Below are 144,179 nucleotides of genomic sequence, written 5' to 3' on the forward strand. Positions count from 1 at the left end.
ATCAATCTAGTAGCCTTCACTGCTCTCTCAACTTTCTTCCAAATTCCCCTCACAACCGGGCATTGCCATGACAAATGCATCATAGATTCCTAGGCATTCCCACACAAGGCGCACATAGGAGAAACTTGAAACTTGTTGGCTAACTTGTACTTGACAAGTGACCATTTATTTAGTATCTTCTAGAGGTTAAAGCTATACCTGCCCACACAACAGGTTTGCCACGTCTCCTTAAATCTATTGCGTACCCAACCGTGTGAATGACAAAGCCCCCACTTCTTATTCAACTGCTAGACTAGCAAGTGGTTTTCCAATAGGCATCTATAGAGTGGATTTGCATAAATCTTCCATAATGGGGTTTTCCCCAAGTACCACTCCCTTAGCTGCATTCCAGGTGAGTCTATACAATTAGCAAGAATTTCAACAGCAGCAGTGCACCAAAGCACTCCTGGACTGTCAGTAAAGATACCAATCCCTCCCTTAAGATAATGTGACCAATATTCATATTTAAATGCACTAGAGAGGATCCATTATAAGTAACAGCCCCTTCCACAACCTTTGGCCTAAACCCAATCCATGGATTTGTATCCTTAAACACATGGGGATTTGAGGTCCGCTCAAGCATGTCTAATGATGAGCACTCTAGTGTTACAACCTAATGGTAGCCCATGCTAACTTATCCTTAATCCAGTCTTTAAACCATGAGAGGGAGACTTGCATTATGCTTCCTTTACTAGGATTTTTTTTGCTTTGTGTTCAGTACCGCTTCTCAATCTTTTGAAAAGGGCAATGGTGGAGGGTCAGTATTTTGCTATTAGACCATGCATGTACAATGGATTAATTATGGACAGATTATAAGGTATTTGGTTTAATACAAGGTTAGTATTAGATTAATATCTCATTAATATTAGGTGCATTAACATAGTTAGTCTTAGTACTAATATAGGTTGAAAATAGAGAAATATGGTTTGAATTAGTAATACCTTGATCGAGGTATTACTAATACCAACTATGAGCAATTTAGTGCATGTGCATTTTATGAGCAATTTAGTGCTTGTACAAAAGTATTATCATCTTACCTCATAGCATCTTAGTTATGTATGCCAAAATTTGTGGGCAATGGATTCCAAGTCATCCTCATTTTTGTTTAAAATTCAGGAGTCTTTTTACCAGCTTTGCTTGGTAAAAGTCTTCACAAGTTATTACATCAACACCTCCGGAGTAGTCGTTATGATTTCTCTTGATGGAGCACATCCTCAGGTCAGCAAAGTTTAGTGTTATTTTCCCAACTAATGAAATCTCATTGAAGATAAGGAGCTGAATTTGGTCTAGCTTATCTTTAGAAAGGGATGTCAAGTTCTTGGTATGTGTAGGTAAGTGCAATGCTGGCATTGATATTGTGTGAAGCTTTTCCTATGTAAGCAAGCATTAGACCTTTGGCATGTCGTGGTTTATGTTGTGCATGGTTTGATTGTAATGTCTCATGAGGTCTTGGATGAGGAGAAGGAGAAGATATGTTTTGCTTGTCCCCACTCCTCCTATGAGAAATAAATGAATTTTGTTGTTTGGATACAATCTCTTTCATAGCATCAAATTGTCTAAGAGTTGCCATTGCTCTATGATCAAGGACCACAATTTCCAAAAGTACTCATCGTTATCTAAGAGTATTTGTTTTTTAACACACACACACACAATGAAATGGTCTTTTGGTGGTTGTTTTTGTAATGAATGCATGCCTAATCCAATGTCATAGAAAATTTCATCATTTGTTTGGTTATCATGAGTTGGTTGTTGTCATTATGCTCTATCAAGTCTTCAAATTGTACATCTCATTAGATTGGTAACTGTTGAATCTTTTGTGGTCTTCTTCTATAGTTGATTGATTGGCATAGCATGCTTTTTGCCATGTTCCATGAGCTATCAATTCTTGATCTTTGTCAAATTTGAAGGGGCAATATAGCGATAATTGTTCATGGTAAAAGTTGACGGGGTCTTTAAACTTGTTGAACTTAACAAATTAATGATTTTTTATTTTCTTATTTTTTTGGAAGTATTGTTGGTGTGATTGTATTTTGATGCAAATGTTGCCAAGCATATGTTATCCATATCTCTTCTTATAATGTATTTGTCAATTATTGATTCGCAGGATATTTGTGTGGAATCATTGGGAAGGTTTTGAAGCTTCTCTTTTCTTTTTAGCATGAATGCCCTATTTTGTTTCTCCTTTGTGTTAATAAATTCAAACTCTCTTGTTGTTCTGTGAAATGATAAAGAAAGAGCGATGAATGACATTTGTTGAGCGGGAAGGAATGCATTGCCCATTTTGTGCATTCATTCTTGTGTGGATGAGCTCTCTTGCAAGTGTGTTTTAATTGTTTGCTAATGCTTCTATAATAGTGTTGTCCATTTTTATTATATAAGAAGTATAGTATCTGGTTGCCGCATATGGATCCATAATGAATTGCATATCCTTGTTTGATTGTCATAACTAAATTATTTTTTTATTGAATGCATTAGTGAAAATATATTTAGAATGTCTTTTTAGAAATAATGTTGGTTTTTTAATGATTTCTCTTGTTTGTGCGAATGCAATCCTTAGATCCATTAGTCATTCTTCTTTGTCATTGAGCAATTCCATTGAACCAATTGGTTTATTCAGTTTTATTTGCATGGGCTCAAGAATTTTAGGCATGCATTTTTGTCGTATTGCTACTTTGTAATCATTACAAATTATATTCTCTTTTTCTTTGAATGTATGAATTCCATATAATCTTTTGTAATCATTACAAGTTATGTTCTCTTTTTCTTTGAATGTATGAATGTCATATTCTCTCGCACTTGCTATCCATTTGAACATATCTCTCTTTATGTAAGTGCTTTGTTTTTTTAAAACCATTCTTTCACAAGAGAAACAAGGAACAAAAGGTGTGTCTTTTATTGCTTTCATATATGTTTTGAGAATTTTACTACATTCACCAAACATAGCAAATATTTCTCTTCATTCACATTTCCATCAATGGATATCGTTCACCTTCGCTTCCTTGAATTCGGAATGTGTGATAGCACTTCTTCTTTTTCAAAAAATTCCTTATCACATGGAATAATTGGTGTTGAATTTTCTTGACAAATTGGTTTTTTCTTCATTTCATACGTTTTCTTTTTGATTAACAACATAGATATGTTCATTGATGGGGTACATAGATTTCATGACTTCCATCATTTGTCTCACTGTTCTCTTTTTTTCTTCAAAGCATAGAGTTCTCAAGCAGAGGTCCTCCACAAATCCCCCAAGAGCCGCATGTAGTATCGCATAAACCCCTTGAGCATCGCGCAGAACCGCAAATCATCTTGCTAGCATGTAGCACTGGCAGACGACTCTGAGGAGTGAGAGACCCTCCACATGGCCTGGAAGGTGAAAGTGTGGTGGGCTACTAGATCGTGCGACAAAGACAACGATCACGAAGAAGGGTTCAGCAAATAAGGCGCACACAATGTTGCATAGAGCTGCCAAACCATTGTGTGGCACTAATGATATGAACTACAACATGGAATATGAACCTATTAACAAGAGGACACAATTTGTGTGCCTAATAGCACTGCCCCATTATCAATGATCTATAATGAACGTGGAAGCTTGGAAATTATCTATGACCTATGATGAATGGTGGAAGCTTGGAAATTATATATGATCTAATAGGGGGGGCTATGAGGACGAGATAAAGTGGAGGAAGGTTGCATGCCACAACTTCCAGAAAACTTGAGACTCACTAGGTACATGGCCAACACGTGTCACCACATAACCCAATTTCAAAGGGAAATTGAAACAATGCTATAGCCTGCCCTTTCAGAGTGGATGAAGCACAACATAGGCTGAGGAGCAATGCATAGAAGATTTTCATGGCGAGCAGAGAAGGTCATTCAAAATCATTGAATTTAGGTCAGCAAAAGCACGTCTATCGCATGCACAAGTCGACAACCGCATGCATGCCAAGTACATTGAGATCACTCGAGTGACAACTAGTCCATGGAAGCCATGTGTCAACAAAACCGAATTCAAAGGGCCATTAAAACCGATGCTGTAGTGTGCCGCTTTCAGGGGCAGGGGCAGGGGCAGGGCTAACAAACGCTAAACCAAGGACCCTTCACCATATGAACTACAACATGGACTATGAAACTATTAACAAACTCTCAACCATCCACGATCAAGGTGAACACCCAAGTTCCACACTACGAAAACCAATGCCAACCTCTCGCCTTCTTTGCATGGCGCCCCTGGGAAGCGTCAAATCCCTCGCCAGAAGACTCATTTCCAAGAAGAAACGCCGCTACCAGGAACATGGCTTCGATCTCGATCTCAGCTGTAAGGCTACGCTTTCCTACGTCGCTGCGCTTTCGCGGAAGAAGCGGCTAACCTCACATTTTATTGTCGCTGCTTCCGCGTTTGTTGGGCGATTAAAGCCTCAGAAAATTGACCCACAGATCCGCAGCTTATGGCTGCAGAAACCCATTTGTACCCAGCACCACGGTGGATCATCGTCCCAGTCAAATATGCCTGAAAACTGGGTAGCGGGTTTCGTTTCAAACGACCCCTCTCTTTGGGGACCCATAGTTTAAAACAGCCAGCGTCAAGATAGAAGACTTTAGGATAAAATTGCCCCTTCATCTCGCCTGGAAAACAAAGAGCGACTTGACAGCACGTTTGTATTTTTGAATCAGGCCTTAAAAGAGGACAAATCCCAGTTTAAAACAGCTAGCGTCAAAATAGAAGGCGTTAGGATAAAATTGACCCTGCATCTCGCCTGGAAAACATGGAATCCCAAGAAGGGCGACTTGACAAGCACGTTTGTATTTTTGAATCAGAGGCCGATGAAAATAATTTAGCAAAACAGCGATAGAAGGCTCTGCCATTGTGCTTGCTTTCGTCACGCCCGCTCTATATTTCGTCACTATGGTTAATAATGAATTTGTCATGGATTTACTACCTCAGATGGTAGAAATTAGTAATTAGATGGCTATTGGAAGACCAAAGAATTTCAACATTCACTAAAAATCATGGATTCTAAAAACCATATTGTCAATTTGTGCAACAGATGTTACACCTCGGATTATAGCAATGGGATTTCCATGTGAGGGTGCAGAAAGCGTTTTCCGAAATTCGATGTCAGAAGTTTTTTCCCTTCTTAAAATCTTTCACGAGAATCATTTTAAGATTTTTAACCTGTAAGATCTACAAATACCCTTCGTTATTTTGCAGAGAATTGGTCTTTTTGTAATGAAGGGTTTAAGGCTTTTATGACGTTCATGATTGTTTCTAATCACATAATAAAGCTCTCAAGGCATGCATGTTTATACTTGATCACAAAGTACTTTGCGGATAAATAGTTTGTTTTAGCATTCCTGTAGGAGATGTAGAATTTTAGAAAGTATCGATGGTGACTAAGAATTGCAGATTCTGAATTTTATTTTAATAGGATCTGGACCAAAGCAAATGAGGATTATTTGTTATTTAGAGATTAGCATCCATAGCCTGCAAATAATAGCTTCAGCCGTCAGGGTCCACCATGAATGGGTCTCTATTGTGCTTAGGTGCTCTCCTCGACTTCTCCTCAGTACTTTGCATTGATAAGGTCAAAGATTTTTTGCTCGGAGACAAGGACTATATTTTCGTTGAAATAAAAAGTATAGTCATAAATTTTTTATTTACTAATGCCCCGTAATGTGGTTCTCAGCTCTCCAGACCTCCAACCTTGCATTTCTAAGCAATGCTGATTCCTCAAGCCAATGCATCTAGTACAAACATGTCATTGACTAACATAAGCATCTCTCTCCACCCTCCCTCTATCTTGAAGAGGAAAGTTATTGCCTTACTGGGACGTGAAAATACAGGTAGAAAAAATGCAGGCTTGTAGATTTTGAAAATGGAGAGGTGAAGATTACATTACAAGGCATGCAAATGGGTGGGTTGGAAGGGAGAGAGAGAGAGAGAGAGAGAGAGAGAGAGAGAGAGAGGGAAACAAATGTGGAACTTAAGGGGCGGGCTGCAGATGAAAGAAGCGTGTAGATAGGAGGAAGAGGATGGTGAGGTTTGAGACAAGGGGCAGCAATTAAGAGGAGGTAGATCATATGAGGAAAGAAATGCATTTGATTTTTAAAGACACTGAGCTTTACACTCGTCTTGAAAAAAACAATGTTGACATGTTGGGGATCTACCGATCATCTTTCACGAGGTGCTGAATGCAATGCTGAGAAAGAAATAGATTTAACTTTCTATGACACTGCAAATCATCATTGGTGAATATGCTGAATGATCAAGTAAGTATGGTACTTTAATGTCATTTGCATGGGTGTTGTACGGGAAGAACTTAGCAATCTTCCCTTAGGAAATTCGTAGATGGCAAAAGCCATTATTCTGGATCCCATCACAGGGAATACCTTGGAGGAACTCAAGGCTACGAACTGATCCAATTGATGTACACAACAAGTCAAGCCATGGAGTCTGTGATTCTCAATACAACAGTTTCACCTCTAGACGGAGCTTTATGTTCAAGATAATTACTTTCTTTAAGTGAAAACCTACAGAAACCATTGAAGCATCATCCTAATGAGCAGGTCTGAAAGGTTGCTTTATTCAGCACTCATAAAGATATTGGAGAAGCGAGTACGAAGTGATATGTTTGGTTCGAAGTTTCTCACTTTCAATCTCCTCTTGTGGCACCAAAGCATGGCCACAATAGAATGTTGGTGATATTTTGTCCCTTAGGTTACACTTAATTGAGACGGATGCAATGAACACGTCTTTGTCCTTATATCATACAATCTTCACTTTTCCTTTCCATTTTTTCCCAAGAAAGATAGTTGATCACCTTTTTTAGTTGAAAATACAAGAAGCCTAACAAGTTGTATTACAATTCTCAAAATTCAAAATGTCCCCATAAGGCAGGTCATTAGTGATCGTATCTAAAAACAGAGTCAATACACATCATGACATACTTTTATGTAGAAGACGTGATAAAATAGTGAGTAGAGGCAAGGAGACGTGTGAGTTAGGTTATTGGGGAGCGGCTTGTAGACAACTAATAAGTTGGTTGACGAATGGCTCAGCAATGTGCCGTATGGTTATGGAGGGGGCTACCAAACATAGCTCAACACCATGTTAGATCTCCTTTGAACGAGCCTTGCTTTTGGACAAAGGCCAAACCAATATGCAGAGTAGAAAATGTATTTAGATCTCACATTGATCTGGATCGACTCAATATATGCACACAAGCGTGGATAAACCACAGAGATTTAGATGATAGACATTACAGCCAAAGTGTCTATAGGATCAAAACTGAGTACAAGAGAGGCTTTACGACCTACACACTGTGGAAAGCAAGGTGCTGCTCTACTAGTACTAGATCTGTATTCTCCCATTGCTGACAAATCTTCTGCTCTCTCCTTCTACTGGGTGCCCCTCATTGAGGTCTTCAGTGACTTAGGGAGGATCTCTAAAAGGACTCTTCAATACCCTTGTTGTACCATGTGTTATGCTCATTAAAGAGCTCTCCAGACGTACTTACGGTTGTGTCTTAGGAGGGGACTGGTACTCTTTTTGAAAGTAATACCAAAGGCCTAAGGCTAGTGGTGCAAGGTTCCTACTTTTGTGATACCATCTCTGTAGTACAAGAGGCATCCCCATCATTTAAGCCCTCAGGTCATTGCGAGAGGTCATCTTGTCACTTAAGGTCATCCTTGTACCATAGGTCATATGTCATCCCTTATATACGATCTCTTCAGTTTCCTAAATAAGAGGTCTTTAGGGGTCATCTCCTGTACCAAGTCTCTTTCAACCAACCTGTACAAGAGTTCTTTAGGTCATCCCTTGTACCAGGTCTCTTCTAGTCAACCTAGACAAGAGGTCTTCACATCATCCCTTGTACTGGGTCTCTTCTGCTCAACTTGTGAAAGAGGTCTTTAGGTCATCGTTGTACCAGGTCTCTTTTGGTCACCCTATACAAGAGGTCTTCGTGTCATCGTTGTACCTACTATCACGTCTCTTCTAGTCACCCTTGCAAGAGGTCTTCAGGCCATCGTTGTATTAGGTCCCTTTTGGTCATCCCCATGTTGAGCCTTACAAGGTTGAAGATATGAAAAAGTCCAAGGCTCTAGGTTTTCGAGGTAGGCCATCTGAGGGTACTTAGCATAGCCCTTGAGTTTATTATGGAGGTCATAACCTAGGGAAGGATAATAATGTTGCCCATACAAGAGGTCTTCATGTGAGTTTCTGTGGAGTGGCATGCAAAAGAATAGCATTATCATCAGCCAGCTCACTATCCAAGAGCTCCTTATTTTGTCTCAGGGGATGTCTCAGCCCCATAGTATTTGCATGAATGCTCATTGCTTCAGCCACAATAAATACAAGAAGGGGGCAAGAGAGCATCCCTGGCGAACTGATCTAGAAATATGAAGCCTCTCTTCCCTTTCTTCTGTGATAAGCACCTGGCTGTGGGCTGATCTGTACAAATAGGAACCTTTTGATCCAAGCATAGGAGGGTACCCTTAAAAAAACCCAATCTACTTTTTTGTAAGCTTTCTTGAAATTCAGGAGTAGAAGAGCAAGGCACTAACTGGTCTGCATAGCCTAGCGTGAGGCCTTCCATAAAATAAGATATTAAAAAAAATGCTTCTTCCATGCACAAAGCCAGTCTATGTATCATAAATAAGATCTGGAAGAATGGGCTACAAATAGTTTTGGCCAATATCTTATAAAATGTTCCCAATAGAGTGATGGACCTCAATTGGGAAATCAAATTTCTGCAACCTCCATTTGGGATAAGATGAATGAGACCCTCTGTAATTGAATCAGACATAGTACTAGAGTACCAAACGCCATATAGGGCTGAGGTAACATGGTCCCCAATCATGTCTTAAGAAGCACATGTCAACCCAAGTGAGCCCAGACATGTACGCTTAAGAAGGGCGAGAAGTGCAGTTCGAATTCCAAATTAGTGAAAGATGCATCAAGTGAGGCTCTTATGCCTGGTTTCACCAATACTGGAATATGATGCCAAACTCTATGTTTGGCGTCATCTCTAGTAGGTGTGTCAGGATCTGTTCAGAGAAGGGAGGCATAAAAACCTATAGTTGTACGCAAGATGGCATCTCGATCTGTTTGCAAAACTCCAGAGCCAATTAGTTGAGAAACACTTGGTGGAGGAGTTGCAACTCTAGACACAAGCCGACGAGGGGCAATAGGTGCTAGACGCCTATTGGTGCTGGACAAGTGGGACGCACCGTTGGTGCTGGACATGCAAGAGGTGCCGAAGGAGCACTACTATAAGAGGACGCACGAGAAGACCTCGTGGGTCTTTCTTCTTCTTTGGGCAATCTCTAATGAAATGCTCAAAGGTCTTGCAAATCCTAAACCGGTCCCCCCTGTCCACACCTGTCCACAATCTTGACTCTCTGCCAAAAAAGTAGCCATCTAGACATTGAAGCATAATATGGTCATGTGTGATGTTAGGGTAAAAAATGATGCCCCTATCTCCATCAGACTTGATTGCCTCTGTTGCAAAAGAAAGCAAGGTACATACATACATACATACATACATACATACATACATACATGCATACGTATATATATATACACATTATTAACCTTAAAACCCGGAACTCTGTTTCCACTGTTTCTTTTGGTGGCCGAAACTTTGAAACAACATTTCTCACCATGCTCCATATTACTGTTTTTGAAACTCTTGGGAACTATGCCACACAAGCATCCATGATGCGCGATCAGAGAAGACACTTTCAGAATTCAAATGATAAAAATGGCCATGGAAGTCTCCTTAGGTCGACCGACCTTGTTGGAGCTCACAAAAATATGGCAACCCCTACTGTTCTAGTATCAACTGTATATGTAAACCTCTAAACTGACTCTCATAACACACACACACCCGGACCTGTGCACATCGGTGAAAAAGACCTCAAGAGTCGCGTTCTTGCGGATAAATAGGAGCCAGAAGAACCGATTGCCACCTCGACCATTGCTAAGGGCCATGCAAACCGCCGCTAGGTCTGTCCACGTCTTGCACGCAAGCTGTTGCCCGCCACGTGCCCCTCTATGCATTGACTACACATGAGCTTGGTGATGATCCAATCAAAGCTCTTGATTGATCTCCACGACCAATCAATGCTCAAGTACTACTACCTCCTCTAGACCTTAGTCACTAGGTCCCTCTTGAGGATGGACTCCCAACAAACCCTCCCATAACCGAAATGAGGGATAGACAAACTAATGCTCACGAAGAGCAACACACCACGTTCACAAAGAACCAACAAATCCAAGTAACTATGATGTGTTCACAAAGAACCAACAATTGCTCACAAAGAGCCCGACAGTCAATACTGCCCTCCCAAAATCAAAATGCCCACTCTTGATCACTCAGATTATCTGCTTCCACTAGCATGGGTGTGTCTTGTTTGTCCTCCTTGTTGGAAAGGTTACCTCCCCATCTGTAAGCCCCCAAATGAGGAGAGCGTGGGGGAGGGAGACCTAGGGTAGGATGTGCCCAAGAGAGAAAAAGGAAAGTACTTGGACGCATCAAAGTGGCTGCAACACATGGCGTCGAGACCATGGCAGATGGCGATGCATACATGGCATAGATCTGGCCTGGAAGAGACATATCTGGAGCAGCACGAGATGGTGGGGTATACCGGTGTATAGGCGCCTACATGGCAAGCTATCTGGCAAGGTGTGTGGGTAGGCACATGGCCTGCAGCATACCCTAAAGATGGCGCAGGAATATGGCGGGACAGATCAGCAAACAGGTCGGCCAACAGTGAGCCAGCCAACCAGGCTTTGGTTAGGCTGGTCAAGAGGGCTGGGTCCCTGCATGGAACAAAGGCTGAAAAGGGCCTAGTGAAGTCCCTTATATAGGGCCCTGGTTGGGCTGGTAGGGACAGCCAACCAGGTCGGCGGTTTTCAGCCAGACTGAGACGGCCAAAATAGGGCTGACCAGTCGGTATTTTTTGTCAGGCCTCAGGGCCTATAAAAGGAGAGGCTCTTGCCTCATTTCAGCATCCAGCAGTACAGCTTCCAGCAGAGCAGAAAGGAGCAGCAGAGCACAACCAGAAGGAGTACCAGTGTTGCTGCAGACTTAGCTCAGTGTGAGGCTGAGACCTTGGCTGTCTTCTAGGGCAGCAAGGAGCTGAGGTCAAAGGACGGAAAGTCTACAGAAACTCCAGGTGGAGCACGCGGGCTCGAGTCTAGAGATAGCCAGCTGATAGGAGAAGGACCTTGTGGTAAGGTCAGAGGACCACACCATTGGTGGGACTCTGGATCTATCTCTCTTGTATTGTGTCCATAGTTTTGGACGGAAATATATATTTTGGTGGTTTCTCTATCTGGCCGGTTCATTGTCCATTGATGAGTTTGCACATCTATTGAATGCACATAAGTAAAGAAGTTTGTGATTCCACACCCCACACCGTACACTGTGTGAGCTCCTGGGCATTACTATAAGTCTTCCGTTGTGCATACCCTTTGTTGGGTCATTTCTAACATGGTATCAGAGCCCAAGTAGGAGGCTCACACGTGTGGGAGCCTGAAGGCAGGGACCTTGCTGAAGGACGACCCTGATTCAGAAGCTCTAGGGAATCGACTTCCACGACTGGAGGATTGTACCCTTGCCAGAAGGAGGGTAACTCAGGTTCAGTCAGGTGCGTTTAAAGTTCGCAGTCCAGGTGATCTGGAGATGTACTTTTGTTGCAGACCTTGCCAAAGGAAGGACGGGTTGAAATAGACCCTCAGAGCATGGTGCCTGGAAGACTCTAGGTTGTTCACTCATTATGAGGGGGACGACTGGAAGATCGTGAGGCGGGAACGTGACTGAAGGAGGTGGTACCAGGAGGTGCTACCAAAGATGGACCTGTGTACCAGGATGGTGTGCGGAAGCGGAACCGGACCTGGTGGAGCAGGAGCCACTGGATGAAAAGCCAGGAAAAGATTTTGACACCGAAAGGTTCTAGAGGACTACGAACAGGGAGTTACTGGAGCATCGTCATCGACGTGTTGGCATTGGGCCGAGATGTGTCGGTGAGAGGGGGTGTTGGAAAGGTCACCTCCCCATCTGTAAGCCCCCAAATGAGGAGAGCGTGGGGGAGGGAGACCTAGGGCAGGATGTGCCCAAGAGAGAAAAAGGAAAGTACCTGGACGCATCAAAGTGGCTGCAACTCATTGCGTCGAGACCATGGCAGATGGCGATGCATACATGGCATAGATTTGGCTTGGAAGAGACATATCTGGAGCAGCACGAGATGGCGGGGTATCCCGGTGTACAAGCGCCTACATGGCAAGCTATCTGGCAAGGTGTGTGCGTAGGCACATGTCCTGCAGCATACCCTAAAGATGGCGCAGGAATATGGCGGGACAGATCAGCAAACAGGTCGGCCAACAGTAGAGCTGGTTGGGGCTGGTTGAGCCAGCCAACCAGGCTTTGGTTAGGCTGGTCAAGAGGGCTGGGTCCCTGCATGGAACAAAGGCTGAAAAGGGCCTAGTGAAGTCCCTTATATAGGGCCCTGGTTGGGCTGGTAGGGACAGCCAACCAGGTCGGTTTTCAGCCAGACTGAGTCGGCCAAAACAGGGCTGACCAGTCGGTATTTTTTGCCAGGCCTCAGGGCCTATAAAAGGAGAGGCTCTTGCCTCATTTCAGCATCCAGCAGTACAGCTTCCAGCAGAGCAGAAAGGAGCAGCAGAGCACAACCCTTGGGGCCTACATCCAGAAGCTGAAGGAGTACCAGTGTTGCTGCAGACTTAGCTCAGTGTGAGGCTGAGACCTTGGCTGTCTTCTAGGGCAGCAAGGAGCTGAGGTCAAAGGACAGAAAGTCTACAGAAGCTCCAGGTGGAGCACGTGGGCTGGAGTCTAGAGATAGCCAGCTGATAGGAGAAGGACCTTGTGGTAAGATCAGAGGACCACACCATTGGTTGGACTCTGGATCTATCTCTCTTGTATTGTGCCCATAGTTTTGGACGGAAATATATATTTTGGTGGTTTCTCTATCTGACCGGTTCATTGTCCATTGATGAGTCTTCACATCTATTGAATGCACATAAGTAAAGAAGTTTGTGATTCCACACCCCACACTGCACACTGTGTGAGCTCCTGGGCATTACTATAAGTCTTCCACTGTGCGTACCCTTTGTTGGGTCATTTCTAACACTCCTTGCCCTCAACCGTAAGTGCTTTGTCTTTCTCTAGCTTCAATATTCATCTCGCTATTTTGTATAGCGGAATCTCTCTCTATGTCCTTCCTTTACACAGTAGTTACACTTAACGTAGATCTCGACTTTGTTTCTTCGTTCTATCAATTATTGTGAATACTCTTGGGTCGTAAATGCTTGAATTCGTTCGTTTCTCCTTGCTGAGCAGCATCCCAGCACAATGTAGGAAGTCCATATCTCCATCAAGCCTTGGAATTCTTACTGTTTCCTCATGCTGATCAAGTGGTAGGCTTTTCAACATAATTGACTTTTTGTTTTCATCCTCCACCTTAGCTCGAAGATCATTAAGTTGTCTGAGCAAACTCTGCATCCCATTCAGGAACATACCCAGATTCTCTCCCTCGAGCATCTTCAAATCAAAAAGATCTTGTTTCAAATTTGCCTTTGAGTGCTTCATGTGAACCCTGAAAAGAGTTTTCAACATCTGCCAATTTTCCGCTGCTGATGCCTTCACATCAAGGTGATGGAAAATTTCAAGCCCGAGAGCACGTCCCATGTAGCCAACTGCCTTCTCATTTTTTGTCTCCCTTGAACTTTTCTCTGCTTCTGAATCGTTTCCTTTTGGCTTCTTCTCTTTTCCAGCAACAACTCCTCAGAGTTCCTTTTGCATGAACAATAAACGGGTGGCTAACTGCCATGACGGGAAATTCTTACCGTTGAAGGTGGGCTACCCCACGACCAGACTTCTCTCTGTGTGTCGTATCCATCTTAGTGATGCAAAGGATTCAATCGAACACGAAAGAAAACTTCAGCTAATATCTCTAACGATGGCTTTGAGATTCTCTTCGACCTTGGCTTCCTTATCTTTTTCGGAGAACCCTATCTCTAGGATTAGCTTCCGCTGTGCATGCCCTCTATTGCATTCTCTAACATCCCAAGCCCTCCTCCCCCCCCCCCGGCACATGTAAACCTACACCTTGCCTCACCCCTCAGCCCTCCCCGTCTGCTAACACCCCACCCCTCCCCTCCTATCTGCCCCCCTTGCCTGCTAATAGCCCTTCCACCGTGTCTTTCAGCCCCCCAAACTTCCTCTCCTATAAATCGCCCTCCTAGACCTTGCCCTCAACCTCTCCCCTCTCTTCCTAAGCTCTCTTAGTCCCTCCCTTAGCTTGTTCCCTCTCAGCCCAGCCCATATTTACCTCTCCTTATGCCCCTCGCCTCTCAGCCTCCTTCTTTCAGCCTTGTTCTTGATGGACGGAGCTTTATTTGTGTTTGAGTCGGCCTTTCACTCTTGATTGAGGAATGGATACCCATCCAACCAATCCTCAACCGCTTCCACCGGCCGTGAGAAACCCTTATTTATACAACAGACGAAGTAGTGCGGCAGCTTAAAAAGGATGTAGAGCTTGAAAGCTCCACCCCTCTTTTTGCATGAAATTCATGGATCCCACCCTTCCAGATCATAGGCCACGGATTTTGGATTGTTGGGAGTCCATCCTCATGAGGGACCTAGTGACTAAGGTCTAGAGGAGGTAGTAGTACTTGAGCATTGATTGGTTGTGGAGATCAATCAAGAGCTTTGATTGCATCATCACCAAGCTCACGTGTAGTCAGTGCATAGAGGGGCAGGCACGTGGCGGGCAATAGCTTGCATGCAAGACGTGGACATACCTAGCGGCGGTTTCCATGGCCCTTAGCAATGGTCAAGGTGGCAATCGGTTCTTTTGGCTCCTATTCATCTGCAAGAATGCGACTCCTGAGGTCTTTTTCACTGATGTGCACAGGTCCGGGTGTGTGTGTGTGTTATGAGAGTCGGTTTAGAGGTTTACATATAGAGTTGATACTAGAACAGTAGGGGTTGCCATGCTTTTGTGAGCTCCAACAAGGTCAGTCGACCTGAGGAGACTTCATGACCATTTTGATCATTTGAATTCTGAAAGTGTCTTCTCTGATCGCGCATCATTGGCTGTAATAGAAGGAATATACGAGTTGATTGTTGAGCAAAGTTCTATGTCGTTTCATAAGAAGTGTTCATCGTTTTATGCCGTCTATATGTCGTTCATTTTATGAGAGGTAAATTGTTTGTATATCCTTCAGTGGTATCAGAGCAGAGAACTAGTCTTGGGAGCTCCTATATATGTCTAAGTATTTAAGTTTGAAGGTAATATGTTATGGAGCCCAAGAGCTCACACAGTGGTATATTCAAATCCAAACTTCTTATCCTTAGTGTCTACTTCAATAGAGATGCAGACAACAAATAGACAAATCTTAAAAGAGAGATGTAGAACCAACAAAATATATTTTCATCAAATGTGGACACAATACAAAAACTATGTTCAGTGTACACCCTCTACCAGCGGAGTGTTGACTAGATGTGGACCCTTGTACATACATGGCTGTTCTCCTACCTCCTTGGCACTCCAAAACACTAGGCCTATGGTGCTCTCCTAGAGCTTGAGTGGGCCTCATATGTGTGTCCCACATATGGACAACCAATTCCAAGGCAGTGCTTGCTATAGTTTCTTGACCTCCTTGCTGCTCTAAATGCAGACCAAGCTGCAGGAATTGCCTCGAGAGTTGTCTCCTTTTGCTGCTCCTACGTGCCACGTCTAGCTCTTTCACACTCTGTAGATCTGCTCCTTTGTGTGGTCCAGAAACCTTCAGCAATCTTGAGATCTCTTCCTGCTGCAAATCACCTCTCCCTAGAACATCCACCTGTGGTCTGGACTGCTGCCTGAAGTGGCCCCAAATGCTCAAGACCTGAGCTCAATGATTGTCTAAATGCTGAAGTTTCCAGCCCTCAGCTAGCCGATTTGGTCAGACAACCAACCGACCTGGTTGGCCAGCCAATGAGCCCTACCAGCTGACCTGGTTGGGCCCTATAAACCTGACCATGGGCTTCTCCTTGTAGCTCCTTTTCCTGTCCTTCCTAGCCACGTCTGCCTTACACCAGCGCTGTCTGACTTGCTCTAGGCCCTATGCTTTGATCCAGAGCTGCCGCTTGTTGTCCGTACCATTGCGCCACCTCTACTATTGCGTCCAAAGATGATCCAGAGCTGTTGCTTGTTGTCCGTACCATTGCGCCACCTCTACTATTGCGTCCAAAGATGATCCAGAGCTGCTGTCGCATGCTGTTTGTACCATTGCACCACTTGTACCAGTGTTTACAACAGTCTCTAGTGACTGATACAACTTGCAAGACGCTTGATTGCTGCATGGCATCCCAAACCTTCACGCCCCTATTTCATCCTATTCTGCCCATCAGCTCCACTCCTATCAGCTCTGCAGTGCTGTTCCACTGTTCTGTATTTGTTCCTATGCACACCAAACAGCCAAGTACACCTTTGGGTGCTTTCCACATGGCAGCCTGTGTGCTGCCCATTTGTTGACTTAGACTTTGTCTCTTGTGTATATTGATCAGACTCCTCCTTCTGATCCACCACCTTCTTTTTGCAATCCTTTGCAAAATGTCCTGGCTGATCAAGTAGAAGCCCTTCTTTTGGTGTTTTCTCTTTTTCTTATTCTCACCGTCAGAATCATCCCCATCATACTCAGATTTGACATCCTTCTCTTTCTTCTTGTTGGACTTGCCCATGCCTTTACCTTGTCCTTGGCATAAAAGGCCTTTTCATTGGATTTGTTGTACTTACTGAAGTCAAGTTGAGTGTGTTTTAGTATGTTCTACATGAGTTCTAGTAGAGTCTTATGTGTGAGTGCCACTTGCATATTGGGAGATATCCCATATACAATTTGGTGTTCTAGTATGTGTGCCTATCCTATATATGATTGTTCTTGTGTGTCACATCAACACACATCTAGGAGTGCACATCAAGCTTATCAATGTGAGTCCTTTCATTTTGGTATTATGTTTCCATTTGAGTATTATCTTCTCTCTCCCTCTCCCTCTCCACCATGTTCCTCCACTTACTTTCCCCAGCTTTCCTCTTGCAAAGCCAAGGCATTAGCTGCTTGAAAGTTACTGGTGCCGACCACTGCCTTGCTATCATTGTCATGACAAGGCTCATGTAGCTCCTCGGAAGCATGCCAAGCAAATGCTTGGCCATCCTTGTTGAATCCGTTCTCTGACCAATTGATCTGAGTTGATCCCGCACCAAGATAAACTTGATGATGTGATCCTGTACTACATCCCCTCTTCCATGTTCATGCCACAACTCCGTTTCTAGGTCGAGAATCCTTGCATCATTATACCTTGTACATATGCTTTAATATAGTCCAGACGGCAAAGGAAGTGTCTCCAATTGAATGTGTGGGAGCATCGAATTTGCAGTGATGCCAATAATAATGGCCAATGCATTTGCAGTCGCGTCACCCAGTGTCTCAATGCTACAGGATCCGGTATTGTAACCTTAGTTGCATTTGTGGTGGCCAAGTCACAATGGGCTGAGGCGTTAGCTCCATTCCCATCGCAATCTCCCAAATCGATCTCACCACCAAGTGGCTGCGAACATTCATCTTCCACAAAGGGTAATTTGTCCCATCCAACTTACCAGTTCCCCCAAAGTTCAGCATCGGATATCGTGCAGCATGATAAAAAAATGAAAGAGATAGAGGTTTCATACACTTGCTTGAATCTGAGAAACCCTCTTTGCAAGGGCACGGGTCCTTCAGACATAGAAGCTGGTTTCCACAAGCATGAATCAAGGTCCTCCTTTTCCACGGTCCTTGCCTTCGATCTCCCACCACTTGTGAAGTGTCGTCGAGGCTCTAATACCACGTGAGAGAATACAACAGAGGGTATGCATAGTGGAAGCTAACTCCAAAGATAAGAGTTATGGAGCCTAGAAACTCACACAATGGTAGATTCAGATCCAAACTTGTTACCCTTACTGTGTACTCCAATAGATGTGCTGTCGATAAATAGACAATGCTCAAAAGAGAGATGTAGAACACGAACAAAATATATTTCTGTCCAAGAACACAATACAAAAGCTATGCTCAGTGAGATTGACACGGCAAGAGGGGGCTGTGATGAGATGACAAGAGAAGAAGGAAGGGACAGCAAGGAAATCAAAAGAAAAGGGAGGGAGGAGGGGGAGATATTCTGGTCCATTTAGGGGCAGCAAGGGAAGGAATCACTGTTTTTGTTTAGGAATGCATGTTTTTGTTTGAAAAGTTCCTAAACTTTTTCAGTGGGTCATATGCTTGTATGGCAGATGTGCAGAAAGAACTTATGACCCAGCAAAACTTGGTGGCAATGGTATGCTTAAGTCTTAACATTTGTATAAACAAGCATCGGAGAGTGCTGAAATGAGCTGATTTGCTTAATTTGAACAAAATTGATGGCAAAGCATCTTGAGGTCCATATCACAAGTAAAAAATCTCTTAGACCTTTGAAATTGTGGTATGTTGCAGTATGTTACCATCTTTGAAATGCACAAATGCCTTGCAAAGTCTTGTTCTCTACAAGTGTCCCTTCTGTTGTTTGTATAGAAACATTTGTTCTAGAAGTTGTAAATAGTATTTGGACCTAGATCCAGATATAAAGGGGTCCTACAAGGAGACTACATCCCAAATTTTTTTTTTGCTTGTGCAGTGGAGTGGATACCATTTTCTGATCACAATCCTGCTCCTACAGAAACCATATTTTATTTTTGTGAACAGGCGGTATGGTTCTATCTGCTGTTGCTATATTTTATAAAAATCACAATTCTGGGTTTTCATGCGACTAGACAATAATGTTGGTTAAGGAGAGAAATCTGGGTTTTCATGCAACTAGACAATTATGTTGGTTGAATATTTTCTCTCCATGTGCACTTTCGTCTTCTGAACGGAACTGTTAGCTGATGTGATTGCATCTGAAAAATGCAATCTTTATGGCTGCTTCAAAATTCTTGCATTGTACAAGAGAAACAATCAGTTTTTCTATTCCATGAGAGTATAGATATAATAAGGGTAAGGCATGTTGAGTGAACATGGATGCAAGTAGTTTAAGAAATTTATGTTTGGCACAATCATTGACCATTATTCTTACTTTTTGCCCTTTCGATATTTCCATGCATCCTCATGATTTCAAGTGGCTCCAAAGTGGGTTGTCACATTGCCAAGCAACATACGGGGGTGCTATCCTCATGATAAACCTCTTCTTATATATATTTTCAATACCTTTAAGCGGCAACACTTGCATTGCGTGTACTTTTTTTTTAAACGTTTATTTGGGTCTTTAGCTTCTATTTTTTGATTTTTTGGTAGTTCCAAGCAAAATGGTCTTTGCATTGAAGAAAAGATTTTCTTGCTTAGCTTTTTCATAATCTTCTATTTTTAAAAGTGGATCCCTTTGAGACACATAGAACCAGAAATTCCAATAGCCATTGTACCGCTATCATTTATGATAAAAAAACTCATGCTAGCCTTCTATGCTGGTCCCTGTACTAATGTTGAAAGCCTCCCATGCTACTTTCTGCAGCCGTAGCTGAAATTGCCACTCTGTGCACACAATGAGCATGAGCAAGTACTCTACAAGGAAGTTAAGGGACGATTTTTAGGACACGTGAACCATAATTTCCAACACCCCCTCTCATTCTTACACTACGGGCCCTCAATGACCCCAAGGTATCTATAATCCCTTTGCTCTCTTTCGGAGGATGTTAGGATTATGTTTGAGAAGTGTGTTGAGATCAAGTCACCATACCAACATATTGTTTACCTCCATGTTGAGCTCCTTGTAACTCAAGACCAAGCAGTGCACAGGTACGCCTACAATACAAGCCTCCAATGGGACTGTCGAATGTCATCATGAACATGCTTGCTGATAGACCATAGAACTCACGTATGATCTATGAGTATCCCCCTCTAAATTTTTGGAACCAACCAGGACCTGAAAAGTACCAAGTCCCCTGGGTCTATAGTCAACCCGTGATGTGACTTGCATGATCCCCCAACATACATCTAGAAACCCTGAAATTACTCGAGGTTGTCTCTATCGAAGTGATCTTCTCTCAGGTTCAAGCCCTGAGTCCACCAAGGTACAATAGTACTCCTATCTACAAATGCCTCTGGTCCTCCTTGAGAAGTCTCATAATCAATATCACCTGTAAGTACCAACTCCATAGAGCTACCCATACCAACTAGGTTTGCCAACCAAAGAAAGGTCCTCCTATACCTATCTAAAAGGGTTTCACCCTCTAATTTATCAAGCATTGAGTGCCAAGCGTACAATATGCCATGTTGTAATACTCGCCAGTATCTCCCAAGAAGAGTCCACAAACACATATACAGCTTTGAAAGGTGAGGCCAAAACATCATCCAAAGAGGCATGGCCCAACTAAATGGCGACGAATTGGTAAAGCCCAAGGTGAGTCATGTCTCTCATAGAAGACCTAGGGCCTTGAAAGAGAGAGCCAAGCAATTGAACCCCAAGTCATGAAGAAGGGGCGACGGATAAAGATACTGAGAATCTTAGCTGTCCCCTTCCAAATTATCCTGGCCTGTCTGCAATCCCAAAGGCAATATCCATAGTAGAGAGGTAGCGAGAACAAGTAGGGTCAGCTCCAAACCTAAACCTCCAAAGGTTAACAAGAATCTCGCCATGAATAGAAAGCCAAAAGAATAGAGTAATTTTTATATTCCTGCGAGATTTCCAAAGTCTCCTCTAGAAATTCTTCTGTATGCTAGCGGAAATCTCATAACACTCCCAATGGGGTGCTCTATAGGGCCTCCAACCTCTACAGCTCAACTTCAATTTCTTGGCATTACTAAAAGTGTAACAAAATAAGGGAAGGCTCTTCTCTTGGTGCCCTTCATCAATCCATTCCCATTCCCGGGATCCCATTGCAAGTACTTTATGGGAACACCTCGATAAAGCCACAATCTCCATAGTCCCTAGGTAACAAGATGTGGGTGAGGGTCTAAGTACCACTCTGTGTCTGAACCATGCTTCACCAATCCAACAATCCTAACCGGCTGAAATGGAATGTGTAATAAAACATCATCAGTCAATCTGGACAGCCTGCCGACATCAAAGACCAGGGCATCCTCATCTGCTCCACAGACCACAATAACCTGTGGAGGAATTCCTACTCCAGTGAATGCACCCATCCAAGTGGAATACGAAATTAGCATATCATATGTTTCCATCCAATCCACTGGAATGGCTTCATCATTCTACTGAATTCTGCCTGCGCTCCCTCTGAGATGGCTTACTAATTGGTCCTTACGCTCCTCTGGAAGCTTTTTGAAAGCTTTCTAGGACCCCACTGTGGAGGTGGGACCCCTCTCAAACTTGGACTACTACATATAGTGTGAGTCACCAAGTGGTCTGCCATGATCATCAAGTATGTTGTCGTTCCACATGACAGGATGACTATTTATCTCTTCACAAGAGGAAGGGGAGACTCTCTGAAGAGTACTCCTGAAGCTAGCCCAAGTCTTCAGGATAGGAGCCATAAGAGGGGACGAGGGAGACCTAAGGCAAGCTGACGTGAAAATCCATCTAGTACTTTAACTCTAGTCTCCTCCCGAAGTTGGTGTACAAGACATCATGCTGCACCTAAAGAAATTCTTCCATGGCTCTTGTCTTGGCATAAGTCCTCTCACCACCATCTTGCAGAGCAATCACCACCATCTTGCAGAGCAAGACCTTGCATTGTAAATCCAGATCTATGATGTTAAGCCCGCCTTTATGTGTGGGCAGGATCAATGTCTCCCAAGCCACCCTAGCTATGAAATTTGTTGTGCCATCAAGCCCACTCCATAGAAAATTCCTTACAGGTCTCTCGAACTGAGTGATACACTCACTAGAACAGCACCAGCAAGAACAAATAAACCAAGTATGGCCAACAAACTCTGATTGACTACCACAACCCTGGATGCAAGATTAAGCTTGGCTGAACTCCAAAGAGGAGTTTTCCCCTTATATCTCCAACACTGGCTCAAACTGTTGTGATGGAGAGATACCCATGCCGACCTTGCATCCCAAATACCTGACAGGAACACCCCGCTGAATCCAAGTGAAACCAATGTTATTCCCCCAATCAGGGGTGTCCTCGTGACTAATCCAAAAGCCATCGGATTTATCCCAATTGATGTGTTCCCTTGCAGTAGTGCAAAATATATTCAAGTCTGTCTTGAAAGAAGTGAGTGTATGTGTTGTGGCATCCAAAAAAACAAAGTATCATATGCGAGCTCACTATCCAGAAGTTCTTCATACCGTTTGAGGGGAAGTCCTAGCCCAGAGATATCCTTGGTGGACTGATCTGGAAATCTGAAACCTCTTCCCTCTTACCCCACCAATAAACACGTGGCTGCGGGCTGATCTATAGAAGGAGGATATCCCTCTAATCCATGCATGTGAAAATCCAATGCGAAGAAGGGTACCTTCCAAAAAACCCCAATCTACCTTGTCATAAGCTTTGTCAAAATCCACAAGTAGAATGGTCATGGTCTGCATCACTCAGAAGCTTGCTAAAATGAGAAAATACTATCAAATATGCTCCTTCCATGAATGAAGCCCGTCTGAGTATCATTTATAAGATCTGGAAGCATGGTCTACAAGCGTGGGTTGTCGCTTTCACCAGGACTTTGTAGCAAGTGCCCACTTAGACACTAGGTTCCTGCTGCCCCTTTTTGGAATAAGATGAATGAGACTATCTATAAGTGATTCCGGCATCTCACTAGAGTCCCAAACACCCTGCAAGGCTGAGGTAATGTGATCCCCAATCATATCCCAAAAAGCCATGAAAAAAGAGGGGTTAAGCCCATCCGAACGGATACTTGTCCGTATGAAGGGCAAGAAGTACAGTCCTGCACTCTATTTTGGTGAAAGGTGCATCTAGTGAGGCCCGCATATTTGGTTACACCAACATAGGAATACACTGCTATTCAACATATCTGGCATCATCTTTGGCCTATGTGACAGGATTTGCTGTCAAAAGGAGGTATAAAAATATGTAGCTATGTGCATGACGGCACTAGGATTAGTCTGTAAAACCCCGTCTGAGTTAGTAAGCTGTGAAACACAAACATAGTAGGGAAGAGGAGTCTTTATTAGATTGACTACGATCAAAAAAAGTTGACTTTGTTAACTAGAATAAGTTTTATTGTTTTTACTTTTGATTTGCATTGGTAAAAGAGAACCGTGGGCACAAGGGACTAGGATTAGTCCAAGAATTGGGAATGCATGCATTTCGCTAATCTTTAATGGGTTAGAGTGTTGGTGATTTTGTAGGACTTGGAAGAGTGCAAAAAGGCTCATAGAGCAAGTGCCAAAAAGTAGGTCCCACCAAGAAGGTGGGGCCTTTAAGGAGGGCCCCATGGGATTCTAACAACATAGAAAAAACTGCCCCAAGGTGGGCTAAAAGCAAAAAAGCTCAGCTTTTTGTAAAAGTAGCCTTAGAAAAGAAGGCCTAGTTTTTAGCTGCCTATCAATCTCTTCTTGAGAGGTAGGGGGATAGCAGCCTTGAGACGGCTTGAGCTAAATAACCACTTGGTACTATCCAACCAATCTCCACTTGTGGAAGAAGAACAAAGACTGTATGCATCAAATGAAAAATTCATTCCAAGATTCTTGTCCTGGCATAAGACCTCAGACCACCATCTTGCATAGTAAGGCTCTACTCTTCAAGTCTGGGTCTATGATATTAAGGCCTTCTTCTCGTGTGGGAAGGATGAGGATTACCCTAGCTTTGGTGTTTGCAAAATTATCTAGACCAGTCCAAAGAAAATTCCTTATCGGCCATTTGATTTGAGTGATGCAATCCTTGGAGTGGAACCAACAAGAGCATACAAACCAAGCCGTGGCCAGCAGTACCTTGTTGACCACCACTCTACCACCCTAGAGGCGGAGTTCAAGCTTAGCTGAACTTCAAAAGAGGAGTTTCCTCCTGATACTCTCTAACACAAGGCAAACTGTTGTGAGGGAGAGACACCCACACTGAGTTGGTAGCCCAAATATCTAGTAGTGCACCCCTTTGAATCCAAGTGAATCCAAAATCGGTCCCCCAATTTGGAGTGTCCTGGTCACTAATCCAAAGCCATTGCTTTTATTCCAATTAATATGTGCACTTGCTGCCCAATAGAATAAATCCAAGGCTGCCCTGAATGAGGTAAGATTAAGTGGAGTGGCATGCAGAAAATAGCAATATCATCAAACAACTGACTATCCAAAATCTCCTCATGACACCAACAACATATGCCTAAGCTCTCAAAAACAAGCTCATCGCTTTAGCACAACAAATAAGTCAAAAAAAAGGTTCAAGAGGGCTTGAAATCTGAAACCTCTCCCTCTTTACTCCTGTAATGAGCACTTGGCTATGGGCTGATTTTTGTACAATGAGGAGACACCTCTAATCGATGAATTTGAGAATCCAAACCGTAGAAGGGTACCCTCTAAAAAAACCCAATCTACTCTGCCTTTCTCAAAATCAAGGAGCAGAATGGCAAGTCTTTGGCTACTGTGTATGGCCCAATGAGAAAAGGAAAAAATGTTATCAAATATACATTTTCCATGCACGAAGCCCATTTGCATATCATGGATAAGGTCTAGAAGAAGTGGCTGCAAACGCAAACTAGTGGCTTTGGCCAAAACCTTATAACAAGCTCCCAAGGGATTGATGGGCCTCCATTGGGAGATAAAATTCCTGCAACCTCTTTTAGGGATGAGATGAATGAGACCCTCTGTGAGTGAGTCAGGCATAGTACCACAGTCCCATATACCTTGCAGGGCTAAGATCAAACGATCCCCAATCATATATCGAAAAGCAATAACCCATCTGAGAACCTGAGCACTTACCCTTATGCAAGGCATGAAGTGCAGTCTTAAATTCCTGGTTGGCAAAAGGTGCATCAAGCATAATTGTCATGTGTGGTTTCACTAATGTAAAAACATGCTGCCACACCCTATATCTGGCATCATCTCTAGCTGGTGTGTCGGGATTTGTTGACAGAAGGGAGGCATAAAAATCTGTAGCTATGTGCAAAACGGCAGGATGATTTGTTTACAAAACACCATTCAAGTCAATAAGTTGAGAATGCTTTGTGCAATTGGCATACTGATTTTTAGGCCAAGGGACTTCAAAACTAGAAGGCTCAGAGAATGAGCTGTTGCTCCTTCCCAGCTCTCCCCCTGCTACCCCTCCCTAGCTCTCCGCTCAGCCTCTAGCTCTCTCATTTAGTCACTCCCTCCCCCCTCCCCCTCTCTCCTCTGTGAAGATTGTGGGAGAGAGGGAAGGAGTCTCACTTGCGGCTTTCTCACATGCACAATGGGGGAGTACACACAAAGGTGGAGGCTGAAAACAGTTTTTCTCTTCTTAGTTGTGTAAGCCAAAAGAACTCTAGTACAAAGAAATAGAAGAACCCTATATGTGGGTCTCAAACCAAACTCAACTAACTAAGGTGGCATACTAACTGAGCCACGAACTAGTGTAGATAAGGATAGCTGTCATCTAGCTATTATTCGTGGGCGGTGTACCAACCGCATCTCCAGCTAACAAGTCGGTGACATAAATACACAACGGTCACCTTGGCATATCGCGAGTGGAGCTCGATATCTCAACACTCCCCCTCGAGCTCAATCCCAATTCCTGCACACCAAGCAGGTCTCTGAACTTGCGCAGCTTCTCTACGCCCAATGCTTTCGTGAATATGTCAGCTACCTGATCCTCTGTGCTGACATAAACTAGATCAATAAGACCTAGTAAAACCTTCTCCCGCACATAGTGATAATGCACCTCAATGTGCTTTGTTCTGGCATGAAAGACTGGGTTCTTTGCCAAGTGTATGCTGCTCATGTTGTCACAATAAATGACAACTGGCCCATCTGTAGACTGATGCATATCATAGAGTAGCTTATGCAACCAAGCTACCTCACATGCAGCCATTGCTGCACCCCTGTACTCAGCCTCTGTGCTCGACAAGGCAACTGTAGGCTGTTTCTTGCTGCTCCAAGTGACTGCAGTACTCCCAAAAGAGAACACATATCCACTGGTAGATCGTCTATCAGAAATACTACCAGCCCAATCAGCAACTGTATCTGGACCCCAGCCTCATAAAATAGTCCATACTGCAATGTGGACTTCACATACCTGAGTATGCGTCTAGCCGCATCCAAATGCGGTTTCCTTGGAGCCTGCATAAACTGACTTACCAACCCAACAGCATAGCTCAAATCTGGCCTGGTAATAGTCATGTAAATCAAACTTCCTACTATGCGTCTGTACATAGTAGGGTCCTCCAAAAGCTCACCTGCATCTGCGCTCAGCTTCACATTCTGCTCCAAAGGAACTGAAATAGGCTTACAGCCTGTCATCCCATATTTGGACAGCATGTCCAATCCATACTGCCTCTGCAAGAGCTGTATCCCACTTGGTGATCTAATCACCTCAATGCCCAAGAAATAACACAACTCTCCCAAATCCTTCATCTTAAACTTCTGCCTAGTAGCATTTTCACATGAAGGATATCTTCATCACTATCACCTGTGATGATCAAATCATCAACATAAATGACCAGCAGCATAATCCCTTTCTCTGTTTTTCTCACATAGAGTGAGTAATCTGCCTTGGAAATCTGAAAGCCAATAGTGACAAGATACTGCCCTATCTTGTCAGACCATGCTCTAGGTGCTTGCTTCAAGCCATACAAGGCTTTCTTCAACCTGCAAACAAACTCAGGATGAATAGCATGAACATAACCTGCTGGCTGCTCCATAAAGACCTCTTCTTGCAAATCACCATGCAAGAAGGCATTCTTTACATCCATCTGATGTAAAGACCATCCCTTTGATGTAGCCATAGCAATGGCTGCTCTTATGGTTGCCATCCTTGCAACCGGGCTGAAAGTTTCTTCATAATCAATGCCATATGTCTGTGCATACCCCTTGACAACTAATCTTTCCTTGTATCTATTCACAGAACCATCTGCATTGTGCTTGATCTTATAAACCCACTTACAGCCAATTGCATTCTTGCCTTTAGGCAAAGGCACCAATTCCCATGTAGCATTAGCATCCAAGGCATCCATTTCTTCATCCATGGCTTTCTCCCATTTTTCATTTTCCATGGCTTGCTCAAAAGAAGTGGGTTCTGGTTCCTGTATCACTTTGACCATATAGGCATAGTGAATGGCTGTAAATCCATCATATTTCAGCCTATCCACAGGATACCTAACCCTGGTAGACCTGCGCAAAATAGGCTCACTTCCAGGTGCTCTCAAAACATCCCTGGTCTTCCTTACTCCAGGTGTAACAACAGAAGGAATACCCAACTCATCATCAATGCTCTGTTCTGAGCCACTGGATTCACCATCCACACAAGAGTGACGTGCATTCACATCAAACATGGGCTGATCTACCTTCTCTTTTCCTTTTTGTGATACCCGTGTACCACTATCTGCATTGCTTTGAGGAGATTCTCCTGATCTCAATCTACCTGTCCATGGCGAAGTATGTGAACCACTGCTAGAGGACACTGCAGGTCCACTGATATTTTGTGATTGTTGCTGTGAATTTTGTGCAGCATTACCATTTTGTGCATCTACATCAATGATCACATTTACTGGTTTATACCAGCTGCTCATCTCATCAAAAACAACATCTCTGCTCACTGTGAACTTTCGTGTAGAAGGGTTATAGCATCTATACCCTTTTTGCTGCAGAGAGTAACCAATAAAGACGCACTTCTCAGCTTTTGGATCCAACTTGGACCTCAACTCATTTGGCACATGGACATAGGCAATGCAACCAAAAATCTTCAAATGAGAAATATCTGGTTTCCTACCAGTATACATCTCCTCTGGCGTCATGCCATGTATTGCTGCAGTGGGAGTCCTGTTCATTATATAGACTGCTGTAGCAACTGCTTCAGCCCAATAATAATCTGGTAGATCTTTTTCATTTAGCATAGCCCGAGATACCTCTCCAATATGTCTGTTTTTTCTTTCTGCAATTCCATTTTGCTGTGGGGTATGACTGCATGAATATTGCTGCTTTATACCATGCTCCTGCAAGAACCTTGCAAACTCATTTGAGAGGTACTCTCCCCCTCCATCTGACCTTAGGCATTTTATTTGCAGGCCTGTTTCTTTTTCAACCATAGCTTTGAAAGCTTTTAAGTGCCCAAACACTTCACTTTTCTTTTTCATAAAATACACCCACAGTTTTCTGCTGAAGTCATCAATAAATGTGACAAAATAGTAACAGCCTCCAATAGATGCAGCTTTTGTAGTCCACACATTAGAGTGGATTAATTCCAATGGTTTTTTACTCTCTTGAACATGCCTAGGAAAAGGTTTCCTTGCTTGTTTCCCAAATTGACAGGCTTCACAAACCTTGTGCATTTCTGCAACCTTGAATTTAGGCAATCCTGCAACAATATTTTGGGCTTGCATTGATTTAAGTCGCTGTATATTAACATGACCAATGCGTTTGTGCCAGATATCAATATCTGCAACTACACCGGTCCCATGTGCAAACATTGCTGCACTCAATTCAGGCATGTCTGCATCCAACGTAAAGATCCTGCCCTTCTTCTTTCCTTTTGCTATCAAGCGACCGTTATTTTTCATATCCTCAACAAAGCATCCATGAGGATTAAATCTAACCTGCAAGCCCTGCTCAACCATTTGACCAACAGAAACCAGGTTCTTGGTGATGTTCGGGACATGAAATACATCAGACAAGTATTTCTTTTTCCCATCCTGCATAGACAAAGGAATTTTGCCAATCTGCACAATAGGATGTGTAGTATCATCACCAGTCTCCACAAATCCTGGTTTTTCCATTTTTCTTGCATCCTGCATCCATTCAGCGTGACCTGTCATGTGGTTTGACGCACCCGAGTCAACATACCACACATCATTGCTTTCTTCTGCACTTGTTACAGAATTTGTCATATGCTGCACCATAAACAAATGCTCATTTCTGTCATCACCCTGTCTACTAGAGGATGCATAATTGCCTTGCTGCAATTTTCCATTCATAATGTCATTCTGCTTTTTATAGCAGTCCTTAGCCATATGACCCATTTTGCCACAATAGTAGCATTCAATATTGCTGTTTGCATTTTGGCCTCTCTGCCATCCACCACGACCTCTTTGGCTCCCCTTGCCTCTAGAGTTACCACGTCCTCCTGCATAGGACTGGTTTTCTTGCGTTTGCTGCATATTCTGATTTCTACCACGGCCTGCAGATCGGCCTCCTCTACCTCTGCCTCTGCCTCTGCCTCTACCTCTGCCAGCATTTGAGTAGAAGACAGTTTCTTTTGAAGTTCCTGCTGAAGAAGATGCACCACCATTTCTCTGCTCTTCAGAAATTAGAAGAGCAATCAACTCCTCAAAATCTGGAAATTTTTCATGGACGGCAATGGATGTCCGGAATTGTGCATAATCCTTTCCTAGACGATTCAAGGTCACAGAAACCAAATCGTCATCATCCACTGGCGACCCAATGGAAGCAAGTGCATCTGCAATTTTCTTCACTTTCATGTGGTAGTCATTTATGCTCAAATTTTCTCTCTGCACATTGTGCAACTCCTGTTTGAGTTGCATTTTCCTGGCTTGCGTATTTGTGCTATACATTTTTGCCAAAGTATCCCATGCCTCCTTTGGCGTATTTGCATCCTGAATATGCACAATCATGGAGTCCGAAATACTGATAGACAGCCAGTACATAACTTTCCTGGCTCTCTCATGCCATCCTTTGAATGCCTGCATTTCCTGTTGACTGGGAACATTAGGAAGAACAGGTTCTTCTTCATTTCCTGTAATGAATTCCCAATAGCCTTTTCCCATCAAGAAATTCGTCATTCTAAACTTGCATGCCTGGAACTTGTTCTTGTCAAGCTTTTCAGTGACAATCTGTGAAAGAGAATCAGATGCCATTACAGAACACTGCAAAATATTCTGTCACTGCAAAAAACACAGCTTTTGCCTCACACGGGCAGATCTGTAAAACTGACGAAAGTGGTATTTCACCACACAGTCACTTCCTAGTGACGATTTTGCATCAACAGGCAACAGGCATGAATCTGCAACTCCCAATATCTCTGCACACAGGCATACGATGCAATTTTTGCGGCACTTTTCCACTGACTAGCCGCGCAGTGGTCGCACAGCCAAAAACAGGGCCTTTTTCTGAGTGCCTGCGAAGAACTTCCGCCTTCAAAACGGGCCCCGAAACGGCCTCAAATCAGAAAAATCTACTCTGCCTTTCTCAAAATCAAGGAGCAGAATGGCAAGTCTTTGGCTACTGTGTATGGCCCAATGAGAAAAGGAAAAAATGTTATCAAATATACATTTTCCATGCACGAAGCCCATTTGCATATCATGGATAAGGTCTAGAAGAAGTGGCTGCAAACGCAAACTGGTGGCTTTGGCCAAAACCTTATAACAAGCTCCCAAGGGATTGATGGGCCTCCATTGGGAGATAAAATTCCTGCAACCTCTTTTAGGGATGAGATGAATGAGACCCTCTGTGAGTGAGTCAGGCATAGTACCACAGTCCCATATACCTTGCAGGGCTAAGATCAAACGATTCCCAATCATATATCGAAAAGCAATAACCCATCTGAGAACGTGAGCACTTACCCTTATGCAAGGCATGAAGTGCAGTCTTGAATTCCTGGTTGGCAAAAGGTGCATCAAGCATAATTGTCATGTGTGGTTTCACTAATGTAAAAACATGCTGCCACACCCTATATCTGGCATCATCTCTAGCTGGTGTGTCGGGATTTGTTGACAGAAGGGAGGCACAAAAATCTGTAGCTATGTGCAAAACGGCAGCATGATTTGTTTACAAAACACCATTCAAGTCAATAAGTTGAGAATGCTTTGTGCAATTGGCATACTGATTTTTAGGCCAAGGGACTTCAAAACTAGAAGGCTCAGAGAATGAGCTGTTGCTCCTCCCCAGCTCTCCCCCTGCTACCCCTCCCTAGCTCTCGGCTCAGCCTCTAGCTCTCTCATTTAGTCACTCCCTCCCCCCTCCCCCTCTCTCCTCTGTGAAGATTGTGGGAGAGAGGGAAGGAGTCTCACTTGCGGCTTTCTCACATGCACAATGGGGGAGTACACACAAAGGTGGAGGCTGAAAACAGTTTTTCTCTTCTTAGTTGTGTAAGCCAAAAGAACTCTAGTACAAAGAAATAGAAGAACCCTATATGTGGGTCTCAAACCAAACTCAACTAACTAAGGTGGCGTACTAATTGAGCCACGAACTAGTGTAGATAAGGATAGCTGTCATCCAGCTATTATTCGTGGGCGGTGTACCAACCGCATCTCCAGCTAACAAGTCGGTGACATAAATACACAACGGTCACCCTGGCATATCGCGAGTGGAGCTCGATATCTCAACATCCTCTGCCCCTCCCCTCCCCTCTCAGCCATCTTCCCTTTCTCTCCCCACCTTCCTCCTCCTCGTGGGCTGTTCTTCCCTCCCCTAAGAGCTCCTCCCTTTTTTCCCCTCCCGTCCCCCCTAGCGGGCTGCTCCTCCCTCCCCCACAGGTTTCTCCCCCCCTCCCTTTCCCTGTTGGGCCTCCTTTGTCCCCCCTACGGGATGTCTCCTCCAACTAAAACTGACTCATCTTGACTCCATTTTCTAACACCCCCCCATGGAGGAAAGGTGAGTGACTACTGGAATGGAACCAAGAATAGAACAAGACAATGACGATCAAACTGTGCAATGACGGTCTAGAACCAGACATGGCTCCCATGCTAACTCAAAGGCAAGTGAGCATGGCTTAGAGGCTAGTGAGCATGGTATAGACTCAGAGGCTCACCTAGCATGACTCAGAGGCTCATCATGCATGGATGCATGACCAACTCAAAGGTCTAGGAGACCAATGCACCAACATCCTAGAACTCACATGCCAGGCGTGATAAATAGACCTATCAAAGCCAATACATGGCTCCCACAGTACATCCCCCTCCTGGCTCTAGGGACTAATGAGGGACATGGAGCCACACATGACAAATATAAAATCAATACATCATTTTAGGAGGACTATCCAAGGCTGAGAACCTTTATTGACACCTCAAAAATTCATTTTAGAGGGACTGCTCAAGGTAGAGAACCTTTATTGATCCCAATCATAGAAAATAAAAATATATTTCATTCATTTTATGCATAGCAAGGACAGAGAACCCGTAAATGACCCCAAGTAGCTACTACACATAAGAGTGCACATCTCGATGTGGTGAAGAATATGGCGAGAATGCCCCGAATGATATGTCGATGTCAGCCATGGGAGCAGCTACAAGGAGCAATTGAATGATGACTCTCAAAATGTCGTGATGTGAGGGAAGGAGTGGAAGGGAGCTCAATCATGGAGGAGAGGATGGCTTCTATTTGCGGGCTTCCCTCATCTTCTAAATTGATCATGGAGAATGGAAAGTTGGGAAAGGAGGCTCTGGAGAGGGAGAGAGAGAGAGAGAGGGTAGGCTAGGGAGAGAGATAATGATACTCAAAGAGAGACATAATGAAATGGAAATGAAATAGCAAGAGCAATGAACAAAATGAAAGTACTCACATGTAGACCAAAGAGCTTGTAGGCTTGATACTTGATTGATGTGACAAGCGACAAGTACAGCTCTTATATAGAGCGCACACACACATATGAGTACCAATGCATATGGGATAACTCCCAATGTGGCACGTGGCATCCATAGGACACACTAGACTAAAACTTAGACTAGGACTCACTAGAACAAACCAAAACTGACTCAACTTGAATCCATTTCCTAACACTTTGGTCTTGGAGTTGGCAACGTACATGAACAATAGGATCGCTAATGTTTCGAGGTTCATCTGGAACGTGCAAAAGTATTGCAGACTTACAGTTCTACTTCTCTCATCTTTCCAAAACAGAGAACTTCTAATAGAAAACTCAGAAACATTCTGCAACATTACACCGTATTCTGAATATAGAACTAACATTACGGATTGCGCAGAGAATCACCATTGCCACATAACTCAAAAACTCACAACACTACTTGGACTGTAGAGAATAGATCAACAAATATGGGAAAGTAATAGACATTCGGAAATGTAAAATGCTTACAGCTAGAGCAAAATCTGTCTCTACAACTCTTCTCTCCAGAACATCTCATTCTGGCTCTCATACATTTCCAAGTGTGGGATTGAAGAGGTACTCCTGACAGTGATGACCATTCGTATTTGTAAGCACTAACTACGCATAAAAGACTGCTAAAATACTATCCGGATATTATTTACCTATCACTTTCCACCATAATGGATAGTGATTGCATGGATGCAAGGCATCTAGGCAGAGTGCTTATACACAACCAAGGTTTGTTTTTCAAGACTTAGAATCTATGCATGGAGTCCTTCTAACATGGTAACCCCTTTTTTAATTTCTGCAGCATGGTTGGCTTGGAGCAGACCCAAATAACATCATAGTTGTTCACTGCAAAGCAGGCAAGGTAACCTTTCATCTCGGAATACTGTCTAACTTCCTCTAGCCATTTTGATCATAACACACAAAAAAGATCCTTATCAATGAGGATGATCTTCGAGTTGTGAAAAGCCAAGTAGGATAAGACAGAAAGATTTTATCATCACAAGTTTTAAAATTATAGAAAGATATAACAGTCTTCTTGGCTGTAGGTATCAACAAGTCAGTGAATTGTGCAACTATATAATCAATCTATAAGAAATAGCTATATTTCATTCAGTTTGTATTTTTGAGAATATGGTTTTATTGATGCAGTGCGTTTTCATGGTTTCACAGGGTAGAACTGGATTAATGATTTGTGCTTACCTGATATACTCTAAAGAATGTTCAGATCCAGAGGAGGCAATGCAATATTATGGAGAGAAGAGAACAGAGAATGGGAAGGTTTGCATATGCATTGATCTGATAGAGACTAAGAATGATACATATTGCATGACTTGGTGATTAAATTTAACATTCTTATGCATCTCAACCTAATGTCCAGAAATAGAAGTCATCCCTTCATATAGTCCTCAAATTGACTGGTTGCAGCAGACCAAAGACACCACAGGTTGGTAATACCCACAGATGTATGATAAGAGCTTTATTTATGTTGACTCCTTCCTTCAGCAAAACGTTGTGGAGATGTTGCTCTGTTTGTTTCCCTAGTGCAGCAGACCCAAAGGCACCACAGGTTGGGAATACTCACAGATGTATGATATGAGCTTTATTTATGACGTGGATTCCTTCCTTGGGCACAGCAGGTTGGAAAAGTTCCTCTGTTGGTTTCCCCAGTGCTTTATCCAGGCTGCACTTCTGCATGCTCCAAAGAATCTCCTTCCCAAATGCTGTGCTCAGCACTTTCCCTAGCCCTTTGGCCCTTCAACCCACATTTGCTGCTTTGTTGGTTTTGCAAGCAAAGGATTTAGCCACTATGTCTCTTAAATGCTCATGGATGGAAGTAATTTGGCAAGGAAAAAACTAAACTGTGATAATGCTGCATCCAAGCATCCAACACAAGCAAATATAGAACTGGTAAGCTACAGAGAATAGTTTCTCAGTCACCATGTTCTTACAGAATTAGTACCAAGCCTTCATTTCTCCACCATATCACTACTACTGCTCTTTAATTGCCTCCTCTTCTTACCTCCCCACATCTGTCTACCTGCCATACTTTGTTGGAGGTGGTCGCCTCACCGCTCATGTGTGGCCTAGTCGAGGTGCTGTTGGAAGGCCAAGGGAATCATCACATAAGCAAAGCGTGCATTTTCCTGATCTAATATTATATGGCTATAGGCTCGCCCCCCCCAATATACCGCTTATTCAGTAATCGAAAACCAATCAGTTTTCTTCATATGGCCTTATAAGATTCCGGTAAAAGCCCTTGCAGTATGACTGAGGCCTCTCATCTTAGACATCATTCATTGCTTGCAGTTAGGTTTGTCTAGAACTAGAGCATTTTGGTTGGATAACATTTTCATTTTCTAGGAGTCACTCACTATATTCAAAAAACTCACAATGAGATGGTTTTTCTTCTTCTAAATTTTGAGAAGGCATACAACAGAGTTGATTGGGACTTCTAAGAAGGCACCACTCGTATTGGGTTCAATGAACTTCCATCTTGTATAACCATTCTTGTGGCAAATTTTGTTCGGTGGTAGCATGAGCCTTCCCTTTGAGATCACTTGATTAATCAGCCAAGGGTGTTTATTGGTTTCTTAACTTTTCCTCTTTATAGGTGGAACATTGGGCTATCTACTGCATGCAAGGAGCTAATGTTTCTCAGACATTTCATTGCATATGAGGAGCAAGCCGGGAGGGAAGTGGAAGGGGTGGGGGAGTAGGCCAGGAAGGAGGAGCAGGCCGGGGGGAAGAGAAGGGGCGAGGGAGCAGGTCAGGGCAGGCAGGGAGGAGGAGGGTCGAAGAGGAGGAGCCGGGAAGGAGGGGCGGGGCCGAGGGAAAGGCAGGCCGGGAGGGAAGAGGAGGGGCAAGGGAGCAGGCCAGGCAGCCCCGGGGAGAGAGGAGGAGCTGTGGCCGGGGGAAGGGGGACTCATATTCATGACTCTTGGAATTTGCATCTCCTAAAGTATCCAAATCATACCACATCTTCACTTCACTATACGGGGATCATTGAGAAGGCAAGATTGAGATCCTGGGAAGTCTACGCTTTCTTTGAAGAAGAGGCTGAGGGAAGGCGGGGGAAGGAGAACAAAAGGAGAGGTTGAAGGAATAGTGAGCAGAGAGAGAGGCAGCCTGAGGGCTGCAAGACGGGCCAGCAGATGCAGTTGGGAAAGTCCAAATCAATACCACAACTGGGCTTATCCGCTTGCAAACCTATAGAAAATTGTACGATCTTCTACTTGAATCCAAGCATTAAGGACAGTTACATCCTTCACCTGACCCAAAGCATCTCTATCACTACAGGAGTAAACCAGAATATCAAACTTGAGCCCAGCAGCTCATCATGTCGGCCAAGGTGTGCTTTTAGGAAGTGTTTTGAGCTGTGCATTTCGCTTCGGGACTGTTTTTGCAGCCCATACTCTTGCACTCTCAGGTGCATTTGCAAATACTCTGCATTGTTGGGTGCATTTGCAATTACTTTACAGTTGTGGATGCCTTTGAGCTCCGTTGGATGCATTTGAGCACTTGTGGGTGTGCTGTTTCAGATTTGGGTTGTGCATTTTCAGTTTGGGATCGCACTTCAGATTGCAGTAGAGTGCAATGATTGGTTTATGCCATTTTTGCAGTGATTGCATTGTGCAGTCAGTGGCATTTCAGAGCAGCTAGTTGTACTTCGCATTTGCAGCAAGCATTAGTTTGGGATTTGGAGGCACATTTGCAGCCAGTTGCACTTTTGGGACTTGCAGTTTTTTTCGCAAGTACATTTGCAGCTTGTGGGTATCCCATTTTGCATCATTAGGTACTATGGTTACACAAATTCATCCAGATGGATTTGCAACCTATGGGAGTACATGAAAACAATGTCATTGTGAATCACTTCATAACCCCCCTTGACATTGTGAGAATGTCTCTGATCCCCAAGCCATGTTGATGTCGTAAGAAAAGATCTGTTGACAGGGCTTTGGTGAAGATATCCGCCACATTGTCCTCCAATGGACAATAGATGAGATCAGTGAAGCCATCAAAAATACAATCCCGTACATAATGATAATGATTTTCAATGTTTTTCATGCGAGCATGAAACACATGATTGTTGGCTATGGCAATGCAACTGTGGCTGTCACAGAAGATAGAGTTTGCTTTGCCATCCTGTGCATGATGCAAGTCATGCAATAGCTTCCTTAACCACATTAACTCCGAAGTGGCTGAATTTGTAGCTTTGTATTCTGCTTCACTGGAGGAAAGAGAGACTCGCTCTTGCTTCTTACTGAGCCATGAGATACAAGCTGAAACCAATGAGAAGCAATAGCCAGTAGTGGACCATCTGTCGTCAATGTCCCCTGACCAATCTGAGTCGGTGAAACCACTCAGCTCTAGATCACAATCTGAAGCATAATGCAAGCCAAGAGAGAGAGTGCCATGGACATATCTGAGAATCCTCTTTGCTGCATTCCAATGTGTGATTGTGGGACAATGCATGAACTGGCTCAAAAGCCCTGTGGCGTAGGCAATATCAGGCCGTGTGGAGCATAGATATATCAAACTGCCAACCAACCGCGTGTACAAAGTGCCATCAAACTTTTCAGTAGCATCATGCTTACTCAGCTTGAGTCCCTTTCCCAATGGAGTAGCCACAGGCTTACAGTTCTTCATCTTAAATTTCTACAACAACCCCTTCGAATACTTTGTCTGTGACATAAAAATCCCATCATGGGTCTGCCAAAACTCAATGCCAAGACAATAATGCAACAGGCCCAAATCTGTCATGTCAAAGTTGTGACATAAAGCGGACTGCACTGCTGTAATTTGCTGCAAATTAGTGCTAGTGAGTATGATGTCATCCACATATAGTACCAACATGACCAATTCTGATTTTTGCTGCAGAACATATAGATTTGGCTCTGTATGAGTGTTTACGAAGCCCTGTGACATCAAAAACTGATGTATCTTCTGATACCACGTATGAGGTGCTTGCTTCAACCCATATAGAGCCTTCCTGAGCTTGCATACCTTGTGCTCTTGTCCCTTCACCTCAAAACCTTGGGGCTGATGTACATAGACCTCCTCTTTAAGATCTTTATTGAGGAAAGCGGTCTTGACATCCATGTGGTACACTGACCAACCATAAAATGAAGCAAGAGAGATGACATAATGAATGGTGGTCATCTTGGCCAATGAAGCAAAAGTCTCCTCATAATCTATCCCCTCATCTTGTGCATACCCCTTGGCAACCAAACGGGCTTTGTATTTCTCAATTGTGCCATCTGAATGGTATTTCACCTTGTAAATCCATTTCGTGCCTACCACATTTTTCCCAATGGGCGCATCAACCAAGTCCCATGTGACATTCTTCTCAATGGATTTAATCTTAGATTCCATAGCTTTCTGCCTTGCCGGATTATGCTGACCATCCTTGAAGCTCTGAGGCTCATTTTCAGCTTCCATCACTAAGGTCATCAAAGCAAAATTGACCTTTTTTTTATTTTTCTGAGTGCTGGCCTTGGTTTTTCCTAAGGTAGGCTGATTCTTAGCATCTTGAATGGTCAATCTTGCCCAACGTGGAATAGATTTCTCTACTATACCACTCGGGGCTGCATCAACATCTTTAGTGGCCTCACGACGTTGATAATGTTTCCAAACATGAGGCAATCTATTCTCAATAATTGGCTGCAAATTTGAAACATTTGAGGGAGAGCCATCCTCAACATGTGGCAAGCCATTTGAACTATGAGAAGTAGAAGGGGAAGCATCAAGAGACTCCATCTCATCATCCTCAAACTGGATGATGTCCAAAGGGGTGTCATCGTATGGTGGCAAGTCTGCATTAGCGGGCTGCATGCACTCATTCTCAGCAAAGAGAACATCTTTGCTGATTATTACCTTCCTGGTAGTGGGATTATAAAGCCTAAATCCCCTGCTTTCAGTGCTATACTCCACGAAAATGCATTTGACACTCTTGTCATCAAGCTTTGTCCGATGTGCATCTGGAACCAAAGCATATGCCACTGAGCCAAAAACTCTGAAATGACTAACGTTTGGCTTAAAGCCATACAAAGCCTCAAATGGAGTCACATTAACCAAAGCTTTGGTAGGGCATCTGTTCTGAATGTAAGTGGCTGTCACAAGTGCTTCCCCCCAAAAAGCCTTTGAGACTCTCTTGAATTTCAGCATGCATCTCGTCATCTCCATGAGAGTACGATTATTCCTCTCAGAGAGTGGATTATGCTGTGGTGTGTAAGGGCATGTCAAGTGATGTTTAATCCCATGTTGCTTCAAAAATCCCTGGAATGCATGTGACATGTATTCTCCCCCTCTATCTGAGTTGGGTGTTCCAATTCTAGAATTGGTTTGGTTCTCAGCCATAGCTTTGAAATCCTGAAACCAATAGAACACCTTAGATTTTCCCTTCACGAGAAAAAGCCATGTGAACCTAGAGAAGTCATCTATAAAGGTCACAAAGTACCTTGCTCCTCTATGCATGGGAATAGTCACGGGGCCACATACATCACTATGCACTATTTGCAACACTCTGGTTACCTTGACCCAATTCTTGCCGTGTTTACTGAATGACAAGCGATGCAATTTTACCAAGTGCACACCCCTCATACACTTCATTTGCTGGTTGCTGCAATTTTGGCATTCCCTAAGTAATATTATTGTTTACAAGTAGGACAATGCCCTATGATGGACATGTCCAAACCTAGCATGCCATAAATCAGTAGGACAATGCCTTGTGATGGACATGTCCAAATCTAGCATGCCATAAATCAGCCTGGGAAGTGTTTGCTACAGCTAATACCTTCTGATCATAAGGCTGAGCATTAAGCTTGTATAAGCCTCTGTCATATGTGCTTGTTGCTACAACCTCATACCCTTTCTTTGGATCCTTGATCCTGCATTGGTTATCCTGAAATTCGACCAACATCTGTTGATCATAGGCAATGTTTGAAACTAAAATCAGATTTTGCCTCAAATTTGGAACATGCCAAACATCTTGGATATACCTTAACTTTCCCATTATCAAGCTGAATGGGAATGTGCCCAACTCTGATGATGTCTTGAGAAGCATCATTGGCACATGTAACCTGTCTGCCATGAATAGGTGTGATGCTCTCAAACCACTTCTGGCAAGGAGTCATGTGCTTAGTAGCACCAGTGTCGATATACCATGTATCACTTGCAACAAGGGAAGCATCCCTTGATTGATTTTCAGCATCCCCCCTGGCATCCATCTTCTCATTAAATGCATCAAACACAAAATCTCTATCACCTGCATTTGCCATTTTTTTAATTTTTGCTTGAACTGCTTGCATATCAGAGCCTCCCTTCCTACCTTCCCCTTCTTCTTGCTCTATCTAGAGAATGAGAGAAGCCCGCAAATGGAAGCTCTTCTCTCCGGTAGAGCCTCCCTTCCCTTAGCCTCACCATGGTTCCTTGCCATCAATTGTGAGTTCAGCTCACTCCCACATCAGTTCATGGTTCTTCCTCAGGATTGGCGGACATTCCTCGTCAGTTGGTCACCAGAAACTTGTTTGGAGCAGTCTAGCGGCTGTTTTTTGACATTTTGAGGTCTGATTTCTATGTTTTTTGAAATTTTGACACTTCCCAAACATAAACGACCCTGTCCTGCACCTTTTCGAGAGGGGAAAAAAAATCGATTTTTTTGTCTATACAGCCGCACAGACGTCTGTAGCAGATGCGCGACAATGCCAGGAGTCTGTACAACTTGTTAGAAGGCGATTCCGAGCAGTTTTAGGCTATTTTTTGGCATTTTTTGCTCAGATTTAGACTCCTGTGACCTCCAGCAGTGATTTGGGCAGCTCCCTTGAGCACTTTCGCTCATTTTTTTGAGCCTCTTCTGTGCATTCGGTGACTCTCTGATCGGCACATTGAGAGTCATGATGTGATCTCCCTTGGTAGCTGCTCCTATGGCCTTCATCGACACATCATTTGAGGGCATTCTCGCCTGGTTCTTTGTTAAAATTATAGATATAATTCAGCAGTGACCAATATATTTTAATAAGCTAGTTAGGGGCACTTTTCCCTCTTTAAGAGGTTTTTCCCCCTAACCGCAGTTAGTTCACTAACTATGGTTAGTGACTACTAAGGTTTTGTCACTAGGACAAAACCTTATCTCTCACATTTTCAGTTGTACTCTTTACACTCTTCTATTGCAACTCAGCTCTCAAGCTTTCAGCTCTCCAGCTCTCACTCTCTTGCTCTCTCTCTCCCCGCATTCTCTCACATTTGGTATCAGAGCAATTGATCCAGCTCCCTGCTCCTTCCCCGTTCAGCTCTAGCCTACAGTCCATGCTCCTGCTGCTACACCTCACCCGTACAGTCCGTACAACTGTACGAAATCCGTACTTGGTATCTGCATGTCCGTACCCTGCCACACTGCTCCTGTTGCATTCGTACCTGCAGTTTTGAAGTGCATCCGTACCTTCCTTACCTGCAGACTCGAAGTACAATGCGACTGTACGGCTATATAGCTCATCGCCGTATAGCCCCGTACGTACCAACGTTGTCCATACCGCCGTACAGTTCTGCGCCGTACATTTCCTGCACCGTACATTTCCTGCACCGTACAGATCTATGCCGTACAGATCTGCAACACGTGTGGTGCTGTCGTTCGTACTCCGTACAGTCATCCGTACTCCGTACTCCATGCCTTCGTACAGTCATCCGTACAACGTACGAATTTCGTACAAGACCGTACACTGATAGTTCCGTACTGTCAGCTCATTGAAGATTGAAAGTGTCCGTACACTTTTGTTGCAGGCCTTCTGTGCAGATTTTTATTTCTGCAGGTACTCAAGCAGTTAGTTTTTTGGCAGGCATTGTTTGCAGATAGCCATTGTTTGGCTCAGTTTTTTGGAAGAAATTTGGGGCTGCACTTGGAGCAAACATTGCAGATTTGGTCTGAAATTTGGGGCTTTCTGCTGAAATTGCAAAATTTGGGGCTTTCTGAGTTTCTGCCCCTTTCTGGTTGCAATTTCAAGCTCGAAATTTGGGGCTTTTTGATTCTGCAGTACAATTCCTTGTAGAAATTTGGGGATTTTGTGATTACACTACTGCAATTTCGCAGTATAATTTGGGGCTTTTACAGACAGAGGGAAATTCTTGCAACATTTGGGATTTCAGGCCTATTTTGGGGCTTTTGTGTTGGGAGAGCAATTTCTGGAGTTTTCAGTTCATACTGCCTTTCTTGAAGTGTTTTGCAGCACTTTTGGCAGACTCTGGAGAGTTTTTGATGCTTGGACAAATTTATGACAATGCAAGTACAGAAATCTGAGTTGCATTTACAGCCAGTGCTTGGCTGTGTTTTTTGGGAGTTGTGCATTTCATTCCCAGTAAGGGAATTCAGTTTTGTATCTGCTTAAATCTCTTTCTCAGATATGGCCCAGCAAAATCAGAATGACTTCCAGTTCGGTGGTCTTTCACAGGAAGACAAGTTGGATGGTACCAACTACTCCCTCTGGAGTTTTATGGTATGCAATATTCTGATTTCTCGCAATTTATGGGATTATGTGAATGGGGGTGAGATCCGACCAGCAGGTATGGCACCTAATACCCCTCTTCAGCAAGGAGGTGGAAGAGGTCGTGCACAGGGGGCAGCTGCAGAACAAGTTGTTGGTGTAGCTATAGCCACTACTCCAGATCAAAAGAGATGGGATTCACGGGATGCCTTAGCTTTGTCATGCATCTCTCTTTCAGTGAAAAGATTTATCATTCCGCATATCCGGTCGTGTAAGACCCCGAAGGCAGCGTGGGATATTTTAGAAAGCATGTATGCAGCCCGGAATGATGCAAGGGTATCTTTCTTGAAAAGAGAGTTAAGTAATACACATATGGAAGAGGGTGACTCCATGTCAGTCCACCTCACAAAGCTACAGGATCTCAGAGAGCAATTGTTAAACATAGATTCAGAGATGATTACAACCACTCTGAATTCTCTTCCTGAGTCTTATCTCAGCTTTCATACCTTGCTGAACTTATCATTAAGAGGGGGTGCAAATCCTCTCACTTTTCATGAGTTGATAGGACTTCTGCTTCAGGAAGAGCAGACCAGGATAAACTTGGCTTCACGTGCAGGTGAACAAGCTATGCTCTCAAAGTTTAAATAAAAAACAAAGGGACAGGCAAAGACATCAGTAAATCAGCCTTCCAGTGGGTCAGGACAGCCTTCACAGAAGGCTAAAAATGATGCAAGTAAGCCCAAGAAGAAGGGTTTTTGTCACTACTGCAAAAAGCCAGGTCATCACATTGTAGAATGTAGGAAAAGGCTTGCAAAAGAGAAGATGCATCTGACAATGGGGATGCTGCAGCCAACTTTGTTGGACAGGATTATGCCTTTTTATCTTGCATTTCAGATTCTAGGCTGGCTGGGAGATGCTCGGGATAGTACAACCACTTGTAATGATGATACTTATGCATTTTTGACTTGCAGTTATGACTCTTCTACAGATGCATCTGCTTTAAGTGTTAATGAAACACTGAACACTTGGTATTTTGACAGCGGTGCATCCAAGCACATCACTTCTAGAAAGTGTCTTTTTACTTCCTTGCATCCACCTCCTGTTGGTAAGAAAGTCACTTGTGCCAATAACGCATCATATTCAGTACGTGGCACAGGAGATGTTGAGCTCACTGCCATTGATGGCTCAATTTTCAGACTTTCAGATGTCTTATATGTGCCTGGTATAACCAAAAATCTTCTTTCAGTGTCCACTCTTAACAGAGCTGGATTTCAGGTCATCTTTGAGGATGACAAATGTGCTGTCCGAGACAAGGAAGATGATTATGCCTTAAGATTATCTGGTACTCTGCTGTGTGGGCTTTTTCAGCTTGATCTTTTTGAGAAAAGAGCAGCCCATGCTCTTGCAGTTTCTACCCCTATTGTTGCCATGTAGAATGCAGAATTATGGCATGCCCGATATGGCCACATGCATTATAACAGCTTGATGACACTTCAGAAGCATTCCATGGTTGATACATTCCCACCTCTTGAAATACCTCCTCCACATGCCTGTGAAGGGTGCATTTTAGGCAAGATGCATAGATTCCGCTTCAAAAAGGATGGTTCAGTTAAAGCTGTCCGCAAATTACAGCTTATACACAGTGATGTCTGTGGTCCCATGAGGACTCCATCATTGGGTGGTCATCTCTACTTCATTACATTTATTGAAATGAAACCGGACTCAAGATACAGACATTGCGCACAGATAAGGTGGGGAATACTTGTCTGCAGAATTTGATGCTTTTCTGAAAGGCAAGGGTATTGTGCATCAGCTCATAGTCAGGCTGACCCCTCAGCAAAATGGCAAAGCTGAGAGGAAAAATAGAACTCTCATGGAGATGGACAGATGTATGCTGAAAAGCAAACACATGCCTCACAAATTCTGGCTTGAGGGTCTAATGTGTGCCAATATCGGGCTCCCACTAAGGCTTTAAAAACAAAAACTCCCTATGAGGTCTGGAATGGGAGAAAGCCTTTAGTGGATCACTTCCGAGTCTTTGGATGCCTTGCTTATGCTCATGTGCCAGTTGAATTTAGGCACAAGTCAGATAAAGCCATTAAGTGCATATTTGTTGGGTACAGTGCAGAAAGCAAGGGGTACCGTCTCTACAATCCTGCTACACGCAAGATCATAGTCAGTAGAGATGTGATATTTGCTGAAAATTCAGCTCACACTCAGGCTGAATTTCAAATGCCTTCTTCTTCAGAGGATGTCTTTGAAAGGTTGCTACCCATTGCCTTGGGTTCCCCTGCTGATATTTCTGATGCAAACAGCCACCTCCCGATGCTTTAGTTCCGCCACAAGATGTCTTGCCACCTCCACAGGCAGTGGAACAGGTGGTGCAGCAAGAAATTGCAGACATACATGCAGCAAAAACAGTCCCAAACTGGCTGTTACAGACTCTCAGGGAGAGTAAAATTGATGCTCTATTACCTGGCAGGACTCGCAGTGCAGCAAGGCACATGGAAGGTGCTAATTCAGTGGAATAAGCATATGCAGGTACTCTTCTTGATGAGGAGGAGCCTGCCACATTCGAAGAGGCAAAGGACAATGTGCATTGGATGAATGCCATGCACGATGAGTTGCAGTCCATTGAAAAAAATCAGACTTGGGATGTTGTAGACTTGCCACCAGGTAAACATGCCATTGGCACACGATGGGTTTTCAAGGTCAAACGGAAGCCAGATGGCTCCATTGATAGATACAAGGCAAGGCTGGTTGCTAAAGGCTATGCTCAGAAAAAGGGCATAGATTATGAGGAGACTTTCGCTCCTACATCCCGGATGACCACTATCTGATCAGTTATTGCAATGGCTGCACATTTTGAGTGGAATGTTCATCAGTTGGACATAAAAATAGCCTTCTTAAATGGGGATTTGCTGGAAGAGGTGTATGTCAAACAACCTCCAGGCTTTGAAATTACAGCAAATGCACTTCAAGTATGCAAGCTAAACAAAGCTTTATAGGGGCTGAAACAGGCCCCTCGTGCATGGTATGCCAAGATTCATGCCTTTTTGACCAGCAAGGGGCTGCACAATAGTCCTACTGAGAGCACCCTCTACATCAAGATGGATGGGGGGGAAATTTTAGTCATCCTTCTTTATGTCGATGACTTACTGCTCACAGGGTCCAATGAAGACAAAATTGCAGATTTCAAAGCTGATTTGCAGACCAACTTTGACATGTCAGATTTGGGGCTGCTTCACTTTTATTTGGGGATCCAGTTCTCTCATGAGACACGTGGCACTGTTATGTCTCAGTCCAAGTATGTGCAGAAACTCTTGGACAGATTTAACATGCATGATTGTAAGCCTATAGCCACTCCCATGGAGCCGGGGCTGAAACTCACAATGCATGATGCAGGAGAATTAGTTGATGCCACACTTTACAGTTAGGCTATTGGATGCCTCATATATCTCTGCAACACTAGACCTGATATTTAGTTTGCAGTATCTCAGGTGAGCAAGTACATGCACAACCCAAAAACTATGCATTGGCAGGTAGTTAAGCGCATCTTCTGTTATTTGCAAGGCACTAAGTCTTTGGGCTTGCTATTTCCCAGGGGGGGTGACTTGCAGATAAATGCCTACAGTAATTCAGATTGGGCTGGTGATTATGACACTAGGCAGTCCACTAGTGGCAATTGTTTCTTTTTGGGTAAATCTTGCATTTCCTGGTTGAGCAAGAAACAATCTACAGTGGCTACCTCATCCTGTGAAGCTGAGTACAGGGCAGCTTTCACAGCATCAGTTGAATGTGTTTGGCTGCGATGTCTATTTGCTGATCTTCATCTGTCTTTGGAGGGTCCTTCTCCAATTCTCACTGATAGTCAGAGTGCCATTGCAATGGCAAAGAATCCAGTGTTTCATGCTCGCACGAAGCACATTGAGGTTCACTATCACTACGTCAGAGAGAAGTTGGATGCAGGAGTGATCAGTATGATCTTTGTGTCCACACATGACAACGTTGCAGATATTTTCACCAAAGCACTACCACATGAAAAGTTTCAGGCATTTCGCAGTGCCCTGAACTTATATCCGTTTGGTGATTGATCAGCCTTGTACATGACATTGGCACTGCAGGGGGGTGTTAGAATTATAGATATAATTCAGCAGTGATCAATGCATTTTAATAAGCTAGTTAGGGGCACTTTTCCCTCTTTAAGAGGTTTTCCCCCCTAACCGCAGTTAGTTCACTAACTATGGTTAGTGACTACTAAGGTTTTGTCACTAGGACAAAACCTTATCCCTCACATTTTCAGTTGTACTCTTTACACTCTTCTATTGCAACTCAGCTCTCAAGCTTTCAGCTCTCCAGCTCTCACTCTCTTGCTCTCTCTCTCTCCGCATTCTCTCACATTCTTCACTGACATACCTCTTGATGGTCCCAGTCGCGAAGGAAGCGCCGTCTCTTCTCCTTCCTTGCCTAGGACTCCCCCTGAATCTGAGCCCATTGACCCTTGAGCGTGTGAATGATCGTGCTCCAAATGTCCACTAGGGTCTAGGTAGCAGAAGAAGCCTGATCTCCTAAGGTCTGCGTGCATCTGGAAGTCCAGATATGCCAACCTACAATACTCCCTATGATCTCCCAAAGTGGGTGCTGAGTCATCGCTCCTGCATCAGTCTCTGTCAGATGCCAAGGGAAGCTGTTCATGTATACCCAGGTGGCCTCCGTGATGAAGAAAACTGGATCCTGCCTAGAGAACTCATAAGCCAAGTGATGTCCCATCTCGGTGCTGCACCAACAAACGGCTCCCCAAGTGACCGGTCCTAGCTCGGGTGCAGCCCTCGCTAAGATCCCCATGGCTCCCTTCCACACTGTCTGAGCATGCGAGCAGCTCCAAAGGTAGTGCTTCAGGGACGACTCCTCCTAAAAACACATCTGGCAGTGCCCCTCCTGCCCCATCTGCCTCAGCCATCTGCCAACTGGTAGCCCCTTATGGGCCACCATCCAAAGAAAGTAAGAGATCTTCCTCAGCCGCCAGCTTGCCCAAAGAGTCTTCTAGAATATGCGAAGAAAAACCAGAGATATCCCTTGGGCATACCAACTATGTGCCTGTGTGGGTAGCCTGCGCTGGAGAGCCCCAAGGGCACGCCTACCAGTACGCGCACTGTATGAGAAGAAGGGGGTAGGGTTCTCTGAGGTCTCCAGTGGTGGCCAGTGCCACTCCCCTGGCCACCTCTGTCAAGGAGCGGCCCTCCCAAAGCCAGAGTCTCCAATCCTGGTCCTGCATAATCAGGGGGTCTATATGCCACGTTTTCCCTTGCAGCCCTATGATGCGAAGGCGTTGCCAGGGAAGCTGGGGGTCGATCACTCTCTGCTTTGGAGATGGCTACCGTTGGCGACGGAGAAGAAGTGAATTGAGGAGTCTGAGAAAAGGCCTGCAACCACCAAAGGAATGCCACGGGGTGTGAATTGCCCTAGCCACCTGTCATCTCCTGGGAGTCTGGTGATCATGGGAATCCTCCAACCTGCAAGAATGGCAGCATCGATCTCCGCTCACCGAGCCTGGATCCCGGGGGAACCTGAGAGAGGTTGTGCCACAACTTCCTCTAGACCGAGATGAGGCCACGGAGGAAGGGGGAATGGGGCTGAGTCAGTGGGGCTGAAGTGAAAATCCATCGGATAGACGGCTGCCAATCACCCCCTCTCTGGGGGATACATGCGCTGAGACCATGCTGAAGCAAGAGCTTCCACATCTGCCCTCCTGGGGTCAGACCGCGGATGACTAACTTGCCAAGTAATGCCTGACTCTGTAGTATTGCATCTATGATGCCAAGACCGCCCTCTGTCTGGGGGAGAATGACCGTCATCTAGGCGACCCGGGCTCTGGTGGTGCCGGAACCATCTGAGCCAGACCAAAGAAAGTTCCACACCAGTCTCCTCAGCTGGCCTACACACGATCTCGAGAAACACCAGCAAGATGCCACGTACCAAGCGGTGGCAAGAAGGACATGATTGACCACAAGGGCCCTGCTTGCCAAAGATAGCCGAGCCGTGCTCCAGAAGGCTAGCTTCCGTCGTATGGAGACTAGGACCGGTAAGAACTACTGAGCCGGCGTGATATCTAGACCTACCTGGAATCCCAGGTAACGTGTCGTCTATCCTCTAGGGATTCAGCGAAACCCCAGGAAAATACCCCACTGTGAGCTGGCTCCCAGATCCGTAAGAAAACCAACTGACTTATGCCAGTTGATTTTCGCCCCAGCGGCTAGGCAAAAAACCTCTAAAGACAGTCTCACTCGCTCCAGTGACTCGATATCATCCTACACATATAGGGCCGTGTCATCTGCATACTCGGAGTCCAAAAGTTTTGCATCGTCCTGAATAGGGAGGCGCATCCCTCGAAGACCAATGGTACGGGCTCGTAGGAAGTGAGTCATGGCCTCCGCAAAAAATAGGAAGAGGTAGGGCGCAAGTGGGCAGCCTTGACGCACCGAGCGCTCGAGGGTGAATCTCTCCCCCATCCTGCCGCTGATGATAACCCGGCTGGAGGCCGATCTGTAGAGACTAGCAATACCTCTGATCCACTCGTCCGGGAAACCGAACCGAGAGTGTACCTTCCAAGAAGGACCAGTCTACCCTGTCGTACGCCTTCTCAAAGTCAAGGAGTATGGCAAGGTGCTGGCCACTGTGCTGGGCCCACTCCGTTGCCTCCGAGAATGTGAAAATGTTGCCCAAAATGCTGTTATCTTGGACAAAACCAGTCTGGGTGTCATGGATCAAGTTATGTAGCAGGGGGCGGATGCGGCTACTGATCATCTTGGCGAGGATTTTATAGGCAGTCAGGAGGAGGGTGATAGGACGCCACTGTCTGATCTCTTGACGGTCCCCCCCTTTGGGGATGAGGCAAATCAAGCCTACTGCAAGGCTCTCTGGCATTTGTCCGCTAGAGAAGATATGCTGGAAGGCTGTGAGCAAGGGCTGGTGGACCTGCTCCCAGAAGGTGGTGAAGAAAGCTCTAGAGAGCCCATCCTCACTTGAGCATTTCTGCCCATCAATAGCGCTCACCGCATCCTGCATCTCTGCCACGGTGAAAGGGGCGAGAAGGGTTTCACTCATGCTAGGCTGCACGAGCGACGGTGTATACCTCCACACCTCCTCCCTGCATCGGCGGGCACGAGGGTCTGGGGGCTCCTGCTGGAACAGGGATCTGTAGAAATCTGTCGCCAAGTCCCAGACCTCCTCTGGATCTGTCCTGACACTACCATCTTGCGCTCTAAGAGATCAGAGCTATTCCCTTGCTGACCTCTGGCCATGAGTCCTAAAGAACTCTCTGCACATCTTGTCGCCTTTCCTAGCCCAAAAGGACTTGGAAGCATGAAACGAGAACTCTGAGCGTCGCTGGGTGATCTCCTCTAGCATGGCTCGGGCTCTAACCTCCTGTCGTCTGAGCTCCTCAGAGCCTGGAGAAGACTGCTGCATCCGCTGTATCGAGGCAAGATCTCGTCTGAGACCCCTCTCCTTCGCCCACCATTGCTGCCTGGCTTGAATTGCCTCCTGTTGATAGATGAGACTAGACTCGGCAAGAACCTGAGCTACCTGAGCTGCCATATCCCCCATGGGGTCCCAATCCTGCTCCCACAGGTCCACTATCCTGCTGCGAACCACTGCTCTAGAGTAGATGGAGTCTAGGATCCGGCACGAGCGTGGAGGTAAGGAGTGAGAGGCTGAGTCCAGGACTAGGATGATTGGGGCATGGTCAGAGAGGGTCGTCCCTGGAACCCCACTCCTGACTCTCCACCTCTGCCTAGCGCCCAATCATTGACATAGAAATGGTCCAACCACTCCAGAAGTTTGCCTCCCTTCCTCCTGTAACCCCAAGAGAAGTCCAGACTCCCTGTCCATCTGCAAAAGGAAGGCTCCCTCCAACTTTCCCGACCTCCCATAACAAACAAGGAGTCCCAATCCGCCTGCTCCGTCTGAGCTCTGGGCCCCGTCCCTGCTGATCCTCTAAAGTCTTAAGGTTATTGAAGTCCCCTCCTACAATCCAAGTATCCATCTCTGGCAATAAGTCTGTCAAAGAGCTCCAGAAAGCGGCTCTCCGTCTGAGGTCGGTCGGGCCATATATATTGAGGATGCCGATGCGGGATCCCTCAATATTCAAGCCCACCCAAAGCGCTCGGTCTTGGAATCAAGGTGCCAAAACCACACACATGCTGAACTAGAGAAGTGTCGATGGAGGTACAGACACCCCCGCTCCTCCCCTGCTCGCTAATCGAAGGTTCCCAGTAGGTGTGGGAGTGTCCTGTGAGGACCTTCCCACACTTACTGGTTTGAGAAGCCAAAAGCTTGTGTTCCTGCAATAGGAGCACATCTACCCTTCCCACCAAGGCTGGGTGGAGCTCCTGTCTGAGCACCATCTTCCTGGGGCCGCGGGTTCCTGATGAGTGGAACCTGTTGACGTTCCAAGAGATAATGCGTATACTCATGAAGAGGGGAGATGGGCCACAAACAGCTGTCTGCTTGCGGTTGATGTCGAGGTGGTCGGAGGATGTCCAGTGTGTAGACGAAGGCGCTTCTGTGAGGGTTTCGAAGGAGAGGCCGGATCATCGGACCCATTTTCTAAAACCTTCAATAGAGGGGAGAGGACCTTCGTCCCATGGTGGTAAGCTCTCTCTAACCAACTCGAAGCCTCCGCCAGGGAAATACTATAGAAGCCCGCTACCTTTGAGGTCCTCCAAGGGCGGAGCCCTTCCACGTAGATCCACTCCAGAGGCAGTCGAATGATGACCAAAAGGCGGAATCGTTTGGCACTGTGGTGCCATCTCAGACGAACGTCACCCCCCTTCCACTGCTGCTGAAGAAGCTCCGTTGCTCTGCTACCGATCCAGTCTTGCACCTGCTCCTGGGACTGATCTCGAATTGTCTCCCAAACATTTTCATTCGTCCATTGCTCATTCCCGTCACTGGTGATAGTGAAGGAATAGCTAGGACCATCATGGGGGGCAAGGACGGACACCTTACCCTCCGCCCCCTTTCGGAGGAAGAAGATGCTGATGTCTAGGCATGCAGGGAAGGAGCCAATACCAGCTGCACCCAAATAATCCCAAGGTCCTGCTCGGTAAAACTCCAAAGGTAGAGCTCTAGGAGCTGCCCTTGGGTGTGGGGACGAGGATGAGGAGTCAGAACCAGAAAGAGGGGTGTTGGCTGTCGAACGAGCTGGAGTGGTGCTAGCCATCTACGGGGAAGGGCCTCTCCCCTCCACCGGGCCAGGAGGGATAGGCGCAGAGGAGGTCTGTGCTGGCTTCGGGGCCGCAGGCGGATGGGGGGGTTCCCTCGAGATCATACTCGAGGGAGAGGGGGGGGCTAAAACCAAAGGTGCTAGGGAGGATCTCGGAGGGGGGGGGAGGTAGGGGGACCGAGGAGGAGGGAGGGGGGTGGGGGTGGGGTGAAGGATGAGGGGGAGGCTGGCTGATCTTCTCCTTCCCTTTCTCCTTCCCCTTACTGGGCTGCTGCTGATTGGTGACCACAGGGGTCTCTTGTTGTAGATGGGAAGGCTTTTTTGGTCCTGTTTTGTTTCCTTTCCATTTTCTTTTGACCTCAGTCTAGCCTTCCCCTTTGAGAGGGGGTGTCGATGCCTGGCGGGGGGGATCCTGAGTTGCCTGGATGGGGGCCATCTGAGGTTCTGTCCTCGTGAAGCGAGGGCAGGAGCGCACCTGGTGCCCGAAGCTGTGGCATCTCAGACACTGATCTGGGCGACCAGTGACCATAATGCGGTGCGTCACCACACCTGTGTCCGTCTCAATCTCAAACTTCGAGGGGATACTCTGCGGATCTAGGACTGCCACTTTGACACGTGGCACCCCTTGGGCTGCCGCCGCATCAACGAAGGTGTCATGCATGAGCCAGCCAAAGTGCGCCCCTAGGTCCTTGATGATCGGGCGAAGCTCTGTTGCGAGGCCTGGGAAAATGAGGATAACTGGATGGCGAGGAATGCGGAAGCGGGCATCGAAGTCCGCTACATTGAAACCCCTATACCATGGGACCATAAGGATGATCTTCCCACCCACAGAAGTAGGGGACCATCTGACCATATCACTCGTAGCCTGTGCTGAGGAGAGCTTGAGCCAGAAGATACCACGTCCCATGAGTGCGACCTCAATGTGGCTGTCCTCAAGGTAGAGGGTGGACTGCAACCAGTCCCTGATGTCTGTTCGTGAAGGGGCGTAGCCAATGATTCTCCCATAAACGGACATTTGGGAGAAGTCATTGGCGGCCTGCTTCACCAAGGAGACCTGATGCTCTGTTAGTGTTATGCGGTAGGCTGATTTGGGGGGGGGGGGGTCCGTCTGGGCCACCGATTCCGGGCTCACGGCCGCCATACCGCACCGACAAACTGCAAAAGCTCCAAAAGGCGGGGGAAAGGAAATGGCAGAGGCGAGGGAGGGACGGAGGTGGGGGAGGAAAGAGGGAGGGAGAAGTACGGGGAAGCAGGGGGAGGAGAGGTGGTGGAGTGGGGAGCGAATGGCGAAGGGGGGAAGGAAAGGAGGGAGGGGGGGGGCAGCGCAACGCAGGGCGGGGAAGAGGAGGGAGGAGAGGGGAGGGTGTGGCAGCTTAGCGCGAGGGGGGGCGGGGAAGAAAGGAGAGGAAGGAGGGGAAGGGGGGGGGGGCAGCGTTGTGCAACGGTGGGGAAGGGGAGGAAGGGGGCAGGGGGGTGGTAGCGCAACGCGAGGGGGGGGAGGCGAGGAGAGGATGGAGGGGCGGAGAAGGAAGGAGAGGGGGGGGGATGGCGGGCGGAGAAGGAGGAGAGGGGGACGGAGGAGGCGCGGCGGCTGCGAGTTGGGAGGCGGCGGAGAGAGAGGAGGGGGAGGGGAGAGGGGGCCACGCAGCATGAGGGGGGGGTAGACGGGAGCAGGGGAGGGGTGGGAGCATTCGCAGGAGCGCGAGGGGAGGATGTGATCGTGTGTTCCGTGTACAACACCCAAAAGTTTGGGTTCTAGGATGTGCACTCTTGCGGTAGCTACTTCGGGCTTATGGGTTCTCTGCCCTTGCTATGCATACAATGAATGAAATATATCTTTACTACTTTCTTGTTTGAGTCAAGGGTACTGTGCCCTAGGTTGTTTCCCAAAATGGATGCAAATAAATCATGTGTGTTGAGTCAAAGGTTCTCTGCCGACTGCCCCTTCCCTGGCGCTGCAGCCTCCTCCCCCCCTTCCCCGCCCGCTGCTGGCCTGCGCTGCAGCCTGCTGCTCCCCCACGCACCCGCTGTTGCTCTCCCCCCGCTGCAGCCTGCTGCTCCCCCCCCCGCTCCTGCTGTTGCTTTCACCCTGTAGCAGCCTCTCCTCCCCTCTCCTCTACTCCTCTTCTCCCCCTCTCCTCCACTCCTCCTCTCCCCTATCTTCCCCTCCTCTTCCCTCCTCCCTTCTTCTTCACCCTCTCCTTCTTCTGGATTATCCCTATTCTCCTATAGGGGTCTCCTGGGATTTAGGAAAGCGGATAGAGTTTCTATTTTTTTGTGTTTGAATCGGCCAACACACCTCGATTGACGAATGGGTTCCCATTCAGTCAATCTGTCTCCGCTCACACCGGCCGCGAGAACTCTCACTTTTTCAAAAGACGAGCTACAGCAGTTGCAAAAGGATTTCGAACATGAGTGTTCCACAACTCTCTTCACACGCATTCATGGCTCACACCCTTCCAGGTTACAAGCTAGAGATTGGATGCTGTCGGCGCTTCCTTAGGACCTCGCCCCCACCTCAAGGATGTTCGTTTGTTGGGACGGGGTTTCTTTCAAGTGTGCCTAGATTTCCCGGACGTCACAAGAGACCTGCTACAGGCCGGGTTTCTACTTCTAGGCTACAGGAGGATCTTCTTGTTTCCTTTCCAACTGGGATTTGACCCAGTTGAAGAGGACAAGCATGGAGTTTCTGTTTTCATTAGATTCCCTAGTCTTCCCTCAGTTTATCACCGGCTTCTTTCAGTTATTGGCGAGAGGTTTGGTGTGGTGTGTGGTGGCAGAGATCCCCCCTCTCCCTGGCGAGCCCTCTTCGGCTGCTGAGGCGGTCAGGATGGACGGGGTTCCCAGGGTTAGGGTCATTGTCGAGGACCCCAATATTTCAAATGACCACATCATGCTACAGCGACCCGATGGGTCTTTCTTCCGCTAGAGATTTGAGGTTGCAGGTCGGCAGGACCAGTGCAGGATTTGCAGATCCTCGGGACACTTCGCCAAAGATTGCCCAAAGAAGAAAAAGAGGCCCACAAAGCAATCAGCTCGTACTAGTTTACGACAGAGAGCTGGAGCAGGACATACCGTTCCACAGACACGGCCTCAGACACGGGCTCCCCCTTCTCCTAGGGCTACTCGAGTCCCTTCGGCACCCCGCACCACCTCTAGCCCATGGTGGGTTCCGATCGTGGCTAGGCCCTCTACTCTAGTTCACTCCTCCACCTCTTCGGAGGCTACCCCCTTGGAGCCTCAGGAGGAGACTACTGTTTAGGAGCCTTGTTCGACTCCACCCTTGGATCAGGCTGTACCTTCCTCAGCAGAGCAAGTTGTTGGCACCTCGTTTGCACCACTTTTTGATCAGGATCCAGTACAGGTGCCTCCCTCTTTGGACAGAGGGAAAGGGATTCTACATTCTCTTCCTACTTCTGTAGGAATCCTTCGTACCCCATCTCCAGGACTGGCTCAGCGGAACTCTTTTTCCGATTTGGAGGACCTCTCTAGCCTCCTAGATGATGACTTTGTACCCTCTACTTTTGGAGAGCCAGTTATTGGCTTCCCGGTTGAGAAATCCTTCTCTCTCTCACCTGTGGACTTTCCTCCCCTCGGACCTCGTGTGTATGGTAGGAGGTCTGCTCCGGTAGAGGCTTCTGTTTCCGCCACCAGGTCGGGTAAGGTATTCCAACCCACTTCCTCCCGCCGATGAGGATAGCCAGTTGGAATATACAGGGATTGGGCGGCATCCCTCATCGCTGTCGCAGACAACTGATCAGGAATCAGCTCCATCTAGGTGTTTCAGGCGGTTCCCTAGACATTCTTTTTCTTCAGGAACACAAACTGGATATCAGAGATTGCTCAAGTCAGGTAAGCTGCTCTCAGGTCGGAATTTTTGGCTTCCTGCCTTGGGAACCAGAGGAGGTACATGCATTTCAGTTTCAGACTCTGTTCTCCCTCTGGTCATTGGACACGGTACCATAACCCCCTCCAGGGCCCAGTGGGTTTTACTTCTGATTGACGGACGTAAGGTTGGTTTCCTCAACCTTTATGCTCCGAACAACAGAGGGGACCGTGTTTTGTTTTGGAAAGAGTTGCTCTCGTGGGCTGACATTGCGGATTCATGGATTATTGGAGGTGACTTCAACATGGTTGCACCTTCGAATAAGAAAGGGGGTAGAGAAGGTGGTATCCACTCCCTTGAGAGAGCAGCCTGGGATGCCTTCTTGTTCAGGTTCAGTGGCAGAGATGTTTGGTCAGATGATGCATTTCTTGTTCAGTCTCAGTCACTTTCGTTTTCATGGTCGAACCATAGGGTGCAGATGCCTATCCATGCTCGGATTGACAGATTCTATGTGGGTGACTGGGCTCTTGATAGAGGGGGGATAGTTTGCATTGCACCCAGTGTTTCCACTTTAGACCATTTTCCGGTAATTTTGTCCATTTCAGAGCCTCATCTGAGAGGACGGTCTCACAGTATCAGGATCCCAGGCGCCTTATACACGGATGAGACTCTCACAGAGGCAGTGTTGGAGATCTAAGTTTCCCATATGCAGGGGGGGTGGCCAGTCCTTCACATGTGGCCACAGCACTTGACAGTATCAACGACTTCTATCACTCAGTTGCTAGTGCTCGGCGTGGTGAGGTACTCAGGCGAGAGATCGGTATCCGCCAGCAGTTGGCAGCCCTTTAGAGGGAAGAGCAGAGATGACCTTCAGATGCTTGGATACAGGAGCGCCTTGCTGCGGCAAGGGCTCACTTGCAGACCTTGCTTGATCAGAGAGCAGAGTATGCCTTCCATGCACGGGAGTCCTTTTGGATACAGATGGGAGGGAGAGTCAATAAACACTTTTTCTCTACACTTGGCCCCAGACATAGTAGAGAGAGTGTCAGGCAGCTTATTGACTCTGACGGCGTTTTGCAGTCCCATCCGGAGTCCGTCATGCACTTAGCGACAGATTTTTATACCTCCCTTCTTTCCGCAGATCCAAACTCACAGGCCAGAGAGGTGGCTAGAGATGAAGTTTGTCAGAGTTTACCTGTGTTGGTCACCCCAGAGATGTTATGCTCACTTGATGCACGCTTTACCAACACAGAGTTCAAGACTGCTCTTTCTGCCCTTCATAAGGGCAGGTGCCCTAGTTTCGATGGTCTTACTCCCTCTTTTTTTATAGCCTTTTGGGATATGATAGGTGATCATATTACTTCAGCCCTGTAGGGCATTTGGGACTCGGGCGAGATGCCTGAATCACTGACTGAGGGACTCATTCACCTTATCCCAAAAGGTGGCAACATGAATTTTGTATCCCATTGGAGACCCATCACTCTTTTGGGCACTCTTTACAAAATCCTTGCCAAGGCGATCAGCATCCGACTACAGCCCTTTCTTCCAGATCTCATCCATGATACTCAGATAGATCTCATCCATGATACTCAGACATTCTTGGATTCAGAGGGGTGTTCCTATTAGGTATTTGGGATGCCAAGTAGGATTGGACATCTCTCCAGCACAGCAGTTTGCCCTAATACTAGAAAGTATAAGAAAAAAGCTCCTTTTCTGGAGCTCTGTCAAACTCGACCTTGCATCTAGAGTTGTGGTAGTGAACAAGGTTCTCTTGGCCACCTCCTGGTTCATGTGTTCTTGCTGGTGCCGGTCTAGGGATTGCATCACTCAGCTCATCAGACCAATCAGGAATTTTTTATGGAGTGAACTTGATGGCACAGCAGATGTTGCAGCAAGGGTGGCCTGGGAGACTATTATTCTCCCTACATGTGAAGGGGGCCTTAATGTCATTGACCCGGACTCGCAGTGTAGGGCTTTGCTTTGTAAGGTGGTGGTGAGGGGACTCATGCCTGGGCAGGAACCTTGGAAGGATTTCTTTTTTGGATGCATTCAGGCTTGCACACCAACCTTGGGAGATGATTGGGTGGACAGCCCTCGATGGATTTTCACATCAGCCCTTCTCAGATCTCCTGCCTCTCCTCTCATGATTGCCATCCTGAAAGCTTGGGGGAGCTTCAGGAACACTCTTCGAAGGATTCCACCTTCTACCATCGAAGAGATTGATAGGCAACCGATCATTTGGAATGATAGTATTCTCGACGAGCATGCCAGACCACTGGGCACTTCCCATTATATGCAGTGGTCCAAATGGGAGAGAGGCCCCGCCTACACTGTAGGCACTTGGAAATCTTTTATCAGGCTACCTGTGGATCAGAGACTGCAGTCCGTGAGTCACCTCAGAGGGGTAGCACGCAGGATTCAGCAGATAGATGCAGCCATCCCGGTGGAATGGATAGTTGAGCTGCCTATTACTTCCACCACTTGGATGGGGGCTTTTTCGAGGACATCAGTTCCTTTACAGGTGATCGCTCTCCGAGGTCTTGGGGAAGACGCACTGGTCTTTGATGTTGGGGATGGAGGTTTACTTTCTACATTCAAGGATGGCATTCTTCTTGAGGTTGCCTTTCAGCCTATCAGGATTGCTGGTTTTGTGGACCTTGGAGCGGGCTTGTAGTGGTACTTCGACCCCGACCCTCTGCTCTTGGCCTTGGGATCCTGGAGGTTGCGGTTATATGGAGGTGCACCTATCAGGTGCTTGCAGTGGGACCCAGGAGAGTGGGAATGGATAGATCATGGGCACCGAGAGAGGGGGATTCCCTTCTTTCGTTTCACGGTTGGTAATGCCAGGAGGTTTCAACTGAACAGTAGGGGTTGGATTCCCTCTAGAGCCCCCCATTGGGAAAGCTTCTTCATCACCGCAGACTTGCGTAGAAATTTCTGGAGGAGGCTCTGGAAATCCCTCAGAAATAGAAAGATCACTCTTTTCTTTTGGCTTTCTATTCATGGAGGGATTGCAGTGAACCTGTGGAGATTACGATTTGGGGCTGATCCCACTTGTCCTCGATGCCATTCTGTAGAGGAGTCAGTGCGACATTGCCTTTGGGACTGCAGTCAGGCGAGGACTATTTGGAAAGGGGTTGCTCGGATACTCAGCATCTTTCACACTTCCCCTTTCTTCATGACTTGGGGCTCGGTCGCATGGTTATCTCTTACTGGGCCCCAGGTGTTTTATGAGGGTGAGCCTTCTTCTTGCGCACTCTCGGTCCACCGGCAGGTGATAGAGCCTTGCTCTCTACAGGATATACCACTTACTCCCTTCAGAGCTTCTCATGTTTCAGTGGACACCTCTTGGGAGATTTTGGCTAGCATTTCCTCTTGGCATATTTGGAGAGCCAGATGTACTGAGGCCTTGGATGGCACCCAGATACACCCATTACAGGTTTTCATGGGTATTTGGTCTGACACGGTTCACACTTTGATAGCCATATGGGCTAGCATGCAGGGCCCTTCACGGGTAGCCTCTTCTAGAAGGACTATATTTCTTCGAGTTTGGAGAGGTTCTCCCTTTTTCTGAGAGGTTTCTACCGGATTGAGATGGTACTATCAGCCTCAATCCTTTCTTTTTGGCTCTTGAGCTTTTCGTGCATTGCATGATGTATCCCGTATGGAGCTTGCTCTAATGGTTTTTCTTTAATACTTAATAGAAGTCTCTTTTTGCAAAAAAAAAAAAAAAAAGGTTCTCTGCCTTGGATAGTGTGACATGAAGTTGGGGGTAATAAACTTCATGCACATCTTCACTTTCTACTGCTTTCGAACTGAGTGATAGAGATATCTATCACTGGGAAAAGGACATTAAAAAGAAGCTTTTATACCAAGAGACCACACCATACTTTCCTTCCTTAGATGAGAATGAAGATGGTAACATCCCAAGTGATGTTATACTCAAGCATAGGGAGAAGGAAAGGATCAACGGAGGCCATAATCTCAGCAAGCCGGTCTGCGCCAAAGAGAAGAGCGATACATTGTTGAAAGAAGATCTTGCGGCTCAACATGACATGAACTGATATATATCGAGGAGTTTGAAGGGGCTGATTGGGTCGGATGGGTAGGTTCCAGGGAAACATTGCACCTCCTTCATAGATACCTTTACAATTAGCTCAAAACACTCCGCAAACTGTCATTAGACACAGAGGCCTATAACTTTTAGTAGAGACATGATATCAAAGATTCAAAACATATAAAGATGCGCCTTGAGATGGGCTTCGCGCTGATATACATTTCGTACGAAACAAAGAAGCGGTCAGAAAGTTATGAGCGGTTTACAAGACGGGGGTAAAAACTATCATGAAAATAGACTGTCAGACACAGAGACTCATAACTTTTTACTGTAGTATCTGATTTAAGGTCTAATTACATAGAGACATGCGCCTTGAAGAGAGCTTCGTGCTGATATATGTTTCGTAAGAAACAAAGAAGTGACCAGAAAGTTATGGGCGGTTTACTAGATGGGGGTAAAAAGCTATCATGGAAACATACTGTCAGACACAGAGACTCATAACTTTTTTTCTGTAGTATTTGATTCAAGGTGTAATCACATAGAGACATGCACCTTGAAGAGAGCTTCGCGCTGATATAAGTTTCATCCAAATCGGGCGACCGAGCGAAAAGTTATGAGCAAAACACTAACAGGGGTCAAACTGTCATAAAAACTGCCCTCCTCCCATGCTAATTTCGCTTGAGCAGGATGCTCTCTCAAGACTCCACCTTCATCAACGATCCACCACTCATAGATTTCGCCTAGAAGAGGGTGAGTAACTCCCTTGGTGGCTCGGGAAATAGATGGACCATGTGTATGCAATGAGCGGCCGAATAGAAATAACTTTTAAGGCTTTGAAAGAAAGAAAAGGGAAGAGAGACTCAAGAGATGGAATACGAAGTGATCTTCATTGTCAATAGAGTGAGACTCCACTCCAATGCAACTCAAAATAGTACAAACACAAGGGAGAAGGGGAGGTTTCATACGCACAAGAGAGAGCGGAAGCTCCAAGACTACTCATAGAGAGAGATGGACTCAAGAGTCTACATAAGAGAATATCTACAAGAGGGAGAGAAGGCTCATGGAAGAGATATGAGGAGACTTAGAGCTACAACAACACGATGCCTAATGGTGAAAGAGATGATGAACAAGGGAGAGGAGGGCTCCTTTTATAGAGATTTTGTCACCCTCCTTCACCCATTTACAATTGCTGCCTGTAGATTCCTTTTCCCATCAATCACATCAGCCCGTATGTCACCATCCATGTCCTTTCTGACTACTCTTGCCATGTGTCCCATCAAAAGATGCTCAAGACTCTTGAAATATTGAGAAAGTCAAGAGTCTTCCCATGTGGAGCCCATAGGGACTCTCTCTTTTCCATATTTCCACATCCTCCTTATTCCACATAGGAATTCTAGAAGGATTCCTCTTGACTCCACACTCCTCCACATGTCTTCCACACGCTTGGCATGTGGCCTCTCTTATATTATTGAAACACATGGACATGAGCCCACCTCTTTATATGACTCACTCTTCCTATTTTCTAAAAACCCCATAATATCCCATACAGAAATAACTATCACCCCATACCAAGGTATTTATCATTCTTACACATGGTATTTACAATGATCCATTCCACTCATTTTCTCAATCCCATACAATATCTTAGAAAATAGAAATAAGTGAGAGCCACTAGGCTATCACTTGATACTCAAACTCTTATCAAACATAGAGAAAAACAATACCAATGCCACATAAAAAATATCAATTTTTGGCGTCACAATAGTCCTCAAAGATGTATTTTCCTATTTTGTTTTAGTATGTGGCTCCATGTCTCTCATTAGCCCCTGGCGCCAAGAGGGGATATACTATGGGAGCCATGTATTGGCTTTGATAGGTTTAGAGGGGGATGTATTGTGGGAGCCATGTATTGGCTTTGATAGGTCTCGTTATTAGGCCTAGCCGAGTTTCAGGAGGATGGTGTATTCCTAGAATTATGAGCTGGTCATGTAGCCATGCTATAACGTGAGCCTCTGAGCATGTTGAGTCTCAAGCCATGAGAGTGCTTGGATCAACCTCTGAACACGCTCAGACTTTAGCCTGATGACCGGCATTGTCATGTTTTGTTCTTGGTTCCATTCCAATAGTCCCTCACCTTAGACTGTCATTGTCATGTTTTGTTCTTGGTTCCATTCTTGTAGTCTCTCACCTTGCCTTAATGGGGGGGTGTTGGAATATGAAGCCAAAGTGAGTCAAAAATGAGTGTACTTGGTGTCTAGGGGGTGTTTTATAGTCTAGTGAGTCCTATGGATGCCACGTGTCATATTGGGAGTTATCCCATATAAATAGGTATTCATATGTGTGTGTGTGCTCTTATATAAGAGTTGTACTTGTCTAGTGTCAAATCAATCAAGTATCAAGCTACAAGCTCTTTGGTCTATATGTGAGTACTCTCTTTTTTGTTCATTGCTCTAGTCATTTCATTTCCATTTCATTATGTCTCCTTTTGAGTATCACTTCCTCTCTCCCTAGCCTACCCTCTCTCTCTCTCTCTTTCCACCATGTTCCTTCAAGAAAGTTTATTAACGTCTATGAAAGAGAAAGGATAACCAGATATAGTGAAACCTACGAGTGGGGCCATTAAAGTGGGATCTTCTACCCAAGGCCGATGCTTGTGAGAAGAAATAAAAAATTAGTACATTGTGCTATCGTTATGAGAGAAACCCACAAAGGGGGAGCAAACACAAAGGAGAATCCCCTGGTCATCCTTGAGTGGCTAGACCTGTGTATGCTATCGGTAGAACCAACTCGACTAGAAGACTAAGGACAAACAAGAGAAGCTATTTGACAGTGGTTTAGAATCTGGCAAGGTTTGGCGTCGAGAGATAAAAGAAGTAAGGGTAAATATGGTATTTAAGAGCCTGGAGCAAGGGGTTTTAAAATAAATGTGAATCAGTGATAGAATGCTACTATCGCTCAGCTTGTCTAGATCCATCCTTCCTCTTTTATAGTCTTCGTGATGTGGCCCATTGTCCGACAAGTGCTATCATCACTCTAGTGGTCTGTCTCCCACGTCAAAGAGAGAGGATATGTCTACGGCCCTCATGTGAGTGTCCACTTGGGGTCGGATCTGGTGGGTCGTGTCATGTGGCTCTCTCTTGTGTCGGATCCCCTGTTGTCCCTGACTCAGGCCACCAAAGATAAAATCCATGATCGTGCTTTGATTGGGCTCTCAACTAGTCCCTCATGTGCTCTCCTCTGTGCTGCTATGAGCTAATATCTTTGTCTCTGGCACCTCAAGAAGGAAAATAGACACCCTTGCTGATCTGGATGTGCCAAGAAAACTCTGAGTGGGCCGAGACCGGTACTGAAAAGATAGTGGTGTCGTCCATGGATCTCGTAGTATATAGAGCATCTGAAAGCATAGTGATCCTCTGTCTCTCGGTCTCTTGCATATCACATAAAATACAGATTTGTCTTTTGCATGAGGTGCCCTCTTCTCCTCCTATCTCAACCCGTAGCCTATGTGAAGATGCCCGAAACTGACCCGTCGGTGAAGAGAGAGAGAGAGACACAGAGAGAGAGAGAGAGAGAGAGAGAGAGAGAGAGAGATTTATGACTTGATGGATACATTTCTTCTTTTTGCAGGGCATAACCATATCTAGCCAAAGGCGTTACCTTTTTTACTTTTATGAGTTTTGGAAATATGGTCCCCGAAACAGAGTACCCCTGGTGCTATCAAATATAACTATATACTCAAATATTCTTCTCAAATCTGGTATGCATGCCACTAGAGGACTTTTTGTTCTTGCCTTAACACAAGATTCTAATCACTCTTCACCTCTCACCCTTCTTATTTTATCAACATTGAGATTTTTATGTTCTTTATTCAATGGCTTACTTGTTTGAGGATACACAAAAGTATATCATGATTTGGATAAACCATATAACGAGGTTTCAAATATTACAATGGCCTTTAATAAATTTGATGCATGCCATAGCGCTAATTTAAAGTATTATTTAAAGAAATAGTAATACAAATTTACAACTTTATAACCATTCTAATTTGTAGTTTATAACTTGAGAGGCTTGTGCGTGCCTTGATGGCAGTTGAGAATGATTTTGTCACAAGTTGTAAATACTCCAAGTCAAAGTTCTAGTTGACCATTTTATTTGATCATAAATTTGAAGTTCTTTATTTATTTAATTATGGTCAAAGACTTATTTTCTATTGGTCAAAGTATTGACTTTGGTCAAAGAGACTTGGCTTATGCCAAGAGGGTTAACTATGGTTAACCAAAGTATTTCAGAACTGACTTCGATCAGAGAGTGTTGGTTTTGTTGTCATCACTGTCTCTCCCAGTCCAGGCTCCGAGGGTGTTGGTTACCTACAATCCTGTCGTTGCTCGTTGTAGCATAGGTGCTCACAAGTGGTCCTCGGGTCGTATGCTGATGACAAGTGTAGCTAAAGCGTGGAAAGCAGATCTCATGTGTGCGTGGGTGAGAAAGAAGGCTTGATCACAACAATGGAAGGAGACTCTTGCCGTTGGGTGGTGATGAAGACATCGTTGCAAGAGTAGAAGAGGGGCTGTCTTGACCTTGATAAGCTCTTGAGCAGCCTTCACCCTTTGCACTTTCCTCTTTCACCCGGTCTCCACTTTGTACTTCTCCGGAGTTCCAATCTGACCACCAAGATCTTGCCAGTTCCAGTCAATGAGAGTTTCGATAAAGTTACTTGCTCTGACTACTACTCCAATCGGTTCACTATATGTGCTCGCCCTGAGGACTTTATGAACTTCCATTGTCACACGTTATGATTTTTGTATCAGGTGTGGTCTGCTGGAAGTCTTTTCTCCACTTTCCTTAAGTACCTCCTAGTTCTCTCAATAGCTCCTTCAAAGGTTTTATAACTATCGATGTAAGACCTCTCTCTCTAAGACCCTAGAATACCACTTCACTCGTGCTACGCAACACCAACAATGTCCCACCATGATCGCCATAAATTGTTTGGGGGGGGGGTTCTACCACTTTCAGAAGTGTTATTGGAGGCCTAGGGCTGTTGGTGTGAGGAGCAAATAGGGATGTGCCAATGGTGTCACCGATGGTGTGTGGTGTGAGTGTTGGACACTGGTGTCAACAATGGAATGCATAGGGACAATGGTATCACCGATGGTGGTAGCGATATGAGCGGAATGAGACCACAAGAGCCAACCTTCAACAACATGAATGGAACAGAACTCAAGCCACATGATGCAAGGTCTGTTATACTAGGTGAAGGGCGATGAAGAGGGGAACACACGAGGTGAAGAGGAGCTAGAGTTGCAAATAGAGGTCCTACCACTTCCGGAAGTATTACTGGAGGCCTAGGGCCGCTGGTGCGAGGAGCAAGTAGGATGTGCCAATGGTGTCACCAATGGTGCATGGTGTGAGTGTTGGATGATGGTGTCAACAATGGAAAGCGCAGGGACAATGGTGTCACTGATGGTGCAAGCGATATGAGTGCAAGAGTAATGTAAGCGAAGCGAGAGACTTAGGCGGAATGAAATCACAAGAGCCAACCTTCAACATGAACGGAATAGAACTCAAGCCACATGACACAAGGTCCGTTATACCAAGTGAAGGGGGATGAACAGGGGAACACACGAGGTGAAGAGGAGCTATAGTTGTGAATAGAGGTGGACGGAAGCATAGTATTGAGAGCTGAAGAGAAGTACACCCAAAGGACACCACAATGATACACTAGGCGAGCTCCTGACTCAAGCCTTCTTGTCACTCTCATGTTTCCCCCTACAATCATCGAATGCCTCTCCCCCTCCTTTCCCCACCCCTTCATCCTCTCCACTGCTCATAAGGGGTCCCCTTCGCTAGCTGAAAATCTTCTCCCATTCTCCCCATTGGTGGTGTCTCTATCTCCCTTAGCCATTCCAGTGTTCCGACTCTTCATGGCTTCAATTACTTCCTAACTCGCTAGCCTCCTCACAGTTGGTGATATAATTAGCCCATGTGCACCTCCCTATGGTCCACTGCCTCATATGCACTACTCCGTGTGCATTACTCCGTGTGCACCGCTTAGCCTTCTGACTCCTAGTCGGTGCAGACTTATCTTCTCCATGTGCAGCTCCTGGCCGCTCCTTTGCACCACATTTACACAGGTTGCTGTGTGAATGACTAATGATCACTTAGGTGGACTTGTGAGGTCTTGTTGTCGTACACAAGTGACCATGGTTATCTTAAGTTGACATAGTTGTCACCATGGTTGTCACAGACATGGTTGTCACCTTGTCAGCTCACTGATATAGTTGTCACATGGTTGTCACCTTGTCACCTTGTCACCTGGCCGACATACTTACCACATGGTTGGCATAGCTTGAACTTGAATATTTGCAACAGAATCTAAGGGAATTCTAAGGAAGAAGAGCTGGAAGGAGAGGCTGTGAACCTAAGGGATTTTTCTGGGTGGAGAGGCTGAGGAGGAGGAGAGGCTACGAGAGAGGCTGAGAACCTAAGGGAGGAGTTTGTCTGTCGTTTGCAGAGGGTTGAGGGGGAGGGGTAGAGCAGATTTCTAAGTGAAAAGGGAAGGGGGAGGGAGAAGAGGGAGGTGAGAGGTGGAGAGGCTGGGAATCTAAGGGAATTCTAAGGAAGAAGAGCTGGAAGGAGAGGTTGTGAACCTAAGGTATTTCTAAGGGTGGAGAGGCTGAAGAGACGGAGAGGCTAGGCAGGAGGCTGAGAACCTAAGGGAGTCCCAAGAGAGGCTAGGAGATAGAAGGAGGGGGTTGGAACTGGACTGGCAGAAGCGGGGAAAATGAACAACTAAGGTATAAAAGGGGAGTGGTTCAAAGCTCAACAAGGAGCTGAGAACCTTGAGATTGTGCTGAACCTGGAAATTAATCTGGAGATGCCTGGATCAGCTGAAAGTACACAGAAATGCAGTTAACTACGACTCGAGATAGACCTGGTATTTGCTGGAAATTTCAGAGAGGTTCCGGTACGGGAATGAAGCTGGAGAAGTCCCAAACTTTGGGCTGTTAGTCACACAGCAAGCAAGGACAAATAGCCCAAGATGGAGGGTTGAGAGAATCTTCTTGCAGCCGCACTTCATCCAGGAGAAAGGCATGCTATTCCAGGTCGAATTAAGCAAAAAGGTGCCGCAAATGTGCTGCTTGAGAATCTCCCTGCAAGAGAACAGTCCAGGAGAGGGAGAAGAAGGCACATGTGTGCGTGAGGGCAGAGGATGAGCTGGGAGCTAGGGGGGAGGGCAGGAAGGCCATATGATGGAGAATTGGAGCAGCCAATATGGTCCATAGTTTACGTTGACCTTACTGTTGGGGTATTTTGGAGCTATAGTGTGGATTAGGGCTCTACTTTGAGTATTAGGTTGCATGTACGTGTGAAAGGGTATTGGCTTGACATTTAGGGCTAGATGAGATTAGATTTGATATGATCTGATTTTGTGTGACATCATCGATGAGTACAAGACAAGGCACCCTCTAATGAGGCACCATTGTACTTGCTTTCATCAATCAAGCTCCTACTGTTTTGCATCAATCTTATCTCCACTTTTCAACTCTGATCGTGTCTGCATGATACTTTTACATGGTATCAGAGCCTAGGCTTTCCCTGGGTCCCGTGCATCGTGCCTGTCGACATCTTTGGAGGAACTCATCAATGGCTATATTCTTGAGGAGATCCAACTTTAGCATGCCAGTTTTCTGGAAAATGTTGCTATTTTCTTGAAGGTCACTGTCATGCTGCTGCCCGCCATTTATGGAGCTTCTTACCTGTTCTTAGCATTCGCCACATTCGGTAAACATCCTATTTCTCCTGTCCTGACTACCGTAACTGTGGTCATCACAGTTTAGCATCAAAATTAAGGATTTTTCTCCTGGTCATCGATGATGAACTGCTCATGACCTGGTTGTGCTTGTCTCATTCTTCCTGCTTGCTGACCTCTTTCAGCTTGTTATTATTAAAACAGTAAACTGCATTATTTTCATCGGAAAATACCAAGCATGTCTCTCTTTGAACCAAACCTTGTGTGCATCTGCACGCTGGTATTATCCAATTTCAATTTAGTAAAATAAACATCTTGGTTGCACAAATATCACGATGTGGCTCGAAATAACTTAGGGAAACAAACCATTTAGGTGTGCCTGGATCTTTCGGTGGCTTTGCCTATGATCTGGAAATGTTCAAATTATGGTTTCTTCCCTAACTATCTTTATCTCCATGTAATCTCTCTAAATGACTGCCTTTCTATCATGGCACAGATATTCAAGTCTGGATTCTATGCAATGGTGGAAATGGAGACTATAAGCTGAATCTCATCTTGGAGTCAAAAGTAAGCACTTTGAAGGCCATCCATAAGTACTTCCATGGGGGCGAGGTTTTGGTAATAAAAGAACACAAAGAAATTACAAGATTTTCATACATATTACAAGCATTTGTCATTTTCTCCCACTAAAAAGACGTCCATTAAGTATGAATAAAACCCTGCAAAGCAAGCTCAAAGCGGAAATACAACATGCGTAGCATGAAATAAGATGCAAAAAATAAAAAACTACTCCTCAAAATGAGGAAGGAAAGATCCAAGGCTGAGGCTAAAAATGCCACCGCAACTCTATAGCAAACTCCTAGAAGAGGGAGCCCAGGTCCCCTAGCAGAGGCAGATCTAGAAAATTCATGTATGCTCATCCAAGTGGCCATCAATGTGTGTATAGCGTCTATCCAAATATTGGCCAAAGTAGGTTTTTTGCGGACTTAGGAATGGTCTATAGCCTCCGTGTATCTAGCTCTCCAGATATGTCATGCTGAAATGCTATCCAGAATCTTCCAGGAGGAATCCGTCGAAGCATGTACAGCTCTAAAAGGAAGAGTTGGTACATCATCCAGAGGGCATGACTCTACTAAGTGCCGTCGAATCGAGAAAGCTGAAGGAGTCATGCCTCTCATAAAAAATTTGCGGGCCTAAAAGGAAAAGCCAAGCAACTGAACCCCAAGTCATGAAGAAGGGGTGCGTGGAAAACGTGCTGAAAACCCTTAGCGATCCCCTTCCAAATGATCCTCGCCTATTTGCAGTCCCATAAGGAATGTTGAAGTAATTCTACTGCAGAGTGGACACGTGGAGTCCGACCGCCCCAGATTTGGATCTCCATAAATTAACTGCAATCCCACCATGAATAGAAAGTCAAAAGAAAAGAGTGATCTTTCTATTCCCATGGGATTTCCAATGTCTCCTCCAGAAGACTTTCGGCAAATCAGCAGAAATCTAAAAATTCTCCCAATGAGGAAATCTGGAAGGTCTCCAACCTTTGCAACTGATTTGAAACCTCGTGGCATTATTGACCGTGTACCGAAAGAAGGGGAAGCTCTTCTCTCGATGCCCTTCATCAATCCATTCCCACTCTCCTGGGTCCCATTGTAGATACTTGGTTGTGGGGCCCCACTATAGAGCCACAATCTCCATGAACCCAAGGCCAAGAGAAGTGGGTGAGGGTCTAAGTACCACTGAGAATCCACACCATGCTCCACAAAGCCAATGACCTTGATAGGCTGGAAAACAATCCCCGAAAGAATATCATCTAAAGAACTAGACAGCTTGCATCCCATCTAGATATAAAAAACCAAGGCATCCTCGTGTGGTCATGGCAAAGCAATAACCTGAAGAGGAATTCCCAATCCTGAGAAGGCTCCCATCCAAGTGGTACAAGAAATAGGCATATCATCCATTTCGATCCAATCCACTAGAATGGCTGCATCAATCTCCCGAATCCTTCTTGTACTTCCTCTGAGATGACTCACTACTTGCAATTTTCAATCCTCTGAAAGAAGAAGAGGGCTAAAAAGCCATCTGGTACACATCCTCAACCCCCTCTCAGAGTGCCAATCCACAGCAAAGTACTGGTACAACTCCACCACGATTGGTTGTTGATAGAGTGCTCCTCTGGCATCGAGCTCACGCTCTGCACGACCAGGACCTGCGGCACCTGTGATCCTTCGATCCAGCACTTCCTCTCATCGATGAGGATTGTTAGTCAAAAGATACAGGGTCTCGGTGGTATATCTGTACCTAGCTTGCTTTTAGGTCACACATTTTCAGTAACCTGCCCTTGGTACTAGGGTAGGGACATGCATTTTCAGTTTCAGATTCTGTTCGTCCCCTCCGATTTTATGTCGACGATTAGGATTTGGATAGAGTTGGATCCATTTGCATTGCTCATGGGATCTCTACTTCAGAACACTTTCCAGTGGTGTTGATGATTTCTGAGCCCCATAGGAGAGGTCTCTCTACCAGTCTTAGGATTCCGAATTCCTTGTATCCAGAGGAGGATCTCACTGAGGCGGCCTTACAGATTTGGGTTTCCCATTTGCAGGGTACAGTGTCATCCCCTTCTCTTGTGGCAACAGCGCTATCTGACATTAGTGACTTCTATCGTTCAGTCTATAATTCCAGAAAGCAAGGGATATACAGGCTTGGCCTTTGCCGATAGTTGGTAGCCCTTCAGAGGGAAGAGCAAAAACGACCTACAAGTCCTTGGATTCAGGAGCGCCTTGCTGCAGCAAGGGCTCTGCAACAATCATTGCTAGATCAGAGAGCAGAGTATGCCTTATATGCATGAGGGTCTTTTTGGACTCAAATGGGTGGTAGAGTCAACAAGCACTATACTGTAGCTCATGGCCTGAGACATAGCAAAGAGTGTATCAATTAGCTTGTTGACTTAGGCAGGGTTTGGAAGACTGATCCACATGCCGTCATGCACATAGTCACTGATTTATATTCCTCATGTCTTGAGGCATATCCTAACACACCGGTCAGAGATGAGGCTAGGATGCAGATATGGCATCACATTCCACTATTGGTGAAAGAGGATATGAGAATATGTAGTGGTCGAGATGGGAGAGAGGGCTTGCCTCCTATGTAGGATCCTGTGTCTAATTGGCCAAGGGTGAAAAAGGAAATAAGAGATCATGCGCTTACATGCCTACCTTGCAAAAGGGTCAAAATAGAAGATGTAAAGAGCCTTGGGAAAATTTAGTCCTTTAGATATTCCCAATATGAAGTGGGAATGTGTTTCCATGAACTTCATTACTAGTCTACCGAAGCTTAGATCTGGTAATGATTTCATATTCATGGTGTGGATAAATTGACCAAGGTAGGACATTTAATTCTTGTGAAGACAACAGACGGTGCTTTGGATATAGCTCACTTGCTTATTTCACAACCACACAGAAAGGTCATATCATATACTCTTTGAGTTTTCTAATCACCCACCTGGTCCTAAGGATTCTATTTGTGGTTACCGATTTGCAGGCACATGTACATGCAAATGCTTGTAAGAAATTTGCTAAAAGGAAAAAATATCAGCTTGGGGGACTGGTGAGACTAAGAGGGTGGACTGCAAGGCAAGTAGTAAAATGGAGGTGGGGGCATGGTTGGGGCTGGGGGACAGGAGGGGATCCTATTAGAGGGGAATTCAATGGAAGACTCAATTGAAATTTGATTGTCAATTGTTAGGGAGATGGAGTCTTAGACGCTGTTGAAGTGTTATCGGTGACTAACGGCCTCAGTTTGGAGTGCCTAGGACAAGGCATGGCAAGACCATTCAAGAGATGGTAGAATGAAGCAAAACTGTATCCTCATTGTGTGATGCTAAAAGGTGGAGCACAATCAAACAACTAGTATATTGGTGCTCTAGGGGTTCCTCTTCCCATCCAAAGCAACCTATCCTCAAGACTTCTGCTTCTAGAAGGTGGAGCATAGTCAAACACTTAGTATATCAACGCTCTAAGGGATCTTGTTTTGGGGCCCACCCAATCCAAGGCAACATAATCTCCTAGATGGGTATCCTCCCTCCAATCTCATTCCCAAAATATTTTCATTGGAGTGCTAGATGTTCTTAGGTTTTAGAGCATCACTCATCCCTACATCCAATAGGTTGCAGCCATTTGATCAGCTACTCATTCATGCTCTTCAAGGTATCTGGGGCTTTTGACATAAGGTGACTTTGGAGCAACCGAAGATCCTCCGGAGGATTTTGTGCGAACTTGAAGAGAACATTCAGTTTCACTGTGGTATATGCTACAGATTGGCATTCATCTTCCCGGTCTGGTTGTTTGCTACTTAGGCCTCCTACCTAAGGTTGTTTTGGCTAACACAACCAAGATTTGAGAAACCTGAATGAGAGTTTACTTGTGTGTTGTTTTTCAACTCAAAGGATTATTTATTTCCCAAAATTTAAAACCAAAAATAAAAGGGAAGTCAACATCTAATACTGTAATAATTTCCCATAAGAGCACTTGATGGACGAGGTAATCATAATCTTGCACAAGAATACGTGGATGATGTCACTGTAGAGTCAAGTCAGATCCATTGACAACCTTAGGAATTCAGGGGAACAAGGTAGTCCAACTAGGTGGTTTAGGCTCATATAACAAGGACTTCCCAGACGTTGAGCCGCATATGGCACCACCCCATGTAAGTATGTTGGGACACTAGGAGCAGATACCACGCCAAATACACTAGGCTGAATACAAGCATCAATATAATGCTTTGTGCTCTCATCCATCAAGAGAAGGCTAGCATAACGGGATCTTCCCATCTGAAAGCATATGGCAATGCAAATGTCTTTATGTTGAATGAGCCAGAGAAAGCAAGTGTTGTTTTCTCTACCGGACAATCTGCCAACAATGTTACGGTGGGGATCAAGTTGCTTCTGGAGCTTTATCTTGAGCAATCAAGTAATCACAGCTAGTGGGCTGCCGATGATGGTCTCTCTAGAGAATCCTTTAACTGATCTTGCTGGTATACCCTGCTAATGGCTACGTATAGCCTGTAGTATCATATCGGAGTTGAAAAGTTATGAAACCATGAATATACGGGAATTCCTGAATGGACAATACAACACGACCTACATAAGCTTCCTCCATGGTGAAGCCATGGCCTAGAACTTATCAAGAGGATACTTACTTTTATCTGGATTCACAAATCATAAAGATGATACAGTGTGTGTTAAAAGAACTGAAGTCTACAAAGACAGAATTTGTCCAACATTTTACAAGTTTACAAGACAAAGTGCTAACACTAGTCCAAATCTTGCTGATATTTTCAGTCTTGGGCATCACATGGCAATTCAGACTGATGGGTTAGTGCTTTTGTGATGTAGAGCGATTCTTATCTAACTGGCTGAACAATGCTACTTTATGGCATATGCTAGAAGTAGTGAAGATGATCTTTTGTTGCTCATTACTGTTTTTGGGGGGTGCTATTCAACTACATGATAGTATTTGCACTAGACAATGCTAAACGGTTTCATTATCTATTGGATAACCTCTTTACAATTTTTTTTCCATGGAGGCAATCCCAGCGTGTGGGTGCTGTAACAAATCTTGTACGAAATGGCAAGACTACAACTTTCTACTTCCCTGAAGTTAGGATCTTGGGAGATGTCAAAATTGAGGTCTACGATACACGCTCCTCAAAAAAGGTTCTTCAACCCCTCATCGTCTATAATCTAAGTGTTCCTTTTCATTTATGTGGAAAGGGAAAAACAGTAACACGCAGTGTGAGATGAAGGCAACACTGACATTGTATGCACAAGGTGCTGTTCCCGCACTTTCAGAAATGTTAAAGAAATTGAAGGTTTTGGTATTGCTCAAAATATGGCGTATAATATCGTACAGGATGTAGAAAAATAGATTTTCCTATCTTCATTGTTGTAATTTTGGAGTGATAAATAAGGCTTATATGACAACAGTGAGAGGAGATCCTTCATTCTCCAATTGTATAACAGAACTTTTTAGGCTGACAGGTATTGAAAAACCCTAATGCTGCTTTCAAAAATGAACATAACAAACTGCCAGAATTATGAGTTTTTAAAGATAAAAGTAATTTTTATCTTGTATCATGAAAGTAATTTTTATGAGTTTTTAAAGATGAAAGTAATATATCAAACTGCCATCATTATGAGTTTTTAAACATGAAAGTAATTTTGTTGTTGAATTGATAGTAATTTTTATTTTGTATCATCGAACAGATGTGTAAAGAGATAATCAAAGATGTTGCAAAGTGCTTCCAGTCTTGCGGAAGATTTGAAACTTCATGTTGTGACAGACTCCTATATGCTTGTCTTACATGCTGATCATTTGATGGAGGAAAAGTCCGTGTGTAAATACATTCCTAATGCTATAGGGAAAGCATAAAATTGACAGGAATCTGCAACTGGTAATGTGGATTACAATGTCGACTGATCCATTTAAACTTGAGAGAGGGAGAATAACGAGATCTCCCTCTTACATCCAACTGTCTGCAGACTTTTGGTGGGAAGCAAAAACTGGGGAACATAAGACACCAGGCAACTCCTGATTGCATAAAAAGGGTGGAACAGGCTAGCATAATGGTTATTGAAGAAAAAGTAGTAAAGTAATCACATTTCTCCTGATAATTAAAATGTTCTTTAAAAACCCTGTATTCTTTGCCTCTTTCCTCCTCTCCTTTCCTGCTCTGTCTGCCTTTTGTCTCCCTCGAAGGGCTGGGATCAGAAGCAGCAGAGTCATTCTTACCTCATTTGTCCCAGGTGTATGGACTGTGTTCCCATTTGCCCCTCTCTTCTCAGCCTTTTTGTCCTGCTCAACCTCGACCATCTTGCCCTTGCATGAGGATGGCCTTAATATCATTGATCCTAACATCTAGTGCAAAGCCTTGTTAGTAATTTGGTTATTAGAGGACGTCTTCCAAGTAAAAACCTTAGAAGGATACTTTCACACAGCAAGTTCAGATGTGCACTTCCCTATAGAGGCAGTGGTCATGGTTATCAAAGCCTCCTGCCTTACCAGATCAGCCATCATCACATTCCTCCTTAGATCAGGTCGAGAGGGACAGACAACCCATCATATAGAATGACCTTTCTATTGATGACATAGGACGTCCACCAGGCTTTTAAGGATACGTGCAATGGGCTAGATGAGAGAAGGCCCACCTCCACTGTGGAAGCATGGAGAGCCTTCAGTGAGATTTCCTTACTGAAGCGTCATAGTTCACTCAAAATTTTCCAAGCACTTGAAAATGGAGCCTATAGAATGACACGGCCATGCCACCGGATGGCTTAAGGGAGCAAACGTTGGAGAGGGCCAGCAAGTCCACAGGCTATCTGTGTTCTCAGGCATAAGTGTTCCTTTACAGGTTATCTGCATTCTATGGAGGTAGAAAGGAGACTGTCATACATGAGGTTGCTGAGGGTTGGAGACTTGTTAGACTATCAAAACAGAATAATCGATTTCAGAGATAAGGGTCCATGGTGTCTCTAGCTTTATGGTGGTGGATGGCCCCCCAGCACCTTCCATAGGACCCAAGAGAATGGGAATGGAATGACGTGACCACTCCCTATAGGACACTCGCTTTCTTTGACTAGACAGCTTAAAATGCCAAGCGAGGCCAGCTATAGAGTTTACAGATTACCCACCCAGAGAGCACCTTGGAAGTCCCTTGGTGTCACTTTGCTCCTACAGACCCAGTTTGGAGATGACTTTGGAGTTCGTACCGGAAGAGCCAGATATTCTTCAGCGTGGAGGAATGCTTTAGGTCATTCTGGCCCGCATGTTGTATGTGTTGTCTGATTTGAGCTGCAGGATTTTCCATACCAACCTTCTAATCTAGTCAATGCAAGCAGGTGAGAAGCACTAGAATGAAGTGATCTACTAGGCACAAGCTAAACATGCTTGATAGGCTCTAGAGGCTAAGTCTAAGAGATCTAGTAGCTAGCTAGGAATGGAATGGAAATGTGGAAAGCATAATGAAAAGCAAAATGGAAAGGAAAATGAAAGAACAAGTACTAGGCAATGATAACCAAAATACTCACATGTAGATAGCTTGATGTTGACTGATATCAAAAGACTCAAAACAAGTACAACACTATATAGTGTGACACTAGACTCTAGAAAGCCATAGTGTATATGGGATAGCTCCCAATATGGCACGTGGCATGTCTAGGACTCACTAGACTATAAAACACCCCCTAGACACCTAGTACACTCATTTTTTACTCACTTTGGCTTCATATTCCAACACCCCCCCATGAAGGTAAGGTGAGAGACTAGAACTGTGCATGCCGGTCTAGAACTAGACATGGTTCCCAACAAAATCTCAGAGGCAAGTGAGCATGGCTCAGAGGCTAGTGAGCATAACATAGAAATCTCTTCTGGCATGGCTCAGAGGCTCATCATGCATGGATGCATGACCAACTCAGAGGTCTAGGAGACCAATGCACCAACATCCTGGAACTCTCAAGCCAAGCCTGATAAACAAATAGACCTATCAAAGCCAATACATATGGCTCCCACAGAACATTCCCCCTTGGCTTCATAACAGGACATGTTAGGAAGCCACACACAAAAAAAATAGGAAAACCAATACATCTTTTTAGGAGGACTATCCAAGGCAGAGGACATTTAGACTCAATGAAAACCAAACACTCGATACATATCATTTTAGGGGAACTACCCAGGGCAAAGGACCCAAAAATACATCAAGCGTATAGTAATAAATAAAAATATCTCTTTGTGAAAGAGATGTCCTCCAAGTCGCTAATGCACATGTGTGCACATCCCTGCGAGTGGATGATGATGTCAATGAAGTGCTAGGCAGGAATGCCCCAAAATATGTGTCGGTGAAGTCCATGGGTAGGTACATGGAGCAATTACATGATGACTCTCAAAATGCAGGAAGGAGAGTCACCAATGTCGAAGTAGAAGCCTCAGGTACCATGACCAATCGGGAAGTCAATCAATGCGAAGTACCTCAGGCACCGATCGAATAAGCAATGTTGAAGAAGTCACTTGTTGACGTAGAGTGGTCTACATCAAGCTCGATGTAATACACTAATCAGAGAGATCACTATAGCGGAGTGTGTCGGAGTAGTATCGGAGAACTTACATTTAGCTCCGGAAGTCTTCACCAAAGTTTGGAGTAGTCACGTGAAGGAGTCACCACAATGTAATGTCAAGAGCTCACATTAAGTGACGGGCAGAGAAGATAGAGCCAGCGTGGACAGCAGCTCCAAGAGAATGATGGGCAGAGTGTGGGCACGAACTTGTGGGAAGCAGCTCCAAGAGAATGTCGGGCAGAAGGAGAAAATGGCGGGTTGGAGCAGAGGTCAACGATGAAGAGGATGGACAAGATCCACGTTGAGCTGGTTGCATCATGCTTGGGCTGTCAAATCATTGAGCTCTAGAACAAAATTCGCGCGCAGAAACAAATTTCGTCACTTCTTGCAAGGGCTGTAACTTTTTATAGAAAACTCGGATTGCAATGATGTACAAACGAAATTTGTAGTAGTCATGGTCCTCTACAACTTTGCTGAAGACACAAAGCCGTGATTCTCTGGATAGAAGCGTCACATCATCCGCAGGTCACAGAAAGATGTAGCTGAAGGAAGCAGAAGAGAGGTGGCAGATCATGGCGTGGAGAAGAGAGCTCAAGGAAGGAGAGAAGAGGGCAGCCTTCCAAGGAGGAGGAGTTAGAGTAGCTTCATTGGCCTCCCTCACCTCAACCTCTTGGAAGGGAAAGGGAAAGAGAGAGCAGGGCTAGGAACATGGCTCTGATACCATATGAAGAGATCTAGTAGCTAGCTACGAATGGAATGGAAATGTGAAAAGCATAATGAAAAGCAAAATGGAAAGGAAAATGAAAGAACAAGTACTAGGCAATGATAACCAAAATACTCACATGTAGATAGCTTGATGTTGACTTATATCAAAAGACTCAAGACAAGTACAAAACTATATAGTGTGACACTAGACTCTAGAAAGCCATACTGTATATGGGATAACTCCCAATATGACATGTGGCATGTCTAGGACTCACTAGACTATAAAACACCCCCTAGACACCTAGTACACTCATTTTTTACTCACTTTGGCTTCATATTCCAACAAGAAGCACTAGCATGAAGTGACCTACAAGGCACAAGCTAAACATGCTTGATAGGCTCTAGAGGCTAAGTCTAGAGTGATGCTCTAATAAAGTAGCTTCTCCTATGTTCTCTAGGGCTAGAGCAAGTTGCTGGCTGGGGGTGATACCATGCCTATCTAACAATCCAAGTATTTGATAGTCCCCTCTATTGTATGCATACTAGACAGGCCTTGGTCACATCAAGCCTCAGTGGCACCTTGGTCACACATGGGTCACACTTTGTTCATATCTTGGTCATTGGAGCGACGTGTCAAGGATGGATAGATGTTGGTCACACCCTGGTCACATCTTGGTCACAGGATTAGAGCAGGACTTGGTCACCTTGGTCATAGGATAGACGACCTTGGTCACATGTGCTCATGGAGCAGCATATGTCGAGATAGGTCGACAACATGTCAAGATGGGTTGGAGCAATCACAGTCACACGCCATGCCATCGGAGCAAAGGTGCACATGGTGCAGTGCACGTGGGAAATTGTGTCATTAATCCAGCTTTCCACCAACTATTGTCTGAAGCGTATGGAGTAGACAGAGAGTTGCACATGGAGCACGTAAGTTACCAACTCAGAGGAGGATGGTGAATGGTAGAAGCCATCAAGAGGCGAACGGCGTAATAGCTAAGGAGACAAGAAAACCAATAGGAAGTAGCGAAGGGGATTTCCAGCCAAGAGGAGCTGATGAAGGTGACGATGAAGAGGAGGGGGGGGGGAGGGGACTCGGGCATTCATGCATTCAATCATTGAGTGTGAGTGGAGAGAGAGGCTAGAGTCACAAACTCGCCTGGTGTATCTCCATTTGGTGTATCTGGTATTGGGTGTTTCTCCATTTGGTGTATGGGTCATTTTTGTCTTATGTGCTATGCTTCCTTCCATCTTGCTTCCTTCCATCTCTATTCACTGCTCCAACACTCCTTCATTTTGTGACTCTACCGTGACTGGGCATATGCTCCCAAACTTTGCACTAAGGGGTGGAGGCCTCAGTTGAGACGAGCAAGGAGTAAAAATCTATCGTAATCCACTCTGAGGATAATTATCACGATCCTAGATCTGCGTGATAGCTTCTTTATCATGTATTTGGCCCATGATAGAGAAGAGTGCTTGTTGCATCTTCCTCCCATCTGGGTCCCTTGACCTCCGAGCATGGTTGCGATCCTCCAATCTTTGGTCAAGGAGGTGCTGCTGCTCTTGGTGTGCAATCATAAGCTTGTCATATATCCAAGGATCTGCAAGGTGTTTCTCCTCGTCTCTCTTAAGGGCAGCCAATCACCATCTCATTGCCTTCTCTTGGGGAAGGATTATGTGTTTTCTCTCATGGAACCACCCGTGATAGAGATTGCTAGTGAGCTGAGGCAATAGCGGACCATTTTCGACAAAAAATTCTAGCTGCGGTAGATATTTATAACCTCTTCCATGAGATTCATTCAAGTACATAGAGTCTAGGATCCTAATGTCCCTATCTCTTATGAGAAAGATGATAGGGAGATGATCAGAAGTAGTGGTGCCTGCTGAAATGTGCCTGCTGAAATGAGAGAAATACCTTCTCTGTCCAGTGCCTATCATTGATATAGAAGCAATCAATCCTAGCATGAATTTTTTGTTGGCAAAGTTGATGAACTATATATAATTTTCACGAAAATACTCTTGGAGTAATTTTGGATTAGGATTAATAAAGTTTGAAAAGAGTTATAGGTAGACTTTAGGTCCTAGAATAGTGAAATTCATGACATTATGTCATGGACAAGTTTTTGGGGACCACATGATGTGGCAAGCCCCCACATACATACACCATGGATGGAGGGGGATGGTCGCCACATGGCACCATTCTATTGGTCAATCTCTTGTGGCCTTGCCACATGTCACACAATCTCTTGTGGCCTTGCCACATGTCACATACATACACCATGGATGGAGGGGATTGGTCACCACATGGCACCATTCTATTGATCAATCTCTTGTGGCCTTGCCACATGTCACACAAACATTCAATCAACATCTCGCTCACTCTAGAGCATCCAATCAGATACAAGTATTGCATCTAGTTCATGTGTTTGATGCATTCTGATTGGATATATTGTGTCAGTGTGCCACATAGGAATGGGCCGAAGATCTAACTTCTATGAGAAGCCACTGGGAAGCTTCTCTGTCCTATGGTGAATGGGCACCAAAATGATTGAACCACAATTTCCACAGTAATATGGTCATACCAAATGGCATTCAAAGTCACAACAAGGCACACACCTCAGAGAGCAGAGAAGATACCAGGGCCTGATACAATAGATGGCGCTGCCTCCCAGCCGTGCGCTCCTGTGAGAGAAGCTTCGATGGCGTGCTAAAAACAGTAGAGGACAAAGGCTGGATGCTAAGGAATCAGGGTTGCTGTAGCCAGTGATGATAATGGGCTTCACGGGCTTGCTCTTATATAGCTACCAGTGGTAGTCGGTTAGCCTCAATTGGGAGACCAACCCAATCTGCCCAAACCGGCCACCTGGAGGTCGGTCCCAAAATAGGCCACCGACCACACGATAGAACCGTGGCGTAGAATAGAGCAACTACCCTACGGTATCCCACAGCCATCCGGGATCATCTGGGGCTCCAAACAGGCCCTGCAACCCGAGAGTGGGCTGCCCTGGGAAATGCTCCGTCTACCCTCAGTGCGGTCAGTCATGGGATGCCTTCCCGCACTTGCATGTAGCCTAGTTGGCAGTGTGCCAACTCTATCTGAAGCCGTCTAGCCATCAGGCCACACATGGCCCCCATCTGGTGTCCAAACCAGGACCTACCAGATAACCGAGCTACTCAAATGCCTTCTCATATGGGGGGCTTACAAGTAGAGTTAGTTGGTTCCCGCGTAGTTACACGAGAGTGGAGCATTGATATCTAACACCCCCCCTCAATGTCCACTCGCAAGTGAACTTACTTTTTCGGCCCAATGCCAAGTCGATGAAGATGCCTCTCTAGCAAGTCTCTTCCAAGAGCCTTCATGAAGATGTCCGCAGCATTCTCTGTAGTCGGACAGTACACCAAGTTGACCTCTCCATCCATGATGAGCTCGCGTACAAAGTGATATTGAATCTCAATGTGTTTTGTGCAAGTGTGGAACACAGGGTTCTTTGCAATTGCCATGCAACTCTGATTGTCACATGATAACTGTGTAGGCTTGTTTTGCACTACACCCATGTCCCCTAAAATCCTCCTCAACCACATTGCCTCACAAGAAGCAAAACATGCTGATTTGTACTCAACCTCGGTAGAAGAAAGAGCAACTGTGGGTTGCTTCTTGCTGACCCATGACACAGCTCCAGATCCAAGTGAGAAACAGTAACCTGTCACTGATCTCTTGCTGTCCACATCTCCTGCCCAATCCGAGTCACAGAATCCGGTCAAGATGTTGCCCTTAGTATAGGTGATGCCATAATCAAGTGTGCCTTTGATGTATTTCAGCACCCGCATCCCTGCCCTCCAATGGTTCTTTCGGGGCTTATTGGAAAACATGCTTAGTATACCAGTCGCAAAGCTAATGTCCGGCCGCGTGTCGCATAAGTAACTCAAGCTGCCCACAAGTCTTCTGTACTTCGCTTCGTCCACCAATGGTGATGAATCCTCGTTTGAGAGCTTCACGTCAACCTCCATAGGGGTGCCAACTGTCTTGCACTCAGCCATGCCAAATGCCTTTGGTATCTCTCCAGCATACTTCAGCTGTGAGATGAAGATCTATTTTGGCTCTTGCCAAACTTCAATCCCCAAACAGAAATGTATCAGTCCGAGGTGTGTCGTTTCAAACTCTCTTCCTAGCAAATGCTTTGTCTGCAGATCTTCTCTTCATGGTTCCCTGTTATGACAAGGTCGTCCACATAAAGGACCACGATCATACACTTGCCTCCTTCTCTGTAGATATACAAATTTGCATCAGATGGGCTCATTTTACAGAAAGTAGGCATCAATCCGCTGGTACCACGCTCGTGGGGCCTGTTTCAACTTGTAAAGTGCCTTCTTCAGTTTACAAACTTTCCTTCTGAACCGGGGATCACAAAACCTGGTGGTTGTTCCATGTATACCTCCTCCTTGAGATCTCCATTCAGAAAGGCGGATTTTACATCTATCTGAAACACGGGCCAACTTCCCCGGGTTGCTAAAGCCAAAACACTGCGAATTGTGGTTAGTCGAGCTGTGGGAGCAAAAGTATCCTGATAATCAAAACCATATACCTGTGCGAATCCTTTTGCCACGAGCCGAGCCTTGTACTTATCCAACGTGCCGTCGGACTTGTACTTGGTCTTGTACACCCACTTGGTGTCGATTACCTTGCGTTTTGGTGGTCGATCCACAAGGTCCCAAGTGTTGTTCTTCATTATGGAGCCATACTCCGACTGCATAGCCTCCATCAACCTATCATCACCCTGTGCCTCTTCAAGACACTTGGGTTCTTCAGCACGGATCACCTCTGTCATCAAAGCGTAGTTGACCAAGTGTTCCTACGCCCTTCTTTGCTCCTCTAATTGGATCGGCAGTATTCAGATGGTTCCTCCTCGATGGCTAGAGGTTCTCTGCCGTCCAAAAGCTGCTTTACCCACTTCGGGAATGGCCATTGCCGTTGTGGTTCTGCAGACTCTTCTTCCTCTTCTTTATCTTGAATGCTCCCAAGCACCGTTGGGGGAGTTCGGTCTGCTGTTGGTGGTTGTACTGGATGGATATCTTGATCCTAGTTGTCTGGGAAGGAAGCATCCTCCTCCAATTGATGCGGCTGTTCTAAGAAGACCACATCGTGACTTATTATTACCTTCTTGGTAGTAGGATTATAGAGACCCTTTTCCTCTTCAGTGTAGCCCAAGAAAATACACTTCCGGCTCTTCGGTTCCCATTTGGTCCTGTTAGCATCAGGAACATGCATAAAATAGTCACATCCAAAAACTCTGAAATGTACAGCTGAAGGTTTCTTACCAGAAAAGGCTTGCAATGGAGTCATTCCGTTCATAGCCTTCGTGTAGCTATGAGTCAAAATGTAAACTGCCGTGTTACATGCTTCAGCCGAGAAAGTCTTTGGCAAATCTTTCCCTTTCATCATACTCCTGCCCATTTCGCAAATGACGCGCATCTTGCGCTCTGCTACTCCATTTTGCTGTGATGTATGTGGCGGGGGTTTCTGCCTCTTGATCCAATGACTTTTGCAATAACTTTCGAATTCACTTGATGTGAACTGTCCACCTCTGTCTGATCTCAACTTCTTCACCTTCCTCCCCGTTTATTTCTCGACGATTACATGCCATTCTTTGAACTTACTAAAAGCCTCATCTTTAGTCTTCAAGAAGTATATCCATATCCTTCTACTGTAGTCGATGATCAGCGTCATGAAGTAGTAGGAACCACCCAAAGCTTCCGTCTCCATCTTTCCGCAGAGGTCCATGTGAACGAGCTCTAGAGAAGCCTTTGCCTTGCTGGCCTCTTTAGGAAAGGGCTGCCGATGCTGCTTGCCCATCATGCAAGCTTCACATACATCGGGCAGATCTGTAATTTCTGGTAGGTCTACAATCATTCCACTTTTATGCATCTCCTTTAAAGAACTAAGGTTTAGATGACCAAACCTCTCATGCCACAGCTTAGTGTTCTTCACATCAGCTCGAGTACTAAAAGGTGAGAGTTCGTAGATGTTGTTGCGCCGTGTACCTTTACCAACGACCTTTCCTTGAAGATCCAAAATCTGTGCACTATTCTTATCGAATTGAACTTTGAGGTCCCAATCCGTGATTGCAAAAATGGACAACAAGTTCCTCTTGATATCTGGCACATAAAGAACATCGGACAACTGTTTTACAACTCCATCTGACTTGAGAGCAATCGTACCTTTTCCTTTTGCTGGACATTTTGCATCATTGCCGACTGCTACCAGAATGTCATTCCCTACCGAATGTAGAGAGGTATACCAATCCTTCCAACTAGTCATGTGGCGCGATGCACCACTGTCAATAATCCAAGGTTCATCCGCAGGTACATGAACTGCCTCCGTGCAAATCTCCTCAATCGCTACAAACAGCTCTACTGGTATTGCTTGCGCACTGTTGCTGGACTCTTTCTTTACTCCATTCTTCTCATCTGCAATCTTCTTCCGGCACTCATTTTGCTTGTGCCCTGCCTTGTTGCAATAGAAGCACTTGATCTTCTTCTTTCTCTTTTTATCATCAGAAGAGGATTGGTTGCCAGAGTCCTTACCCTTACCTTTCTTTGATCCAGTCGAGAGAGCCGAATCTTCTCCAGTCCTCGTCTTTTGACGCATCTCCTTCTCCAGAAGCATTACGCTGAAATCCTCAAAGTTGAGGGGCGGATTTCTGTTTTGCGTATTCAGCGCCGTAATAAGACCGTCATACTTTGGTGGGAGAATCCGTATGCACCTTCGTGCTAGATTCTCGCTGGTGATGGTGATGCCAATCGCAGTCATCTGATCACGCAGATTCTTCACCCTGGTGATGAAGTTCTCTGTCGTTTCAGACTCAGATAGTTTCTCTTTCGCGAGTTGAGTCTCCAGATTTTGAATCCGCCTCTGTTTCGTGGTCTCGTACTATTTTTCAAGACCGTCCATGCCTCCTCCGTTGTGGTGACATGTTGAATTAACGCCATGACAGAATCACTTACATTGCAGACAATAGAACACAATGCATCTGCATTTCTTCTTGTCCACGCAAGAATCTCATCCGCAGTTGGTACTATCTGTTGTGCTGCATTGGCTGGATTCGGTCTCACAACCGGCTTCAGGTCCACCCAGTAGCAGTATCCCAAAGCTCGTATGCGCTTAGGATGGTCTTCATCTTGAACTTCCAGAGTGGATAGTTAGTGCCATCCAACTTTCCGCTTTCGCCGAACGGTGGGATTCGCAGTCTTGCGGGCTAGGCCATCTCTCACAATCTACTCGCAAACAAAAACACACTACCAAATCTTCTTGCTAGAGCCCAAGCTTTGATACCATGTAAGAAAAAAATACAACGTTTGTGCTCAACAGATAACAGGATCTCGTATGCAAGAGAGAAAAGCAGCCAGTATGGAGAATCAAAAATTTGATTACTGTAAAACTGGTACAATAGATGGTGCTGCCTCCCAGCCGTGCGCTCCTGTGAGAGAAGCTTCGATGGCATGCTGAAAATAGTAGAGGACGGAGGCTGGATGCTAAGGAATCAGGGTTGCTATAGCCACTGATGATAATGGGCTTCACGGGCTTGCTCTTATATAGCCACCCCCACCAGTCGTAGTCGGTTAGGCTCAATTGGAAGACCGACCCAGTCCGCCCAAACCGGCCACCTGGAGGTCGGTCCCAAAATAGGCCACCGACCACACGACAGAACCGTGGCGTAGAATAAAGCAACTACCCTACGGTATCCCACAGCCATCCGGGATCATCTAGGGCTCCAAACAGGCCCCGCAACCCGAGAGTGGGCTGTCCCGAGAAATGCTCCGTCTACCCTCAGTGTGGTCAGTCATGGGATGTGTTCCCGCACTTGCATGTAGCCTAGTTGACGGTGTGCCAATCCTATCTGAAGCCGTCTAGCCATCAAGCCACACATGGCCCCCATCTGGTGTCCAAACCAAGACCTACCAGATAACCGAGCTACTCAAATGCCTTCTCCTCATATGGGGGGCTTCCAAGTAGAGTTAGCTAGTTCCCGCATAGTTATATGAGAGTGGAGCATTGATATCTAACATCTAGCTATATGCTTTCATTCTAGCCAGTGCAGGCAGTTTGTAGCAATTCACATGTCTGCATCTATTCTTGCGTGTGTGTGGAGGGCACTACAGTCTAGCAAGCATCTTGTTCTTGTGTTCTTTCATGGTATCAGAGCCAGGTCGAAGGCTAGACCTGTAAAATCCACTTCCTGGATAGTTGTTTAGCCAAATAGAGATCTAGCCTTGAGTCCCACCCTGGGTAGACTTCTAGATCACGCAACACACACATTTAGAGCATGGGTACTTGAGCTCCAGAGGGTTATCTTGCAAGCTTCTCTGAAGAGTATTTGTGATCCATAGCTCATAATAGAAAGAAATTCAATCCTCATATTGAGCCAGAGAGGCATCTCTGATTACTTGCATATCTATAAAAGGCCTACTTATCGTAGCTCTGTGGAGAAGCATCAAACAACAATAGTTAGTGAAGACAAGCAAACAAAATACTCACAACTAGGCCAGAGACGAACTAAACAATGGCACATCCGCTATGGAAGGAGTCTATTTGACGGGCTATGTAGCAGACTCAAGAAGATCTTTTGCAACAACGTAGCTAACAATCGTGATCAGATAGTAGCACGATAAGTAGTGCAAGACGTTGATGTTGAAGGGACATAGCATGGAGGAACGGAATGGAAAGCAAAGGAAAGCAAATGAAAGTACAAAATGGAAGGTACAAGTGCAAGGCAATGTAACCAAAATTTTCACATGTAGATAGCTTGATGTTGACTGACATGAAAAGACTTAAGAAAAGTACAACACTATATAGTGTGAGCCTCTATACTCTAGAAAGTCACAATGCATATGGGATAATCTCCCATATGACATATGGCATTGTCTAGGACTCACTAGACTATAAAATAAGTCCTAGAGACCTAGGACACACAAATACACTCACTTTGACTTCATATTCCAACATCCCCCCATGAAGGAAAGGTGAGGGACTACTGGAATGACAATGATGGAGTCTACTGCTCTGTGCACCCGAAGTAGCTCAGAGACTCAACTAAAGCATGGCTACCTGACCAACACATTGGTCTAGGGAATGCACCAACATCCCGGAACTCAGCCAGGCGTGATAGAGAGACCCATCAAAGCCAATAGAAAGGCTCCCACAATACATCCCCCCATGGCTTCATAACAGAACTTAGTAGGAAGCCACACACCACTCATAAAGGAAATAAAACATCATTTGAGGAGGACTATCCAAGGCTGAGAATCTTTATTGACTCGGGAACACAAGACTCATTATCACAAGCACTTTTGGGAAACTACCCAGGGCAGACTACCCAAGCACACATAGAATAGATCAAAAGCAAAATTCCCGATCATCAGGTACATATACCTCTGAATGGAGAGAGAGATCTCTGATGTTGGTAGTGAGAGCACTTTGAATCTGATCCCTATACCAAAAGACCTACAACCCGGATAGGCTGAAAAGCAGACTCAAGCAAGATGTCCTCTGTGGACCTGAACAATCTGCCACCATCATGCACACCAAAAACCAAGGCATCCTCATGTGCATTTCGAAAGGCCAAAACCTGAAGAGGAACACCCCCTCTCATAAAAGCGGCATATCATCTGTGTCTACCCAATCCGCTGGAAGGGCTGCCTGGCTTCTTCAAATCTCGGCGGCATATTGTTGGAAGGTGATTATGGACAGGGTGTATTGAAGCCAGAAGAGTACTTGCTTGAGAAATCAATGAGAGTTGATGGTCCAAATTATCTAGAGATATGCTTGCCATTTCATTTCCCGAGATGGTTCTTTTGTTGTGGACCTTGCCAGAGGGAGGATGGGTTGAAACAAACCCGAAAAGCATGGTACCTGGAAGACTCTAGGTTGTTCACTCATTATGAGGGGGACATGTGGAAGATGGTGGCATCTGGATTGCTCGAGTTTGAAGGTTACAGATGGGTGCTTACAGATGGGGAGGTGACCTTTCCAACAGCCCCTCTCACCGACATATCTCGGCCCAATGCCAACTAGTCGATGAAGTTGCTCCAGCAGCTCCCATGATGAAACCCTCTGGAACAATTTGGATTCCTTGCTTTTCAGCAAGTGGCAAAAAAAAGGACTCAATAATTAAATACCGTGCTTACATCAAACCATATCTTATTATACCTCCTCTCCATAAAGTTTTCTTATCACTTTTTGTGGCTCTCATCAGAGGCTTCATCAATGAGAAATAATGATTGTTTCACTAAAAAGTGAAAAATCTACTAAGAGTAAATATATGTTGAGACTATTTTTATACTCTTAAAAATTAAATTCAGAATTTACGACTCCAAATGATATAATTTATAACTTATAAACTTGTAGATGTCCTCAAATGGCTTTTTTTGTTTCGATTTGAGTAGCTAAATGACTATATTTTGACATTGGATGTGAAAGTTATGACATTTAAAAAAATGTTTTCCAAGATAGTTTTGCTGGCGAAACTACCTTGGAAGGCTTCCTACAAATGGATTTCTTTGGAGAATCCCCCCACGAAGAGGGGTGATGAGAGCGTTTCTTCAAAGTCCAAGGTAGTTTCACGATGAAACTGCTTCCTTCAAATGAGTTTCTTTGGAGAAATCCCCCATGGGGAGGGGTCATGAGAGGTTTTCTTCAAGTATACTCCCCTATCAAATAGGAGTTATGCAGGGATTTTCAATGAGAAACCCACTCTACATGGTGATTTTTTTAAATCCTTTCCATCCCAGTATCTACTGTGCCTAACATCATTGTCATTATTAGATGAAGTTCTCCACCTTTGTGTCAATATCTATGGACACAATAGGCATTCTCATTTGAAGTGGAAATGTGCTTTCTTTGTAATTAACTATAAATATATAGTTTCTATGAGAAACATGGTTTTAGTAACATATCCTAATATGTCTTTTTTTGAAGTAGAAATGTGAAATTTTTGTCTTTTGCATGGAGGTTTTTGCTCAGAAAAGGGCCACTCCCGCCAGCACATAGCCCCACAAAAGGGTCCCCACAACCCCATAAATAGGAGCTGGTGGGTCGTTTGAAGAGCCAGCAAGTCGACCAGGGAGGGAAGTTGCTGGTTGGTTATTGTGTGGCCCCTTGGGGCGTATAAAAGCAGCCCCTTGGGGGCATTCTACATCATCCACCAGGACAGCCTTCAAGGAGCAGACTGACTTAGAGGAGCTATCCGAGAGGTTCATGGGCTGCTCATCACCATTGACTGCTTGAAGATCTCTCAGAAAGCATGAAGACACTCTTCAACAGCATCTAAAGCACATGGAGTCCCTCATCACACAACTTGCTGCTTTGAAGGCCCCTATAGGGACAGATGATTAAGTTGTTGTCCTCCTCTCAAGCATTGAAGACATTCCAAAGTACTGGGAGGTAACTTCAGCACTACGGGTAGCAAAGATGGACACATTTGCTACACCTTTTTCAAAGGGTAAAGGTATATTCAAACCTCTCAAGTGCACATACTATGGGAAGCTTGGTCAAATCAAGGATCGTTGCTTCAAGAAACTTGCCAAGCAATAGATCAAAGACCCTACCAATTTGGTTACGGCTGTCCATAGTGAAGCAGAGGAAGGAGATCAAGATCCGCCATCACTGACACATTGAGAGATCCATGAGCCTCGCGACTTTGCATTTGAAGTTTTACATGAGCTTGATGTACTTGGGTACTCTGCCCTGGGCAGTCCCCCCAAAATTGATGTAATATTCTCCTTGAGTCATTGAGTCCATAAAGGTTCTCAGCCTTGGATAATCCTTCTCAAATGATGTTTTATTTCCTTTATGAGTGGTGTGTGGCTTCCTACCATGTCCTATTATGAAGCCAGGGGGGGATGTATTGTGGGAGCCTTTCTATTGGCTTTGATGGTCTCTTTATCAGGCCTGGCCGAGTTCCAGGATGTTGGTGCATTCCCTAGACCTATGTATTGGTTAGGTAGCCATGCTCCATTTGAGCCTCTGAGCTACTTGGGGTGCACAAAGCAGTAGAGTCCATCATTGTCATGTTCTGTTTTTTCTTCCATTTCAGTAGTCCCTCACATTTCCTACATGGGGGGGTGTTGGAACATGAAGTCAAAGTGAGTGTTCTAGGTTTGTTTTTAGAGTCTAGTGAGTCCTAGACATGCCACGTGTCATTATGGGAGTTATCCCATTTACAATTGAGTCTAGTGTCACACTATATAGTGTTGTACTTGTCTAGTGTCACATCAAAGTGGTCTACATCAAGCTTTTCTATCATGTGAGTATTTTGGTCAACATTGCTTTGTACTTTCCATTTCCTTTCATTGCTTTCTAGTTCTTTCCTTTCTTTTCCATTCCGTTCCTTCTACCATGTGCCTTCATGCACACCCTCTGTTGGTTTATTTCTAACATGGGATGAGAGCCCAGATAGGAGGCTCACAAGTGTGGGAGCTTGAAGGCCCCTTGGGGGCATTCTACATCATCCACCACCAGGGCAGCCTTCAAGGAGCAGAGGAGCAGCACACCTAGGGCCTATATCCAGAAGGACCAAGGCAGACTGTCCGCTGTAGAAAAGCTCGAAGAAGGGCTGCACAACTAGGATGACACTTAGTGCAGCAAGGTGTGGAGGATCAGATACAGAGACTAAGGTCTAAATACGCTCATTAGGGACCACGTGGACTCAAGGTTCTAGGAGTGTCTCAGAGATAGTAGGACAAAACCTTTTGGTGAGGACAAAGGACCACAGTTTAGTGGGACTTTGGCCCTCTATTGTATTGTGTCCATTGGACGGAAATATTATGTTGGTCGTATATCTCTTATGAGCATTATATATTTGTTGATTTGCACATCTATGCGAAGCACATTACATAAGAAAGTTTGTGATTCCACCCACACCACCACTTTGTGAGATTCTGGGCTATTCTATCAGCATTCTGCTATGTATGCCCTCTGTTAGTTGATTTCTAACATGGGATCAGAGACTAGATAGGAGGCTCACAAGTATGGGAGCTTGAAAGCAAGGACCTTGTTGAAGGACGACCTTGATTCGAGGCTTTAGGGAATCAACTTCCACGAATGAAGGACTGTGCCCTTGCAAGAAGAAGGGCGATTCAGGTTCACTCAGGTGTATAAAGAGTTATTGTCTACAGATGGTGGTGTTTGCTTTCGAATTTGCTGTGGGGTATAGCAGCAGAGTTGTCAATTTCAAAAACAGAAGCCTCTTCAGCCACTGCTCTTCCTTCCTCCTCCTCTAGTTGAGTTTCTTCTTTCACCATCCCTGACTTTGGAGGACAAAACAAGGAGGATACTTGTACCGGTAGATGGAGACAAACTCAAAGAGTGGGAGGATAGAAATGCCCAAGCCCTGGCGTTGATCATTGGGACAACGGCGGACTTGGTAATTCCTCATATCTAGATGACTGACACGTCAATAGAGGCGTGGCCCATTCTGAAGGATTTGTATGAGACAGATAATACATCTCGGATATTGGCTCTTCAGCATCAACTCTACAACATGGATATGGATGAAGGAGATTCAGTTCATGTCCACTTGACGAAAGTTAAGGTGGTAAGAGATTAACTAGCATCGGTTGGTCAGAAGGTAGACTCAAGCCAGTTGGCCTTGATAGTACTTGGGAGGCTACCACGGAGTTTCAAGAGCTCCGTTATGACTGTGACAATAAGATAGAGGACCAAACCTTGGACCTTTGAGGAGTTGGGTCCTTTACTGCTACAGGAAGAGGCTCGAGAAAAGTTCTATAATAAAGATGACAACGACATGCTTTGCTGCCGAAGGACAGGGCAAGCTTAACGGTGGCAAGCCCAAGAAGGATGATTCTAGATGTGAAGAGGACAATTCCAATAAGAAAAGGAAGCTAAAGAAGAAGTGCTTCTACTATGATCAGCCAGGCCATTTTGCGGAGGATTGTAGAAAGAAGAAGGCAGATCAAAAGAACAAGGAGGAGTCGACAGATGGTGATACAAAAGCTTTGGCTAATGTGGTGGTTGGAGAAGTGTCCTTTGTAACATCACTTATGTGTTACTGAGGAGTCAAATATGCAAACCTAGAGGTCACAGTGAAGATGTTTCATATTGAGATGTGGACTGACAGGGAGTTAGGGACCTTTATGAAGGTGAAGGACAGCAAGGAGTGCTTGGACGCTTCCAAGTGCTTGGCTGTTGATACTAACATCAGAGTTGATTCCATGGAGTGCCCTAGGGTTTCAAGTTCAGATGTTTGCTGTAATTCCGAAGGGGGCATTACAGGACTACACAGGTCATTGGTATGTGCCTCCATGAGGTGCATGGTTTTCTTTCAGAGCAAGCACACAGGTAGGAAGACGTTTTGATCTGTACTTGATGTCATTAATTTGAGCCTTTCTAGCATGCTCTGGAGAGAATATGCTCTTCATGTGTCTCAAGAGATGTGAGAATCGAGATAGGAAGGAATGTGCCTTCTTGGAAGGCAGAAGGGGACGTGTGGGTGCTTCGTTAAATCTCGGAAGCATATGTGCTTCTTCAAATCTCGGAAGTAGATTGTTGGAAGGTGATTATGGACAAGGTGTACTGAAGCCAGAAGAGTACTTTCTTGAGAACTCAGTGAGAGTTCATGGTCCAAGTTATCTGGAAATATTATTGGGATTTCATTTCTCGAGATGGTTCTTTTGTTGCGGACCTTGGCAGAGGACGCAGGTTGAAACAGACCCTGAGAGCATGGTGCCTGGAAGACTCCAGGTTGTTCACTGGTTATGAGGGGGATAGCTGGAAGATGGTGGCATCTGGATTGCTTGAGTTCAAAGGTGGGAACGTGACTGTGACTGAAGGTGGTGGTGCCATCTGATGCTACATTGGATGGACCTGTGCACTAGGATGGTTTGTTTGTGCAAGACTGAACTTGGCGGAGTAGGAGCCACTGGTTGAAAAGCCAGGAATCGAATTCGACACCAGATTGTTCGAGGGTTTCATCATGGGAGCTGCTGGAGCAACTTCATCAACGAATTGACCTTGGGCCGAGATGTGTCGGTGAGAGGGGGTGTTGGAAAGGTCACCTCCCCATCTGTAAGGCCCCAAAGGAGGAGAGCATGGGGGAGGGAGATCTAGGGCAAGATCTGCCCATAGAAAAGGAAAAAGGGGGCTGCCACATGGGCAGCACCTCACAACAAACAAGGCGGGGATTATTCCAGGGCAAAGGCTGCGACAATTGGCAAGGTCTTCAGGGCTGCATGTATGCTCTGCATTGAAGGAGTGTATCCTCTTCAATTTGTCTCTCGTGCTGGGCAGATTTTACAGATTCTTGTCTCCCTGGGGATTCTTGGTCTGGCCCATCTACCTTGTTCTACCTCTAGATTGTGGGAGCTGGTGAGATATCTTCCCTGGGATATTCCTGCATTCATACATCTCCATCGGGTTCATTTCTCAGTCATAAAATTTCGACTTTGTTCCCGGTTCTTGCCATAATTCTGTAGCATTTTCTGCATTACTAGCTCTCTGATTTCCCCTTCTTCCTCTGGGATATCTACATCATCTAGCCCCCCCACCATCCATCCACTTGACGCTGAATTCTTCGTTGCCTCCATGGCTCTGTATGGGAACCTGCTTGTGTCCATCTTCATTATCTTGGCACAGAGCTTCCCCTTCAAGCTGTCTCTGCTAACATGATGGGATAAGGGGTTTGCATATCGATCCCAGCTCTTCTATGAGAAATCTTTCGTGAATTGTTTCTATCCTTTTTCAAGAGATTCTAATTCAAAACCCTAAAAGATATGCCATCACAAATAATGTTATCTTATCACTTCTGTGAAGATTTGAGATTGACATTGATCTTTTATAGTAGGTGCTTTATATCTGAAAGCGTATTGGTTTAACGGTTGTGCAGCCATTTTTCTATTTTTGGTTCAACACTGCCTTTGTGGAAGGCGACATGTTTTCCCTTACATCTAAATCAGAACTAGATAAACCCTCTAAAAAGCTTGATGATGATACACAGGTTCTCTCTCTCTCTCTCTCTCTCTCTCTCTCTCTCTCACACACACACACACACTTTTTCTTTTTCTTTTTGGCGAAATCTTTGATTGATTATATTATATAAGTAGCAACCTCAAAAGAAGGTGCTACAATTACATCAACTGAAAAATTCAGTATATGCCAAAAAGACCTCATGATCTATGCAATGGGTCTCTCACACACCGACACACACACACACACACACAAACACACACATTTTTTTTGGGGTGAAAACCTCAACACAAGACAGATATCCATCTCTCTCTCTCTCTCTGTCTCTCTCTCTCTCTCTCTCTCTCTCTCTCTCACACACACACACACACACACACACACATATCAAGCATGCAATTGCAGGTGCATGCACAGAGAGAGAGTGTGCAGAGTGCACATATGCATGTTTATGTACTTGCATTTTCATAGGCTTGTTATTCAGGTCAAATCATTCTCTTTTAGCTTTGTGCATAAAAGCAATGCAGTGTCTCCACATTTGTGCAAAATGTGCTTCAATCCTTTGTTTTCATATACGTTTCATATAGGTCTTTTAAAGTTTCCAAACATTCTCACAACAGTTTGCTCAATGACTGTTTTAAGTTTCAGGTTCAGGTTGTTTTTTCATCCAGACCTACACAAGAGACTCAGAGATAGTGATTCCATACATGATGGAGAAATCAAGACGATAGAGCAATTAACAAAACAGTTGTCTTCAATAATCCACATTGAACCTATTCTTTGATAGTCTAGAATCGAGATAGTGATGCCATTCATGATCCGTATTGCACCTATTCTTTAGTAGTTTAAAGTCGTTTTCTAAAGTATAATGTACGGCAAAGGAAAAGTTATGAGCTAGAGATTAACCTAGACATTGTATTATAATTGCCATATTGAATTTTACAGATGTAAATTGAAATCCGTTACTAACTATAATCACATAAATTTTTCCAAGGAAAAAAACAGTGACAATTCTCATTTTAAATTTTGTATGGTACAAATTCAATGCATTGTATTTTTTAAACAACAGAGCTTGAATGTCCATAAGCATTACTTCTATTTAGCTCAAGCTAACCTTAAACAAGCTAAGCCAATATCCAAAATGGCATGTACCAAAATTCAACTTATTATTCGATTGCAAACCTTTTTAAAACTCATTGCATTAATCTCGAATTTAGAGAGGGTGTTATTCTGTTAAGTGGGTTTCACTCCATTACAACGGAGAAGCAACGAAGGAGAGGAGGAATATTGAATTTTATCAATTTATCATAAATTAGGATGTGAGGTAGAAGAAGATTTCTTGAACTTGTGATTAGTGTTGTGTATCGTTTTATTTTGTCAAAAAAATGATGCCTTTAAGTATGGGCTATTGAGTTATGAACAGTGTGCATGGAGGTTTGTATTCAGATCATGCCGTGGTTAGGTGCATGTGCCTACAGACGGTTTGCTTGATTTTGTACATTTCATCGTAAGTAGAGTCTTAAGGCAAGGATATCGGTGGCATGACTGGAAACCGTTGGGCAGTAGTACATCAAGTATTGCAACGTGCTTGAAATATGAGTACATGTCCTGAACTGTGAGAGCAAATTGCATCGTGTCGAAGGTGTCCTGTTGATTTCGATCCTATGTGTATGCTTCACAATGGATGGCTTTTCAATAGACGTCTGGCCATCGTGAATAGTAGGCTACTTGTTAGAGGTCTCCTTTCCAATCCCATCGCCCAACCTCTCTTAGACAAACCCTTCCCCAACCCGTCTCCCCACAACCCCCTCAAGTTTCTTCTGTTACTTAATCCTACCCCGGCTTCCACACTTGATTCTGCAACTTCCATCGGAGCTTTGGCGACAATGGTGACAAATCCATGGACAAATAGAGCTAGATTTACAAGAGGGCAAGATTAAAAATGAAATAATCAGAAATTCCTCAGCCATGTCTACCTCTTATTAGGGTGGGTTCACATCATGCCCCAATGGAGAGGAGGCACATCGTCACTAAAAGATGATTGGCTAGGAATTTTGTAGGCCCGGTGCATTTCCCGCCCTTTTCTTTTCTTTGGCCAAGCAGTTGGGCGGCCTACTACAGCTGGACACTATTTCTTTTTCTCCACGTATGGGCCCATCTCAGCTATTGGTCCAAGTAGGACTAGGAACTTGTCCTCCACATTTTCTCCATGTTCGGGCATATGGTGTGAACCTTGCCTTATCAAGACAAGCCAACTCGCAAGGCCTAATAGAAGAGATATTGAAATATGGAGGATACAAAGAGATACTAACCATGCTAACGTTTCCCGTAGAGTGGCAACTGAGAGCGATTCACCCACATCCGTTGATAAAAGGAAACAATTTTGTGCATGTCCGCGGCTGTCTGAGCGATTTTCTGCTATGTGAATCACACAGCGCGGACACGTTCTTCTTATATAGTAAATGATGGGATATATATGCATGAATCTGGTGGTAGGGTCTCGGGGCTCTTGCATTGAAGTCGTGGGTTCAAGTCTTGGTTGGAACCAATGACCTGCCAATTTTGCAGGCAAATAAGCTCACCTCTAAGGCTACCCATCAAAAATTCCTTTTTCTGCTTCCACGTAGGAATGGCCACAGCCTATTGTCATATGTGGACGTGTGTGAAAGGCTTGCAAAGGGGCTCTCGAGCCTGTTGTCGTATGTGGACGTGTGTGAAAGGCTTGCAAAGGGGCTCTCGAATATCATTGGTGCGAATCCCATTTTCGCCCATGTCAGCGGACGAGTGTGAATCCTCCATAGTAGAATTATACAAATTCACAAAGGAGAAGACAATAAGCAATTAAAGAATGATCACAGTAAGGAGTTTAATGGAAAAACTATATGGGAGTATACTTGAGCACCAAATCAATACTTAAACAAGCAAGAAGAAATACTCCTAAGCAATGCCTTTAGTTTTGCAGGTTAGTATGGCTTATAATTTGACATACATGAGTGTGCATATTGTGCTGTGTGACAATATGATCTTGTAGGTAATGAAGAATTATAAGAAGGAAGTGCGATTAACATACTTTGATTCTTTGATTGCTTGCTTCTGTTGGTTTAGTTGTCAATGTCTGTGCCTTCCTCATTTCAAATTTTTATGAAGCGTTGATATTCTATTGAGGAGGATGCTCATGAGCTAATTTGGTAAGAGAGGGACGAGTTGATTTGGAAGGGGGGAGGAAAGAGAGAGAGAGAGAGAGAGAGAGAGAGAGAGAGAGAGATCAGGTAGAATAGAAAGGAGTATGTGTATTGGATTGAGTGGCAAAACATGGCCTAAAATCACTGGACATACACTTTTGAAAAGAATTGTAAGGAGAGCACTACATGCAGGGCAGTGCTAATAAATAGCAGAAGGTGCCGGGCGCGCTCTCCTCAAGCAAAATTGTTTTGCAAGCAAAAAAAGATTATTATATTAAAGAAAAAGAGATTACAGTAGTGACATGCGCAAAAGTCTATATTTTGCGTAGAGCAGAGCATACAAAAGCGAAATCTGAAAACTGTCTACCACTATAAAGCAAAACCCTAAATAATTCTTGCTCTAAATCCTAGCACAAAGTGGACAGAACTGGAGTATGGTTGAATACAACAAGATTCCTAATTCTCCAAATTTTTTGAATCACAATTGATCATAGAAGATTTCAAATCTTAAACTGGAAGTCCATCATTTGACCACCACGGTCCCCTAAAAGAGCCACTTTCCATCGAGATTCAATGACAATATTGTGTTGTGCAAGCCACTTAAGGATAGAGCGCTAGACATACCAAACAATCGAATAGTCCTAGAACAGGTGAGCCAATCGGGCTTTACTTTTGAATTGATTAAAGAGTAGTAATCTATTAAAATTAGAATATAAACTAATGTGAATGGTGATAGATGAGATTTTGTTCATATACATTGTGAATTGCTTGCATTATGCATGGCATAACTTCATTGCTACCGAGGATAGAATCAACCCTCATGTTAGAAATTTTTTTTAAGCCATCCACTAACTTTCACATAAATGTGTCCTTGAAAAGTATTTTCATTGTAGCTTAGTATGAGTGGCAAAAAGTTGAGGCAATATTGTTGTATTGTGAACCATAAGACACGTGTACTTCTTTAAATGAAAAAAAGCTTTCTCTATCCAAAATGCATGTTTTTCCTCACATGTCAAAGAAGTCCATGAATTTGTGATTCATTTTGTACAGATCCCTTTCTCTAGGCTAGATGTAGTCTCAATTGTTGGTTTCAAATCAATAAATTCACAGAATTTTGATGTTTTTTGCCTTTTTTAAATTTTAACATTTGCGAAATTCTTCCACCAAAGAGTATATAAAGTATAACAAGAAACAACCACATGCTCTCCTCCCCTTAGTATTTCTTCAATAGAGTCAGATATATCCTTTTTCTTAATCCCATTGGAAGGTTCTTTTTGGTGACCTCTTCACTATTAGGAAGGAAGGCTCTTTGATCCTAGCACGAGAGGCCGGCTTGTGGAGGTCCCCATGGTTGGCTTAGACCCCGATAGTTGTGGATGTCGGATTACGAATGGCGGGCGCTCTTGGCACGATCGCTAGAGGCTGCAACTTCTTTGGGCTTCACGACTCATGAGAGTGGGAGCTTGGCAACCTTGTCATAGGGATTTGTCTAGAGGAGATGGGCACAGCATGTGAGATCCGCACATAGGAGGGCGGCTCATGTTGGGTTTTTGGCATGGATATTAGGTGGATGCAAGCTAGCTCAGGACTCAGCTAAGGGCTAGGGGATTGGCACCTTACACTTGGTATCAAAGAGAAATGAAGCATTTTCCTCCATATTATCAATCAAATGTTCTTCTACACTTAAAGTTATGCTCCTTGTTTTGGGCTTCCTTGTGTTTTTCTAAAGGTTAAAATCCACTCCTCCTTTGACCTTACAAGTAAATCCCAATATTTTCTATGTGATAATCCTATAATAACTTGAAATGTGTTATTTTTAATCCTCTTCCCATTTCAAAGAGGATTGATATTTAGTATTGAAGGACCTTTTACATTTTGAGGAAAGAAATATAATTTGTGAGGATATAACCATTCCTTTTATGAGGACACATCCATTCCTTTCACTCCCTTTCCTTTGCCACCCATTATCCTATATGTGTTACTATCAAGCAAGTCAATCATATGCATGGATTTCTATTTACAACACCTAAATCCCAATGCCCATATGCTCCTCATTTATCATTCTATTTATTTTTTATCGCTTAAGTGGATCTGCGTGATCCATCCCTCTTCATGGCCTTGTATGTTCAATTGAGATCAAAGTGCACATCATTCTTTGTATAGTTTCTTAAACGATTCTTTGATGATTATTTTCTTAAGTTTGATGCAATCATAGGGACATCTTAAATGTTTAGACACAAAGTTTTCTTCTGTTTAATTTTGTAAGTGCATCCTTTTGCATTAAACATTATCTCAAAGTTTGCAAGATTCTCATATATTCGTAATAGAACATCACTCATTGACACACATTGCCTGGTTATCACAACAACACAACTTTCTCCACAAATCTTACTAAGGTCAATGTACTCATCCATATTAAACATCACTAATGATACCTTGTCCTTTCTCAGTGTTCATGAATTCCTCCACTCAAGATAAGATGCCACTTCTCAAAGCTTTCACTTTCTCAATTTTAGTGAATTGATCCACTCACAACAAGGTATCACTTTTGTAATTTAGTACACGAGATCCGTAGCCAAAATCATCCATGAGAAAAGGACACAACTTCTATAATTTGGAAAGCAAATCAATTCAATATAGTGATTCATTCTTGGAAGATGATCCAAGATTGTTGCTCTATGCATTACTTAATGGTTGTGCAAGCTTCACATGTCGGTAAGGCTTTTTTGTCCCATGTCATAAAATCTTTGTTGGATATACTATAGGACATCACATCTCCAAGAGTATCCGTATCTCCACATTCAGCTTCAACTCAACATGTAGCTAAGAATCTTTGGTACCATAACTATCGTATTTTCTTCACCAAGTCTTCTGAAATGGAATATGGCAGTTGGATGATGATCATTGATTTGAGCAAACGCTTACAACAAAAAGTTACCTCCTATGTTGGAAACAAACTTTGCCACCATTTCCATTGTCAACTTCCTTTACGAGTTGTAGGAACAATCAACAAAAACATTACTCAACTTAGTGATACAACGCTTTTATAAGATCATTTCTTTTAGTTTGTGTTTCATCTAGGTCATGGTGATAGAACTTTATAAGGCCTTGTTCTGAGCTAGTCAAACTTATGAATTCTCATATAATGTGTCAAACATCATCTATATAATGATGGGAGCATAGTGCACAAGTGTTAACAAACTGTGCATCCATGTTTATACCATATGTATATCTATCTAGTGCTTATCAAACTTTGCATATAAATTTTTTTGATAAATTTTCATATAGTTGAAAAGTTACATAAGGATCAGACATCATTTTTAAGGGAAGGCATTCATATTTTCAACTATACATGGTACATGTGTCAAAAAATTGTGGATCAATATGATTATATCATATACATATGAGTTAGATGGTCATGCGACTTCGCATGGACCTTTGTTTATGTAATATCTAGATGCTCCTAAAGTCTAATAGATTTTAGACATCAATATAGGAGGGTGAGAGAGAGACATTTCTATATTGTACTATTGTACTATCTATTGCTTGAGGTAGCTATGGAGTTTTTTTGAATGTATTAAAGAATGAATACAACAAAAATACAAGTCTTATACTTTCATTAATACTATGCATAGCGATGAATTTGAGATCTAAATTTGAACTTCGAGAACTGCTATCCATAATTAGCATATGCGAATGCCAATATGCGAATGCCAATTTGAACTCTGAGAATCACTATCCATAATTAACATATGCTAATGCTTGTTAAGTTTTATGTATATGGACAAATGCTTAGATCTACAAAGTCTAGCAATGTATTGTGTAGCCTTGCTATTTATGGTTCAATCTCCCCACGCATATGCGTGTGCGCGCACATGCAATGCATGTTTCATGAAATAGTGCTAGTACTATGTAGCCTTGACTTCTTAATATCTTCCATTTGCATTTAAAGCACCCATCTTTGCCCCCAAAAGAATTCTCCTAGAATACCATTTTCTCAGCCATTGACCACTCTTCAACTATTTTATTCGTAGCTCACAACCCAAAATATTTTTAAACTTAGCCCAAATTCATATGTTTAGATTAGTTGCTCCAATTACAAACACTAGAAATGAAAGACTTGGAAACCCTTCCTTATAGACATAGTTCCAAAATGCATCTCAAAATTGTGTTCTCGAATCCCATCATCTAATATTCGCACACATATTATAAATACTAAAGTCTTCAAGCTATTGTATGACAATGACACTAGCCATTTCTTGCAAAAAGGAGTTCATGCTACACTTCTCAAAACTATCCTTCCCACTTCTTTGAGCTCTTTTCCCCCGTTCAATGGAATACATTCATAAGATTGTGTAATATCTACCAAAAATCTAGAAAATATACTCCTATAGGATCAAGCATGAAGTCAAAAATAGAGTCAATCCCCTCACCGACACTCTACTCTTATAGCTCCTCCAAGAAAAATTTCATTCGCCATAAATGGAAACTTTTTCTTTAACTGCACAATGCAAGTCTTAATTAAGCATGTATTGATAAGTCCCACCTCATCATAGATGCATCCACAAAGATGGGTAATCCATCAAAATGAATCTTAAAGTGCTTTGTAATTACCCATATGAACAAAAGTTTAGTAGAGGAATGCTATAACAAGAAACAATGGTACTTGTTTTGGACCATTAGTTCAACTATTACAATAGAATCATTTACCACTTCAAAGTCTCCACCATTCAATCTCTCCCTAGTACGGCCAATAGTAAACTTTTAACATAAAACAGCCATGTTCTTTTGGAACCTTATCAAACCAGTGTATAAGAAAATAATATTTTAGAATTTTTGAGGGTCTAATTAGCCATATAGTCCCCTAAAAAGACTTTTGTATTGACCTTATAGGAGGGCATTTCTCTATATTCCTTAGACGGCCAATCATCCACATATCTTCAAATAGAAGGAATAAAGTCTTAAGGAGAATAGCCAAGATTCTCACCAAGTGCACTCTAATGCAATCATAGCCCCTTTGATGCAAGGTTTATTTTTGGGATACAATTAACTCCATTTTAAAGTTCCCATGTTAGACCACTATAACCAATAACATCAGGATCACACATAACAACATGTTTCTTGCATTTATTAATAAACATTTGAAACTTGTAGCACATAGCGAGTGTGCGTGAGGAGCAAGTTTTTTGAGCGAGTTTTTTTGGCAACCAACATGTTTTGTTCCACCTATTCCACTTATGACACATCTGTGTGTGTGTGTGTGTTATCAACATCTTACCATCCCCCCTCTCTATGACCTCTCTCTCTCTCTCTCTCTCTCTCTCTCTCTCTCTCTCTCTCTCTCTCTCTCTCTCTTTCTCTCTCTCTCTCTCTCTCTTACACACCCACACACACATTATTCTTTTTGTCTATTTTCTCTCTTCATCCTCCTTGTCCTCATTGCAGCCCTCTATCTCTGTCTGTCTAATTCTATCACATTTATCTCTACCCCCTCTCTCATGCACGCACTACTTTCTCTCTCTCTCTCTCTCTCTCTCTCTCTCTCTCTCTCTCTCTCTCTCTCTCTCTCGGTGTGTGTGTGTATGTGTGTCTCATATGTCTCTTCATCCTATGTATAGACCCTCTATCTTCATCTATGTCTAACTCTGTCTGTCTAACTCTGTCACATCTCTCTCTACCCCCTCTCTCATGCACACGTTGTGGTCCGCCCCCCCCCTCTCTCTCTCTCTCTTTCTCCTTTTTTACCATCATAATTTGTCTTTTTTTCCCACCATTTTTTATAAATTTTTAGTTTAAAAGAGCTTCTAGAGGAGAGCTAGCATGCATAAAATCACACCAGAGATATAATTTCATGAAACTAACAAGAGAAATGAGCTCATTTCATTCATTTTGATACCACACATGACTAAAATTGGATATTTATAGCAAAAATTGTGAAATTTTTTAATGCCCAAATTGGCATCCAGAGGAGGGAGCCGGTGCCCTCCTTGGATACCGATTTGAGTTTAAAAAAATTTCTTTTTTTACTCTCTCTCTCTCTCTCTCTTGCCTTGATGTTGTCGTTTTTTCCCACCATTTTGGGCATTTTGGGCATTTGTGTGTGTGTGTGTGTGTGTGTGTGTGTGTGTGAGAGAGAGAGAGAGAGAGAGAGAGAGAGAGAGAGTTTCTTGCCTTGATGATTTGTCTTTTTTGCCCACCATTTTGAGAGAAAAATTTAGCATTTTGGGCATGTGTGTGTGTGTGTGTGTGTGTGTGTGTGAGAGAGAGAGAGAGAGAGAGAGAGAGAGAGAGAGAGAGAGACTAAAAAAAGAAATCAATGAAAATTAAAAAAACCCAAATTGGCATCCAAATTGGATCTTTGGGAGTTTTAAATACACCTAACCACTCCCTCTCTGACAAATCATCCTCCTTTAACGTTTTGGGATCATCTCCCGTCAAACTAAGGTCGTATTTAGCATGAAAAGCCTCCTTTGTAAGGCACAAACTCCTTTTCTTTGGATACTCTAGTTTGGGAGCTTTCCATCGCTCTGAACACAAAATGTGTCATGTTAAAGTGTATAAACGATGTGGAGAAGAGCCATAGACAAAAAATGAACAGGCATAGAAAAAGGATGAACCAACATTAGAAGAGGCTTACATGTCAACTCTACTCCTCTTTAGAGGGGTTTTGTCTTTTGCTTTTGGGCAAACCTCTGGTTTAGCTGCTTCCCTTTTTTATGAGTCCACAGGAGCAACTTGCTCTTTTCTCTTCGCAATGTTCTTTTGATCTAGAGCTATAGGTGGCTCTAGCTTCCTTGCAACCTGTTCTTCCTACACCTCCTTGCCTTCATGGAGTTGTGGAGACCATGCCCCCACTCACTCCCTTCCTAGCCATGATGGTCAGCAAGGAGCAAAATGAGATCTAGTCCATGCACTGGCCTTCAAGTCAGATAACAATTTTTGTACACAAAGCATACTATCCCCAAGCAGGGGAAGTAATCAAAGTAGTCCATTTCTTCGTATCAGATCACAAGGTGCATGACACATTGTTCGTCTAACATTGCTTTATGTTGCATTGTGATTGGCTACAAAAACAGGGTGTTGCTCCGAAAAGACATTGGGTTTGGTTAGATGGTGCGGCCTCATAGTTTAAGGCTACTAGGCTATTCTATTTTTTTGCAAGATATGTCGGACTAACAGGGATGGAGATGAGCTGGTTCTTTTTTGGATCAGGGCTTGGCAAGGAAGAGCATGATGGTGCTACAGCCGTGGTAAAAAGAACATTGACACATGAGCAATTAAAGCCTAGTAGTCCCGTCTTGAAGTGTGCAGCTGATGTGGTTACTTTTCTATAAGACTTCTTCTCAGAGTGAAATGTAGCATATTCTTCAAAAGACTTCTCAGAGTGAAACGTTGCATATCCTTCAAAAGAAAGGGAATGCAACCGTGTTTTTTGGGAGATTAAACTAGGAGATGTAAATAGAGAGGTGAAGTAGAATTGTGAGAGTATTTCAAAGTCTCGCTCCTTGCATACATTTCATGGTCACACCCTAACAGATCCAACTGCCCTGGCAACAAGATCATTGGCATGCTTATGTGAAGCATGCATGCATTCACAATGGAACTGCTACATTAACAAAGCCCATGTGCAGCCCTGGGTTTACCACACTATGGTACCACTACCTGATGATGTTGTGGTGAATGCAAATGAGATGAATGGATATGATAGTGTCATGTATGAAGGCCACTATGATGTGTTAAGTAGCAATTTGTGTGTTGGTGACACATTTCTAGGAAATCCAAATGTAACAACCAATGCTGAGGATGAAGATTTTTATCTTATCAAGTGCATTGCAATAAAGGAGAAGGTAGTAAAGGGGTACAATGATGAATGGAAGAATGTGATTGATAAAGTTTTGTATGTTGTGAAAGGGCTGTACTACACGCAACTGGATTCATACTCCTTCAGACTAGATAACAAGCAACCCCTTGTGCACATATTTTCAAATCTTGTACATTGCATCAAGATACCCATGGACCATATGCCAAATAGGAGGCAAATGTACACAATCACCCCAGAAAGTTATGAAGCAATCTATAATAGCATGCCCTTTGGGATTTGATACGAACCTTGTTAGTGTTGAAAGTGATTTTGATGCCTTGTTTGTGAGTTGTCTACTTAGCAAGGTGCTAGCTAGCAATGTATCTTTTATGTTAATCTTCTGCAACAATATGCTAGTGATCCGTGTGACACTGTTAAAGTTACTTTTATGTTAATTTTTTGCAACAATATGCTAGTGATCCATATGACACTGAAGTTAACAGTGTATGACATTCTTAGAAGTATCCAACGTGCGACAACGTTTGATGTGTGCTAGTCTATAGTGCGTTCAGTCTTAAATCCTAGTGTAGGGTGGTCTTGGATGTGCTAGTTTACTGTGTGTTCAGACTTAAATCCTAGTGTAGGGCCGTCTTGCTAGTTAACAGTCTGACACTGTTTGATGTATGCTAGTTAGCAACTTTACATGTGCTAGGTAACAATACTAACAGACTTAAATAATTCTTTTATGTTAATTTTCTTTAGCAATATCTTAATGACCATAAAGCAGATCTCCACAACTACAAAGTGCATGACAAATCTTGGATGTGCTAGTTGACACTGTTTGATGTATGATAATTAGCAATGTTAAATGTGCTACTTAACAGTGCTAACAAACTTAAATGATTTTCCTTAACAATATCTTGAGGGAGTAATGTCAGTACCCTTGTCAATATGGCCCTTGCCCATAAAGGGGACCCCTCAAGGGCCATATTGACAAACGTTTATCCCTAGAAAAGATCTAGGGATAAACGTTTGTCAATATGGCCCTTGAGGGGTCCCCTTTATGGGCAAGGGCCATATTGACCACCATTTATCTCTAGAAAGGAGCATACACAAAAATGCTAATAGGTAGAAAATATATTATAAATAGCAGACAATAAATGTTAACTACGAGAGAACGCATGGTACCTAACACATAACACATGCTAACAAGCATAGAACATATGATGCATAACATACAAAACATATAATAATAGGCAAGGAATATAGACTAAATAGCAAAGAATAGCAAAACATATGTTTCCTAACATAGAACATATACTAATAGGCAGAATATATACTAAATAGCAGAGAATAATGCTAACCCTTGATATATGCATCCCATAGGTTCAAAGTGTTCCCCACTGCAATTTGAATTTATGTAATGCAACAAGACTAAAAATTTGAAGTTTAGAGGTAAATTTTATACATTTATAAACTACTATATAATTACAAAGTTTGCATGTTCTTTATAGCATGAGACACACTCAACCTCACATCATCCAACTTACAGCATTAAATACATCCAAGCTCTCATCATCCAACTTGGTGTCTATTCGGTTTGCTAGTGAAAAATTGGAATGGCATTCTACAAGTAGCCATTGCCACAGCTAATTTGCAACTGTGTTAGTCAAGTATCCATTGATTGGAGAGGCTAGCAGGCCTTGAAGTTTTGGAATTATGACACAACATTGGCATGGATTTTTAAAACACTTGTAGGATGAGTCATCAATTATCAAAGTATTATTGTCATTAAACACTGGGAACCTGGCCTAAAAATCAGACAAACACTTGTACAAAATTGGCTTGTCTGTGCCAGGTACGGTCATTGAATCATCCTATAATTTACAATCTTCCTAGCTAAACATATGCCCTTCTAATTTTGTAGCTTGGTCTAGAAATGTTGTGTGCACTAGCCTCCTGACTTTGTGTTGCTGTGCACAACTCCAGATGTAAACACTGAAATGCTCCATGCACCATACTAAAAAGCTAGTTGCTTCTTTATGGATGCATACACACTCACGCCGGTTGAACGGCACCTTTGTCATCCAATCTGTGTGCCTAGGAATAAGGCCTACCCTTAAAACATAAAGCAAGACACCATTCAAGTCTAGTATGAGTGCTCTACGATCATTCTCCTCTGTAAGTGGCATATGATTTACATTAGGGATGCCAGTTTTAGGGACATGCATTACTCCACGATTTCCTCTATTTCTTCCTCTACTGGTAGTATTATTTTCTCTTGCGGCATCTTTCATTTTTTTGGTTTCCTAGGAGACAGTGGCTTTTTGTTCTCTAGTTGCCCAAGAGACAAGAATGTCTTCAAATGTTCATGCCACAACCTGATTGGTATGTGTACACATGGAAAGAAATGAAGAGGCATGTATGCTCATAAATACATCAAGCCAAACATTTATGACACCCATGCAACAAGCAAATTTGTAGCAGAGCATATGCCTTTGATGCCTACTTGCATGTGCATTTGATGGCCTGTAGGCATGCTCTCCATCTTCTTGATGAAAACATGTTCTGATAATACATTTTTCTTGATGAGTTACACATTGACGGATCTGCAAAAAATGATAATAAAATGACCAATACCTGAAGTAAGAAAGAGCTCCAAAACTGTTTGTTAGCAGTGCATGATAAGTAGTGCATCATGCATACTAAATAGCATGTCATGGGTGGTAATAAGTAGCATAGAGCATATGCTAGACATACGTTACCATTGAACATATGCTATCTAGCACAAGACAAACCCTAACTCAGAAGAGCTGCTACCTAGCCCAAAACATACGCTAACACAAAATATATGCTACCTAGCATACAACATATGCTAACTAGCATACAACATATGCTAACCAACTAGCCAAGGTACATCATATGCTAACATATCTAACATGCTAACTAGATGTGCTAGCTAGTAGCTATTTGCTAGCATACTATAGTGCTAGTTAGCATACTAAGCTAGCATACTACAATGCTTATTAGCATGTATTTAATAATGACAATTATAATATTACAATGCTACTTAACATAGTAGCAATACTAGTTCACATGCTACAATGCTAGTTAACATATTACAATGCCAGTTGGCAATCTGCACTACTAGTTAGCACACTATAGTGCTAGATTAGCATACTAACAAGTGCTAGTTAGCATACAATGTTAGAAAATATAAACTACATTGCTAGTTAGCAATGCATCTACACATCATGAGCTGCTAGTTAGCATAATCTAGGGCTAGGTATCAAAGAAGAATTATAGCAATGAAGCTAGATACCATACAATATTTGTAAGAGTTCTAGGTAAGTTAGCACAGTAAAGGTCACCTAGTAAACATGCTAGAAATAGCTAACTTCTCATATTCAAACCATGTAGTACAAAGATGGAGCACCCATATCAAAGCATATCAAATTGCTAGTGTGGTGTTTACAAATCCACACCATTGTTTGGTGTTTTAAAAACCCTTTGATTGCCATCAAAAGATACTTCTTTTTGCAGGCAGTCATGGGCAGGGGCCCGACAAAATCTATTCCCCACTTCTAAAATGGATGGATGGCATCACTGGATGATGTTGCCTAGGACGCAAATCCTTCCTTCCAAAGAATTGGCATGGTTCACAAGTTTTGCAATACATAGTGACATCCTTGAACAAGGTCGGCCAATAGTACCTAGCATGTAAAATCTTCTTAGCTATATAGTCACCGGCATAGTGGCCTCCACAAAATCCATCATGATAATGCTTCAATACCTTAGGTACTTCATCTGCATCAATGGCCCATCTTAGTACCCCATCCATGCCTTAACGGTACAACACCCCATCAAAGAGAGTGTAGCACCTACTATCTCTACGGATGTTCTTTCTCTCATAGCTAGTACTTTCTAGAGGAAAGGAGAAAGCGGTCAAAAACCTATAGATACCGCCATACCATGAATCCCCAACTTCCATGGCAGCTACAAGGTTTACATTGAGGCACTCCTCTAAATCAATCAAAGCATTCTTCAAGTTAGAACATCCCCCTTTTACAATTTTGAAAGAAAAATCATATTCTTGTAGAATTGCCAACCATTTGGCCAACCGGCCCATGGGATTTGGTGATTGAAGAACCTGCTTTGCAAGGCCATTGCTAAATATTATAATGAAGGACTTTCTAGCCACATAATGCTTAAATTTATCAATACAGAACACAAAAGACAAGGCATGCTTGTCAGCCTCAAAGTAGCATCGTTCAGTTTTGAGCAATTGTCGAGAAGCAAATCGAACGGGGTACATGAACCGATCCTCCACTTGTTGGAGAAGAATACCCACTAGAGTGTGCTCACCAAACCCAAGATTGATATAGAAGGTCTTTGACCAATCAGGATTGCGTAGAATGGATTCTGAAGCCAAAGCATTCTTGATTTGTACAAACCCTTGGTCATAATCCTCATCCCAAGAGAAATCAACCCCATCTTTTAACAGCATAGTCATGGGTCGTGTCAAAGTAGCATATTGATCAATGAAGCGGCGATAGTGTCCTGCTAGATTGACAAATGAAAGTACCTAATGTTTGGTTGTTGGCGGAGAGAGCTTGAGGATAGCTTCTACCTTCTTGAGGTCAGGCTTAATGCCCTCGGATGAGACAATATGTCCCAATAACCTCCCTTGAGTGGCTCCAATGGTGCATTTATCAAGATTGAGACTACCAGTCGCATCATTAACCCTTTGTAAGTCCATCCTAACCTTCATGACGTGCTCCTTACATGTCGAGAATATATAGAAATCATCTAAAAACACCTCTAAGAAAACCCCCAAATAAGGAGCAAACACCATCTGCATAAATCTTTGAAAGGTAGCAGGAGCATTGGTGAGGCCAAATGGCATCACTTTGAATACAAACCCCGGGGGATTCACTCTTCATTAAAGGGGGACGTCACCTGCGTGCATGAACTTCAAGAAAACCCCCTATTTAAGATCCATGTAGGATGATAAAACACCCCTATTTAAGCTTATAAGATACCACCAAAATTCTATTATGTCCCCCCCTTTCCTTAAATCCATGTTCTTTCTCAAGAATTTAGATTACACAATAAGAAATTTTAGACTACTTTTCTTGTCACTATTTAAAACCATACACAAAACCAAACTTGTTCGGACTAGTTACCCAAGGTAGCCTATACTATGTCCCCCCCTCTTAAATATGGCATGGGCCCCCTAACTTAAATTCAATATTGGGAAAAAATAAAAAGGGCCCCCACCCCTAATGTATAAGCTTATTCCTCATTTCAAAAAACCCCCCTTATTGTACACTCACGTGATATCATAAGTTCCCCCATGTGAATCCCCCGGGATACAAATGTCCCCCAAGGTGTGGCAAATGTGGTTTTGAGCACATCCTCTTTGGCAATTCTAATTTGATAAAACCCGGAGTAACCATCGCAGAAAGTATATATCTCATGACCACTTACCTTCTCAAGAATGAGGTCTTGAAAGGGAAGAGGATGATGGTCCCTCTTGGCAACCGCATTGAGTTTCTTATAATCGATGCAGACCCGCCACTTGTTTTTCTTTGGGGTGACTACTACTGGTGAAACCCATTCAGTATTGTGAACCGGAATAATAAACCCAGCTTCTACAAGTTTTTGCAACTTTGAGTGCAAAGCATCGGTCTGTAGGGGCCCTAATCTCCGATACTTCTAAGCCACTGGCTTAGCATCCAGGCTTCAGCACTATCTTGTGTTCTATGGCAGTCACATGACAAAGGTGGTGGTAGCTAGTTGCAAAGAGGTCAGGGAATCCTTTGAACATTTCTAGGAACTCATCTTTCTCACTCAGAGTGAGGTCTGGAGAAAGCATAGATTCAAGCTGTTGAGGACTAGCTGTTACCTTTTTCGCAAGTGGCAAGGTCGCAGACACCCCCATCATGTAAACTTCTTCCTCTAAGAACTCCTCCCCCCGTTTGAATCTTCCATTGACTCAGACACCGAGGATGAGAGAGTATCACTGTCTTGCTCCTCTTCTTCTTCTAGTTTAGTGGCACCTGGTTGCACTGAGATCTTCTCCTTTGAAGCACCAAAAGACATGTGTCCCATCTTCCAATAACTAACTACATCACTCTTTCTCAACCATGGTCTCCCAAGTATGGATGGGTAACTCCTACTTGTATCTTCAATGTCCACTACATAGAAATTGACGGTGGTGGTCAACCCATTAACAGTGATTGGAAAATCCTCAATGACTCCCAAGGTGGAGAGTCATCGACCATCTGCTACTTTGATTTGAGTGGAGGAACGCCTTGTGCATTTCAAATTCAACTTCTTCATGATACGGGGCACCATGATATTACACGCGGCTCCCCCATCAACACACACACTTTTGATGCGGCAATTATCTATGATGACATCTATTGTATCTGGGTACTGATCATCTTCAGAGATAGAAGAAATCTCTTGTACCTTTCCCTTTTTCTTGCTCCTTCGCATTGAGAGCCCTTGCTACAACTCATGTCTCACCTTAGGGCTTAATGCTATTAGTTAAGGAAGCGTGATGCTCAAAGACCGATGAGCAAGGTCTTGAACGACCGAATAGTCTTCTTTCCCCGAGCCAATAGGGAAATTTGAGGGTGACCACTTACTCCTGTGAGATCTTTTAGCCTTCTCTGTTGGTGGGTCTGTCATCTCAGTATCCGGGGGCTTTGAGAAGGACACCTTCTTCCTAGGGCAGCCCAGTCCACGGTTTGGAGAGGGGTTTGAGGTGGTACGACTTCTCTTCCCAAGGTCAAGGACCTCTACGTCAGAATCCTCGGTGCCTGATTCACCCAGAAGATTCACCCTTGGAATATTAGGACATTCGATGCGATAATGACCATTCTGGTGGCACTCATAGCGTACAACATTGGCACGTTCTCTTGGAGGGCAATTGGCTTGATTTCTGATGCCCACCATCTCAAGCCAAAGATCTCATTCACGGCCTTGGCAAGGTCATTGCTTCAGGTTCTTTAGCAGGAGGGGCCGAGGAAGTAGGAAGGAGGGGGGCTCGTGGGTGAGGTTGGGGAAATCTTCCAGGCAGAGGGTGAGGATATACATCTTGTTGAGGGTAAGCATCTAAGGGAGGAACATACATTTCAGGTGGAGGCAGTGGATACATCCTTGACGAGGAGGGGAGTATGCCCTTGAGTTGGACCCCCCAGGTTGTTGTTGCAAGAATTGAGGGGGTTGCGGAGGGATAAACATCTTCTTTGAAGCAGGGTCAGATTGAACTTTGTCAAACTTTTGAGCAATCTCTTGTGCTCGCACCATGGTCTCTGGATTCTCCCATTTAAGCTTGAGGTGGAATTCATCACTTGCTCTTGCTACAAGGTAGCCCAGCGCATGCTGAGTCATTCTAGCTTGAAATCCAGCATTGTCTTCTTGCCTGGCAATTAAATGGTCTAGGAGCACGGCCGCTCGATCCACATATCGACGCGCCGTCTCACCTGATTGCTTCAGGTTTGCCACCTGCAGGTACACATTCTCCGACTCCTCTTCTTTGCCGAAATACTCAATCATAGCTGCTATCAACCTCGACCAACTTTGGAAAACGTCCTTGGCCTACTTCTCATACCACACTAGAGCCAAACCCTCTAGAAATGTGGGAAGAACCAACAACCATCTATCTTCAGTAAGAAAGTTGAGAGAAACACAACGGTGCTTGAAGGCCACAAGATACTCGTTTGATTTTCTTCAACCTGACCACAGAACATAGGAATGTTAGCCATGCTTGGAAAAGAGGAGGGGATCGAAGAATACAGTGGAGGAGGTAAGAAAATACAAGATTATGTATTGACAATAGAGAGTGGAATTTTAAAGGGGACGAGACTTCTAGAAAGCAAATGTAAGGTGGAAACGAAGTATTGGGAGTGGTGCAATATTCCGTACGAGAAGAGTCCATGGCAAAGAAGAGTTCATAAACAACTTTTATAGCTGACATCATTGTGGAAAATTGGGGGCACTGTGTCACATCAAGTTGTTCATGAAAGCAAAGAGGAAAGCCATTACCATGGTGAGAAGATGCAGGGCTTGCACATCACCTTCCGAATCCTCAAGCTCTTGTAGCCTCCATGAGATTTCTTCTAGCGCGGTGAGGTTCGACATTTCCATTCCTTTGAAGAAGTAGCTCCTTTTGATTCACAAGATGCTCGTGCTAGTGAGTCGACGATGCTATTTTGAGTTCTTGGAATATGCTTCACTTGAATCTCTTCAAAGTTTTGACAAAGCTGAGTAGCCTATTGATGGTGGCCTGTCAAGGCTTCACTTCTCACTTTCCACTCATCGCTCACTTGTCAGCATACCAGTTGTGAGTTGCCTCGTACCTCTAGCTGAGTGATTTGATGTTCTTTGGCTTTTTGCAAGCCAAAAATGAGTGCAAAGTATTTGACCTGATTGCAAGTGTCTGCTGCCACGGGGCTGCCATAAAAAACTTTTCTCCGTCAGGTGAAGTCAAGGTCACTCCTACCCACGCCGCTTTTGTCGAAGGTCTATAAGCACCATCAAAGTGTAAGACCCAAGCCAACATCATATGAGCACCAAGACATGTACATCCCAAGTCTCCCGACAATCTAGGATTGGGAGGATGAGTGGATGAGGGGATGCCAAAACCTCAGTAAGGCGTTCTGCCCCAAACAAGCTCACAATTTTCTGTTGAAAATTCACTTTGTGTCCAAACAAAATTACCAAATGAAGTTCATGATGCAGAACAAAGGTTCACTAGGAACAAGTAGGTTCCGAGGACGGAACATCTTAACCATATAAATGCATGTTATTACATAAGAATTCGGGGAACCCTAGCTCCTTGGAGTAATCATAGTAATAGCTCCTTGGCTTTTCCTGGACCTTGACCTTTTTCTTAAAGACTCTTTTCTTCTTGACCTTCAAAGGGGAAGAGTTAAATGAACAACTAGATTCTGGCATTTTGTCGGCCGCTTGAGAGAATTCTCTAAAAGAGACTCACTTTTCACGCATCTTCTTTACCTAGGAATACCTTTCAATTTTGTCTAGCCAGTTGTGAAGAGCTCGGAGAACTAAACACTTCTCCTTTTTGTGCCACCGAGAAATTCCACCCCATCAAAAAGATACGGTCCCTGGAACCTTTGTTGCCATAGAGGATGTAGGATGCAAACCAAGGAGGAGGAGGTAGTGAGGTGGTGACAGGCATGAAGTACGAGGGAGTGGATAGCGAGGTGGGCAAACATGGTGCACAGAGTGCGGAGGTGGCAACATGAGCAAAGGTAGTAGCAGGATCGACGGTAGTGGCATAGGCAGAGGCGACAAGCGCAAGTGTCGATGATAGCGAGGTCGATGGCAGCCATGCAGGCGGTGGCAAGCGTAGGTGGCGACGGCACGACGATGTAGGCAGCAACGATAGCAGGATTGGTGGCGATGCAAGCAGCGATGGATAAAAAGGCACAGATGGAGAGAATGCGGGTGAGACAGAGAGGAGAGAAGAGAGGAGAGAGAGAGAAGGGGGAGATTCTAGAGAGAGGAGAGAGAGAGAGGGGAGAGGAGAGAGGAATAGGGGAAGAAAAAAAGGTGGGGGAAAGAGGGACTAGAGGGAGGATTAGAGACAAAAGATGAGAGGGAGAGGGGGTGAGATGAGAAGAGAGGGGGAGGGAAGAGAGAATTTGCACAAGAGAACTACCAAGTTATTGAAGGTGGCATGATCCTCATACGTGGAGGTTTGTATCCCAACAGCCACACCATTTCTATTAACTAGAAAAGAAATCAAGGCATGAGGCTAGATGCTAGGCAGGATGACGCTTGAGGGCCATGGGGGAAAGGGAACATGAGGGGAGAAGCGTTAACATGGGTGGGGAAAAGGGATTAATAGGGGTGGGAATGAAGAGGGAGACTATGGCACAAGGAGGAAGGGGGGGAAGAGGAGCATGTACATGATGGGAGGTGGAATGTAGAGATGAAGACATCAAGGGAAGAGAGTCATGCTTTATTTGAAAGGAAGGATGGGGGAAATCAAAGTACTAGCATGGTGGCTTTACAAGAATGTGCATGTCACATCAAGGAATAGCCCCCTCCTTAGGGGGTCTCTCCCAATAAATGCATCCTCCCACATGCATGGTGTGTGTGGAGGAATCTCCCATGTGGGCGAGGTGGGTACACGCTCTCAATTGTGTGTGACAACCCTTTGCCTCATTTTTCTACATAAATCAAATCCCATATCCCAAGTCTAAGATACTCTCTTGGTCCCTTCTCAATTTTATAATAGGTTTAAACATCTAGGAGGACAAGTGGAGGGTTGGCACAAGGAATCTTGCCACCTCATCCTACTTTCCCCATTATTTAACTTGCATTCTTGGACTATCTACACCCCCGCCACATGGGCCTATCCTACATGGAGGGAATAATCCAATATAATATCCATCTCCACCTATTTTATATTACTTTTCCCATGGTCCTTGGGCCATGTCTCACTAAATGCAGGCATGGGAGAGCCTAGGTGGAGGGGTGGCACATGGAGGAACCATACCACCTCAACATTTAATAATATTACTACCATGGATTACATACAACACACCTATGGGTCCTCTTATGTGGAAGGATGGCACATGGTCATGCCCTGCCACCTCCAACCCTGGGCCCTATGCACACCATATTTTATTATACTATTGCCACACATACAAGCATACACACATATTTATGTCTTCAACCTTGGTCAAATTTATCTACACACACTACCAGAGCCTCTTGAAGAGCTCTTTCCCTCCCCTGAAGGAGACCTGATGCTTGTAAAGGGCCAGAGTTAGTTGTTCCCGCATGCTGCTTGGTGTGCACCTTTTGTCTTAGTGGAGAAGAGCAGCAGTCCACTCTTTGAGTTAGAATGTTGGTTGTTCCTACTGAATGCTCTGGATGCTTGAGCCTTTTCCGTGGGGGTGATGAGCCAAAGTCTCCATGAATTAGAGACAAGAGCCAAAATCCCATCTTGAAAGTAAAATGTAATTAAAGCCACTCTCAGTATATGAGCTTTTTTTTGTGTGAAGTTCAGGTGCAGACGTTGTCTCCCCCCACCTCCCCCAATCCCCTCTGCTGGCGGACCCCATGGGCTTCATGACTCCATGCTTGTTTGCGAAACGGCAACTTCGTTGTCTTGAAACTGAAAGTATTGTAGATAAACTCGAATTGGATAAGGAAGGCATGCACACACTACAAAGTTTCCATGATTTCACTTTGTACGTGCATTTGCTTTCACAATTATGATTTCTAATTTCAAAGCCAAAATATATTCTCTTTCAAGTGCTAACCAGATATGCTATTTGGTACATGCTAAAAACCTAATGTTAATGTGCTTGCACCCATAAGTATGATTGATCCGACATTTTTTGACATGCGCAACATGTATGGTCGAAAATGTGAATGCTTTTTCCTAAAAATAACGTCTGACGCTTATCTAGATTTCCATAAAAATGATGTCTGAGCCTTATGTAGCTTTTCAACTATATGAAAATTTCTCAAACAAAGTTGAAAGTCCTATGCAAAGTTTGATGGCAATTCGATAGATATACGTATGGTGTAAACATCAATGCAAAATTTCTTGAGACTTGTACACCAAGCCCCCTTCATTATATAGATGACACATAATAACAGAATTTGTAAGTTCTACTAGCTCAAAACAACACCCTTGTAAAGTTCTATCACTATGACCTAGATGAAACCCAAACTAAAAGAAACATTCTTATAAAATTTTTGTCTCACTAAGTGGATTAGTAATGTTTTTGTTGATTGTTCCTACAACTTGTAGAGGAAGCTTGTAAAAGAAATAGTGGTAGAGTTTGTTTCCAAGACGAAGGTAATTTTATGTTGTAAGACTTTGCTTGAATCCATGATCATCATGAATTGACCATGTTGGATTGAGTCCCTTTCCAAATTAAAGAAGGTTTTTCCTTTTACACATGGATGATTTTGGCTATGGATCTAGTGAACTAAACTACAAAAGTGATACCTTGTTAGGAGTGGATCAATTCACTAACATTGAGAAAGTAAAAGGTATAATTAGAGACGTGTTATGTGGATGAGTACATTAACATTAATAAGATTCCTGGCAAAAGTTGAGTGTTGTGATGACCAAACAAGGTGTGTCAATTATTGATCTTCTCTTGAGAGTAAATGAGTTTCAAGATTCTCACAATGCTAAGAATAATGTTTAATGCAAAAAGAAATAGTTACAAAATTAAAGAGAACAAACATTGTGTCCAAACATTTGAAATAACTTAACGAACCATCAAAGAATCATTCAATATTTCACTTTGACATAGGCATGCTTGAAGGTGAGGAGAAATTGTGAGGGACAAAAAAGAGCCACTATAAAAAGAATAATGTACACTATGAATTCAAACGAACATACAAGCCCATGAAGAGGAATGGATCAGGTAGACCCACCTAAGTGACATAAAAAATTACAATGATGAATGAAGAGCATATGGGCATTGGGATTTAGGTGTTGCAAATAGAAATCCATGCATATCGTTGGCTTGATATTAATACATATAGGGATAATGTGTGGCAAAGTAAAGGGAGTGAAAGGAATGGATGTGTCCTCATAAATGTTATTGCCTCTTTGAAATGGGAAGAGGAATTGAAATAATGCATTTCAAGTTATTATAAGATTGTCACATGGAACATATTGTGATTCACTCCTAAGTAAGATGAAAGAAAAAGAGAATTTTAACATTCAAGAAAACACTGGGAAGTCCAAAACAAGGAGCATAACTTAAAGTGTAGAAGCACGTTTGATTGATTTAATGGAGGAAAATGCTTTTCCTCAACCCTAGTAATCTCAAAACCACCTATCATTGCCAAATAGATCACCTCCAATGGCATTAAGAAAAAAGAAGTATCTGACTTCATTGAAGGAATACTAAGAAGAAAAAAGAAGTATCTGACTTTATTGAAGAAATACTAAGGGAAGGAGAGCGTGTAGTTTTTTCTTGTTATACTTTATATACTCTTTAGGAAAATAATTTTGCCAATGTGAAAATTCCAAAAAGGTAAAAACTGTCACAATGAAGTGATTCTAATGATTTGAAACCAACAATTGAGAGTGCATCTAGTCTAGAGAAAGGGATATTTACAAAAGGAATCACAAATTCATGGGATTCTTTGACATGCAAGATTAAAACATGCATTTTGGAAGAAGAAAGCTATTTTGCATCCAGAATGAAGTACATGCGTCTTATTGTGGATGGTATTAATCAAAGTACAACAACATTGTGTCAATTTTTTTCCACTCATAATAAGCTACAAGAAAATAACTTTTTGAGGACACATTAATGCGAAGAGTTAGTGGATACCTTTAAATTTTTACATCTATTTTGCATCCAGACAAGTACATGTGTCTTATTGTAGATGGTATGTATAAAGATGCAACAACATTGCCACTCATACTAACCTACAAGAAAAATACTTTTTGAGGACACATTTATATAGAGAGTTAGTGAATGGCTTTAAATTTTTTGCAGACACAAGGGTTGATTCCTTGCATAGCACTCAAGTTGTACCATCCATAATGTTATGAAATCAGAGTGCAAAGGAAAATGGTGGAGGCTCTAAGAGAAATTCTCGCTCACACTAGGAAATGTGAGAGATAGAGACAAGAGACCACAAGAGCTTATCCAACTCCACATGTTTGGATTTCATTTCCACACCACACACTTCCACATGTGCATGTTTTTATACAAAATATTGGATTAGGGTCCTCATCCCCAATGCACAATCTTACATCTCTCACATGCTAGCCAAAACCCACTCACCCATGCACTCTTCTTGCTTATATTTGAGAGGGATTTCCAACGTCCCCTCTCAATGCCAACCTGTTAGTAGTTACATGTTGAGCATTGCACATGAGATTACATAGCATGTGGCAAGAAGATGTGTTCAAAATGCCAATGTTTTATACATTCTTCTCTTTCTATTTAGAGAAGTCAATGAAAATTCTCCTATGTGAAGTGCTTTAAAAATATACATAAAATGTTAATATACATAAGGAATTTCAATAACCCCTCTGGCCATTTGATTATTCCTCTTCCAATAACTACCTCAACTCTCTCTTCTTTGCACATCCGGATCGAAAAACTTCCCCCTAACAATGTATGGCAATACAAATTATTATTTTTTGCCATTTTGTGTTGGAGATATCATAGCCAAAAAGTGTGTTGATGTGATGTGTTGGTGTGTAGTACTAGGTGATCTAGTACTAGTCTTTGTGTGAGTCATGTGTGAGTGCCATGTGTCACTATGGGACTTATCCCATATGGATTTGGTGCAAGTGTATGAGTGTGTAGCGGCTTGTACTTCAACTTGAGAGGCTGGCAGATCTGCAGCCTATAAGTATACCACCTTATAGGATGATCCAGTTAGAGGAGAGGACGAGTAAGCTCGGCAACTTCAAGAATACTTAAAGTTGGTTTATATACGCTCGAGCAAATCACACTGGTATGGGACTTAAAGTTGGTTTATATACGCTCTAGGTTGTGTAGACCTACAGCAATGACGCTTCACGGTGGTTTGGGATGCTAGGAGGTTGTGGACTGGTTGGATGTAGATGTTCGTGCCAGCAGTCCAGCCTATGGCTTGGGGGGATGCTCGAATTCTAGGGGTCCTAGACCTGTGAGCATCACGATTGCGTGGTGAGCATGCCTGCTGCGCCTCTCTTTGTGGTTGTATGATGGGTGGTTTGTGCTTGTGTGCAAGTCCGTATTTCCTGGAGAAGATGGGCTGCCACATAGGCAACGAAATCCAACTCGAGAGGCCATCAAGTTGGTTGACGCTAGGGCAGATGGGAGCCCAGTCAAGGGCCTATACATGGGGCTTACAAAGCCCAACCCTTGGATGGGCCAAAGCGGGTGGTCTGTGGGCTTGTCAAAACCACAGATCAGTTGGCATTTTGACAGAACATAGAGTCTGTCAGTCGGCTATTTTACAGACCGGCCAGTGTGTGAGAAGGCCAGCTGGCCAGTTGATTTGGCTCAGTCCCTCCTCACTTATACAAAACCCAACGATTCATGTGAGGCCAGGAGCTAAACTTAGTTCGATAGGAGATTAGCATAGTTCAAGGCAGCAATAGGAGCAGCAAACCAGATCACTACTGAGCATCCTAAGGCAGCCGTTGGCTGCAGTATTAGGGAATCTGACAGAGCATCAATTTGTAAGGGGCTGTTTACAATGGTGGAGGCATACTGCGGAGAGGGGACAGATCTGTTTCTCTCTCCTATTCCAAAGGGGCTGAACTGAGGCTGCCGATTGAATGGAAAAAGGGGGGGACCTTTTATAGGCTCCCCCTTCGCAATCTGGAAATGGCCGACCGATCTGGATCTCGGCTGATGTGGCGTTAGGCGTTTTAGACCCAGGTCTGGCCTGTGACAGGCCCGATCAGACCCTGGTCTATATGAGGACTTGCTTGGCCTGTCTCTTGGTCCTGGCGCGGACTGAAGCCTAGCATCCCTCGTGCTCGACCCTAGCAGCCTGACCATGGGCCCATCCAAAAGATTTTGCAGCTACTTGTAAGCAACGATCCGATACCAATGTAGCAGGCACTAGCCACACTACTAACTCGTCTGAGGCATGCTCATGTCATAAGGTACTACCTTTGGTAGTGGAAGGCTTGCACAGATGTGCACTTAACTGAAAGCTTGAAAGAGAGGACCCACATTGGGCTGCAAGTGCCTTGGCCACCACTCTCCTCTCGCAAAGATTGCCCTGTGTATGTGTAGCTTCGCCCAATACATGCCACAGCATCGGAAATGATGAAGGCATCGACTATGGCTGAGATTCTTGCCCCTACTGTTACCCGGGGCTGCCGGAATCATTTGCTAGTGGCTTTGGGGCTTCTCGCTGCTGATGCTGGCTACTCAACCTGCTCCATCGGGTCTGCTAGACGGCCGGTCGCTTGTAGAGGCTTATCCACCTGCCTAACAAGGCCGAGATAGCCCTGATAGAGGCTGGCCCACCTCCCTGACTTGCTGCCTGACCTGGACGAGACAGGCCCAAATTGAGTGCTACTCGTGTGCTCCTTGCCTGCTTGTGTGGCGGCTGCTACAAACGGCGAATGTGGCAGAACTCCACCCCAACAGGTGCTGCGTTGTACAGAGAATGTACGAGACACGATGACACCCTTGAAGGCATCATTGGGAGCGCTTAAGAAGAGGAACGAAGTGCAAAAGCTGAGAATCAAAAGCGTTCCAGGTACAAAGTGTGTATACTTCCATTCTATCTGTGCAAGAATCAATAGCGCAATTGAGAGAGGTTGGTGCACCCGGAGAGTCTCAAGAAAGAAAAGTCCAAGAAGATGCAGCTCTTGTGGTCGCCTGAACGGCCAGCCTTCTATCTTCTAACGTTTCGGATGAGGATTGAATATCAAAACGCAAAAGACAAAAGGAAGGGAGTCCTAACCGTGACCGTATCCTGGATCCTTAAGAACCGAGCTAGGAATGGACTTCTCATTAAGTCTCCGTGTCTTGTCCAGATTGACGGACTACGAATCTGCGACGACAGGGCAGGGCGCGCGTTCGCTAATACTGCCACCTGTACAAAGGAGCAGCCCTTTTATCCCACATGAAGTTGAGTCAACGCGTAAGCGCGATTTATAAGACAACGAGACCCTGTCCTTCCCATGTCTCTTCGGAGACATCTGATAAAATTGGAACGATACAGAGAAGATTAGCATGGCCCCTGCGCAAGGATGACACGCACAAATCGAGAAATGGTCCAAATTTTTTCGATGTCCTTTTTTTCCTCGACAAATTCCTTTTCCCCTCCGAATCCATGATCTTGATCTCCGCCATTGCTATTGCTACTACTCAAATAAATACGCGTGTTCCCTTTGGAGGGATAATGTCGCCTCGATAAATGGGTTTGTTCGCCTCCTACACTACACTTTTGCAACAAGTGGTCCTCTCCCTATGTGTTGGGCAGCCCAATCTATGGAAAGACCCGCTCCTCAATGATAGTAATTGCCCAGTCTATATCATTGGCCAAAAGTTGGGAATCATTCCATTGGCAACAACAAACTAATTAATCCCAATAATACTACCTTCGTTTATGCCATTGCAAGCTATGCAAAATGCTATTATGACCATGTTCCTCTAGATATGTTGAGATCACTTGAGCCTAGTCAAATCATGTGCTACAAGTGCCATCAACCTGTGTGTTGGGCAGCCCAATCCATGGAAAGACCCGCTCCTCAATGATAGTAATTGCCCAGTCTATATCATTGGCCAAAAATTGGGAATCATCCCAACTTCAAATGTGTCATACTTGGCAATAACAAGCTAATTAATCCCAATAATACTACCTTCGTTTATGCCATTGCAAGCTATGCAAAATGCTATTATGACCATTTTCCTCTAGATCTGTTGAGATCACTTGAGCCTAGTCAAATCATGTGCTACAAGTGCCATCAGCCAGGGAGAAGAATGCCAAAGTATTACAGCTTATGAAAAGATTAGAGTTATCCATTAGGAGCACAACCAACTACGAGAGACTAGTTCCAACAATCGTGTTAGAGCAAAGTGGTAATGGGAATGGACCCAAAGTTGGTGAAGGAATTTCTAATGATTCACAGCCATAGGTCCTCTTCTACATCAAAGTTCCAATCTAGAGCTCAAGTAAAAATGAGGTGTTACCAGTGTAATGAAGTGGTGCAGATAATGGCATCAAATGGTTCACTGCTACCATGCATGGATAACTTCAGCCTTGGCTCCAAGGGGGTAGAAATCCAAAACTTGAACCGGTATAATAGCCTTTGTATGTACTTTGAATGTGTCAGGGGAAGCCGCGAGAGAGAGAGAGAGAGAGAGAGACTCTCCCCTCCCTCCCTCTCTCGTGTCTCTCCCCTTCCCCCCCCAAGATATACTAATCTATGAATTTCTCACTCCATGTCATAGAAACTATTTAAAATCATTATGAGAATTAGAAGAAGTGATCGCTTGCAATATGCAGAAGGATTGTGAGAATAATTTTGCAAGCTAAAAATTTTCAAGACTAGTAGTCATCCAAATGGCCTAACATTGCTGCCTCAAATGCTCCCAAATGATCCCACCAATTATGAGACCATAGCTTGTATTCTTTGCTTTTATGACATGCTCCTATTGCTATACAAGAAGCTTTTTTCTTCAAGTTGCTTCTTTCTCAGCAAACATTGCAAACATGTCTTCCATTGCTATTTTGATCCGGTGCCTTTCTTCTTGCATCTCAATTTTCTCCTTGTGCCTTGATCAAGTTTTGTATTGTAGCCTCTGTGTGGTTCTTGCAAGCCATGACAATCAATGAACCAATAGAATAAGGGCCAAATACCTTGTGAACTGAGGAAAAAGGGGAAAGATGATGAGTTCAAATTACCTAAATAAACAAGAAAGATAATGCCAAATGATAGTGTGTATTGAAAGGAGGTACATTGCACTGTGGCATGATGTAGGAAGATATGCATGTATCATACTCATGATTTGCCAGTGTGGGACTAGATGAAATTTGAAAGCCCTTGTAGGAGATGTGACTCTATTAGCCACTATTTTTTCCCTCCTCTGAGATACACATAAGCAAATTGGATTTACTAGTTCCCCCCAAAGCAAATGTAATGTTGCCTAAAATTTAAAAAAAAACAAACCGGCCAAACGAATGCTAACATGTTTGATGCTTATGGTCCTTATGGCAAGGAAGTTCATGGAAAATGAAGCAATGCAAGATAATAAATAGTGTTGGGTTTATTCAAATATCTCACACATGCATGAATTGAATATTTTCTAATTCATCCATTGTAGGGTGAATAAAGACACCAATATGGCCGAGGTTGACTCATTTTAGATAATCATGCACAAGTCCCATAAGTGTGCATTCCATGTCTTCAATCCTTTTTAGTTTTCAACCAATCAAGAAAAAGTTATGGAGTGTGCCCTAAAATAGATATGCATAATATCAGCACAACATTGGACCATACCAAATGTTCTCAATTATGTTTGTTCTTTGGTTGAGAAGAAGCTCAAAATGTGTACTTTTGAATTATTACATGGTCGCATGTATATGTAGAACAAATGCTTGATGTTTTTGAATAGATTATTGTATCCTATACTATTTAGTATCCATTCTTCACATGCTACAAAGCACTTGAAATGATTTAATGATCTCATACAAAATGTTAACTCCATATTTTTTGGGTCTCACGTTCAACTTTGAAATGGTACTATTGCTTGGAGACCAATTTTTTCAAATTATATAGGGCAATGCATAAGTTATGGATCAAGAAAGGCACCAATATACAATACATTTCGTAAGCCTCACAAAAAATGGCTACACCCTAGCTTCCATTGACCCCATAGCATATCCCCTCAAAAATCCCTTTTTTTCCTTTTGTGCAAAGATAAGGAGTCAAAAAAGCCAATGCAAGTTTCCAAATATGGATAGGGAAAAGTTCCTAAACTTTAGAAATGGAGAGGGGGAGGTGGTGGAAGGGAAAGGGGATGGGAGAAGGGATGGGTAAGGAGATGGAGAAAGGATGAAAAGGGGAAGGGATGAATGATGAAGCTGAGAAGACAAGCAAGAGGAGTGATCCAAGCTCCCTTCTCTTCTTCCTTTATGATTCCTCTCTTTTCTCTTCTGCTCTTCGTGAATCTTCCTACCCCTCTTATTCATCATGCACAAGATGAAGTAAAGAAACCCCTTGAAGCAAGAATTTGAAAAGAGAATGAAAATCTTGAACATAAAAGTCATCTTGTAGACTTGATTTAATTTAATTTTTGGAGGCTAGACTATTTCTCCTCACTAAATATAGGTGTGTCTCCAAATTAGGAAGTGGGAGAGAGATGGGTGCAAGGTTTGGAGGGATGATAATGAGGAATCTGGGAGTTTGAAAATTTTGCAATGAAAGCGGTAGGATTCAGCATGGTATTCTTTTACTCTGACAATGTCGATATTGCCATCAATATCTTTGTCACAAATTGTGTAAATATAAATTTCCTCTAGTTTTCAATTTCCTTAATTTAAAAATTTCCCTCACTTCATAGTGTTAACAAAATGATGTCATGTATTGAATTGTGAAGTTCTGTCACTAGGGAGGCCTTGTTATAGGCTGTGCATTCCTTTTTTTACTGCACTCTCAATTGATTAATTTTCAATAGGCTAAAGCCCAAATCTATGGCTCCTTGTCATGTAAGGGGGCAAGATTTGGTGTGACTCTACGTTACTATGGTCCCAAGCAACATGCCAAATCGTGTCCCATAAAAAGACTATACATGCATCTTTTTAAGGAAAACCCTAGTGGCATGCATTGGGACACGTGTGCATCCACAACGTTGATTTTCCACGGGTATGTTGGGCATCGATTGTCAAAAGGGTTCCATAACTAGTAACCCTCTAGGTCATGATAGTATAAATGTTCATGCCCAATTTATTGACTTTGGAGTAGTTCAAGGTTTTGTTCTGCACCCTGATCTGACTAATTTTCAATGGGGTAAGGCCAAATCCATGTCTCCGTGTGTTGTAATGGGACAAGATTTTTGTGTTTCCATATTTAGCTATGGGCCTAAGAATCATGCCAAATATTGTCCCATAAATAGGGCTATGTAGACGTGCACTTTTTATAAGAAAACCCTAGTAGTTACACTAGGACACTGTGGGTCCACAACGTTGGTTTTTCATGGGGATGTTGGATGGATTGATTGTGAAAATGGAACCAAATTTGGTAAGCCTCTAATTAATGATGGTATGAATATTCAAGCTAGTATTATTTCATTTGGAATAGTGCAGGGCCTTGTAGCTTTAGGATGCTGAATCCATAGCTTGATGCCTTGTAATGGGACAATATTGGTGTGCCTTTAGGCTACTATGCGCCCAAGAACTGTGCCAGATATTGTCCCGTAAATATTCTTAGACATGAGTCTTTTAAGGAAAACCTTATGACACACACTGGGACACATGTGCATCCACAAGGTTGTTTTTCATAGGGATGCTAGACGTTAGTGGGTTAAAACCAAACAAAATTTGACAATCGACATCCATGCTAGAAATCGATGGTTGAAACCAAATAAAATTCTTAGGCTTCCAAATCATGATGGTATAAAGATTTATGGTAGGTGTTGTTGCATTTGGAGTAATGCAGGGCCTTGTTTTAAGGTGCATATGCCTTTTTTCAGTGCACCATGAGATAATTAATTTTCAATAGGGTATGGCCAAATCCATGGCTTTATGTCTTGTAATGAGACAATATTTGGTGTGCCTCTAGGTCACTATGGGCCCAAGGGCTATTCCATATCTTGTCCCATGAATACAGCTACAAATGCAAAAATTCGAGTGGCATGCACTGGGATAAGTGTCGGTAAGAATGATGGGTATGATACTTTTCGTGGGACTTAACATGAGTGATATTAAAGCCTATGCATAGTATCATACCCATCAAACATACACACATAGGCTAAAGCACACTAATGCCTATTTTTTAACATGCATGCATGATGGCATGAAATAATAAAATATGCCCAAATATGAAAATGATATCTACTCTGTACAATAGTTTGCATGAGACTTTATATAAGTAACACTCAATGCATGATGTGTGGTATGAAACAAGGAAATATGCATGCCCAATCATGAAAATGACATCTAATGGACATGATACTTTTTATGGGCCTTAATATGAGCAATATTAAGGCTTGTGCAAAGTATCATACCCACTGGAGAAATACAAATGGACTAGAAGCACACCAATGTCTATTTCTTAACACTCATGCATTATGTGTGGTAAGAAACAAGGAAATACACATTCCCAACCATGCAAATGATATCTGATGGGTATGATTTACATGGTCCTTAAGATGAGTAAATCGTAATTCCTTTGCAAAATATCATACCCATCAAAGACATGAATATAGGTGGAAAGAACACCAATGTTTATATTTTAATACACATGCATGATGCATGGTAAAAAACAGGGAAATATTCATTCCCAACTTGAAAATGATATTTGGTGGGCATGATACTTTGCATGGGGTTTAATATTAAAATAATTAAGGTGTGTAAAAATTATCATACCCATCAAAGACATGCACATAGGCTACAAGAACACCGATGCTGATTTTTTAAAACTGACACATGATGCATGGTTAGAAACAAGGAAATATACATGCCCAACCATGCAAATGAGATCCCATGTGTATGATACTTTGCATAGGCCTTGTTTCAATAAGATTAAGGCACAAGTATCATACTCATTGAAGACATGAACATAGGCTAAAATCTTACGCATGCCTACTTTTTAACACATGCATTATGCATGGTAAGAAATAAGAAAATATGTGTGGTGAGAAACAAGGAAATATGCATGTCTAGCCATGCAATAAGATCCTATGTATGATACTTTGCATGGGACTTATTTGAGTAATATTAAGGACTATATAAAGTATGACATGCACATAGGCTAGAAGTACACCGATGCCTATTTTTTAACACCATGCATGCTAACACTCATGCATGCATGGTAAGAAACAAGGAAATATGCATGCCCAACAATGCAAATGATTTATGATGGGTATGATACTTCTCATGGGCCTTAACACGAGTGATATTAAGGCTTGTGCAAAGTATCATACCCATCCAAGACACACACATAGGCTAGAAGCACATCGATGCCTATGATGCACGGTAAGAAATAAGGAAGTGTGCATGGGTGGAAGCACGTTAACTCGCTACACTTTTTGTGCTTTTTAGCATTGACAATATGGCATGAGTTGAAAGCACACACATTTGAGAATGATTCATATTCATTTGTTATTTTTATTTTACAAGATAATGTTTGAGAGTACATGAATAATCATAATAAGGCATGGCCTTGCTCTCAACTACATGCAATTGAAGTTGAATGATAGTTGAGGACCTTAGTTAGTGCTTGACAAGCTCAAAAAGTAGGAGGCTGCAAATTTTGTAATGGATGACATGATTGAGCAAGCTGATCATCATGGCTAGGAAGGGAGGGAGTGGGGGCATGGGCTCCACAACTCCATGGAATCAAGGAGGCATAGGAGAGAACAGGTTGCAAGGAAGCTAGAGCCACCTATAGCTCTAGATTAGAAGAACACTACAAAGAGAAAAGAGCAAGTTGCTCGTGTGGACTCATAAAAAAGGAAACCAGCTAAACCAGAGGTTTGCCCAAAAGCAAAAGAGAAAACCCCTCTAAAGAGGAGTAGAGTTGACATGCAAACCTCTTCCAATGTTAGTTCGTCCTTTTTCTATGCCTATTCATTTTTTGTCTATGGCTCTTCTCCACATTGTTTATACACTTCAGCATGTCACATTTTGTGTTCAAGGCGATGGAAAGCTCCCAAACTGGAGTATCCAAAGAAAAGGAGTTTGTGCCTTACAAAAGAGGCTTCTCATGCTAAATACGGCCTTAATTTGACGGGAGATGATCCCAAAACATTAAAGGAGGATGATTTGTCAGAGAGGAAGTGGTTAGGCATATTTAAGACTCCCAAAGATCCAATTTGGGTTTTAAAAAAGTTTATTGATTTCTTTTTTTACTCACACACACACACACACACACACACACACACACACACACACACACACACGCCCAAAATGCTAAATTTTTCTCTCAAAATGGTGGGCAAAAAAAACAAATCATCAAGGCAAGAAAGTCTCTCTCTCTCTCTCTCTCTCTCTCTCACACACACACACACACACACACACACACACACACACACACACACACACACACACACACACACAAATGCCCAAAATGGTGGGAAAAAAAGACAAAACATCAAGGCAAGAGAGAGAGAGAGAGAGAGAGTAAAAAAAGAATTTTCTTTTAGCTCAAATTGGCATCCAAAGGAGGGCACCGGCACCCTCCTCTGGATGCCAATTTGAGCTTTAAAGAACTTCACAATTTTTGCTATAAATATCCAAATTTAGTCATGTTTGGTATCAAAATGAACAAAATGACCTCATTTCTCTTGTTAGTTTCATGAAATTATATCTCTGGTGTGATTTTGTCCCTCTAGAAGCCCTTTTGGGCTAAAAATTTATCAAAAATGGTGGGAAAAAAAGACAAATTATGATGGTAAAAAAGGAGAAAGAGAGAGATAGAGAGAGAGAGAGAGAGAGAGAGAGAGGGGGGGGGGCAAGGACTACAATGCGTGCATGAGAGAGGGGGTAGAGAGAGATGTGATAGAGTTAGACATAGAGGAAGATAGAGGGTCTATACATAGGATGAAGAGACAAATGACACACACACACACACACACACACACACACACACACACACCGAGAGAGAGAGAGAGAGAGAGAGAGAGAGAGAGAGAGAGAGAGAGGGAGAGAGTAGTGTGTGCATGAGAGAGGGGGTAGAGATAGATGTGACATAATTAGACATAGACAAAGATAGAGGGTTGCAATGAGGACAAGGAGGATGAAGAGAGAAAATAGACAAAAAGAATAATGTGTATGTGTGTGTGTGTGTGTGTGTAAGAGAGAGAGAGAGAGAGAGAGAGAGAGAGAGAGAGAGATGTCATAGAGAGGGGGGATAATATGATGTTGGTAACACACACACACACACACACACACACACACACACACACACACACACACACACACACACACACACACAGATGTGTCATAAGTGGAACAAAACATGTTGGTTGCTATAAAAAACTGGCTCCTCACACACATTCGCTATGTGCTACAAGTTTCAAATGTTTATCAAGAAATGTGAGAAACATGTTGTTACGTGTGATCCTGATGTTATTGGTTATAATGGTCTAACATGGAACTCCAAAATGGAGTTAATTGTATCCCAAAAATAAACCTTGCATCAAAGGGGCTATGATCGCATTAGAGTGCACTTGGTGAGAATCTTGGCTATTCTCCTTAAGACTTTATTCCTTCTATTTGAAGATATGTGGATGATTAGCCATCTAAGGAATATAGAGAAATGCCCTCCTATAAGGTCAATACAAAAGTCTTTCTGGGGGATGATATGGCTAATTAAACCCTCAAAAATCTAAAATATTATTTTCTTATACACTGGCTTATTATTTTCTTATACACTGGTTTGATAAGGTTCCAAAGAACATGGCCATTTTATGTTAAAAGTTTGCTATTGGCCATACTAGGGAGAGATTGAATGGTGGTGACTTTGAAGTGGTAAATGATTCTATTGTAATAGTTGAACTAATGGTCCAAAACAAGTACCATTGTTTCTCGTTATAGCATTCCTCTACTAAACTTTTGTTCATATGGGTAATTACAAAGCACTTTAAGATTCATTTTGATGGATTACCCATCTTTGTGGATGCATCTATGATGAGATGGGACTTATCAATACATGCTTACTTAAGACTTGCATTGTGTAGTTAAAGAAAAACTTTGCGTTTATGGAGAATGAAATTTTTCTTGAAGAAGCTATAAGAGTAGAGTGTTGGTGAGGGGATTGACTCTATTTTTGACTTCATGGTTGATCCTATAGGGAGTATATTTTCTAGATTTTTGGTAGATATTACACAATCTTATGAATGTATTCCATTGAAAGGGGGAAAAGAGCTTGTCCAGTATTGTCAAAGAAGTGGCAAGGATAATTTTGAGAGTTGTATCATGAACTCCTTTTTTGCAAGAAATGGCTGGTATCATTGTCATACAATAGCTTGAATACTTTAGTATTTATAATATGTGTGAGAATATTAGATGATGGGATTTGAGCACACAATTTTGAGATGCACTTTGAAACTATGTCTATAAAGGAGGGTTTTCAAGTCTTTCATTTCTAGTGTTTGTAATTGGAGTAACTAATCTAAACATACAAATTTGGGTTAAGTTTGAAAATGTTTTGGGTTGTGAGCTGCGAATACAAATAGTTGAAGAGTGGTGAATGACTGAGAAAATGGTATTCCAAGAGAATGTACAAGGAATTCTTTTGGGGGGAAAGATGGGTGCTTTAAATGCAAATGGAAGATATTAAGAAGTCAAAGCTACATAGTACTAGAACTATTTCATGAAAGATGCCTTGCCTGTGTGTGCATGCACATATGCGTGGGGAGATTGAACCATAAATAGCAAGGCTACACGATACATTGCTAGACTTTGTAGATCTAAGTATTTGTCCATATACATAAAACTTAACAAGCATTAGCATATGCTAATTATGGATAGCGATTCTCGGGGTTCAAATTGGCATTCACATATGCTAATTATGGATAGTGGTGTGAAGATAGTGGGAGAGAGGGAAGGAGTCTCACTTGCGGCTTTCTCACATACACAATGGGGGAATACACACAAAGGTGGAGGCTGAAAACAGTTTTCCTCTTCTTAGATGTGAAAGCCAAAAGAACTCAAGTACAAAGAAATAGAAGAACCCTATATGTGGGTCTCAAACCAAACTCAACTAACTAAAGTGGCATACTAACTGAGCCACAAACTAGAGTAGATAAGGATAGCTGTCATCCAGCATGGGCGGTGTACCAACTGCATCTCCAGCTAACAAGTCGATGACATAAATACACAACGGTCACCCTGGCATATCACGAGTGGAGCTCGATATCTCAACACTCCCCCTTGAGCTCAATCCCAATTCTTGCACACTAAGCAAGTCTTTGAACTTGCACAGCTTCTCTGTGCCCAATGCCTTCGTGAATATGTCAGCTACCTGATCCTCTGTGCTGACATAAGCTAGATCAATAAGACCTAGTAAAACCTTCTCCCGCACATAGTGATAATGCACCTCAATGTGCTTTGTTCTAGCATGAAAGACTGGGTTATTTGCCAAGTGTATACTGCTCATGTTGTCACAATAAATGACAACTGGCCCATCTGTAGACTAATGCATATCATAAAGTAGCTTATGTGACCAAGCTACCTCACATGCAGCCATTGCTGCACCCCTATACTCAGCCTCTATGCTCGACAAGGCAACTGCAGGCTGTTTCTTGCTGCTCCAAGTGACTGCAACACTCCCAAAAGAGAACACATATCCACTGGTAGATCGTCTATCAGAAATACTACCAGCCCAATCAGCATCGTGTATCCATGCAACTGTATCTGAACCCCAGCCTCATAAAATAGTCCATACTGCAATGTGGACTTCACATACCTGAGTATGCGTCTAGCCGCATCCAAATGCGGTTTCCTTGGAGCCTGCATAAACTGACTTACCACTCCAACAACATAGCTTAGATCTGGCCTTGTAATAGTCATATAAATCAAACTTCCTACTATGCGTCTGTACATAGTAGGGTCTTCCAAAAGCTCACCTGCATCTGTGCTCAGCTTCACATTCTGCTCCAAAGGAACTGAAATAGGCTTACAGCCTGTCATCCCATATTTGGACAGCATGTCCAATCCATACTGCCTCTGCAAGAGCTGTATCCCACTTGGTGATCTAATCACCTCAATGCCCAAGAAATAACACAGCTCTCCCAAATCCTTCATCTCAAACTTCTGCCTCAATAGCATTTTCACATGAAGGATATCTTCATCACTATCACCTGTGATGATCAAATCATCAACATAAATGACAAGTAGCATAATACCTTTCTCTGTTTCTCTCACATAGAGTGAGAAATCTGCCTTGGAAATCTGAAAGCCAATAGTGACAAGATATTGTCCTATCTTGTTAGACCATGCTCTAGGTGCTTGCTTCAAGCCATACAAGGCTTTCTTCAACCTGCAAACAAACTCAAGATGAAGAGCATGAACATAACCTAGTGGCTGCTCCATAAAGACCTCTTCTTGCAAATCACCATGCAAGAAGGCATTCTTTACATCCATCTGATGTAAAGACCATCCCTTTGATGCAGCCATAGCAATGGCTACTCTTACGGTTGCCATCCTTGCAACCGGACTGAAAGTTTCTTCATAATCAATGCCATATGTCTGTGCATACCCCTTGACAACTAATCTTGCCTTGTATCTATTCACAAAACCATCTGCATTGTGCTTGATCTTATAAACCCACTTACAGCCAATTGCATTCTTGTCTTTAGGCAAAGGCACCCAATTCCCATGTAGCATTGGCTTCCAAGGCATCCATTTCTTCATCCATGGCTTTCTTCCATTTTTCATTTCCCATGGCTTGCTCAAAAGAAGTGGGTTCTGGTTCCTGTATCACTTTGACCATATAGGCATAGTGAATGGCTATAAATCCATCATATTTCAGCCTATCCACAGGATACCTAACCCTGGTAGACCTGCACAAAATAGGCTCACTTCCAGGTGCTCTCAAAACATCCCTGGTCTTCCTTACTCCAGGTGTAACAACAGAAGGAGTACCCAACTCATCATCAATGCTCTGTTCTGAGCCACTGGATTCACCATCCACATAAGAGTGACCTGCATTCACATTAAACATGGGCTGATCTACCTTCTCTTTTCCTTTTCGTGATACCTGTGTACCACTATCTGCATTGCTTTGAGGAGATTCTTCTGATCTCAATCTACTTGTCCATGGCGAAGTATGTGAACCACTGCTAGAGGACACTACAGGTCCACTGATATTTTGTGATTGCTGTTGTGAATTCTGTGCAACATTACCATTTTGTGCATCTACATCAATCATCACATTTACTGGTTTATACCAGCTGCTCATCTCATAAAAAACAACATCTCTGCTCACTGTAAACTTACGAGTAGAAGGGTTATAGCATCTATACCCTTTCTGCTGCAGAGAATAACCAATAAAGACGCACTTCTCAGCCTTTGGATCCAACTTGGACCTCAACTCATCTGGCACATGGACATAGGCAATGCAACCAAAAATTTTTAAATCAGAAATGTCTGGTTTTCTACCAGTATACATCTGCTCTGGCGTCATTCCATGTATTGCTGCAATGGGAGTCCTGTTCATTATGTAAACTGTTGTAGCAACTGCTTCAGCCCAACAATAATCTGGTAGATCTTTTTCATTTAGCATGGCCCGAGATACCTCTCCAATATGCCTGTTTTCCTTTCTGCAAGTCCATTTTGCTGTGGGGTATGAGTGCATGAATATTGCTACTTTATGCCATGCTCCTGCAGGAATTGCAAACTCATTTGAGAGGTACTCTCCCCCTCCATCTGACCTTAGGCATTTTATTTGCAGGCCTATTTCTTTTTCAACCATGGCTTTAAAAGCTTTGAAGTGCCCAAACACTTCACTTTTCTTTTTCATAAAATACACCCAAAGTTTTCTGCTGAAGTCATCAATAAATGTGATAAAATAGTGACAGCCTCCAATAGATGCAGCTTTAGTAGTCCACACATAAGAGTGGATTAATTCCAATGGCTTTTTACTCTCTTGAACATGCCTAGGAAATGGTTTCCTTGCATGTTTTCCAAATTGACAGGCTTCACAAACCTTATGCATTTCTGCAACCTTAAATTTAGGCAATCCTGCAACAATATTTTGGGCTTGCATTGATTTAAGTCGCTGTATATTAACATGACCAATGCGTTTATGCCAGATATCAATATCTGCAACTACACCAGTCCCATGTGCAAACATTGCTGCACTCAATTCAGGCATGTTCGCATCCAACATAAACATCCTGCCCTTCTTCTTTCCTTTTGCTATCAAGCGACCGTTATTTTTCATATCCTCAACAAAGCATCCAGGAGGATTAAATCTGACCTGCAAGCCCTACTCAACCATTTGACCAACAGAAACCAAGTTCTTGGTGATGTTCGGGACATGAAATACATCGGACAGGTATTTCTTTTTCCCATCCTGCATAGACAAAGGAATTTTACCAATCTGCACAATAGGATGTGCAGTATCATCACCAGTCTCCACAAATCCTAGTTTTTCCATTTTCCTTGCATCCTGCATCCATTCTGCATGACCTGTCATGTAGTTTGAAGCACCTGAGTCAACATACCACACATCATTTCGTTCTTCTACACTTGTCACGGAATTGGTCATATGCTGCACCATAAATAGATGCTCATTTCTGTCATCACCCTGTCTACTGGAAGATGCATAATTGCCTTGCTACAATTTTTCATTCATAATGTCATTCTGCTTTTTGTAGCAGTCCTTAGCCATATGACCCATTTTACCACAGTAGTAGCATTCAACATTGCTGTTTGCATTTTGGCCTCTCTACCATCCACCACGGCCTCTTTGGCTCCCCCTGCCTCTAGAGTTACCACGTCCTCCTGCATAGGACTGGTTTTCTTGAGTTTGCTGCATATTCTGATTTCTACCACGGCCTGCAGATCAGCCTCCTCTACCTCTGCCTCTACCTCTTCCAGCATTTAAGTAGAAGATAGTTTCTTTTGAAGTTCCTCTTGAAGAAGATGCACCCCCATTTCTCTGCTCTTCAGAAATTAGAAGAGCAAACAACTCTTCAAAATCAGGAAATTTTTCACAGACAGAAATGGATGTCCGGAACTGTGCATAATCCTTTCCTAGACCATTCAAGGTCATAGAAACTAGATCATCATCTTCCACTGGTGACCCAATGGAAGTAAGTGCATCTGCAATTTTCTTCACCTTCATGTGGTAGTCATTTATGCTCAAATTTTCTCTCTACACATTGTGCAACTCCTATTTGAGCTGCATTTTCCTGGCTTGCATATTTGTGTTGTAGATTTTTGCCAAAGTATCCCATGCCTCCTTTGGCGTACTTGCATCCTGAATATGCACAATCATAGAGTCCGAAATACTGATGGATAGCCAGTACATAATTTTTCTAGCTCTCTCATGCCATCCTTTAAATGCCTGCATTTCCTGTTGATTGGGAACATTAGGAAGAACAAGTTCTTCTTCATTTCCTGTAATGAACTCCCAATAGCCTTTTCCCGTAAGGAAATTCGTCATTCTAAACTTCCATGCCTGGAAGTTGTTCTTGTCAAGCTTTCCAGTGACAATCTGTGAAAGAGAATCAGATGCCATTACAGAACACTACAAAATATTCTGTCACTGCAAAAAAACACAGCTTTTGCCTCACACGGGCAGATCTGCAAAACTGACGAAAGTGGTATTTGACTACACAGTCACTTCCTAGTGATGATTTTGCATCAACAGGCAACAAGCATGATTCTGCAACTCCCAATATCTCTGTACACAGGCATATGATGCAATTTCTGTGGCAACTTTTCACCGACTAACCGAGTAGTGGTCGCACAGCAAAAATAGGGGCTTTTTCTGAGTGCCTGCGAAGAACTTCCACCTTCTAAACGGGCCCTGAAATGGCCTTGAAACTTCCCCCAACTGCACTCTCGCCACACCACGAAGGGCGTCTCAATCTAAGACAGTGCACTCTTGCACTTCTGGCTGTGCCACCTGCAGAGATTTGCTCCAAACTCAAAATAGGAAAGCAACACTGGTCCTCTTACCAGGACACCACGAACTTGGTTTGCTTTCTTGAGCTCCTTACCACGAACGAGGCTCTGATACCATGTGAAGATAGTGGGAGAGAGGGAAGGAGTCTCACTTGCAGCTTTCTCACATACACAAGGGGGAAATACACACAAAGGTGGAGGCTGAAAACAGTTTTTCTCTTCTTAGTTGTGAAAGCCAAAAGAACTCAAGTACAAAGAAATAGAAGAACCCTATATGTGGGTCTCAAACCAAACTCAACTAACTAAAGTGGCATACTAACTGAGCCACAAACTAGAGTAGATAAGGATAGCTATCATCCAGCTATTATTCGTGGGCGGTGTACCAACCGCATCTCCAACTAACAAGTCGGTGACATAAATACACAACGGTCACCCTGGCATATCGCGAGTGGAGCTCGATATCTCAACAAGTGGTTCTCGGAGTTCAAATTTAGATCTCAAATTCATCGCTATGCATAGAATTAATTAAAGTACAAGACTTGTATTTTTGTTGTATTCATTCTTTAATACATTTAAAAAAACTCCATAGCTACCTCAAGCAATAGATAGTACAATAGTACAATATAGAAATGTCTCTCTCTCACCCTCCTATATTGATGTCTAAAATTTATTAGACTTTAGGAGCATCTAGATATTACCTAAACAAAGGTCCATGCGAAGTCGCATGACCATATAACTCATACATATATGATATAATCATATTGATCCACAATTTTTTGACACATGCACCATGTATGGTTGAAAATATGAATGCCTACCCTTAAAAATGATGTCTGATCCTTATGTAACTTTTTAACTATATAAAAATTTATCAAAAAAAGTTATATGCAAAGTTTGATAAGCACTAGATAGATATACATATGATATAAACATGGATGCACAATTTGTTAACACTTGTGCACTATGCTCCCATCATTATATAGATGATGTTTGACACATTATATGAGAATTCATAAGTTTGACTAGCTCAGAACAAGGCCTTATAAAGTTCTATCACTATGACCTAGATGAAATACAAACTAAAAGAAACAATCTTATAAAAGATTTGTATCACTAAGTAGATTATTGAATTGAGTAATGTTTTTTTTATTGTTCCTACAACTTGTAAAGGAAGTTGACAATGGAAATGGTGGCAAAGTTTGTTTCCAAGATAGGAGGTAACTTTTTGTTGTAAGTGTTTGCTCGAATCAGTGATCATTATCCAACTGCCATATTCCATTTTAGAAGACTCGGTGAAGAAAAGATGGTAGTTATGGTACCAAAGATTCTTAGCTACATGTTGAGTTGAAGCTAAACGTGGAGATATGGATACTCTTGGAGATGTGATGTCCTATAGTATATCCAACAAAGATTTTATGACATGGGACACAAAAGCCTTACCCACATGCGAAGCTTGCACAACCATTAAGTAATGCATAGAGCAACAATCTTGGATCATCTTCCAAGAATGAATCACTATATTGGATTGATTCCCTTTCCAAATTATAGAATTTGTGTCCTTTTCTCATGGATGATTTTGGCTACGAATCTCATGTACTAACTTACAGAAGTGATACCTTGTTATGAGTGGATCAATTCACTAAAATTGAGAAAGTGAAAGCTTTGAGAAGTGGCATCTTATCTTGAGTGGAGGAATTCATGAACACTGAGAAAGGACAAGGTATTGTTAGTGATGTTTTATATGGATGAGTACATTGACCTTAGTAAGATTTGTGAAGAAAGTTGTGTTGTTGTGATAACTAGGCAACGTGTGTCAATTAGTGATGCTCTATTACGAATATATGAGAATCTTGCAAACTTTGAGATAATGTTTAATGCAAAAGGATGCACTTACAAAATTAAATAGAAGAAAACTTTGTGTCTAAACATTTAAGATGTCCCTATGATTGCATCAAACTTAAGAAAATAATAATCAAAGAATCGTTTAAGAAACTATACAAAGAATGATGTGCACTTTGATCTCAAATGAACATACAAGGCCATGAAGAGGAATGGATTATGCAGATCCACCTAAGAGACAAAAAAGAAATACAATGATGAATGAGGAGCATATGGGCATTGGGATTTAGGTGTTGTAAATAGAAATCCATGCATATGATTGACATGCTTGATAGTAACACATATAGGATAATGGGTGGCAAAGGAAAGGGAGTGAAAGGAATGGATGTGTCCTCACAAAAGGAATGGTTATATTGTGACAACAAAAAATGATATTTTGTTCTGAAACCTGTGGGAGGATTTGTGGGGCTTGCAAGGTGACAAAACCTAGCCATGGAAACAAAGAAGAACAAGCAAAATGGGATAAGAAAGATGAGTATGCTTATCACTTGACCATGCAAAATGTTTAGGATGTCATCCTTGGACAAGAACATAATCAAAACATCCAAGGAAGCATGGGATATGTTTTCTAGTCTAAGACTCACTACTAGGACTTTGACACTTAAAAAAAAAACAATAGCAATGGACTTGGGAATCAATTATCTCTCTCTCACATACAATTCGAGTTTCTATAATAGCAATGAACTTGGGAATTAAAAAAACAATTAGAGTTTCTACAATAGCAATGAAGTTGGGAATCAATTATCTCTGTCTCACATACAATGTGAGACTAATGAATAGACAATGAGACATACTATGGGAGACTAAGCCTTCATGGAAGAGGTGATCAACAACAAGAGACAGGATGAGATGACTACATCATGAACATCAATACTTCAAGAGTGCTTCCACTATTGCTTACATGTCTTATTCCATAGTCATATACCTCATGCATTAATATAGAGGGAGTCCAAATGCTTTTAAAATTAGCTTTTTAAAACAAAAAATGGCTCTTTAGCCTAATATTATCACACCTATAAGTGGGCACTCTACAAAGAATTGGGTGCCCAAGGTCTACTCAAATCTAAGGCCTTCTATGAAGTTATAAGAACCCAAATAAGGCAACAAAGAGGCTGTCTATTCCTACTATTATCCGTGCCCAATTTCTACCTAATATAGCCATGCATGCAATACCACTCCTTAGCACTAATGTCTTATAAATGTAGTAATAATATATGCGCACCAAGAAGCATGTCCCCCATAGTAACATTTTTACACAAAAGATTCCCTCCCCTAGAGTTAGGGTGTATCACACTAAAACTCCTAGTGAGAATGGATTTTCTTAAGAAGGAATTCATTATCCTTGCTCAATATTTCTCATCTAGTCTTTGTCTATACAAGTCCTAAAATATAAAATCGTGCACTCATGACAAGGATGCCTAAGATAAAGAGACAAAGGTCATAGCTTTGATAAATTTTGTTAAGGATCTTAATATTAGTGGATAGACCATCATGGAGTAGGTGTCAAGCCATGGAAGGATCCACTAGGTGAGGTTTCCAAAAGTATCATAGTTGGAGTTGTCTAACTTAGCAAATTTCTTGAAATGATATTTTTTCATGTAGATATGATGTAAGAGAACTTTAATTGCCTGTGAAATGATAGTTATATAAACTATAATTTTCTTTGAGAGTGAAGATAGAGACTACAATGTAATCCAATTTGTTACAAGGCTTGATATGGAATAAGATGCCACAAATAGCCTAGAAGGATTTAAAATGATGAGAAGTGTGTAAGAAATGCTAGAAAATAGCCAATAAGGATTACATAATGATAAAGTAATTGAGATGTTGGGGAGAGCACCTGGAGAAGATTATTTTCATCACCTAGATGTCAAAAGCATGTTGCTGCTTAACAACTGGACCCTATTAGAGGCTCTGTTTGGGGCGAAGATGAGACATTCAAAAACCAAGCTCAAACAAGAATTGTCTAATCTATGCATGGGAGAAAGTGAAGATTTGGCAACCTTCTTGAAATGTATGCATTCTTTCTTGAAGCAAATCCACGAATTTGGTTCCAAAGTAGAAGATGAGGACCAAAAAGTGATTTTGCTAAAGAGTTTAACTCCCTAGGTACAATGATACTACTCGTATTCTGTGAGATGATGATGAAGCTAACTTTATTGATTGTGTTGGTCTTTTACTAAGTGAGGAAAAGAGAGAGGAAACACTCCAACTAGGTGGTGATATTGCTTATACTATGAAGGATAAAAGGAATTCTACAATAGAAATTACAGTTGACTCCCATACATGTTATTACTATGGGAAAACTGGTCACTAGAGAGGTTTTGCATCAAGAATCAGAAGGATGAGGCAACAAAACAAGGAAAGACTGATGCTTGTGTAGTAGAAGATATGCCTTCTACAAATGAGATTGCTGGTTTAGTAGATGATAATGTACTAGACGATGATTGGTCTTTTTTATACTGAGAACATGTTTTAGAATTACCAAGAGGTTGGTAGCTCTAGGAAATAGTCGTGCTTTGTTGGATGGTAGGCCATGCTTTAGATGTTCAAGGTAGAAATGGTTTTGATAATTAGCTGGTATTTGCCTTTTTTTAGTTCCTGTTTGGATTTCAGAGGGAATATTGGGAATTCCTCACATGTGCAGGCATCTTGAGAACCTTACAGCATAGAGGCTTTGGTTGATGAACGCATGTCTGGCATCTATTGGAGGATGGATGTGGCTAGAAGATAAACAATTGGTTAAATGAAGTGGAGAATAGGCTTGTAGTTATGGTTAGATCATGCAAGCAATAGAGCATGATTTGGTTCATGGTTTTGATGTGGCACTTCATCATGTGAAGCTAGAGTGGCAAGTCATCTACAAAGGTCCTTACCAATGCTAATCTTGATCTCTTTGTCAAGTCCATGAGCCGGTGAAGCCATGCACCATTAGAGGTTTGTGTCTAGTTGAGCAACTACTGCTTGAGGACTATAGGGTCCTTAGATCAATAGATTTAGAGTCTATCTAACTTGCAACAATGTTGGTTGGCTTGAGCAAGAGGTCTTCTATCAGTCTACTGAATTATGTGAATACATAGTCTTTGGTCAAATAACTATGTCACACTCCTCTTCTTTCAATTGAGCAACAGATTTTTGGATTGTTGTAGTTGCTTCTTGTTGTAAAGATCTTGATGTTCTAGCAAATGTGTTTGGTATTGCATGCACTCAATTTCCAACACTTCTTGCTAGCTTCCTTGCTTAACGTCCCTTTTCTTGCCTTTTGCTTGGGAGTCTTTAGCTCCTCACCCACTCCGTTTGAACTCTCCATACATGTACTTGTCCCTTGCCACCTTTACCTCCTCCTCCTCTACCTCACAAGCATGGGTCTCATTAGCCTCCCTATGTTCCAGTTTCTAGTCCTCTATCACCTCCACACAAGTACCTATCAATTTTTGGGGATAGTTGTAGATCACCCAGTCTTGCAGTTTGTCCACATGGATCAAATGGGCCCCATTTTTTAATGGCCTTCCATGTTATCTGCCTCATCACATGCCCCATCACATCCATCATTGAGACATGAAAGTTCATGTGGACATGCCACATTAGTGACAAATAGTAAATTCCACAACTACATGCAGATGAGAACCATAGCTGCTATGAAGACAAGCAAGCCCACGTGGACATGCCATGTGTAAATTCATATGTCAACATATCTAAGTTACTATCACATACAACCTCATTGAATGTTGGCATATATTTACGAGTTTTATCCTTGCCACCCTCCATTCTAAAAGGCCTACACATTTTTTTGGCATCTTCTCCACCACATGCATACCCTTGCTTCATTCCCCTAGCTAGCCACTATCCTATACTACTTTGGTTGAGGAGAATATCTAGTGGAATTACCATCGACATATTCATCCATCATCAACTAGTACAAGATTTCTTCAAGTTAGTTCTTGGCCTACATTTTCTTCTACAATTGTATATGTAGTCAATGAACTAGTAGTCTCATGTATTTTACTATTTGGATGACTGGTTAAGAGTTGTCTATCAAGATTTCTTTTGAAACTCAATCTGTGATAGTCAATTAAAAGTTGGTAGCATAGAAAGGTGGGTGGTGTAATTGTTTCTATAAAGATGCTTGTAAACATACATGCCTCTTGCTACTTACATTTTGAGAGGTACATTGGCTCTTTGTATGTAGGTTGGGTGTGCATTAGACAGGTTCTTTCAGATGGAGATCAATAAGTGTATATATTTCAAGACAAGTGGAGGCTCCTAAATTACAAGATTTAACATTATTGACAAAAACAAACTTCCATCCATTCAAATGAGCCCAACCATGATATCCATATCTTCTATATTAGTTCTCTCCAACCATCCTCTAGAATCCTCTAATGCTTTGATTCTCCAAATACGAGCTATTCCATTGAATCCAAAGATGTTAAACAAAACTCCATTGACCTGTTGCTCAACTTTAAAATGACAGCATAAGTTGATGTACTATAGCCATGCCAAAAGGTTCTTATCCTTGCTCACAAAATTCCATCAACCTTGGATAAGTACAACTTCTTCATTGTTCTATCAGGCCATGAGAAAACCATGGAGATATGTATAGATAGTTTAGACATTACAGCTTGGAGATTCCTGAAGGATGTAATGGTGAGCAAGAAGACTTGCTTGCATTTACATGCCACAATGAAACAATAAGGAGGAGATATGACATATCTTAGTGCTATAATTTACATTAATATGGATTATATTATGCTTCAAAAAGTTGGTCTTTTGTTGAAAATCTACATTAAAAACAACCACCAAGTACTTCCATAGGTACACAATCAAGGGCAGATGATGGATCATCTATTGGTGGAAATGATGAGCCAAATGTGGCTGATATGCAGGTGAGATAGAAAGCTAAAATTCCCTTGATAAGATCATCTAGAGTGTCTAGACCACTAGAGAAATTTGTTCCAGGGGCACACTATGTGATGCTTACTAATTGCAGGGAGCCTTCTTGCTACAGAGAGGCTATGATGCATGAGAATCATTGCAAGTGGGAGTGTGCTATGTAATAAGAGATGAACTCACTCATGAAAAATAAGACTTGGGACTTGGTTTCTTTGCCACATGGAAAGAAAGCATTGCCATGTAAATGGGTCTACAAGATGAAGGTCATAGGTGACGATGTGCCTAAGCCCGTTTGGTTGCTAAAGGGTTCAAGCAAGAGAAGGGTGTGGACTTTGATGAGATCTTCTCTTTGGTTGTGAAGATGACCACACTTAGATGTGTACTTGGACTTGTGGTAGTAGAGAATATGGAGCTTATACAGATGAATGTCAAGATAGCCTTCTTGCATGGGGATTTGCATGAGGAAATTTGTAGCTATGTATTTGTCCACCTTGAACTGGTGGAGACTCGAAAAGATAAGCCAGGTGATTGATATGGGTTACATGTGATATAGGGTGATCTCTCTTGAGCATCAAAAGCTTCATATGATGCAAATGATAAGCCAATAGAGTGTGTAGGATACAAGGAAACTTGTGGGAAAGAAGTGTTTGCTTAGGGGCTTGAACATTCATAAGAAGAGAAGAAATCTTGGAGACTTGGGAGATGGGATAGTGGGTGGCTTCATGGGGCTAATGACAAGTGGAAGCTCTCTCCTCATTGTGCACCTATATGAAGATGTGAACAATGAAAATGGCTCAATATGAAGGCACGTTTCTCTTTATGCAACATTTTTTTAATTTATGAATAATGTAGTACAAAATAATGAAACCCTAAAATCAAAACCCTAACATGATTACTATTTTTAGAAACATAAGAAGTCTATATGTATTGGAGAATTCTCATTTGCAAGCTCATTTGCTGAAGGAGAAATGTGGAGATCTTGATTGCTCAGAGAGGACACTCTTGTGTGGCACTTGATAGGATAGTCTCTAGTATTCAAGCATGGCAAGGTACTCATTTTTTGACTTCATAAAAAGATTCCTAAAAGATTCCTTTTTCTATGATTTATAAATGTCCATGGTAAAAAGTAATTGTTTTGATAATGTTTAGTGTTGCATTATGATTTATACAATAGTGAAGTAGTGAGAGCTCATAATCTATAGGCTAACTTTTAGAGTGAACATGATGTGTTGAAGCTGGAACTCGATGTGCAACATGAAGTTGAACCTTCAACATGATGTTTGACATCAAGTTCAAAATTTGAACTTGATGTCCCCATAATGACTGTGATTTGAATATCCACCCTGATGATTTTCTCTTCCATGGAAATTCCCTCGATTGCTATTAGATTGACCTCCTTAATGGTATTGCTTCTTGTGACAATCTCTTTCAGAGTGTCCAAACTTATGATAGTTATTACACTGAATGTTTGACACATTGGTGGATGCATTCCCTTGTCCTTGGAATCCTCCTCTGTTGGAATGACTTCCTCTTGGATTCTAATGCTGATGTTGCTGAGGGGACGATGTTGATGCTAGCTTTGCTAATGACTTTGTTGTTTAATGATGACCACTTCGTTGAAATGACCTACCTATGCCTCTACTTCTATTTGAGGCTAAAAATTCTTGATTATTGGAATTGGAATGACCTTTGCGTGCCTGAATAGCTTTCATCCTGAGTTCTTTACCAAGTAAAATTGATTGTAGCTCTTCCAGTGTCAAAATTTGCTTGTGAATTGTAATACTCTAGACTAGATTCTTGTATCCCACTCCTAGTCGATTCAGGGTGACTTGAACCATTTCTATAGGATTCATGGCCTCTCTTGCTACTACTAAGAGTTGATTGTTGTAATCCTTGATTTTGAGTATGTAAGCATGACTAGTTTCATTACTGTCATGGAAACTCTGTTTGATTTGGTTTCTCAATGTGAGAATCCTGGAAGTGTTCATGGACTCGTAAAGAGCTGTGAACATATCCCATGCTTCTTTTGATGTCTTGACTGTGTTGAGCTATCCTAGCATGATATCTTATAGATTTTTCTTGATCAAATGACATGCATGTTTGTCTTTCTTGTCCCATTCTACCTGTGCTCAAGCAATGGCAGGATCTACTATGGTGCGGTCACTAGTGGTGCAACTGTAGATTTACTGCTGATGCTGTGGCAGTAGTGGGAGTGTAGCTACTATTGGCTGGATTGTCCAATGGTCTAGGTGTAGACCCATCGACATAATCTCA

At 43.2% G+C, this 144,179-nt stretch overlaps 2 protein-coding genes and 1 non-coding gene across 5 annotated transcripts; all 3 read left to right on the forward strand.

The window, feature by feature from the left end:
* Positions 1–4,207: 4,207 nt before the first annotated feature.
* On the forward strand, positions 4,208–93,808 carry LOC147901804 (uncharacterized). Of its 3 annotated transcripts, XM_087374790.1 has the most exons (10): positions 4,208–4,357; positions 5,088–5,217; positions 18,370–18,413; positions 18,750–18,820; positions 33,521–33,580; positions 33,889–33,996; positions 62,928–63,057; positions 67,547–67,617; positions 72,641–72,760; positions 93,483–93,808. In XM_087374790.1, exons 1-10 carry the CDS (start codon positions 4,237–4,239, stop codon positions 93,528–93,530), a joined length of 903 nt encoding a protein of 300 aa, XP_087230916.1. In that variant the 5' UTR covers positions 4,208–4,236; the 3' UTR covers positions 93,531–93,808. The 3 variants fall into 3 exon arrangements, with proteins under 3 accessions (XP_087230916.1, XP_087230917.1, XP_087230915.1); XM_087374791.1 differs by lacking the exon at positions 93,483–93,808 and having other exon boundaries at positions 4,208–4,362; positions 72,641–73,130; XM_087374789.1 differs by lacking the exon at positions 93,483–93,808 and having other exon boundaries at positions 72,641–73,130.
* A 9,794-nt stretch (positions 93,809–103,602) lies between these two features.
* LOC147901805 (uncharacterized) lies at positions 103,603–104,118 on the forward strand. Its single transcript, XM_087374375.1, has one exon. The coding sequence runs from the start codon at positions 103,603–103,605 to the stop codon at positions 104,116–104,118; it is 516 nt and encodes a 171-aa protein (XP_087230501.1).
* Positions 104,119–120,494: 16,376 nt separating this feature from the next.
* LOC147901806 (U6 spliceosomal RNA) lies at positions 120,495–120,597 on the forward strand. The gene has a single exon (XR_015541072.1). It is a non-coding gene; the product is annotated as a U6 spliceosomal RNA (small nuclear RNA).
* The last annotated feature ends 23,582 nt before the right edge of the window (positions 120,598–144,179 follow it).

The sequence above is a fragment of the Dipteris shenzhenensis genome, chromosome 5 (genome assembly GCF_047967505.1).
Source record: "Dipteris shenzhenensis isolate YYH24624 ecotype China chromosome 5, Dip_SZ_1.0, whole genome shotgun sequence".
Lineage (NCBI taxonomy): Eukaryota > Viridiplantae > Streptophyta > Polypodiopsida > Gleicheniales > Dipteridaceae > Dipteris > Dipteris shenzhenensis.

Bases quoted from the DNA above. Each gene is read 5' to 3' on its own strand.
- LOC147901804 (XM_087374789.1), top strand. From the start codon at position 4,237: ATGCCAACCTCTCGCCTTCTTTGCATGGCGCCCCTGGGAAGCGTCAAA. The intron at 18,414-18,749 runs GTATGCTTAAGT...TTGCTTGTGCAG, and splicing joins AGCAAAACTTGGTGGCAATG to TGGAGTGGATACCATTTTCT. The intron at 63,058-67,546 runs GTATGCATGCCA...ATCATGGCACAG, and splicing joins AAATATTCTTCTCAAATCTG to ATATTCAAGTCTGGATTCTA.
- LOC147901805 (XM_087374375.1), top strand. From the start codon at position 103,603: ATGCATTCACAATGGAACTGCTACATTAACAAAGCCCATGTGCAGCCC.